The sequence below is a fragment of the Pelodiscus sinensis genome, chromosome 1 (assembly GCF_052426305.1).
Source record: "Pelodiscus sinensis isolate ZL-2025 chromosome 1, ASM5242630v1, whole genome shotgun sequence".
NCBI classification, from domain to species: domain Eukaryota; kingdom Metazoa; phylum Chordata; order Testudines; family Trionychidae; genus Pelodiscus; species Pelodiscus sinensis.
This window is the reverse complement of record NC_143052.1, coordinates 137815083-137959261: the sequence shown is the minus strand read 5'-3', so window position 1 is coordinate 137959261 and position 144179 is coordinate 137815083.

The window sequence follows — 144179 nt, the reverse complement described above, 5'->3', positions numbered from 1 at the left end:
CCTACTCGGGCCGCGATGGCCAAAATCGACTTTTGAAGGTGAAAACAGCGACCCGGGCCGCGGAGCGAGAAAATCACGTGCGGAGCCCGAAAAATCCCTTCTCGGGCCGCGATGGCCGAAATCGACTTTTGAGGCCAAAAATGGAGACACGGGCTTCGGAGGCCAAAATGCACGTTCGGAGGCTGAAACGCCCTCCTCAACCCGCGATGGACAAAATTGACTTCTGTAGTTGAAAACGTCGAAACGAGCTGCGTAGGCCTAAATCCACGTCCGGTGCCCGAAAACACCCTCTTCGGGCCGTGATGGCCGAAATCGACTTTTGAAGGCGAAAACGGCGACCCGGGCTGCGGACCGAGAAAATCACTTCCAGAGCCTGAATACGCCCTACTCGGGCCGCGATGGCCAAAATCGACTTTTGAAGCCGGAATCGGCGACCCGGGCCGCGGCGCCAGAAATTCATGTCCGGAGCCTGAAAACATCCTCCTCGGGCCATGATGGCCGAAATCCACTTCTGAAGGTGAAAACGGTGACACGGGCAGCGGAGTGAGAAAATCACCTGCGGAGCTCGAAAACGCCCTATTCGGGCCGCGATGGCCGAAATCGACTTTTGAAGCCGAAAACGGCGACCCGGGCTGCGGACCGAGAAAATCACTTCCAGAGCCTGAATACGCCCTACTCGTGCCGCGATGGCCAAAATCGACTTTTGAAGCCTGATTCGGAGACCCGGGCTGTGGAGCCAGAAATTCACCTCCGGAGCCCAAAAACGTCCTCCTCATGCTGCGATGGCCGAAATTGACTTTTGAAGACAAAAACGGCGACCCGGGCTGCGGACCGAGAAAATCACTTCCAGAGCCTGAATACGCCCTACTCGGGCCGCGATGGCCAAAATCGAGTTTTGAAGCCGAAAACGGCGACCCGGGTCGCGGCGCCAGAAATTCATGTCCGGAGCCTGAAAACATCCTCCTCGGGCCATGATGGCCGAAATCCACTTCTGAAGGTGAAAACGGTGACCCCGGGCGGCGGAGAGAGAAAATCACCTGCGGAGCCCGAAAACGCCCTATTCGGGCCGCGATGGCCAAAATTGACTTTTGAAGGTCAAAATGGTGACCCGGGCCGCGGAGCGAAAAATCACGTGCGGAGCCCGAAAAAGCCCTTCTCGGGCCGCGATGGCCGAAATTGACTTTTGAAGGTGAAAATGGCGACCCGGGCTGCGGAGCCAGAAATACACATCCAGAGCGTGAAAACGTCCTCCTCGCGCCACGATGACCGAAATCGACTTTTGAGGCCAAAAATGGAGACACGGGCTTCGGAGGCCAAAATGCACGTTCGGAGGCTGAAAACGCCCTCCTCAACCCGCGATGGACAAAATTGACTTCTGTAGTTGAAAACGTCGAAACGAGCTGCGTAGGCCTAAATCCACGTCCGGTGCCCGAAAACACCCTCTTCGGGCCGTGATGGCCGAAATCGACTTTTGAAGGCGAAAACGGCGACCCGGGCTGCGGACCAAGAAAATCACTTCCAGAGCCTGAATACGCCCTACTCTGGCCGCGATGGCCAAAATCGACTTTTGAAGCCGGAATCGGAGACCCGGGCTGTGGAGCCAGAAATTCACCTCCGGAGCCCAAAAACGTCCTCCTCATGCTGCGATGGCCGAAATTGACTTTTGAAGACAAAAACGGCGACCCGGGCTGCGGACCGAGAAAATCACTTCCAGAGCCTGAATACGCCCTACTCGGGCCGCGATGGCCAAAATCGAGTTTTGAAGCCGAAAACGGCGACCCGGGCCACGGCGCCAGAAATTCATGTCCGGAGCCTGAAAACATCCTCCTCGGGCCATGATGGCCGAAATCCACTTCTGAAGGTGAAAACGGTGACCCCGGGCGGCGGAGAGAGAAAATCACCTGCGGAGCCCGAAAACGCCCTATTCGGGCCGCGATGGCCAAAATCGACTTTTGAAGGTCAAAATGGCGACCCGGGCCGCGGAGCGAAAAAATCACGTCCGGAGCCCGAAAAAGCCCTTCTCGGGCCGCGATGGCCGAAATCGACTTTTGAAGGTGAAAATGGCGACCCGGGCTGCGGAGCCAGAAATACACATCCAGAGCGTGAAAACGTCCTCCTCGCGCCACGATGACCGAAATCGACTTTTGAGGCCAAAAATGGAGACACGGGCTTCGGAGGCCAAAATGCACGTTCGGAGGCTGAAAACGCCCTCCTCAACCCGCGATGGACAAAATTGACTTCTGTAGTTGAAAACGTCGAAACGAGCTGCGTAGGCCTAAATCCACGTCCGGTGCCCGAAAACACCCTCTTCGGGCCGTGATGGCCGAAATCGACTTTTGAAGGCGAAAACGGCGACCCGGGCTGCGGACCAAGAAAATCACTTCCAGAGCCTGAATACGCCCTACTCGGGCCGCGATGGCCAAAATCGACTTTTGAAGCCGGAATCGGAGACCCGGGCTGTGGAGCCAGAAATTCACCTCCGGAGCCCAAAAACGTCCTCCTCATGCTGCGATGGCCGAAATTGACTTTTGAAGACAAAAACGGCGACCCGGGCTGCGGACCGAGAAAATCACTTCCAGAGCCTGAATACGCCCTACTCGGGCCGCGATGGCCAAAATCGAGTTTTGAAGCCGAAAACGGCGACCCGGGCCGCGGCGCCAGAAATTCATGTCCGGAGCCTGAAAACATCCTCCTCGGGCCATGATGGCCGAAATCCACTTCTGAAGGTGAAAATGGTGACCCGGGCAGCGGAGTGAGAAAATCACCTGCGGAGCCCGAAAACGCCCTATTCGGGCCGCGATGGCCGAAATCGACTTTTGAAGCCGAAAACGGCGACCCGGGCTGCGGACCGAGAAAATCACTTCCAGAGCCTGAATACGCCCTACTCGGGCCACGATGGCCAAAATCGACTTTTGAAGCCTGATTCGGAGACCCGGGCTGTGGAGCCAGAAATTCACCTCCGGAGCCCAAAAACGTCCTCCTCATGCTGCGATGGCCGAAATTGACTTTTGAACACAAAAACGGCGACCCGGGCTGCGGACCGAGAAAATCACTTCCAGAGCCTGAATACGCCCTACTCGGGCCGCGATGGCCAAAATCGAGTTTTGAAGCCGAAAACGGCGACCCGGGCCGCGGCGCCAGAAATTCATGTCCGGAGCCTGAAAACATCCTCCTCGGGCCATGATGGCCGAAATCCACTTCTGAAGGTGAAAACGGTGACCCCGGGCGGCGGAGAGAGAAAATCACCTGCGGAGCCCGAAAACGCCCTATTCGGGCCGCGATGGCCAAAATTGACTTTTGAAGGTCAAAATGGCGACCCGGGCCGCGGAGCGAAAATCACGTCCGGAGCCCGAAAAAGCCCTTCTCGGGCCGCGATGGCCGAAATCGACTTTTGAAGGTGAAAATGGCGACCCGGGCTGCGGAGCCAGAAATACACATCCAGAGCGTGAAAACGTCCTCCTCGCGCCACGATGACCGAAATCGACTTTTGAGGCCAAAAATGGAGACACGGGCTTCGGAGGCCAAAATGCACGTTCGGAGGCTGAAAACGCCCTCCTCAACCCGCGATGGACAAAATTGACTTCTGTAGTTGAAAACGTCGAAACGAGCTGCGTAGGCCTAAATCCACGTCCGGTGCCCGAAAACACCCTCTTCGGGCCGTGATGGCCGAAATCGACTTTTGAAGGCGAAAACGGCGACCCGGGCTGCGGACCAAGAAAATCACTTCCAGAGCCTGAATACGCCCTACTCGGGCCGCGATGGCCAAAATCGACTTTTGAAGCCGGAATCGGAGACCCGGGCTGTGGAGCCAGAAATTCACCTCCGGAGCCCAAAAACGTCCTCCTCATGCTGCGATGGCCGAAATTGACTTTTGAAGACAAAAACGGCGACCCGGGCTGCGGACCGAGAAAATCACTTCCAGAGCCTGAATACGCCCTACTCGGGCCGCGATGGCCAAAATCGAGTTTTGAAGCCGAAAACGGCGACCCGGGCCGCGGCGCCAGAAATTCATGTCCGGAGCCTGAAAACATCCTCCTCGGGCCATGATGGCCGAAATCCACTTCTGAAGGTGAAAACGGTGACCCGGGCAGCGGAGTGAGAAAATCACCTGCGGAGCCCGAAAACGCCCTATTCGGGCCGCGATGGCCGAAATCGACTTTTGAAGCCGAAAACGGCGACCCGGGCTGCGGACCGAGAAAATCACTTCCAGAGCCTGAATACGCCCTACTCGGGCCACGATGGCCAAAATCGACTTTTGAAGCCTGATTCGGAGACCCGGGCTGTGGAGCCAGAAATTCACCTCCGGAGCCCAAAAACGTCCTCCTCATGCTGCGATGGCCGAAATTGACTTTTGAAGACAAAAACGGCGACCCGGGCTGCGGACCGAGAAAATCACTTCCAGAGCCTGAATACGCCCTACTCGGGCCGCGATGGCCAAAATCGAGTTTTGAAGCCGAAAACGGCGACCCGGGCCGCGGCGCCAGAAATTCATGTCCGGAGCCTGAAAACATCCTCCTCGGGCCATGATGGCCGAAATCCACTTCTGAAGGTGAAAACGGTGACCCCGGGCGGCGGAGAGAGAAAATCACCTGCGGAGCCCGAAAACGCCCTATTCGGGCCACGATGGCCAAAATTGACTTTTGAAGGTCAAAATGGCGACCCGGGCCGCGGAGCGAAAAAATCACGTCCGGAGCCCGAAAAAGCCCTTCTCGGGCCGCGATGGCCGAAATCGACTTTTGAAGGTGAAAATGGCGACCCGGGCTGCGGAGCCAGAAATACACATCCAGAGCGTGAAAACGTCCTCCTCGCGCCACGATGACCGAAATCGACTTTTGAGGCCAAAAATGGAGACACGGGCTTCGGAGGCCAAAATGCACGTTCGGAGGCTGAAAACGCCCTCCTCAACCCGCGATGGACAAAATTGACTTCTGTAGTTGAAAACGTCGAAACGAGCTGCGTAGGCCTAAATCCACGTCCGGTGCCCGAAAACACCCTCTTCGGGCCGTGATGGCCGAAATCGACTTTTGAAGCCGAAAACGGCGACCCGGGCTGCGGACCAAGAAAATCACTTCCAGAGCCTGAATACGCCCTACTCGGGCCGCGATGGCCAAAATCGACTTTTGAAGCCGGAATCGGAGACCCGGGCTGTGGAGCCAGAAATTCACCTCCGGAGCCCAAAAACGTCCTCCTCATGCTGCGATGGCCGAAATTGACTTTTGAAGACAAAAACGGCGACCCGGGCTGCGGACCGAGAAAATCACTTCCAGAGCCTGAATACGCCCTACTCGGGCCGCGATGGCCAAAATCGAGTTTTGAAGCCGAAAACGGCGACCCGGGCCGCGGCGCCAGAAATTCATGTCCGGAGCCTAAAAACATCCTCCTCGGGCCATGATGGCCGAAATCCACTTCTGAAGGTGAAAACGGTGACCCGGGCAGCGGAGTGAGAAAATCACCTGCGGAGCCCGAAAACGCCCTATTCGGGCCGCGATGGCCGAAATCGACTTTTGAAGCCGAAAACGGCGACCCGGGCTGCGGACCGAGAAAATCACTTCCAGAGCCTGAATACGCCCTACTCGGGCCACGATGGCCAAAATCGACTTTTGAAGCCTGATTCGGAGACCCGGGCTGTGGAGCCAGAAATTCACCTCCGGAGCCCAAAAACGTCCTCCTCATGCTGCGATGGCCGAAATTGACTTTTGAAGACAAAAACGGCGACCCGGGCTGCGGACCGAGAAAATCACTTCCAGAGCCTGAATACGCCCTACTCGGGCCGCGATGGCCAAAATCGAGTTTTGAAGCCGAAAACGGCGACCCGGGCCGCGGCGCCAGAAATTCATGTCCGGAGCCTGAAAACATCCTCCTCGGGCCATGATGGCCGAAATCCACTTCTGAAGGTGAAAACGGTGACCCCGGGCGGCGGAGAGAGAAAATCACCTGCGGAGCCCGAAAACGCCCTATTCGGGCCGCGATGGCCAAAATTCACTTTTGAAGGTCAAAATGGCGACCCGGGCCGCGGAGCGAAAAAATCACGTCCGGAGCCCGAAAAAGCCCATCTCGGGCCGCGATGGCCGAAATCGACTTTTGAAGGTGAAAATGGCGACCCGGGCTGCGGAGCCAGAAATACACATCCAGAGCGTGAAAACGTCCTCCTCGCGCCACGATGACCGAAATCGACTTTTGAGGCCAAAAATGGAGACACGGGCTTCGGAGGCCAAAATGCACGTTCGGAGGCTGAAAACGCCCTCCTCAACCCGCGATGGACAAAATTGACTTCTGTAGTTGAAAACGTCGAAACGAGCTGCGTAGGCCTAAATCCACGTCCGGTGCCCGAAAACACCCTCTTCGGGCCGTGATGGCCGAAATCGACTTTTGAAGGCGAAAACGGCGACCCGGGCTGCGGACCAAGAAAATCACTTCCAGAGCCTGAATACGCCCTACTCGGGCCGCGATGGCCAAAATCGACTTTTGAAGCCGGAATCGGAGACCCGGGCTGTGGAGCCAGAAATTCACCTCCGGAGCCCAAAAACGTCCTCCTCATGCTGCGATGGCCGAAATTGACTTTTGAAGACAAAAACGGCGACCCGGGCTGCGGACCGAGAAAATCACTTCCAGAGCCTGAATACGCCCTACTCGGGCCGCGATGGCCAAAATCGAGTTTTGAAGCCGAAAACGGCGACCCGGGCCGCGGCGCCAGAAATTCATGTCCGGAGCCTGAAAACATCCTCCTCGGGCCATGATGGCCGAAATCCACTTCTGAAGGTGAAAACGGTGACCCGGGCAGCGGAGTGAGAAAATCACCTGCGGAGCCCGAAAACGCCCTATTCGGGCCGCGATGGCCGAAATCGACTTTTGAAGCCGAAAACGGCGACCCGGGCTGCGGACCGAGAAAATCACTTCCAGAGCCTGAATACGCCCTACTCGGGCCACGATGGCCAAAATCGACTTTTGAAGCCTGATTCGGAGACCCGGGCTGTGGAGCCAGAAATTCACCTCCGGAGCCCAAAAACGTCCTCCTCATGCTGCGATGGCCGAAATTGACTTTTGAAGACAAAAACGGCGACCCGGGCTGCGGACCGAGAAAATCACTTCCAGAGCCTGAATACGCCCTACTCGGGCCGCGATGGCCAAAATCGAGTTTTGAAGCCGAAAACGGCGACCCGGGCCGCGGCGCCAGAAATTCATGTCCGGAGCCTGAAAACATCCTCCTCGGGCCATGATGGCCGAAATCCACTTCTGAAGGTGAAAACGGTGACCCCGGGCGGCGGAGAGAGAAAATCACCTGCGGAGCCCGAAAACGCCCTATTCGGGCCGCGATGGCCAAAATTGACTTTTGAAGGTCAAAATGGCGACCCGGGCCGCGGAGCGAAAAAATCACGTCCGGAGCCCGAAAAAGCCCTTCTCGGGCCGCGATGGCCGAAATCGACTTTTGAAGGTGAAAATGGCGACCCGGGCTGCGGAGCCAGAAATACACATCCAGAGCGTGAAAACGTCCTCCTCGCGCCACGATGACCGAAATCGACTTTTGAGGCCAAAAATGGAGACACGGGCTTCGGAGGCCAAAATGCACGTTCGGAGGCTGAAAACGCCCTCCTCAACCCGCGATGGACAAAATTGACTTCTGTAGTTGAAAACGTCGAAACGAGCTGCGTAGGCCTAAATCCACGTCCGGTGCCCGAAAACACCCTCTTCGGGCCGTGATGGCCGAAATCGACTTTTGAAGCCGAAAACGGCGACCCGGGCTGCGGACCAAGAAAATCACTTCCAGAGCCTGAATACGCCCTACTCGGGCCGCGATGGCCAAAATCGACTTTTGAAGGCGAAAACGGCGACCCGGGCTGCGGACCAAGAAAATCACTTCCAGAGCCTGAATACGCCCTACTCGGGCCGCGATGGCCAAAATCGACTTTTGAAGCCGGAATCGGAGACCCGGGCTGTGGAGCCAGAAATTCACCTCCGGAGCCCAAAAACGTCCTCCTCATGCTGCGATGGCCGAAATTGACTTTTGAAGACAAAAACGGCGACCCGGGCTGCGGACCGAGAAAATCACTTCCAGAGCCTGAATACGCCCTACTCGGGCCGCGATGGCCAAAATCGAGTTTTGAAGCCGAAAACGGCGACCCGGGCCGCGGCGCCAGAAATTCATGTCCGGAGCCTGAAAACATCCTCCTCGGGCCATGATGGCCGAAATCCACTTCTGAAGGTGAAAACGGTGACCCGGGCAGCGGAGTGAGAAAATCACCTGCGGAGCCCGAAAACGCCCTATTCGGGCCGCGATGGCCGAAATCGACTTTTGAAGCCGAAAACGGCGACCCGGGCTGCGGACCGAGAAAATCACTTCCAGAGCCTGAATACGCCCTACTCGGGCCACGATGGCCAAAATCGACTTTTGAAGCCTGATTCGGAGACCCGGGCTGTGGAGCCAGAAATTCACCTCCGGAGCCCAAAAACGTCCTCCTCATGCTGCGATGGCCGAAATTGACTTTTGAAGACAAAAACGGCGACCCGGGCTGCGGACCGAGAAAATCACTTCCAGAGCCTGAATACGCCCTACTCGGGCCGCGATGGCCAAAATCGAGTTTTGAAGCCGAAAACGGCGACCCGGGCCGCGGCGCCAGAAATTCATGTCCGGAGCCTGAAAACATCCTCCTCGGGCCATGATGGCCGAAATCCACTTCTGAAGGTGAAAACGGTGACCCCGGGCGGCGGAGAGAGAAAATCACCTGCGGAGCCCGAAAACGCCCTATTCGGGCCGCGATGGCCAAAATTGACTTTTGAAGGTCAAAATGGCGACCCGGGCCGCGGAGCGAAAAAATCACGTCCGGAGCCCGAAAAAGCCCTTCTCGGGCCGCGATGGCCGAAATCGACTTTTGAAGGTGAAAATGGCGACCCGGGCTGCGGAGCCAGAAATACACATCCAGAGCGTGAAAACGTCCTCCTCGCGCCACGATGACCGAAATCGACTTTTGAGGCCAAAAATGGAGACACGGGCTTCGGAGGCCAAAATGCACGTTCGGAGGCTGAAAACGCCCTCCTCAACCCGCGATGGACAAAATTGACTTCTGTAGTTGAAAACGTCGAAACGAGCTGCGTAGGCCTAAATCCACGTCCGGTGCCCGAAAACACCCTCTTCGGGCCGTGATGGCCGAAATCGACTTTTGAAGCCGAAAACGGCGACCCGGGCTGCGGACCAAGAAAATCACTTCCAGAGCCTGAATACGCCCTACTCGGGCCGCGATGGCCAAAATCGACTTTTGAAGGCGAAATCGGCGACCCGGGCTGCGGACCAAGAAAATCACCTCCGGAGCCTGAATACGCCCTACTCGGGCCGCGATGGCCAAAATCGACTTTTGAAGCCGGAATCGGAGACCCGGGCTGTGGAGCCAGAAATTCACCTCAGGAGCCCAAAAACGTCCTCCTCATGCTGCGATGGCCGAAATTGACTTTTGAAGACAAAAACGGCGACCCGGGCTGCGGACCGAGAAAATCACTTCCAGAGCCTGAATACGCCCTACTCGGGCCGCGATGGCCAAAATCGAGTTTTGAAGCCGAAAACGGCGACCCGGGCCGCGGCGCCAGAAATTCATGTCCGGAGCCTGAAAACATCCTCCTCGGGCCATGATGGCCGAAATCCACTTCTGAAGGTGAAAACGGTGACCCGGGCAGCGGAGTGAGAAAATCACCTGCGGAGCCCGAAAACGCCCTATTCGGGCCGCGATGGCCGAAATCGACTTTTGAAGCCGAAAACGGCGACCCGGGCTGCGGACCGAGAAAATCACTTCCAGAGCCTGAATACGCCCTACTCGGGCCACGATGGCCAAAATCGACTTTTGAAGCCTGATTCGGAGACCCGGGCTGTGGAGCCAGAAATTCACCTCCGGAGCCCAAAAACGTCCTCCTCATGCTGCGATGGCCGAAATTGACTTTTGAAGACAAAAACGGCGACCCGGGCTGCGGACCGAGAAAATCACTTCCAGAGCCTGAATACGCCCTACTCGGGCCGCGATGGCCAAAATCGAGTTTTGAAGCCGAAAACGGCGACCCGGGCCGCGGCGCCAGAAATTCATGTCCGGAGCCTGAAAACATCCTCCTCGGGCCATGATGGCCGAAATCCACTTCTGAAGGTGAAAACGGTGACCCCGGGCGGCGGAGAGAGAAAATCACCTGCGGAGCCCGAAAACGCCCTATTCGGGCCGCGATGGCCAAAATTGACTTTTGAAGGTCAAAATGGCGACCCAGGCCGCGGAGCGAAAAAATCACGTCCGGAGCCCGAAAAAGCCCTTCTCGGGCCGCGATGGCCGAAATCGACTTTTGAAGGTGAAAATGGCGACCCGGGCTGCGGAGCCAGAAATACACATCCAGAGCGTGAAAACGTCCTCCTCGCGCCACGATGACCGAAATCGACTTTTGAGGCCAAAAATGGAGACACGGGCTTCGGAGGCCAAAATGCACGTTCGGAGGCTGAAAACGCCCTCCTCAACCCGCGATGGACAAAATTGACTTCTGTAGTTGAAAACGTCGAAACGAGCTGCGTAGGCATAAATCCACGTCCGGTGCCCGAAAACACCCTCTTCGGGCCGTGATGGCCGAAATCGACTTTTGAAGCCGAAAACGGCGACCCGGGCTGCGGACCAAGAAAATCACTTCCAGAGCCTGAATACGCCCTACTCGGGCCGCGATGGCCGAAATTGACTTTTGAAGACAAAAACGGCGACCCGGGCTGCGGACCGAGAAAATCACTTCCAGAGCCTGAATACGCCCTACTCGGGCCGCGATGGCCAAAATCGAGTTTTGAAGCCGAAAACGGCGACCCGGGCCGCGGCGCCAGAAATTCATGTCCGGAGCCTGAAAACATCCTCCTCGGGCCATGATGGCCGAAATCCACTTCTGAAGGTGAAAACGGTGACCCGGGCAGCGGAGTGAGAAAATCACCTGCGGAGCCCGAAAACGCCCTATTCGGGCCGCGATGGCCGAAATCGACTTTTGAAGCCGAAAACGGCGACCCGGGCTGCGGACCGAGAAAATCACTTCCAGAGCCTGAATACGCCCTACTCGGGCCGCGATGGCCAAAATCGACTTTTGAAGCCTGATTCGGAGACCCGGGCTGTGGAGCCAGAAATTCACCTCCGGAGCCCAAAAACGTCCTCCTCATGCTGCGATGGCCGAAATTGACTTTTGAAGACAAAAACGGCGACCCGGGCTGCGGACCGAGAAAATCACTTCCAGAGCCTGAATACGCCCTACTCGGGCCGCGATGGCCAAAATCGAGTTTTGAAGCCGAAAACGGCGACCCGGGCCGCGGCGCCAGAAATTCATGTCCGGAGCCTGAAAACATCCTCCTCGGGCCATGATGGCCGAAATCCACTTCTGAAGGTGAAAACGGTGACCCCGGGCGGCGGAGAGAGAAAATCACCTGCGGAGCCCGAAAACGCCCTATTCGGGCCGCGATGGCCAAAATTCACTTTTGAAGGTCAAAATGGCGACCCGGGCCGCGGAGCGAAAAAATCACGTCCGGAGCCCGAAAAAGCCCTTCTCGGGCCGCGATGGCCGAAATCGACTTTTGAAGGTGAAAATGGCGACCCGGGCTGCGGAGCCAGAAATACACATCCAGAGCGTGAAAACGTCCTCCTCGCGCCACGATGACCGAAATCGACTTTTGAGGCCAAAAATGGAGACACGGGCTTCGGAGGCCAAAATGCACGTTCGGAGGCTGAAAACGCCCTCCTCAACCCGCGATGGACAAAATTGACTTCTGTAGTTGAAAACGTCGAAACGAGCTGCGTAGGCCTAAATCCACGTCCGGTGCCCGAAAACACCCTCTTCGGGCCGTGATGGCCGAAATCGACTTTTGAAGGCGAAAACGGCGACCCGGGCTGCGGACCAAGAAAATCACTTCCAGAGCCTGAATACGCCCTACTCGGGCCGCGATGGCCAAAATCGACTTTTGAAGCCGGAATCGGAGACCCGGGCTGTGGAGCCAGAAATTCACCTCCGGAGCCCAAAAACGTCCTCCTCATGCTGCGATGGCCGAAATTGACTTTTGAAGACAAAAACGGCGACCCGGGCTGCGGACCGAGAAAATCACTTCCAGAGCCTGAATACGCCCTACTCGGGCCGCGATGGCCAAAATCGAGTTTTGAAGCCGAAAACGGCGACCCGGGCCGCGGCGCCAGAAATTCATGTCCGGAGCCTGAAAACATCCTCCTCGGGCCATGATGGCCGAAATCCACTTCTGAAGGTGAAAACGGTGACCCGGGCAGCGGAGTGAGAAAATCACCTGCGGAGCCCGAAAACGCCCTATTCGGGCCGCGATGGCCGAAATCGACTTTTGAAGCCGAAAACGGCGACCCGGGCTGCGGACCGAGAAAATCACTTCCAGAGCCTGAATACGCCCTACTCGGGCCGCGATGGCCAAAATCGACTTTTGAAGCCTGATTCGGAGACCCGGGCTGTGGAGCCAGAAATTCACCTCCGGAGCCCAAAAACGTCCTCCTCATGCTGCGATGGCCGAAATTGACTTTTGAAGACAAAAACGGCGACCCGGGCTGCGGACCGAGAAAATCACTTCCAGAGCCTGAATACGCCCTACTCGGGCCGCGATGGCCAAAATCGAGTTTTGAAGCCGAAAACGGCGACCCGGGCCGCGGCGCCAGAAATTCATGTCCGGAGCCTGAAAACATCCTCCTCGGGCCATGATGGCCGAAATCCACTTCTGAAGGTGAAAACGGTGACCCCGGGCGGCGGAGAGAGAAAATCACCTGCGGAGCCCGAAAACGCCCTATTCGGGCCGCGATGGCCAAAATTGACTTTTGAAGGTCAAAATGGCGACCCGGGCCGCGGAGCGAAAAAATCACGTCCGGAGCCCGAAAAAGCCCTTCTCGGGCCGCGATGGCCGAAATCGACTTTTGAAGGTGAAAATGGCGACCCGGGCTGCGGAGCCAGAAATACACATCCAGAGCGTGAAAACGTCCTCCTCGCGCCACGATGACCGAAATCGACTTTTGAGGCCAAAAATGGAGACACGGGCTTCGGAGGCCAAAATGCACGTTCGGAGGCTGAAAACGCCCTCCTCAACCCGCGATGGACAAAATTGACTTCTGTAGTTGAAAACGTCGAAACGAGCTGCGTAGGCCTAAATCCACGTCCGGTGCCCGAAAACACCCTCTTCGGGCCGTGATGGCCGAAATCGACTTTTGAAGGCGAAAACGGCGACCCGGGCTGCGGACCGAGAAAATCACTTCCAGAGCCTGAATACGCCCTACTCGGGCCGCGATGGCCAAAATCGACTTTTGAAGCCGAAAACGGCGACCCGGGCTGCGGACCAAGAAAATCACTTCCAGAGCCTGAATACGCCCTACTCGGGCCGCGATGGCCAAAATCGACTTTTGAAGCCGGAATCGGAGACCCGGGCTGTGGAGCCAGAAATTCACCTCAGGAGCCCAAAAACGTCCTCCTCATGCTGCGATGGCCGAAATTGACTTTTGAAGACAAAAACGGCGACCCGGGCTGCGGACCGAGAAAATCACTTCCAGAGCCTGAATACGCCCTACTCGGGCCGCGATGGCCAAAATCGAGTTTTGAAGCCGAAAACGGCGACCCGGGCCGCGGCGCCAGAAATTCATGTCCGGAGCCTGAAAACATCCTCCTCGGGCCATGATGGCCGAAATCCACTTCTGAAGGTGAAAACGGTGACCCGGGCAGCGGAGTGAGAAAATCACCTGCGGAGCCCGAAAACGCCCTATTCGGGCCGCGATGGCCGAAATCGACTTTTGAAGCCGAAAACGGCGACCCGGGCTGCGGACCGAGAAAATCACTTCCAGAGCCTGAATACGCCCTACTCGGGCCGCGATGGCCAAAATCGACTTTTGAAGCCTGATTCGGAGACCCGGGCTGTGGAGCCAGAAATTCACCTCCGGAGCCCAAAAACGTCCTCCTCATGCTGCGATGGCCGAAATTGACTTTTGAAGACAAAAACGGCGACCCGGGCTGCGGACCGAGAAAATCACTTCCAGAGCCTGAATACGCCCTACTCGGGCCGCGATGGCCAAAATCGAGTTTTGAAGCCGAAAACGGCGACCCGGGCCGCGGCGCCAGAAATTCATGTCCGGAGCCTGAAAACATCCTCCTCGGGCCATGATGGCCGAAATCCACTTCTGAAGGTGAAAACGGTGACCCCGGGCGGCGGAGAGAGAAAATCACCTGCGGAGCCCGAAAACGCCCTATTCGGGCCGCGATGGCCAAAATTGACTTTTGAAGGTCAAAATGGCGACCCGGGCCGCGGAGCGAAAAAATCACGTCCGGAGCCCGAAAAAGCCCTTCTCGGGCCGCGATGGCCGAAATCGACTTTTGAAGGTGAAAATGGCGACCCGGGCTGCGGAGCCAGAAATACACATCCAGAGCGTGAAAACGTCCTCCTCGCGCCACGATGACCGAAATCGACTTTTGAGGCCAAAAATGGAGACACGGGCTTCGGAGGCCAAAATGCACGTTCGGAGGCTGAAAACGCCCTCCTCAACCCGCGATGGACAAAATTGACTTCTGTAGTTGAAAACGTCGAAACGAGCTGCGTAGGCCTAAATCCACGTCCGGTGCCCGAAAACACCCTCTTCGGGCCGTGATGGCCGAAATCGACTTTTGAAGCCGAAAACGGCGACCCGGGCTGCGGACCAAGAAAATCACTTCCAGAGCCTGAATACGCCCTACTCGGGCCGCGATGGCCAAAATCGACTTTTGAAGGCGAAAACGGCGACCCGGGCTGCGGACCAAGAAAATCACTTCCAGAGCCTGAATACGCCCTACTCGGGCCGCGATGGCCAAAATCGACTTTTGAAGCCGGAATCGGAGACCCGGGCTGTGGAGCCAGAAATTCACCTCCGGAGCCCAAAAACGTCCTCCTCATGCTGCGATGGCCGAAATTGACTTTTGAAGACAAAAACGGCGACCCGGGCTGCGGACCGAGAAAATCACTTCCAGAGCCTGAATACGCCCTACTCGGGCCGCGATGGCCAAAATCGAGTTTTGAAGCCGAAAACGGCGACCCGGGCCGCGGCGCCAGAAATTCATGTCCGGAGCCTGAAAACATCCTCCTCGGGCCATGATGGCCGAAATCCACTTCTGAAGGTGAAAACGGTGACCCGGGCAGCGGAGTGAGAAAATCACCTGCGGAGCCCGAAAACGCCCTATTCGGGCCGCGATGGCCGAAATCGACTTTTGAAGCCGAAAACGGCGACCCGGGCTGCGGACCGAGAAAATCACTTCCAGAGCCTGAATACGCCCTACTCGGGCCGCGATGGCCAAAATCGACTTTTGAAGCCTGATTCGGAGACCCGGGCTGTGGAGCCAGAAATTCACCTCCGGAGCCCAAAAACGTCCTCCTCATGCTGCGATGGCCGAAATTGACTTTTGAAGACAAAAACGGCGACCCGGGCTGCGGACCGAGAAAATCACTTCCAGAGCCTGAATACGCCCTACTCGGGCCGCGATGGCCAAAATCGAGTTTTGAAGCCGAAAACGGCGACCCGGGCCGCGGCGCCAGAAATTCATGTCCGGAGCCTGAAAACATCCTCCTCGGGCCATGATGGCCGAAATCCACTTCTGAAGGTGAAAACGGTGACCCCGGGCGGCGGAGAGAGAAAATCACCTGCGGAGCCCGAAAACGCCCTATTCGGGCCGCGATGGCCAAAATTGACTTTTGAAGGTCAAAATGGCGACCCAGGCCGCGGAGCGAAAAAATCACGTCCGGAGCCCGAAAAAGCCCTTCTCGGGCCGCGATGGCCGAAATCGACTTTTGAAGGTGAAAATGGCGACCCGGGCTGCGGAGCCAGAAATACACATCCAGAGCGTGAAAACGTCCTCCTCGCGCCACGATGACCGAAATCGACTTTTGAGGCCAAAAATGGAGACACGGGCTTCGGAGGCCAAAATGCACGTTCGGAGGCTGAAAACGCCCTCCTCAACCCGCGATGGACAAAATTGACTTCTGTAGTTGAAAACGTCGAAACGAGCTGCGTAGGCATAAATCCACGTCCGGTGCCCGAAAACACCCTCTTCGGGCCGTGATGGCCGAAATCGACTTTTGAAGCCGAAAACGGCGACCCGGGCTGCGGACCAAGAAAATCACTTCCAGAGCCTGAATACGCCCTACTCGGGCCGCGATGGCCAAAATCGACTTTTGAAGCCGAAAACGGCGACCCGGGCTGCGGACCAAGAAAATCACTTCCAGAGCCTGAATACGCCCTACTCGGGCCGCGATGGCCAAAATCGACTTTTGAAGCCGGAATCGGAGACCCGGGCTGTGGAGCCAGAAATTCACCTCCGGAGCCCAAAAACGTCCTCCTCATGCTGCGATGGCCGAAATTGACTTTTGAAGACAAAAACGGCGACCCGGGCTGCGGACCGAGAAAATCACTTCCAGAGCCTGAATACGCCCTACTCGGGCCGCGATGGCCAAAATCGAGTTTTGAAGCCGAAAACGGCGACCCGGGCCGCGGCGCCAGAAATTCATGTCCGGAGCCTGAAAACATCCTCCTCGGGCCATGATGGCCGAAATCCACTTCTGAAGGTGAAAACGGTGACCCGGGCAGCGGAGTGAGAAAATCACCTGCGGAGCCCGAAAACGCCCTATTCGGGCCGCGATGGCCGAAATCGACTTTTGAAGGTCAAAATGGCGACCCGGGCCGCGGAGCGAAAAAATCACGTGCGGAGCCCGAAAAAGCCCTTCTCGGGCCGCGATGGCCGAAATCGACTTTTGAAGGTGAAAATGGCGACCCGGGCTGCGGAGCCAGAAATACACATCCAGAGCGTGAAAACATCCTCCTCGCGCCACGATGACCGAAATCGACTTTTGAGGCCAAAAATGGAGACACGGGCTTCGGAGGCCAAAATGCACGTTCGGAGGCTGAAAACGCCCTCCTCAACCCGCGATGGACAAAATTGACTTCTGTAGTTGAAAACGTCGAAACGAGCTGCGTAGGCCTAAATCCACGTCCGGTGCCCGAAAACACCCTCTTCGGGCCGTGATGGCCGAAATCGACTTTTGAAGGCGAAAACGGCGACCCGGGCTGCGGACCGAGAAAATCACTTCCAGAGCCTGAATACGCCCTACTCGGGCCGCGATGGCCAAAATCGACTTTTGAAGCCGGAATCGGAGACCCGGGCTGTGGAGCCAGAAATTCACCTCCGGAGCCCAAAAACGTCCTCCTCATGCTGCGATGGCCGAAATTGACTTTTGAAGACAAAAACGGCGACCCGGGCTGCGGACCGAGAAAATCACTTCCAGAGCCTGAATACGCCCTACTCGGGCCGCGATGGCCAAAATCGAGTTTTGAAGCCGAAAACGGCGACCCGGGCCGCGGCGCCAGAAATTCATGTCCGGAGCCTGAAAACATCCTCCTCGGGCCATGATGGCCGAAATCCACTTCTGAAGGTGAAAACGGTGACCCGGGCAGCGGAGTGAGAAAATCACCTGCGGAGCCCGAAAACGCCCTATTCGGGCCGCGATGGCCGAAATCGACTTTTGAAGCCGAAAACGGCGACCCGGGCTGCGGACCGAGAAAATCACTTCCAGAGCCTGAATACGCCCTACTCGGGCCGCGATGGCCAAAATCGAGTTTTGAAGCCGAAAACGGCGACCCGGGCCGCGGCGCCAGAAATTCATGTCCGGAGCCTGAAAACATCCTCCTCGGGCCATGATGGCCGAAATCCACTTCTGAAGGTGAAAACGGTGACCCCGGGCGGCGGAGAGAGAAATCACCTGCGGAGCCCGAAAACGCCCTATTCGGGCCGCGATGGCCAAAATCGACTTTTGAAGGTCAAAATGGCGACCCGGGCCGCGGAGCGAAAAAATCACGTGCGGAGCCCGAAAAAGCCCTTCTCGGGCCGCGATGGCCGAAATCGACTTTTGAAGGTGAAAATGGCGACCCGGGCTGCGGAGCCAGAAATACACATCCAGAGCGTGAAAACGTCCTCCTCGCGCCACGATGACCGAAATCGACTTTTGAGGCCAAAAATGGAGACACGGGCTTCGGAGGCCAAAATGCACGTTCGGAGGCTGAAAACGCCCTCCTCAACCCGCGATGGACAAAATTGACTTCTGTAGTTGAAAACGTCGAAACGAGCTGCGTAGGCCTAAATCCACGTCCGGTGCCCGAAAACACCCTCTTCGGGCCGTGATGGCCGAAATCGACTTTTGAAGGCGAAAACGGCGACCCGGGCTGCGGACCGAGAAAATCACTTCCAGAGCCTGAATACGCCCTACTCGGGCCGCGATGGCCAAAATCGACTTTTGAAGCCGGAATCGGAGACCCGGGCTGTGGAGCCAGAAATTCACCTCCGGAGCCCAAAAACGTCCTCCTCATGCTGCGATGGCCGAAATTGACTTTTGAAGACAAAAACGGCGACCCGGGCTGCGGACCGAGAAAATCACTTCCAGAGCCTGAATACGCCCTACTCGGGCCGCGATGGCCAAAATCGAGTTTTGAAGCCGAAAACGGCGACCCGGGCCGCGGCGCCAGAAATTCATGTCCGGAGCCTGAAAACATCCTCCTCGGGCCATGATGGCCGAAATCCACTTCTGAAGGTGAAAACGGTGACCCGGGCAGCGGAGTGAGAAAATCACCTGCGGAGCCCGAAAACGCCCTATTCGGGCCGCGATGGCCGAAATCGACTTTTGAAGCCGAAAACGGCGACCCGGGCTGCGGACCGAGAAAATCACTTCCAGAGCCTGAATACGCCCTACTCGGGCCGCGATGGCCAAAATCGACTTTTGAAGCCTGATTCGGAGACCCGGGCTGTGGAGCCAGAAATTCACCTCCGGAGCCCAAAAACGTCCTCCTCATGCTGCGATGGCCGAAATTGACTTTTGAAGACAAAAACGGCGACCCGGGCTGCGGACCGAGAAAATCACTTCCAGAGCCTGAATACGCCCTACTCGGGCCGCGATGGCCAAAATCGAGTTTTGAAGCCGAAAACGGCGACCCGGGCCGCGGCGCCAGAAATTCATGTCCGGAGCCTAAAAACATCCTCCTCGGGCCATGATGGCCGAAATCCACTTCTGAAGGTGAAAACGGTGACCCGGGCAGCGGAGTGAGAAAATCACCTGCGGAGCCCGAAAACGCCCTATTCGGGCCGCGATGGCCGAAATCGACTTTTGAAGCCGAAAACGGCGACCCGGGCTGCGGACCGAGAAAATCACTTCCAGAGCCTGAATACGCCCTACTCGGGCCGCGATGGCCAAAATCGACTTTTGAAGCCTGATTCGGAGACCCGGGCTGTGGAGCCAGAAATTCACCTCCGGAGCCCAAAAACGTCCTCCTCATGCTGCGATGGCCGAAATTGACTTTTGAAGACAAAAACGGCGACCCGGGCTGCGGACCGAGAAAATCACTTCCAGAGCCTGAATACGCCCTACTCGGGCCGCGATGGCCAAAATCGAGTTTTGAAGCCGAAAACGGCGACCCGGGCCGCGGCGCCAGAAATTCATGTCCGGAGCCTGAAAACATCCTCCTCGGGCCATGATGGCCGAAATCCACTTCTGAAGGTGAAAACGGTGACCCCGGGCGGCGGAGAGAGAAAATCACCTGCGGAGCCCGAAAACGCCCTATTCGGGCCGCGATGGCCAAAATTGACTTTTGAAGGTCAAAATGGCGACCCGGGCCGTGGAGCGAAAAAATCACGTCCGGAGCCCGAAAAAGCCCTTCTCGGGCCGCGATGGCCGAAATCGACTTTTGAAGGTGAAAATGGCGACCCGGGCTGCGGAGCCAGAAATACACATCCAGAGCGTGAAAACGTCCTCCTCGCGCCACGATGACCGAAATCGACTTTTGAGGCCAAAAATGGAGACACGGGCTTCGGAGGCCAAAATGCACGTTCGGAGGCTGAAAACGCCCTCCTCAACCCGCGATGGACAAAATTGACTTCTGTAGTTGAAAACGTCGAAACGAGCTGCGTAGGCCTAAATCCACGTCCGGTGCCCGAAAACACCCTCTTCGGGCCGTGATGGCCGAAATCGACTTTTGAAGGCGAAAACGGCGACCCGGGCTGCGGACCGAGAAAATCACTTCCAGAGCCTGAATACGCCCTACTCGGGCCGCGATGGCCAAAATCGACTTTTGAAGCCGGAATCGGAGACCCGGGCTGTGGAGCCAGAAATTCACCTCCGGAGCCCAAAAACGTCCTCCTCATGCTGCGATGGCCGAAATTGACTTTTGAAGACAAAAACGGCGACCCGGGCTGCGGACCGAGAAAATCACTTCCAGAGCCTGAATACGCCCTACTCGGGCCGCGATGGCCAAAATCGAGTTTTGAAGCCGAAAACGGCGACCCGGGCCGCGGCGCCAGAAATTCATGTCCGGAGCCTGAAAACATCCTCCTCGGGCCATGATGGCCGAAATCCACTTCTGAAGGTGAAAACGGTGACCCGGGCAGCGGAGTGAGAAAATCACCTGCGGAGCCCGAAAACGCCCTATTCGGGCCGCGATGGCCGAAATCGACTTTTGAAGCCGAAAACGGCGACCCGGGCTGCGGACCGAGAAAATCACTTCCAGAGCCTGAATACGCCCTACTCGGGCCGCGATGGCCAAAATCGACTTTTGAAGCCTGATTCGGAGACCCGGGCTGTGGAGCCAGAAATTCACCTCCGGAGCCCAAAAACGTCCTCCTCATGCTGCGATGGCCGAAATTGACTTTTGAAGACAAAAACGGCGACCCGGGCTGCGGACCGAGAAAATCACTTCCAGAGCCTGAATACGCCCTACTCGGGCCGCGATGGCCAAAATCGAGTTTTGAAGCCGAAAACGGCGACCCGGGCATGCGGCGCCAGAAATTCATGTCCGGAGCCTGAAAACATCCTCCTCGGGCCATGATGGCCGAAATCCACTTCTGAAGGTGAAAACGGTGACCCCGGGCGGCGGAGAGAGAAAATCACCTGCGGAGCCCGAAAACGCCCTATTCGGGCCGCGATGGCCAAAATTGACTTTTGAAGGTCAAAATGGCGACCCGGGCCGCGGAGCGAAAAAATCACGTCCGGAGCCCGAAAAAGCCCTTCTCGGGCCGCGATGGCCGAAATCGACTTTTGAAGGTGAAAATGGCGACCCGGGCTGCGGAGCCAGAAATACACATCCAGAGCGTGAAAACGTCCTCCTCGCGCCACGATGACCGAAATCGACTTTTGAGGCCAAAAATGGAGACACGGGCTTCGGAGGCCAAAATGCACGTTCGGAGGCTGAAAACGCCCTCCTCAACCCGCGATGGACAAAATTGACTTCTGTAGTTGAAAACGTCGAAACGAGCTGCGTAGGCCTAAATCCACGTCCGGTGCCCGAAAACACCCTCTTCGGGCCGTGATGGCCGAAATCGACTTTTGAAGGCGAAAACGGCGACCCGGGCTGCGGACCAAGAAAATCACTTCCAGAGCCTGAATACGCCCTACTCGGGCCGCGATGGCCAAAATCGACTTTTGAAGCCGGAATCGGAGACCCGGGCTGTGGAGCCAGAAATTCACCTCCGGAGCCCAAAAACGTCCTCCTCATGCTGCGATGGCCGAAATTGACTTTTGAAGACAAAAACGGCGACCCGGGCTGCGGACCGAGAAAATCACTTCCAGAGCCTGAATACGCCCTACTCGGGCCGCGATGGCCAAAATCGAGTTTTGAAGCCGAAAACGGCGACCCGGGCCGCGGCGCCAGAAATTCATGTCCGGAGCCTGAAAACATCCTCCTCGGGCCATGATGGCCGAAATCCACTTCTGAAGGTGAAAACGGTGACCCGGGCAGCGGAGTGAGAAAATCACCTGCGGAGCCCGAAAACGCCCTATTCGGGCCGCGATGGCCGAAATCGACTTTTGAAGGTCAAAATGGCGACCCGGGCCGCGGAGCGAGAAAATCACGTGCGGAGCCCGAAAACGCCCTACTCGGGCCGCGATGGCCAAAATCGACTTTTGAAGCCTGATTCGGAGACCCGGGCTGTGGAGCCAGAAATTCACCTCCGGAGCCCAAAAACGTCCTCCTCATGCTGCGATGGCCGAAATTGACTTTTGAAGACAAAAACGGCGACCCGGGCTGCGGACCGAGAAAATCACTTCCAGAGCCTGAATACGCCCTACTCGGGCCGCGATGGCCAAAATCGAGTTTTGAAGCCGAAAACGGCGACCCGGGCATGCGGCGCCAGAAATTCATGTCCGGAGCCTGAAAACATCCTCCTCGGGCCATGATGGCCGAAATCCACTTCTGAAGGTGAAAACGGTGACCCCGGGCGGCGGAGAGAGAAAATCACCTGCGGAGCCCGAAAACGCCCTATTCGGGCCGCGATGGCCAAAATTGACTTTTGAAGGTCAAAATGGCGACCCGGGCCGCGGAGCGAAAAAATCACGTCCGGAGCCCGAAAAAGCCCTTCTCGGGCCGCGATGGCCGAAATCGACTTTTGAAGGTGAAAATGGCGACCCGGGCTGCGGAGCCAGAAATACACATCCAGAGCGTGAAAACGTCCTCCTCGCGCCACGATGACCGAAATCGACTTTTGAGGCCAAAAATGGAGACACGGGCTTCGGAGGCCAAAATGCACGTTCGGAGGCTGAAAACGCCCTCCTCAACCCGCGATGGACAAAATTGACTTCTGTAGTTGAAAACGTCGAAACGAGCTGCGTAGGCCTAAATCCACGTCCGGTGCCCGAAAACACCCTCTTCGGGCCGTGATGGCCGAAATCGACTTTTGAAGGCGAAAACGGCGACCCGGGCTGCGGACCGAGAAAATCACTTCCAGAGCCTGAATACGCCCTACTCGGGCCGCGATGGCCAAAATCGACTTTTGAAGCCGGAATCGGAGACCCGGGCTGTGGAGCCAGAAATTCACCTCCGGAGCCCAAAAACGTCCTCCTCATGCTGCGATGGCCGAAATTGACTTTTGAAGACAAAAACGGCGACCCGGGCTGCGGACCGAGAAAATCACTTCCAGAGCCTGAATACGCCCTACTCGGGCCGCGATGGCCAAAATCGAGTTTTGAAGCCGAAAACGGCGACCCGGGCCGCGGCGCCAGAAATTCATGTCCGGAGCCTGAAAACATCCTCCTCGGGCCATGATGGCCGAAATCCACTTCTGAAGGTGAAAACGGTGACCCGGGCAGCGGAGTGAGAAAATCACCTGCGGAGCCCGAAAACGCCCTATTCGGGCCGCGATGGCCGAAATCGACTTTTGAAGGTCAAAATGGCGACCCGGGCCGCGGAGCGAAAAAATCACGTGCGGAGCCCGAAAAAGCCCTTCTCGGGCCGCGATGGCCGAAATCGACTTTTGAAGGTGAAAATGGCGACCCGGGCTGCGGAGCCAGAAATACACATCCAGAGCGTGAAAACATCCTCCTCGCGCCACGATGACCGAAATCGACTTTTGAGGCCAAAAATGGAGACACGGGCTTCGGAGGCCAAAATGCACGTTCGGAGGCTGAAAACGCCCTCCTCAACCCGCGATGGACAAAATTGACTTCTGTAGTTGAAAACGTCGAAACGAGCTGCGTAGGCCTAAATCCACGTCCGGTGCCCGAAAACACCCTCTTCGGGCCGTGATGGCCGAAATCGACTTTTGAAGGCGAAAACGGCGACCCGGGCTGCGGACCGAGAAAATCACTTCCAGAGCCTGAATACGCCCTACTCGGGCCGCGATGGCCAAAATCGACTTTTGAAGCCGGAATCGGAGACCCGGGCTGTGGAGCCAGAAATTCACCTCCGGAGCCCAAAAACGTCCTCCTCATGCTGCGATGGCCGAAATTGACTTTTGAAGACAAAAACGGCGACCCGGGCTGCGGACCGAGAAAATCACTTCCAGAGCCTGAATACGCCCTACTCGGGCCGCGATGGCCAAAATCGAGTTTTGAAGCCGAAAACGGCGACCCGGGCCGCGGCGCCAGAAATTCATGTCCGGAGCCTGAAAACATCCTCCTCGGGCCATGATGGCCGAAATCCACTTCTGAAGGTGAAAACGGTGACCCGGGCAGCGGAGTGAGAAAATCACCTGCGGAGCCCGAAAACGCCCTATTCGGGCCGCGATGGCCGAAATCGACTTTTGAAGCCGAAAACGGCGACCCGGGCTGCGGACCGAGAAAATCACTTCCAGAGCCTGAATACGCCCTACTCGGGCCGCGATGGCCAAAATCGACTTTTGAAGCCTGATTCGGAGACCCGGGCTGTGGAGCCAGAAATTCACCTCCGGAGCCCAAAAACGTCCTCCTCATGCTGCGATGGCCGAAATTGACTTTTGAAGACAAAAACGGCGACCCGGGCTGCGGACCGAGAAAATCACTTCCAGAGCCTGAATACGCCCTACTCGGGCCGCGATGGCCAAAATCGAGTTTTGAAGCCGAAAACGGCGACCCGGGCATGCGGCGCCAGAAATTCATGTCCGGAGCCTGAAAACATCCTCCTCGGGCCATGATGGCCGAAATCCACTTCTGAAGGTGAAAACGGTGACCCCGGGCGGCGGAGAGAGAAAATCACCTGCGGAGCCCGAAAACGCCCTATTCGGGCCGCGATGGCCAAAATTGACTTTTGAAGGTCAAAATGGCGACCCGGGCCGCGGAGCGAAAAAATCACGTGCGGAGCCCGAAAAAGCCCTTCTCGGGCCGCGATGGCCGAAATCGACTTTTGAAGGTGAAAATGGCGACCCGGGCTGCGGAGCCAGAAATACACATCCAGAGCGTGAAAACGTCCTCCTCGCGCCACGATGACCGAAATCGACTTTTGAGGCCAAAAATGGAGACACGGGCTTCGGAGGCCAAAATGCACGTTCGGAGGCTGAAAACGCCCTCCTCAACCCGCGATGGACAAAATTGACTTCTGTAGTTGAAAACGTCGAAACGAGCTGCGTAGGCCTAAATCCACGTCCGGTGCCCGAAAACACCCTCTTCGGGCCGTGATGGCCGAAATCGACTTTTGAAGGCGAAAACGGCGACCCGGGCTGCGGACCGAGAAAATCACTTCCAGAGCCTGAATACGCCCTACTCGGGCCGCGATGGCCAAAATCGACTTTTGAAGCCGGAATCGGAGACCCGGGCTGTGGAGCCAGAAATTCACCTCCGGAGCCCAAAAACGTCCTCCTCATGCTGCGATGGCCGAAATTGACTTTTGAAGACAAAAACGGCGACCCGGGCTGCGGACCGAGAAAATCACTTCCAGAGCCTGAATACGCCCTACTCGGGCCGCGATGGCCAAAATCGAGTTTTGAAGCCGAAAACGGCGACCCGGGCCGCGGCGCCAGAAATTCATGTCCGGAGCCTGAAAACATCCTCCTCGGGCCATGATGGCCGAAATCCACTTCTGAAGGTGAAAACGGTGACCCCGGGCAGCGGAGTGAGAAAATCACCTGCGGAGCCCGAAAACGCCCTATTCGGGCCGCGATGGCCGAAATCGACTTTTGAAGGTCAAAATGGCGACCCGGGCCGCGGAGCGAAAAAATCACGTGCGGAGCCCGAAAAAGCCCTTCTCGGGCCGCGATGGCCGAAATCGACTTTTGAAGGTGAAAATGGCGACCCGGGCTGCGGAGCCAGAAATACACATCCAGAGCGTGAAAACATCCTCCTCGCGCCACGATGACCGAAATCGACTTTTGAGGCCAAAAATGGAGACACGGGCTTCGGAGGCCAAAATGCACGTTCGGAGGCTGAAAACGCCCTCCTCAACCCGCGATGGACAAAATTGACTTCTGTAGTTGAAAACGTCGAAACGAGCTGCGTAGGCCTAAATCCACGTCCGGTGCCCGAAAACACCCTCTTCGGGCCGTGATGGCCGAAATCGACTTTTGAAGGCGAAAACGGCGACCCGGGCTGCGGACCGAGAAAATCACTTCCAGAGCCTGAATACGCCCTACTCGGGCCGCGATGGCCAAAATCGACTTTTGAAGCCGGAATCGGAGACCCGGGCTGTGGAGCCAGAAATTCACCTCCGGAGCCCAAAAACGTCCTCCTCATGCTGCGATGGCCGAAATTGACTTTTGAAGACAAAAACGGCGACCCGGGCTGCGGACCGAGAAAATCACTTCCAGAGCCTGAATACGCCCTACTCGGGCCGCGATGGCCAAAATCGAGTTTTGAAGCCGAAAACGGCGACCCGGGCCGCGGCGCCAGAAATTCATGTCCGGAGCCTGAAAACATCCTCCTCGGGCCATGATGGCCGAAATCCACTTCTGAAGGTGAAAACGGTGACCCGGGCAGCGGAGTGAGAAAATCACCTGCGGAGCCCGAAAACGCCCTATTCGGGCCGCGATGGCCGAAATCGACTTTTGAAGCCGAAAACGGCGACCCGGGCTGCGGACCGAGAAAATCACTTCCAGAGCCTGAATACGCCCTACTCGGGCCGCGATGGCCAAAATCGACTTTTGAAGCCTGATTCGGAGACCCGGGCTGTGGAGCCAGAAATTCACCTCCGGAGCCCAAAAACGTCCTCCTCATGCTGCGATGGCCGAAATTGACTTTTGAAGACAAAAACGGCGACCCGGGCTGCGGACCGAGAAAATCACTTCCAGAGCCTGAATACGCCCTACTCGGGCCGCGATGGCCAAAATCGAGTTTTGAAGCCGAAAACGGCGACCCGGGCCGCGGCGCCAGAAATTCATGTCCGGAGCCTGAAAACATCCTCCTCGGGCCATGATGGCCGAAATCCACTTCTGAAGGTGAAAACGGTGACCCCGGGCGGCGGAGAGAGAAAATCACCTGCGGAGCCCGAAAACGCCCTATTCGGGCCGCGATGGCCAAAATAGACTTTTGAAGGTCAAAATGGCGACCCGGGCCGCGGAGCGAAAAAATCACGTGCGGAGCCCGAAAAAGCCCTTCTCGGGCCGCGATGGCCGAAATCGACTTTTGAAGGTGAAAATGGCGACCCGGGCTGCGGAGCCAGAAATACACATCCAGAGCGTGAAAACGTCCTCCTCGCGCCACGATGACCGAAATCGACTTTTGAGGCCAAAAATGGAGACACGGGCTTCGGAGGCCAAAATGCACGTTCGGAGGCTGAAAACGCCCTCCTCAACCCGCGATGGACAAAATTGACTTCTGTAGTTGAAAACGTCGAAACGAGCTGCGTAGGCCTAAATCCACGTCCGGTGCCCGAAAACACCCTCTTCGGGCCGTGATGGCCGAAATCGACTTTTGAAGGCGAAAACGGCGACCCGGGCTGCGGACCGAGAAAATCACTTCCAGAGCCTGAATACGCCCTACTCGGGCCGCGATGGCCAAAATCGACTTTTGAAGCCGGAATCGGAGACCCGGGCTGTGGAGCCAGAAATTCACCTCCGGAGCCCAAAAACGTCCTCCTCATGCTGCGATGGCCGAAATTGACTTTTGAAGACAAAAACGGCGACCCGGGCTGCGGACCGAGAAAATCACTTCCAGAGCCTGAATACGCCCTACTCGGGCCGCGATGGCCAAAATCGAGTTTTGAAGCCGAAAACGGCGACCCGGGCCGCGGCGCCAGAAATTCATGTCCGGAGCCTGAAAACATCCTCCTCGGGCCATGATGGCCGAAATCCACTTCTGAAGGTGAAAACGGTGACCCGGGCAGCGGAGTGAGAAAATCACCTGCGGAGCCCGAAAACGCCCTATTCGGGCCGCGATGGCCAAAATTGACTTTTGAAGGTCAAAATGGCGACCCGGGCCGCGGAGCGAAAAAATCACGTCCGGAGCCCGAAAAAGCCCTTCTCGGGCCGCGATGGCCGAAATCGACTTTTGAAGGTGAAAATGGCGACCCGGGCTGCGGAGCCAGAAATACACATCCAGAGCGTGAAAACGTCCTCCTCGCGCCACGATGACCGAAATCGACTTTTGAGGCCAAAAATGGAGACACGGGCTTCGGAGGCCAAAATGCACGTTCGGAGGCTGAAAACGCCCTCCTCAACCCGCGATGGACAAAATTGACTTCTGTAGTTGAAAACGTCGAAACGAGCTGCGTAGGCCTAAATCCACGTCCGGTGCCCGAAAACACCCTCTTCGGGCCGTGATGGCCGAAATCGACTTTTGAAGGCGAAAACGGCGACCCGGGCTGCGGACCGAGAAAATCACTTCCAGAGCCTGAATACGCCCTACTCGGGCCGCGATGGCCAAAATCGACTTTTGAAGCCGGAATCGGAGACCCGGGCTGTGGAGCCAGAAATTCACCTCCGGAGCCCAAAAACGTCCTCCTCATGCTGCGATGGCCGAAATTGACTTTTGAAGACAAAAACGGCGACCCGGGCTGCGGACCGAGAAAATCACTTCCAGAGCCTGAATACGCCCTACTCGGGCCGCGATGGCCAAAATCGAGTTTTGAAGCCGAAAACGGCGACCCGGGCCGCAGCGCCAGAAATTCATGTCCGGAGCCTGAAAACATCCTCCTCGGGCCATGATGGCCGAAATCCACTTCTGAAGGTGAAAACGGTGACCCGGGCAGCGGAGTGAGAAAATCACCTGCGGAGCCCGAAAACGCCCTATTCGGGCCGCGATGGCCGAAATCGACTTTTGAAGCCGAAAACGGCGACCCGGGCTGCGGACCGAGAAAATCACTTCCAGAGCCTGAATACGCCCTACTCGGGCCGCGATGGCCAAAATCGACTTTTGAAGCCTGATTCGGAGACCCGGGCTGTGGAGCCAGAAATTCACCTCCGGAGCCCAAAAACGTCCTCCTCATGCTGCGATGGCCGAAATTGACTTTTGAAGACAAAAACGGCGACCCGGGCTGCGGACCGAGAAAATCACTTCCAGAGCCTGAATACGCCCTACTCGGGCCGCGATGGCCAAAATCGAGTTTTGAAGCCGAAAACGGCGACCCGGGCATGCGGCGCCAGAAATTCATGTCCGGAGCCTGAAAACATCCTCCTCGGGCCATGATGGCCGAAATCCACTTCTGAAGGTGAAAACGGTGACCCCGGGCGGCGGAGAGAGAAAATCACCTGCGGAGCCCGAAAACGCCCTATTCGGGCCGCGATGGCCAAAATTGACTTTTGAAGGTCAAAATGGCGACCCGGGCCGCGGAGCGAAAAAATCACGTCCGGAGCCCGAAAAAGCCCTTCTCGGGCCGCGATGGCCGAAATCGACTTTTGAAGGTGAAAATGGCGACCCGGGCTGCGGAGCCAGAAATACACATCCAGAGCGTGAAAACATCCTCCTCGCGCCACGATGACCGAAATCGACTTTTGAGGCCAAAAATGGAGACACGGGCTTCGGAGGCCAAAATGCACGTTCGGAGGCTGAAAACGCCCTCCTCAACCCGCGATGGACAAAATTGACTTCTGTAGTTGAAAACGTCGAAACGAGCTGCGTAGGCCTAAATCCACGTCCGGTGCCCGAAAACACCCTCTTCGGGCCGTGATGGCCGAAATCGACTTTTGAAGGCGAAAACGGCGACCCGGGCTGCGGACCGAGAAAATCACTTCCAGAGCCTGAATACGCCCTACTCGGGCCGCGATGGCCAAAATCGACTTTTGAAGCCGGAATCGGAGACCCGGGCTGTGGAGCCAGAAATTCACCTCCGGAGCCCAAAAACGTCCTCCTCATGCTGCGATGGCCGAAATTGACTTTTGAAGACAAAAACGGCGACCCGGGCTGCGGACCGAGAAAATCACTTCCAGAGCCTGAATACGCCCTACTCGGGCCGCGATGGCCAAAATCGAGTTTTGAAGCCGAAAACGGCGACTCGGGCCGCGGCGCCAGAAATTCATGTCCGGAGCCTGAAAACATCCTCCTCGGGCCATGATGGCCGAAATCCACTTCTGAAGGTGAAAACGGTGACCCGGGCAGCGGAGTGAGAAAATCACCTGCGGAGCCCGAAAACGCCCTATTCGGGCCGCGATGGCCGAAATCGACTTTTGAAGCCGAAAACGGCGACCCGGGCTGCGGACCGAGAAAATCACTTCCAGAGCCTGAATACGCCCTACTCGGGCCGCGATGGCCAAAATCGACTTTTGAAGCCTGATTCGGAGACCCGGGCTGTGGAGCCAGAAATTCACCTCCGGAGCCCAAAAACGTCCTCCTCATGCTGCGATGGCCGAAATTGACTTTTGAAGACAAAAACGGCGACCCGGGCTGCGGACCGAGAAAATCACTTCCAGAGCCTGAATACGCCCTACTCGGGCCGCGATGGCCAAAATCGAGTTTTGAAGCCGAAAACGGCGACCCGGGCCGCGGCGCCAGAAATTCATGTCCGGAGCCTGAAAACATCCTCCTCGGGCCATGATGGCCGAAATCCACTTCTGAAGGTGAAAACGGTGACCCCGGGCGGCGGAGAGAGAAAATCACCTGCGGAGCCCGAAAACGCCCTATTCGGGCCGCGATGGCCAAAATCGACTTTTGAAGGTCAAAATGGCGACCCGGGCCGCGGAGCGAAAAAATCACGTGCGGAGCCCGAAAAAGCCCTTCTCGGGCCGCGATGGCCGAAATCGACTTTTGAAGGTGAAAATGGCGACCCGGGCTGCGGAGCCAGAAATACACATCCAGAGCGTGAAAACGTCCTCCTCGCGCCACGATGACCGAAATCGACTTTTGAGGCCAAAAATGGAGACACGGGCTTCGGAGGCCAAAATGCACGTTCGGAGGCTGAAAACGCCCTCCTCAACCCGCGATGGACAAAATTGACTTCTGTAGTTGAAAACGTCGAAACGAGCTGCGTAGGCCTAAATCCACGTCCGGTGCCCGAAAACACCCTCTTCGGGCCGTGATGGCCGAAATCGACTTTTGAAGGCGAAAACGGCGACCCGGGCTGCGGACCGAGAAAATCACTTCCAGAGCCTGAATACGCCCTACTCGGGCCGCGATGGCCAAAATCGACTTTTGAAGCCGGAATCGGAGACCCGGGCTGTGGAGCCAGAAATTCACCTCCGGAGCCCAAAAACGTCCTCCTCATGCTGCGATGGCCGAAATTGACTTTTGAAGACAAAAACGGCGACCCGGGCTGCGGACCGAGAAAATCACTTCCAGAGCCTGAATACGCCCTACTCGGGCCGCGATGGCCAAAATCGAGTTTTGAAGCCGAAAACGGCGACTCGGGCCGCGGCGCCAGAAATTCATGTCCGGAGCCTGAAAACATCCTCCTCGGGCCATGATGGCCGAAATCCACTTCTGAAGGTGAAAACGGTGACCCGGGCAGCGGAGTGAGAAAATCACCTGCGGAGCCCGAAAACGCCCTATTCGGGCCGCGATGGCCGAAATCGACTTTTGAAGCCGAAAACGGCGACCCGGGCTGCGGACCGAGAAAATCACTTCCAGAGCCTGAATACGCCCTACTCGGGCCGCGATGGCCAAAATCGACTTTTGAAGCCTGATTCGGAGACCCGGGCTGTGGAGCCAGAAATTCACCTCCGGAGCCCAAAAACGTCCTCCTCATGCTGCGATGGCCGAAATTGACTTTTGAAGACAAAAACGGCGACCCGGGCTGCGGACCGAGAAAATCACTTCCAGAGCCTGAATACGCCCTACTCGGGCCGCGATGGCCAAAATCGAGTTTTGAAGCCGAAAACGGCGACCCGGGCCGCGGCGCCAGAAATTCATGTCCGGAGCCTGAAAACATCCTCCTCGGGCCATGATGGCCGAAATCCACTTCTGAAGGTGAAAACGGTGACCCCGGGCGGCGGAGAGAGAAAATCACCTGCGGAGCCCGAAAACGCCCTATTCGGGCCGCGATGGCCAAAATAGACTTTTGAAGGTCAAAATGGCGACCCGGGCCGCGGAGCGAAAAAATCACGTGCGGAGCCCGAAAAAGCCCTTCTCGGGCCGCGATGGCCGAAATCGACTTTTGAAGGTGAAAATGGCGACCCGGGCTGCGGAGCCAGAAATACACATCCAGAGCGTGAAAACGTCCTCCTCGCGCCACGATGACCGAAATCGACTTTTGAGGCCAAAAATGGAGACACGGGCTTCGGAGGCCAAAATGCACGTTCGGAGGCTGAAAACGCCCTCCTCAACCCGCGATGGACAAAATTGACTTCTGTAGTTGAAAACGTCGAAACGAGCTGCGTAGGCCTAAATCCACGTCCGGTGCCCGAAAACACCCTCTTCGGGCCGTGATGGCCGAAATCGACTTTTGAAGGCGAAAACGGCGACCCGGGCTGCGGACCGAGAAAATCACTTCCAGAGCCTGAATACGCCCTACTCGGGCCGCGATGGCCAAAATCGACTTTTGAAGCCGGAATCGGAGACCCGGGCTGTGGAGCCAGAAATTCACCTCCGGAGCCCAAAAACGTCCTCCTCATGCTGCGATGGCCGAAATTGACTTTTGAAGACAAAAACGGCGACCCGGGCTGCGGACCGAGAAAATCACTTCCAGAGCCTGAATACGCCCTACTCGGGCCGCGATGGCCAAAATCGAGTTTTGAAGCCGAAAACGGCGACCCGGGCCGCGGCGCCAGAAATTCATGTCCGGAGCCTGAAAACATCCTCCTCGGGCCATGATGGCCGAAATCCACTTCTGAAGGTGAAAACGGTGACCCGGGCAGCGGAGTGAGAAAATCACCTGCGGAGCCCGAAAACGCCCTATTCGGGCCGCGATGGCCGAAATCGACTTTTGAAGCCGAAAACGGCGACCCGGGCTGCGGACCGAGAAAATCACTTCCAGAGCCTGAATACGCCCTACTCGGGCCGCGATGGCCAAAATCGACTTTTGAAGCCTGATTCGGAGACCCGGGCTGTGGAGCCAGAAATTCACCTCCGGAGCCCAAAAACGTCCTCCTCATGCTGCGATGGCCGAAATTGACTTTTGAAGACAAAAACGGCGACCCGGGCTGCGGACCGAGAAAATCACTTCCAGAGCCTGAATACGCCCTACTCGGGCCGCGATGGCCAAAATCGAGTTTTGAAGCCGAAAACGGCGACCCGGGCCGCGGCGCCAGAAATTCATGTCCGGAGCCTGAAAACATCCTCCTCGGGCCATGATGGCCGAAATCCACTTCTGAAGGTGAAAACGGTGACCCCGGGCGGCGGAGAGAGAAAATCACCTGCGGAGCCCGAAAACGCCCTATTCGGGCCGCGATGGCCAAAATTGACTTTTGAAGGTCAAAATGGCGACCCGGGCCGCGGAGCGAAAAAATCACGTGCGGAGCCCGAAAAAGCCCTTCTCGGGCCGCGATGGCCGAAATCGACTTTTGAAGGTGAAAATGGCGACCCGGGCTGCGGAGCCAGAAATACACATCCAGAGCGTGAAAACGTCCTCCTCGCGCCACGATGACCGAAATCGACTTTTGAGGCCAAAAATGGAGACACGGGCTTCGGAGGCCAAAATGCACGTTCGGAGGCTGAAAACGCCCTCCTCAACCCGCGATGGACAAAATTGACTTCTGTAGTTGAAAACGTCGAAACGAGCTGCGTAGGCCTAAATCCACGTCCGGTGCCCGAAAACACCCTCTTCGGGCCGTGATGGCCGAAATCGACTTTTGAAGGCGAAAACGGCGACCCGGGCTGCGGACCGAGAAAATCACTTCCAGAGCCTGAATACGCCCTACTCGGGCCGCGATGGCCAAAATCGACTTTTGAAGCCGGAATCGGAGACCCGGGCTGTGGAGCCAGAAATTCACCTCCGGAGCCCAAAAACGTCCTCCTCATGCTGCGATGGCCGAAATTGACTTTTGAAGACAAAAACGGCGACCCGGGCTGCGGACCGAGAAAATCACTTCCAGAGCCTGAATACGCCCTACTCGGGCCGCGATGGCCAAAATCGAGTTTTGAAGCCGAAAACGGCGACCCGGGCCGCGGCGCCAGAAATTCATGTCCGGAGCCTGAAAACATCCTCCTCGGGCCATGATGGCCGAAATCCACTTCTGAAGGTGAAAACGGTGACCCGGGCAGCGGAGTGAGAAAATCACCTGCGGAGCCCGAAAACGCCCTATTCGGGCCGCGATGGCCGAAATCGACTTTTGAAGCCGAAAACGGCGACCCGGGCTGCGGACCGAGAAAATCACTTCCAGAGCCTGAATACGCCCTACTCGGGCCGCGATGGCCAAAATCGACTTTTGAAGCCTGATTCGGAGACCCGGGCTGTGGAGCCAGAAATTCACCTCCGGAGCCCAAAAACGTCCTCCTCATGCTGCGATGGCCGAAATTGACTTTTGAAGACAAAAACGGCGACCCGGGCTGCGGACCGAGAAAATCACTTCCAGAGCCTGAATACGCCCTACTCGGGCCGCGATGGCCAAAATCGAGTTTTGAAGCCGAAAACGGCGACCCGGGCATGCGGCGCCAGAAATTCATGTCCGGAGCCTGAAAACATCCTCCTCGGGCCATGATGGCCGAAATCCACTTCTGAAGGTGAAAACGGTGACCCCGGGAGGCGGAGAGAGAAAATCACCTGCGGAGCCCGAAAACGCCCTATTCGGGCCGCGATGGCCAAAATTGACTTTTGAAGGTCAAAATGGCGACCCGGGCCGCGGAGCGAAAAAATCACGTCCGGAGCCCGAAAAAGCCCTTCTCGGGCCGCGATGGCCGAAATCGACTTTTGAAGGTGAAAATGGCGACCCGGGCTGCGGAGCCAGAAATACACATCCAGAGCGTGAAAACATCCTCCTCGCGCCACGATGACCGAAATCGACTTTTGAGGCCAAAAATGGAGACACGGGCTTCGGAGGCCAAAATGCACGTTCGGAGGCTGAAAACGCCCTCCTCAACCCGCGATGGACAAAATTGACTTCTGTAGTTGAAAACGTCGAAACGAGCTGCGTAGGCCTAAATCCACGTCCGGTGCCCGAAAACACCCTCTTCGGGCCGTGATGGCCGAAATCGACTTTTGAAGGCGAAAACGGCGACCCGGGCTGCGGACCGAGAAAATCACTTCCAGAGCCTGAATACGCCCTACTCGGGCCGCGATGGCCAAAATCGACTTTTGAAGCCGGAATCGGAGACCCGGGCTGTGGAGCCAGAAATTCACCTCCGGAGCCCAAAAACGTCCTCCTCATGCTGCGATGGCCGAAATTGACTTTTGAAGACAAAAACGGCGACCCGGGCTGCGGACCGAGAAAATCACTTCCAGAGCCTGAATACGCCCTACTCGGGCCGCGATGGCCAAAATCGAGTTTTGAAGCCGAAAACGGCGACTCGGGCCGCGGCGCCAGAAATTCATGTCCGGAGCCTGAAAACATCCTCCTCGGGCCATGATGGCCGAAATCCACTTCTGAAGGTGAAAACGGTGACCCGGGCAGCGGAGTGAGAAAATCACCTGCGGAGCCCGAAAAAGCCCTTCTCGGGCCGCGATGGCCGAAATCGACTTTTGAAGGTGAAAATGGCGACCCGGGCTGCGGAGCCAGAAATACACATCCAGAGCGTGAAAACGTCCTCCTCGCGCCACGATGACCGAAATCGACTTTTGAGGCCAAAAATGGAGACACGGGCTTCGGAGGCCAAAATGCACGTTCGGAGGCTGAAAACGCCCTCCTCAACCCGCGATGGACAAAATTGACTTCTGTAGTTGAAAACGTCGAAACGAGCTGCGTAGGCCTAAATCCACGTCCGGTGCCCGAAAACACCCTCTTCGGGCCGTGATGGCCGAAATCGACTTTTGAAGGCGAAAACGGCGACCCGGGCTGCGGACCGAGAAAATCACTTCCAGAGCCTGAATACGCCCTACTCGGGCCGCGATGGCCAAAATCGACTTTTGAAGCCGGAATCGGAGACCCGGGCTGTGGAGCCAGAAATTCACCTCCGGAGCCCAAAAACGTCCTCCTCATGCTGCGATGGCCGAAATTGACTTTTGAAGACAAAAACGGCGACCCGGGCTGCGGACCGAGAAAATCACTTCCAGAGCCTGAATACGCCCTACTCGGGCCGCGATGGCCAAAATCGAGTTTTGAAGCCGAAAACGGCGACCCGGGCCGCGGCGCCAGAAATTCATGTCCGGAGCCTGAAAACATCCTCCTCGGGCCATGATGGCCGAAATCCACTTCTGAAGGTGAAAACGGTGACCCGGGCAGCGGAGTGAGAAAATCACCTGCGGAGCCCGAAAACGCCCTATTCGGGCCGCGATGGCCGAAATCGACTTTTGAAGCCGAAAACGGCGACCCGGGCTGCGGACCGAGAAAATCACTTCCAGAGCCTGAATACGCCCTACTCGGGCCGCGATGGCCAAAATCGACTTTTGAAGCCTGATTCGGAGACCCGGGCTGTGGAGCCAGAAATTCACCTCCGGAGCCCAAAAACGTCCTCCTCATGCTGCGATGGCCGAAATTGACTTTTGAAGACAAAAACGGCGACCCGGGCTGCGGACCGAGAAAATCACTTCCAGAGCCTGAATACGCCCTACTCGGGCCGCGATGGCCAAAATCGAGTTTTGAAGCCGAAAACGGCGACCCGGGCCGCGGCGCCAGAAATTCATGTCCGGAGCCTGAAAACATCCTCCTCGGGCCATGATGGCCGAAATCCACTTCTGAAGGTGAAAACGGTGACCCCGGGCGGCGGAGAGAGAAAATCACCTGCGGAGCCCGAAAACGCCCTATTCGGGCCGCGATGGCCAAAATTCACTTTTGAAGGTCAAAATGGCGACCCGGGCCGCGGAGCGAAAAAATCACGTGCGGAGCCCGAAAAAGCCCTTCTCGGGCCGCGATGGCCGAAATCGACTTTTGAAGGTGAAAATGGCGACCCGGGCTGCGGAGCCAGAAATACACATCCAGAGCATGAAAACGTCCTCCTCGCGCCACGATGACCGAAATCGACTTTTGAGGCCAAAAATGGAGACACGGGCTTCGGAGGCCAAAATGCACGTTCGGAGGCTGAAAACGCCCTCCTCAACCCGCGATGGACAAAATTGACTTCTGTAGTTGAAAACGTCGAAACGAGCTGCGTAGGCCTAAATCCACGTCCGGTGCCCGAAAACACCCTCTTCGGGCCGTGATGGCCGAAATCGACTTTTGAAGGCGAAAACGGCGACCCGGGCTGCGGACCGAGAAAATCACTTCCAGAGCCTGAATACGCCCTACTCGGGCCGCGATGGCCAAAATCGACTTTTGAAGCCGGAATCGGAGACCCGGGCTGTGGAGCCAGAAATTCACCTCCGGAGCCCAAAAACGTCCTCCTCATGCTGCGATGGCCGAAATTGACTTTTGAAGACAAAAACGGCGACCCGGGCTGCGGACCGAGAAAATCACTTCCAGAGCCTGAATACGCCCTACTCGGGCCGCGATGGCCAAAATCGAGTTTTGAAGCCGAAAACGGCGACCCGGGCCGCGGCGCCAGAAATTCATGTCCGGAGCCTGAAAACATCCTCCTCGGGCCATGATGGCCGAAATCCACTTCTGAAGGTGAAAACGGTGACCCCGGGCGGCGGAGAGAGAAAATCACCTGCGGAGCCCGAAAACGCCCTATTCGGGCCGCGATGGCCGAAATTCACTTTTGAAGGTCAAAATGGCGACCCGGGCCGCGGAGCGAAAAAATCACGTGCGGAGCCCGAAAAAGCCCTTCTCGGGCCGCGATGGCCGAAATCGACTTTTGAAGGTGAAAATGGCGACCCGGGCTGCGGAGCCAGAAATACACATCCAGAGCATGAAAACGTCCTCCTCGCGCCACGATGACCGAAATCGACTTTTGAGGCCAAAAATGGAGACACGGGCTTCGGAGGCCAAAATGCACGTTCGGAGGCTGAAAACGCCCTCCTCAACCCGCGATGGACAAAATTGACTTCTGTAGTTGAAAACGTCGAAACGAGCTGCGTAGGCCTAAATCCACGTCCGGTGCCCGAAAACACCCTCTTCGGGCCGTGATGGCCGAAATCGACTTTTGAAGGCGAAAACGGCGACCCGGGCTGCGGACCGAGAAAATCACTTCCAGAGCCTGAATACGCCCTACTCGGGCCGCGATGGCCAAAATCGACTTTTGAAGCCGGAATCGGAGACCCGGGCTGTGGAGCCAGAAATTCACCTCCGGAGCCCAAAAACGTCCTCCTCATGCTGCGATGGCCGAAATTGACTTTTGAAGACAAAAACGGCGACCCGGGCTGCGGACCGAGAAAATCACTTCCAGAGCCTGAATACGCCCTACTCGGGCCGCGATGGCCAAAATCGAGTTTTGAAGCCGAAAACGGCGACCCGGGCCGCGGCGCCAGAAATTCATGTCCGGAGCCTGAAAACATCCTCCTCGGGCCATGATGGCCGAAATCCACTTCTGAAGGTGAAAACGGTGACCCGGGCAGCGGAGTGAGAAAATCACCTGCGGAGCCCGAAAACGCCCTATTCGGGCCGCGATGGCCGAAATCGACTTTTGAAGCCGAAAACGGCGACCCGGGCTGCGGACCGAGAAAATCACTTCCAGAGCCTGAATACGCCCTACTCGGGCCGCGATGGCCAAAATCGACTTTTGAAGCCTGATTCGGAGACCCGGGCTGTGGAGCCAGAAATTCACCTCCGGAGCCCAAAAACGTCCTCCTCATGCTGCGATGGCCGAAATTGACTTTTGAAGACAAAAACGGCGACCCGGGCTGCGGACCGAGAAAATCACTTCCAGAGCCTGAATACGCCCTACTCGGGCCGCGATGGCCAAAATCGAGTTTTGAAGCCGAAAACGGCGACCCGGGCCGCGGCGCCAGAAATTCATGTCCGGAGCCTGAAAACATCCTCCTCGGGCCATGATGGCCGAAATCCACTTCTGAAGGTGAAAACGGTGACCCGGGCAGCGGAGTGAGAAAATCACCTGCGGAGCCCGAAAACGCCCTATTCGGGCCGCGATGGCCGAAATCGACTTTTGAAGCCGAAAACGGCGACCCGGGCTGCGGACCGAGAAAATCACTTCCAGAGCCTGAATACGCCCTACTCGGGCCGCGATGGCCAAAATCGACTTTTGAAGCCTGATTCGGAGACCCGGGCTGTGGAGCCAGAAATTCACCTCCGGAGCCCAAAAACGTCCTCCTCATGCTGCGATGGCCGAAATTGACTTTTGAAGACAAAAACGGCGACCCGGGCTGCGGACCGAGAAAATCACTTCCAGAGCCTGAATACGCCCTACTCGGGCCGCGATGGCCGAAATCGACTTTTGAAGCCGAAAACGGCGACCCGGGCTGCGGACCGAGAAAATCACTTCCAGAGCCTGAATACGCCCTACTCGGGCCGCGATGGCCAAAATCGACTTTTGAAGCCGGAATCGGAGACCCGGGCTGCGGAGCCAGAAATTCACCTCCGGAGCCCAAAAACGTCCTCCTCATGCTGCGATGGCCGAAATTGACTTTTGAAGACAAAAACGGCGACCCGGGCTGCGGACCGAGAAAATCACTTCCAGAGCCTGAATACGCCCTACTCGGGCCGCGATGGCCAAAATCGAGTTTTGAAGCCGAAAACGGCGACCCGGGCCGCGGCGCCAGAAATTCATGTCCGGAGCCTGAAAACATCCTCCTCGGGCCATGATGGCCGAAATCCACTTCTGAAGGTGAAAACGGTGACCCGGGCGGCGGAGAGAGAAAATCACCTGCGGAGCCCGAAAACGCCCTATTCGGGCCGCGATGGCCGAAATCGACTTTTGAAGGTCAAAATGGCGACCTGGGCCGCGGAGCGAAAAAATCACGTGCGGAGCCTGAAAAAGCCCTTCTCGGGCCGCGATGGCCGAAATCGACTTTTGAAGGTGAAAATGGCGACCCGGGCTGCGGAGCCAGAAATACACATCCAGAGCGTGAAAACGTCCTCCTCGCGCCACGATGACCGAAATCGACTTTTGAGGCCAAAAATGGAGACACGGGCTTCGGAGGCCAAAATGCACGTTCGGAGGCTGAAAACGCCCTCCTCAACCCGCGATGGACAAAATTGACTTCTGTAGTTGAAAACGTCGAAACGAGCTGCGTAGGCCTAAATCCACGTCCGGTGCCCGAAAACACCCTCTTCGGGCCGTGATGGCCGAAATCGACTTTTGAAGGCGAAAACGGCGACCCGGGCTGCGGACCGAGAAAATCACTTCCAGAGCCTGAATACGCCCTACTCGGGCCGCGATGGCCAAAATCGACTTTTGAAGCCGGAATCGGAGACCCGGGCTGTGGAGCCAGAAATTCACCTCCGGAGCCCAAAAACGTCCTCCTCATGCTGCGATGGCCGAAATTGACTTTTGAAGACAAAAACGGCGACCCGGGCTGCGGACCGAGAAAATCACTTCCAGAGCCTGAATACGCCCTACTCGGGCCGCGATGGCCAAAATCGAGTTTTGAAGCCGAAAACGGCGACCCGGGCCGCGGCGCCAGAAATTCATGTCCGGAGCCTGAAAACATCCTCCTCGGGCCATGATGGCCGAAATCCACTTCTGAAGGTGAAAACGGTGACCCGGGCAGCGGAGTGAGAAAATCACCTGCGGAGCCCGAAAACGCCCTATTCGGGCCGCGATGGCCGAAATCGACTTTTGAAGCCGAAAACGGCGACCCGGGCTGCGGACCGAGAAAATCACTTCCAGAGCCTGAATACGCCCTACTCGGGCCGCGATGGCCAAAATCGACTTTTGAAGCCTGATTCGGAGACCCGGGCTGTGGAGCCAGAAATTCACCTCCGGAGCCCAAAAACGTCCTCCTCATGCTGCGATGGCCGAAATTGACTTTTGAAGACAAAAACGGCGACCCGGGCTGCGGACCGAGAAAATCACTTCCAGAGCCTGAATACGCCCTACTCGGGCCGCGATGGCCGAAATCGACTTTTGAAGCCGAAAACGGCGACCCGGGCTGCGGACCGAGAAAATCACTTCCAGAGCCTGAATACGCCCTACTCGGGCCGCGATGGCCAAAATCGACTTTTGAAGCCGGAATCGGAGACCCGGGCTGTGGAGCCAGAAATTCACCTCCGGAGCCCAAAAACGTCCTCCTCATGCTGCGATGGCCGAAATTGACTTTTGAAGACAAAAACGGCGACCCGGGCTGCGGACCGAGAAAATCACTTCCAGAGCCTGAATACGCCCTACTCGGGCCGCGATGGCCAAAATCGAGTTTTGAAGCCGAAAACGGCGACCCGGGCCGCGGCGCCAGAAATTCATGTCCGGAGCCTGAAAACATCCTCCTCGGGCCATGATGGCCGAAATCCACTTCTGAAGGTGAAAACGGTGACCCGGGCGGCGGAGAGAGAAAATCACCTGCGGAGCCCGAAAACGCCCTATTCGGGCCGCGATGGCCGAAATCGACTTTTGAAGGTCAAAATGGCGACCCGGGCCGCGGAGCGAAAAAATCACGTGCGGAGCCCGAAAAAGCCCTTCTCGGGCCGCGATGGCCGAAATCGACTTTTGAAGGTGAAAATGGCGACCCGGGCTGCGGAGCCAGAAATACACATCCAGAGCGTGAAAACGTCCTCCTCGCGCCACGATGACCGAAATCGACTTTTGAGGCCAAAAATGGAGACACGGGCTTCGGAGGCCAAAATGCACGTTCGGAGGCTGAAAACGCCCTCCTCAACCCGCGATGGACAAAATTGACTTCTGTAGTTGAAAACGTCGAAACGAGCTGCGTAGGCCTAAATCCACGTCCGGTGCCCGAAAACACCCTCTTCGGGCCGTGATGGCCGAAATCGACTTTTGAAGGCGAAAACGGCGACCCGGGCTGCGGACCGAGAAAATCACTTCCAGAGCCTGAATACGCCCTACTCGGGCCGCGATGGCCAAAATCGACTTTTGAAGCCGGAATCGGAGACCCGGGCTGTGGAGCCAGAAATTCACCTCCGGAGCCCAAAAACGTCCTCCTCATGCTGCGATGGCCGAAATTGACTTTTGAAGACAAAAACGGCGACCCGGGCTGCAGACCGAGAAAATCACTTCCAGAGCCTGAATACGCCCTACTCGGGCCGCGATGGCCAAAATCGAGTTTTGAAGCCGAAAACGGCGACCCGGGCCGCGGCGCCAGAAATTCATGTCCGGAGCCTGAAAACATCCTCCTCGGGCCATGATGGCCGAAATCCACTTCTGAAGGTGAAAACGGTGACCCGGGCAGCGGAGTGAGAAAATCACCTGCGGAGCCCGAAAACGCCCTATTCGGGCCGCGATGGCCGAAATCGACTTTTGAAGCCGAAAACGGCGACCCGGGCTGCGGACCGAGAAAATCACTTCCAGAGCCTGAATACGCCCTACTCGGGCCGCGATGGCCAAAATCGACTTTTGAAGCCGGAATCGGAGACCCGGGCTGTGGAGCCAGAAATTCACCTCCGGAGCCCAAAAACGTCCTCCTCATGCTGCGATGGCCGAAATTGACTTTTGAAGACAAAAACGGCGACCCGGGCTGCGGACCGAGAAAATCACTTCCAGAGCCTGAATACGCCCTACTCGGGCCGCGATGGCCGAAATCGACTTTTGAAGCCGAAAACGGCGACCCGGGCTGCGGACCGAGAAAATCACTTCCAGAGCCTGAATACGCCCTACTCGGGCCGCGATGGCCAAAATCGACTTTTGAAGCCGGAATCGGAGACCCGGGCTGTGGAGCCAGAAATTCACCTCCGGAGCCCAAAAACGTCCTCCTCATGCTGCGATGGCCGAAATTGACTTTTGAAGACAAAAACGGCGACCCGGGCTGCGGACCGAGAAAATCACTTCCAGAGCCTGAATACGCCCTACTCGGGCCGCGATGGCCAAAATCGAGTTTTGAAGCCGAAAACGGCGACCCGGGCCGCGGCGCCAGAAATTCATGTCCGGAGCCTGAAAACATCCTCCTCGGGCCATGATGGCCGAAATCCACTTCTGAAGGTGAAAACGGTGACCCCGGGCGGCGGAGAGAGAAAATCACCTGCGGAGCCCGAAAACGCCCTATTCGGGCCGCGATGGCCAAAATCGACTTTTGAAGGTCAAAATGGCGACCCGGGCCGCGGAGCGAAAAAATCACGTGCGGAGCCCGAAAAAGCCCTTCTCGGGCCGCGATGGCCGAAATCGACTTTTGAAGGTGAAAATGGCGACCCGGGCTGCGGAGCCAGAAATACACATCCAGAGCGTGAAAACGTCCTCCTCGCGCCACGATGACCGAAATCGACTTTTGAGGCCAAAAATGGAGACACGGGCTTCGGAGGCCAAAATGCACGTTCGGAGGCTGAAAACGCCCTCCTCAACCCGCGATGGACAAAATTGACTTCTGTAGTTGAAAACGTCGAAACGAGCTGCGTAGGCCTAAATCCACGTCCGGTGCCCGAAAACACCCTCTTCGGGCCGTGATGGCCGAAATCGACTTTTGAAGGCGAAAACGGCGACCCGGGCTGCGGACCGAGAAAATCACTTCCAGAGCCTGAATACGCCCTACTCGGGCCGCGATGGCCAAAATCGACTTTTGAAGCCGGAATCGGAGACCCGGGCTGTGGAGCCAGAAATTCACCTCCGGAGCCCAAAAACGTCCTCCTCATGCTGCGATGGCCGAAATTGACTTTTGAAGACAAAAACGGCGACCCGGGCTGCGGACCGAGAAAATCACTTCCAGAGCCTGAATACGCCCTACTCGGGCCGCGATGGCCAAAATCGAGTTTTGAAGCCGAAAACGGCGACCCGGGCCGCGGCGCCAGAAATTCATGTCCGGAGCCTGAAAACATCCTCCTCGGGCCATGATGGCCGAAATCCACTTCTGAAGGTGAAAACGGTGACCCGGGCAGCGGAGTGAGAAAATCACCTGCGGAGCCCGAAAACGCCCTATTCGGGCCGCGATGGCCGAAATCGACTTTTGAAGCCGAAAACGGCGACCCGGGCTGCGGACCGAGAAAATCACTTCCAGAGCCTGAATACGCCCTACTCGGGCCGCGATGGCCAAAATCGACTTTTGAAGCCTGATTCGGAGACCCGGGCTGTGGAGCCAGAAATTCACCTCCGGAGCCCAAAAACGTCCTCCTCATGCTGCGATGGCCGAAATTGACTTTTGAAGACAAAAACGGCGACCCGGGCTGCGGACCGAGAAAATCACTTCCAGAGCCTGAATACGCCCTACTCGGGCCGCGATGGCCAAAATCGAGTTTTGAAGCCGAAAACGGCGACCCGGGCCGCGGCGCCAGAAATTCATGTCCGGAGCCTGAAAACATCCTCCTCGGGCCATGATGGCCGAAATCCACTTCTGAAGGTGAAAACGGTGACCCGGGCAGCGGAGTGAGAAAATCACCTGCGGAGCCCGAAAACGCCCTATTCGGGCCGCGATGGCCGAAATCGACTTTTGAAGCCGAAAACGGCGACCCGGGCTGCGGACCGAGAAAATCACTTCCAGAGCCTGAATACGCCCTACTCGGGCCGCGATGGCCAAAATCGACTTTTGAAGCCTGATTCGGAGACCCGGGCTGTGGAGCCAGAAATTCACCTCCGGAGCCCAAAAACGTCCTCCTCATGCTGCGATGGCCGAAATTGACTTTTGAAGACAAAAACGGCGACCCGGGCTGCGGACCGAGAAAATCACTTCCAGAGCCTGAATACGCCCTACTCGGGCCGCGATGGCCGAAATCGACTTTTGAAGCCGAAAACGGCGACCCGGGCTGCGGACCGAGAAAATCACTTCCAGAGCCTGAATACGCCCTACTCGGGCCGCGATGGCCAAAATCGACTTTTGAAGCCGGAATCGGAGACCCGGGCTGTGGAGCCAGAAATTCACCTCCGGAGCCCAAAAACGTCCTCCTCATGCTGCGATGGCCGAAATTGACTTTTGAAGACAAAAACGGCGACCCGGGCTGCGGACCGAGAAAATCACTTCCAGAGCCTGAATACGCCCTACTCGGGCCGCGATGGCCAAAATCGAGTTTTGAAGCCGAAAACGGCGACCCGGGCCGCGGCGCCAGAAATTCATGTCCGGAGCCTGAAAACATCCTCCTCGGGCCATGATGGCCGAAATCCACTTCTGAAGGTGAAAACGGTGACCCCGGGCGGCGGAGAGAGAAAATCACCTGCGGAGCCCGAAAACGCCCTATTCGGGCCGCGATGGCCGAAATCGACTTTTGAAGGTCAAAATGGCGACCCGGGCCGCGGAGCGAAAAAATCACGTGCGGAGCCCGAAAAAGCCCTTCTCGGGCCGCGATGGCCGAAATCGACTTTTGAAGGTGAAAATGGCGACCCGGGCTGCGGAGCCAGAAATACACATCCAGAGCGTGAAAACGTCCTCCTCGCGCCACGATGACCGAAATCGACTTTTGAGGCCAAAAATGGAGACACGGGCTTCGGAGGCCAAAATGCACGTTCGGAGGCTGAAAACGCCCTCCTCAACCCGCGATGGACAAAATTGACTTCTGTAGTTGAAAACGTCGAAACGAGCTGCGTAGGCCTAAATCCACGTCCGGTGCCCGAAAACACCCTCTTCGGGCCGTGATGGCCGAAATCGACTTTTGAAGGCGAAAACGGCGACCCGGGCTGCGGACCGAGAAAATCACTTCCAGAGCCTGAATACGCCCTACTCGGGCCGCGATGGCCAAAATCGACTTTTGAAGCCGGAATCGGAGACCCGGGCTGTGGAGCCAGAAATTCACCTCCGGAGCCCAAAAACGTCCTCCTCATGCTGCGATGGCCGAAATTGACTTTTGAAGACAAAAACGGCGACCCGGGCTGCGGACCGAGAAAATCACTTCCAGAGCCTGAATACGCCCTACTCGGGCCGCGATGGCCAAAATCGAGTTTTGAAGCCGAAAACGGCGACCCGGGCCGCGGCGCCAGAAATTCATGTCCGGAGCCTGAAAACATCCTCCTCGGGCCATGATGGCCGAAATCCACTTCTGAAGGTGAAAACGGTGACCCGGGCAGCGGAGTGAGAAAATCACCTGCGGAGCCCGAAAACGCCCTATTCGGGCCGCGATGGCCGAAATCGACTTTTGAAGCCGAAAACGGCGACCCGGGCTGCGGACCGAGAAAATCACTTCCAGAGCCTGAATACGCCCTACTCGGGCCGCGATGGCCAAAATCGACTTTTGAAGCCTGATTCGGAGACCCGGGCTGTGGAGCCAGAAATTCACCTCCGGAGCCCAAAAACGTCCTCCTCATGCTGCGATGGCCGAAATTGACTTTTGAAGACAAAAACGGCGACCCGGGCTGCGGACCGAGAAAATCACTTCCAGAGCCTGAATACGCCCTACTCGGGCCGCGATGGCCGAAATCGACTTTTGAAGCCGAAAACGGCGACCCGGGCTGCGGACCGAGAAAATCACTTCCAGAGCCTGAATACGCCCTACTCGGGCCGCGATGGCCAAAATCGAGTTTTGAAGCCGAAAACGGCGACCCGGGCCGCGGCGCCAGAAATTCATGTCCGGAGCCTGAAAACATCCTCCTCGGGCCATGATGGCCGAAATCCACTTCTGAAGGTGAAAACGGTGACCCGGGCAGCGGAGTGAGAAAATCACCTGCGGAGCCCGAAAACGCCCTATTCGGGCCGCGATGGCCGAAATCGACTTTTGAAGGTCAAAATGGCGACCCGGGCCGCGGAGCGAAAAAATCACGTGCGGAGCCCGAAAAAGCCCTTCTCGGGCCGCGATGGCCGAAATCGACTTTTGAAGGTGAAAATGGCGACCCGGGCTGCGGAGCCAGAAATACACATCCAGAGCGTGAAAACTTCCTCCTCGCGCCACGATGACCGAAATCGACTTTTGAGGCCAAAAATGGAGACACGGGCTTCGGAGGCCAAAATGCACGTTCGGAGGCTGAAAACGCCCTCCTCAACCCGCGATGGACAAAATTGACTTCTGTAGTTGAAAACGTCGAAACGAGCTGCGTAGGCCTAAATCCACGTCCGGTGCCCGAAAACACCCTCTTCGGGCCGTGATGGCCGAAATCGACTTTTGAAGGCGAAAACGGCGACCCGGGCTGCGGACCGAGAAAATCACTTCCAGAGCCTGAATACGCCCTACTCGGGCCGCGATGGCCAAAATCGACTTTTGAAGCCGGAATCGGAGACCCGGGCTGTGGAGCCAGAAATTCACCTCCGGAGCCCAAAAACGTCCTCCTCATGCTGCGATGGCCGAAATTGACTTTTGAAGACAAAAACGGCGACCCGGGCTGCGGACCGAGAAAATCACTTCCAGAGCCTGAATACGCCCTACTCGGGCCGCGATGGCCAAAATCGAGTTTTGAAGCCGAAAACGGCGACCCGGGCCGCGGCGCCAGAAATTCATGTCCGGAGCCTGAAAACATCCTCCTCGGGCCATGATGGCCGAAATCCACTTCTGAAGGTGAAAACGGTGACCCGGGCAGCGGAGTGAGAAAATCACCTGCGGAGCCCGAAAACGCCCTATTCGGGCCGCGATGGCCGAAATCGACTTTTGAAGCCGAAAACGGCGACCCGGGCTGCGGACCGAGAAAATCACTTCCAGAGCCTGAATACGCCCTACTCGGGCCGCGATGGCCAAAATCGACTTTTGAAGCCTGATTCGGAGACCCGGGCTGTGGAGCCAGAAATTCACCTCCGGAGCCCAAAAACGTCCTCCTCATGCTGCGATGGCCGAAATTGACTTTTGAAGACAAAAACGGCGACCCGGGCTGCGGACCGAGAAAATCACTTCCAGAGCCTGAATACGCCCTACTCGGGCCGCGATGGCCAAAATCGAGTTTTGAAGCCGAAAACGGCGACCCGGGCCGCGGCGCCAGAAATTCATGTCCGGAGCCTGAAAACATCCTCCTCGGGCCATGATGGCCGAAATCCACTTCTGAAGGTGAAAACGGTGACCCCGGGCGGCGGAGAGAGAAAATCACCTGCGGAGCCCGAAAACGCCCTATTCGGGCCGCGATGGCCGAAATCGACTTTTGAAGGTCAAAATGGCGACCCGGGCCGCGGAGCGAAAAAATCACGTGCGGAGCCCGAAAAAGCCCTTCTCGGGCCGCGATGGCCGAAATCGACTTTTGAAGGTGAAAATGGCGACCCGGGCTGCGGAGCCAGAAATACACATCCAGAGCGTGAAAACGTCCTCCTCGCGCCACGATGACCGAAATCGACTTTTGAGGCCAAAAATGGAGACACGGGCTTCGGAGGCCAAAATGCACGTTCGGAGGCTGAAAACGCCCTCCTCAACCCGCGATGGACAAAATTGACTTCTGTAGTTGAAAACGTCGAAACGAGCTGCGTAGGCCTAAATCCACGTCCGGTGCCCGAAAACACCCTCTTCGGGCCGTGATGGCCGAAATCGACTTTTGAAGGCGAAAACGGCGACCCGGGCTGCGGACCGAGAAAATCACTTCCAGAGCCTGAATACGCCCTACTCGGGCCGCGATGGCCAAAATCGACTTTTGAAGCCGGAATCGGAGACCCGGGCTGTGGAGCCAGAAATTCACCTCCGGAGCCCAAAAACGTCCTCCTCATGCTGCGATGGCCGAAATTGACTTTTGAAGACAAAAACGGCGACCCGGGCTGCGGACCGAGAAAATCACTTCCAGAGCCTGAATACGCCCTACTCGGGCCGCGATGGCCAAAATCGAGTTTTGAAGCCGAAAACGGCGACCCGGGCCGCGGCGCCAGAAATTCATGTCCGGAGCCTGAAAACATCCTCCTCGGGCCATGATGGCCGAAATCCACTTCTGAAGGTGAAAACGGTGACCCGGGCAGCGGAGTGAGAAAATCACCTGCGGAGCCCGAAAACGCCCTATTCGGGCCGCGATGGCCGAAATCGACTTTTGAAGCCGAAAACGGCGACCCGGGCTGCGGACCGAGAAAATCACTTCCAGAGCCTGAATACGCCCTACTCGGGCCGCGATGGCCAAAATCGACTTTTGAAGCCTGATTCGGAGACCCGGGCTGTGGAGCCAGAAATTCACCTCCGGAGCCCAAAAACGTCCTCCTCATGCTGCGATGGCCGAAATTGACTTTTGAAGACAAAAACGGCGACCCGGGCTGCGGACCGAGAAAATCACTTCCAGAGCCTGAATACGCCCTACTCGGGCCGCGATGGCCAAAATCGAGTTTTGAAGCCGAAAACGGCGACCCGGGCCGCGGCGCCAGAAATTCATGTCCGGAGCCTGAAAACATCCTCCTCGGGCCATGATGGCCGAAATCCACTTCTGAAGGTGAAAACGGTGACCCGGGCAGCGGAGTGAGAAAATCACCTGCGGAGCCCGAAAACGCCCTATTCGGGCCGCGATGGCCGAAATCGACTTTTGAAGCCGAAAACGGCGACCCGGGCTGCGGACCGAGAAAATCACTTCCAGAGCCTGAATACGCCCTACTCGGGCCGCGATGGCCAAAATCGACTTTTGAAGCCTGATTCGGAGACCCGGGCTGTGGAGCCAGAAATTCACCTCCGGAGCCCAAAAACGTCCTCCTCATGCTGCGATGGCCGAAATTGACTTTTGAAGACAAAAACGGCGACCCGGGCTGCGGACCGAGAAAATCACTTCCAGAGCCTGAATACGCCCTACTCGGGCCGCGATGGCCGAAATCGACTTTTGAAGCCGAAAACGGCGACCCGGGCTGCGGACCGAGAAAATCACTTCCAGAGCCTGAATACGCCCTACTCGGGCCGCGATGGCCAAAATCGACTTTTGAAGCCGGAATCGGAGACCCGGGCTGTGGAGCCAGAAATTCACCTCCGGAGCCCAAAAACGTCCTCCTCATGCTGCGATGGCCGAAATTGACTTTTGAAGACAAAAACGGCGACCCGGGCTGCGGACCGAGAAAATCACTTCCAGAGCCTGAATACGCCCTACTCGGGCCGCGATGGCCAAAATCGAGTTTTGAAGCCGAAAACGGCGACCCGGGCCGCGGCGCCAGAAATTCATGTCCGGAGCCTGAAAACATCCTCCTCGGGCCATGATGGCCGAAATCCACTTCTGAAGGTGAAAACGGTGACCCCGGGCGGCGGAGAGAGAAAATCACCTGCGGAGCCCGAAAACGCCCTATTCGGGCCGCGATGGCCAAAATCGACTTTTGAAGGTCAAAATGGCGACCCGGGCCGCGGAGCGAAAAAATCACGTGCGGAGCCCGAAAAAGCCCTTCTCGGGCCGCGATGGCCGAAATCGACTTTTGAAGGTGAAAATGGCGACCCGGGCTGCGGAGCCAGAAATACACATCCAGAGCGTGAAAACGTCCTCCTCGCGCCACGATGACCGAAATCGACTTTTGAGGCCAAAAATGGAGACACGGGCTTCGGAGGCCAAAATGCACGTTCGGAGGCTGAAAACGCCCTCCTCAACCCGCGATGGACAAAATTGACTTCTGTAGTTGAAAACGTCGAAACGAGCTGCGTAGGCCTAAATCCACGTCCGGTGCCCGAAAACACCCTCTTCGGGCCGTGATGGCCGAAATCGACTTTTGAAGGCGAAAACGGCGACCCGGGCTGCGGACCGAGAAAATCACTTCCAGAGCCTGAATACGCCCTACTCGGGCCGCGATGGCCAAAATCGACTTTTGAAGCCGGAATCGGAGACCCGGGCTGTGGAGCCAGAAATTCACCTCCGGAGCCCAAAAACGTCCTCCTCATGCTGCGATGGCCGAAATTGACTTTTGAAGACAAAAACGGCGACCCGGGCTGCAGACCGAGAAAATCACTTCCAGAGCCTGAATACGCCCTACTCGGGCCGCGATGGCCAAAATCGAGTTTTGAAGCCGAAAACGGCGACCCGGGCCGCGGCGCCAGAAATTCATGTCCGGAGCCTGAAAACATCCTCCTCGGGCCATGATGGCCGAAATCCACTTCTGAAGGTGAAAACGGTGACCCGGGCAGCGGAGTGAGAAAATCACCTGCGGAGCCCGAAAACGCCCTATTCGGGCCGCGATGGCCGAAATCGACTTTTGAAGCCGAAAACGGCGACCCGGGCTGCGGACCGAGAAAATCACTTCCAGAGCCTGAATACGCCCTACTCGGGCCGCGATGGCCAAAATCGACTTTTGAAGCCGGAATCGGAGACCCGGGCTGTGGAGCCAGAAATTCACCTCCGGAGCCCAAAAACGTCCTCCTCATGCTGCGATGGCCGAAATTGACTTTTGAAGACAAAAACGGCGACCCGGGCTGCGGACCGAGAAAATCACTTCCAGAGCCTGAATACGCCCTACTCGGGCCGCGATGGCCGAAATCGACTTTTGAAGCCGAAAACGGCGACCCGGGCTGCGGACCGAGAAAATCACTTCCAGAGCCTGAATACGCCCTACTCGGGCCGCGATGGCCAAAATCGAGTTTTGAAGCCGAAAACGGCGACCCGGGCCGCGGCGCCAGAAATTCATGTCCGGAGCCTGAAAACATCCTCCTCGGGCCATGATGGCCGAAATCCACTTCTGAAGGTGAAAACGGTGACCCGGGCAGCGGAGTGAGAAAATCACCTGCGGAGCCCGAAAACGCCCTATTCGGGCCGCGATGGCCGAAATCGACTTTTGAAGCCGAAAACGGCGACCCGGGCTGCGGACCGAGAAAATCACTTCCAGAGCCTGAATACGCCCTACTCGGGCCGCGATGGCCAAAATCGACTTTTGAAGCCGAAATCGGAGACCCGGGCTGTGGAGCCAGAAATTCACCTCCGGAGCCCAAAAACGTCCTCCTCATGCTGCGATGGCCGAAATTGACTTTTGAAGACAAAAACGGCGACCCGGGCTGCGGACCGAGAAAATCACTTCCAGAGCCTGAATACGCCCTACTCGGGCCGCGATGGCCAAAATCGAGTTTTGAAGCCGAAAACGGCGACCCGGGCCGCGGCGCCAGAAATTCATGTCCGGAGCCTGAAAACATCCTCCTCGGGCCATGATGGCCGAAATCCACTTCTGAAGGTGAAAACGGTGACCCGGGCGGCGGAGTGAGAAAATCACCTGCGGAGCCCGAAAACGCCCTATTCGGGCCGCGATGGCCAAAATCGACTTTTGAAGGTCAAAATGGCGACCCGGGCCGCGGAGCGAAAAAATCACGTGCGGAGCCCGAAAAAGCCCTTCTCGGGCCGCGATGGCCGAAATCGACTTTTGAAGGTGAAAATGGCGACCCGGGCTGCGGAGCCAGAAATACACATCCAGAGCGTGAAAACGTCCTCCTCGCGCCACGATGACCGAAATCGACTTTTGAGGCCAAAAATGGAGACACGGGCTTCGGAGGCCAAAATGCACGTTCGGAGGCTGAAAACGCCCTCCTCAACCCGCGATGGACAAAATTGACTTCTGTAGTTGAAAACGTCGAAACGAGCTGCGTAGGCCTAAATCCACGTCCGGTGCCCGAAAACACCCTCTTCGGGCCGTGATGGCCGAAATCGACTTTTGAAGGCGAAAACGGCGACCCGGGCTGCGGACCGAGAAAATCACTTCCAGAGCCTGAATACGCCCTACTCGGGCCGCGATGGCCAAAATCGACTTTTGAAGCCGGAATCGGAGACCCGGGCTGTGGAGCCAGAAATTCACCTCCGGAGCCCAAAAACGTCCTCCTCATGCTGCGATGGCCGAAATTGACTTTTGAAGACAAAAACGGCGACCCGGGCTGCGGACCGAGAAAATCACTTCCAGAGCCTGAATACGCCCTACTCGGGCCGCGATGGCCAAAATCGAGTTTTGAAGCCGAAAACGGCGACCCGGGCCGCGGCGCCAGAAATTCATGTCCGGAGCCTGAAAACATCCTCCTCGGGCCATGATGGCCGAAATCCACTTCTGAAGGTGAAAACGGTGACCCGGGCAGCGGAGTGAGAAAATCACCTGCGGAGCCCGAAAACGCCCTATTCGGGCCGCGATGGCCGAAATCGACTTTTGAAGCCGAAAACGGCGACCCGGGCTGCGGACCGAGAAAATCACTTCCAGAGCCTGAATACGCCCTACTCGGGCCGCGATGGCCAAAATCGACTTTTGAAGCCTGATTCGGAGACCCGGGCTGTGGAGCCAGAAATTCACCTCCGGAGCCCAAAAACGTCCTCCTCATGCTGCGATGGCCGAAATTGACTTTTGAAGACAAAAACGGCGACCCGGGCTGCGGACCGAGAAAATCACTTCCAGAGCCTGAATACGCCCTACTCGGGCCGCGATGGCCAAAATCGAGTTTTGAAGCCGAAAACGGCGACCCGGGCCGCGGCGCCAGAAATTCATGTCCGGAGCCTGAAAACATCCTCCTCGGGCCATGATGGCCGAAATCCACTTCTGAAGGTGAAAACGGTGACCCGGGCAGCGGAGTGAGAAAATCACCTGCGGAGCCCGAAAACGCCCTATTCGGGCCGCGATGGCCGAAATCGACTTTTGAAGCCGAAAACGGCGACCCGGGCTGCGGACCGAGAAAATCACTTCCAGAGCCTGAATACGCCCTACTCGGGCCGCGATGGCCAAAATCGACTTTTGAAGCCTGATTCGGAGACCCGGGCTGTGGAGCCAGAAATTCACCTCCGGAGCCCAAAAACGTCCTCCTCATGCTGCGATGGCCGAAATTGACTTTTGAAGACAAAAACGGCGACCCGGGCTGCGGACCGAGAAAATCACTTCCAGAGCCTGAATACGCCCTACTCGGGCCGCGATGGCCGAAATCGACTTTTGAAGCCGAAAACGGCGACCCGGGCTGCGGACCGAGAAAATCACTTCCAGAGCCTGAATACGCCCTACTCGGGCCGCGATGGCCAAAATCGACTTTTGAAGCCGGAATCGGAGACCCGGGCTGTGGAGCCAGAAATTCACCTCCGGAGCCCAAAAACGTCCTCCTCATGCTGCGATGGCCGAAATTGACTTTTGAAGACAAAAACGGCGACCCGGGCTGCGGACCGAGAAAATCACTTCCAGAGCCTGAATACGCCCTACTCGGGCCGCGATGGCCAAAATCGAGTTTTGAAGCCGAAAACGGCGACCCGGGCCGCGGCGCCAGAAATTCATGTCCGGAGCCTGAAAACATCCTCCTCGGGCCATGATGGCCGAAATCCACTTCTGAAGGTGAAAACGGTGACCCCGGGCGGCGGAGAGAGAAAATCACCTGCGGAGCCCGAAAACGCCCTATTCGGGCCGCGATGGCCAAAATCGACTTTTGAAGGTCAAAATGGCGACCCGGGCCGCGGAGCGAAAAAATCACGTGCGGAGCCCGAAAAAGCCCTTCTCGGGCCGCGATGGCCGAAATCGACTTTTGAAGGTGAAAATGGCGACCCGGGCTGCGGAGCCAGAAATACACATCCAGAGCGTGAAAACGTCCTCCTCGCGCCACGATGACCGAAATCGACTTTTGAGGCCAAAAATGGAGACACGGGCTTCGGAGGCCAAAATGCACGTTCGGAGGCTGAAAACGCCCTCCTCAACCCGCGATGGACAAAATTGACTTCTGTAGTTGAAAACGTCGAAACGAGCTGCGTAGGCCTAAATCCACGTCCGGTGCCCGAAAACACCCTCTTCGGGCCGTGATGGCCGAAATCGACTTTTGAAGGCGAAAACGGCGACCCGGGCTGCGGACCGAGAAAATCACTTCCAGAGCCTGAATACGCCCTACTCGGGCCGCGATGGCCAAAATCGACTTTTGAAGCCGGAATCGGAGACCCGGGCTGTGGAGCCAGAAATTCACCTCCGGAGCCCAAAAACGTCCTCCTCATGCTGCGATGGCCGAAATTGACTTTTGAAGACAAAAACGGCGACCCGGGCTGCAGACCGAGAAAATCACTTCCAGAGCCTGAATACGCCCTACTCGGGCCGCGATGGCCAAAATCGACTTTTGAAGCCGAAAACGGCGACCCGGGCCGCGGCGCGAGAAATTCATGTCCGGAGCCTGAAAACATCCTCCTCGGGCCATGATGGCCGAAATCCACTTCTGAAGGTGAAAACGGTGACCCGGGCAGCGGAGTGAGAAAATCACCTGCGGAGCCCGAAAACGCCCTATTCGGGCCGCGATGGCCGAAATCGACTTTTGAAGCCGAAAACGGCGACCCGGGCTGCGGACCGAGAAAATCACTTCCAGAGCCTGAATACGCCCTACTCGGGCCGCGATGGCCAAAATCGACTTTTGAAGCCTGATTCGGAGACCCGGGCTGTGGAGCCAGAAATTCACCTCCGGAGCCCAAAAACGTCCTCCTCATGCTGCGATGGCCGAAATTGACTTTTGAAGACAAAAACGGCGACCCGGGCTGCGGACCGAGAAAATCACTTCCAGAGCCTGAATACGCCCTACTCGGGCCGCGATGGCCAAAATCGACTTTTGAAGCCGAAAACGGCGACCCGGGCTGCGGACCGAGAAAATCACTTCCAGAGCCTGAATACGCCCTACTCGGGCCGCGATGGCCAAAATCGAGTTTTGAAGCCGAAAACGGCGACCCGGGCCGCGGCGCCAGAAATTCATGTCCGGAGCCTGAAAACATCCTCCTCGGGCCATGATGGCCGAAATCCACTTCTGAAGGTGAAAACGGTGACCCGGGCAGCGGAGTGAGAAAATCACCTGCGGAGCCCGAAAACGCCCTATTCGGGCCGCGATGGCCGAAATCGACTTTTGAAGGTCAAAATGGCGACCCGGGCCGCGGAGCGAAAAAATCACGTGCGGAGCCCGAAAAAGCCCTTCTCGGGCCGCGATGGCCGAAATCGACTTTTGAAGGTGAAAATGGCGACCCGGGCTGCGGAGCCAGAAATACACATCCAGAGCGTGAAAACATCCTCCTCGCGCCACGATGACCGAAATCGACTTTTGAGGCCAAAAATGGAGACACGGGCTTCGGAGGCCAAAATGCACGTTCGGAGGCTGAAAACGCCCTCCTCAACCCGCGATGGACAAAATTGACTTCTGTAGTTGAAAACGTCGAAACGAGCTGCGTAGGCCTAAATCCACGTCCGGTGCCCGAAAACACCCTCTTCGGGCCGTGATGGCCGAAATCGACTTTTGAAGGCGAAAACGGCGACCCGGGCTGCGGACCGAGAAAATCACTTCCAGAGCCTGAATACGCCCTACTCGGGCCGCGATGGCCAAAATCGACTTTTGAAGCCGGAATCGGAGACCCGGGCTGTGGAGCCAGAAATTCACCTCCGGAGCCCAAAAACGTCCTCCTCATGCTGCGATGGCCGAAATTGACTTTTGAAGACAAAAACGGCGACCCGGGCTGCGGACCGAGAAAATCACTTCCAGAGCCTGAATACGCCCTACTCGGGCCGCGATGGCCAAAATCGAGTTTTGAAGCCGAAAACGGCGACCCGGGCCGCGGCGCCAGAAATTCATGTCCGGAGCCTGAAAACATCCTCCTCGGGCCATGATGGCCGAAATCCACTTCTGAAGGTGAAAACGGTGACCCGGGCAGCGGAGTGAGAAAATCACCTGCGGAGCCCGAAAACGCCCTATTCGGGCCGCGATGGCCGAAATCGACTTTTGAAGCCGAAAACGGCGACCCGGGCTGCGGACCGAGAAAATCACTTCCAGAGCCTGAATACGCCCTACTCGGGCCGCGATGGCCAAAATCGACTTTTGAAGCCTGATTCGGAGACCCGGGCTGTGGAGCCAGAAATTCACCTCCGGAGCCCAAAAACGTCCTCCTCATGCTGCGATGGCCGAAATTGACTTTTGAAGACAAAAACGGCGACCCGGGCTGCGGACCGAGAAAATCACTTCCAGAGCCTGAATACGCCCTACTCGGGCCGCGATGGCCAAAATCGAGTTTTGAAGCCGAAAACGGCGACCCGGGCCGCGGCGCCAGAAATTCATGTCCGGAGCCTGAAAACATCCTCCTCGGGCCATGATGGCCGAAATCCACTTCTGAAGGTGAAAACGGTGACCCCGGGCGGCGGAGAGAGAAAATCACCTGCGGAGCCCGAAAACGCCCTATTCGGGCCGCGATGGCCGAAATCGACTTTTGAAGGTCAAAATGGCGACCCGGGCCGCGGAGCGAAAAAATCACGTGCGGAGCCCGAAAAAGCCCTTCTCGGGCCGCGATGGCCGAAATCGACTTTTGAAGGTGAAAATGGCGACCCGGGCTGCGGAGCCAGAAATACACATCCAGAGCGTGAAAACGTCCTCCTCGCGCCACGATGACCGAAATCGACTTTTGAGGCCAAAAATGGAGACACGGGCTTCGGAGGCCAAAATGCACGTTCGGAGGCTGAAAACGCCCTCCTCAACCCGCGATGGACAAAATTGACTTCTGTAGTTGAAAACGTCGAAACGAGCTGCGTAGGCCTAAATCCACGTCCGGTGCCCGAAAACACCCTCTTCGGGCCGTGATGGCCGAAATCGACTTTTGAAGGCGAAAACGGCGACCCGGGCTGCGGACCGAGAAAATCACTTCCAGAGCCTGAATACGCCCTACTCGGGCCGCGATGGCCAAAATCGACTTTTGAAGCCGGAATCGGAGACCCGGGCTGTGGAGCCAGAAATTCACCTCCGGAGCCCAAAAACGTCCTCCTCATGCTGCGATGGCCGAAATTGACTTTTGAAGACAAAAACGGCGACCCGGGCTGCGGACCGAGAAAATCACTTCCAGAGCCTGAATACGCCCTACTCGGGCCGCGATGGCCAAAATCGAGTTTTGAAGCCGAAAACGGCGACCCGGGCCGCGGCGCCAGAAATTCATGTCCGGAGCCTGAAAACATCCTCCTCGGGCCATGATGGCCGAAATCCACTTCTGAAGGTGAAAAGGGTGACCCGGGCAGCGGAGTGAGAAAATCACCTGCGGAGCCCGAAAACGCCCTATTCGGGCCGCGATGGCCGAAATCGACTTTTGAAGCCGAAAACGGCGACCCGGGCTGCGGACCGAGAAAATCACTTCCAGAGCCTGAATACGCCCTACTCGGGCCACGATGGCCAAAATCGACTTTTGAAGCCGGAATCGGAGACCCGGGCTGTGGAGCCAGAAATTCACCTCCGGAGCCCAAAAACGTCCTCCTCATGCTGCGATGGCCGAAATTGACTTTTGAAGACAAAAACGGCGACCCGGGCTGCGGACCGAGAAAATCACTTCCAGAGCCTGAATACGCCCTACTCGGGCCGCGATGGCCAAAATCGAGTTTTGAAGCCGAAAACGGCGACCCGGGCCGCGGCGCCAGAAATTCATGTCCGGAGCCTGAAAACATCCTCCTCGGGCCATGATGGCCGAAATCCACTTCTGAAGGTGAAAACGGTGACCCCGGGCGGCGGAGAGAGAAAATCACCTGCGGAGCCCGAAAACGCCCTATTCGGGCCGCGATGGCCGAAATCGACTTTTGAAGGTCAAAATGGCGACCCGGGCCGCGGAGCGAAAAAATCACGTGCGGAGCCTGAAAAAGCCCTTCTCGGGCCGCGATGGCCGAAATCGACTTTTGAAGGTGAAAATGGCGACCCGGGCTGCGGAGCCAGAAATACACATCCAGAGCGTGAAAACGTCCTCCTCGCGCCACGATGACCGAAATCGACTTTTGAGGCCAAAAATGGAGACACGGGCTTCGGAGGCCAAAATGCACGTTCGGAGGCTGAAAACGCCCTCCTCAACCCGCGATGGACAAAATTGACTTCTGTAGTTGAAAACGTCGAAACGAGCTGCGTAGGCCTAAATCCACGTCCGGTGCCCGAAAACACCCTCTTCGGGCCGTGATGGCCGAAATCGACTTTTGAAGGCGAAAACGGCGACCCGGGCTGCGGACCGAGAAAATCACTTCCAGAGCCTGAATACGCCCTACTCGGGCCGCGATGGCCAAAATCGACTTTTGAAGCCGGAATCGGAGACCCGGGCTGTGGAGCCAGAAATTCACCTCCGGAGCCCAAAAACGTCCTCCTCATGCTGCGATGGCCGAAATTGACTTTTGAAGACAAAAACGGCGACCCGGGCTGCGGACCGAGAAAATCACTTCCAGAGCCTGAATACGCCCTACTCGGGCCGCGATGGCCAAAATCGAGTTTTGAAGCCGAAAACGGCGACCCGGGCCGCGGCGCCAGAAATTCATGTCCGGAGCCTGAAAACATCCTCCTCGGGCCATGATGGCCGAAATCCACTTCTGAAGGTGAAAACGGTGACCCGGGCAGCGGAGTGAGAAAATCACCTGCGGAGCCCGAAAACGCCCTATTCGGGCCGCGATGGCCGAAATCGACTTTTGAAGCCGAAAACGGCGACCCGGGCTGCGGACCGAGAAAATCACTTCCAGAGCCTGAATACGCCCTACTCGGGCCGCGATGGCCAAAATCGACTTTTGAAGCCTGATTCGGAGACCCGGGCTGTGGAGCCAGAAATTCACCTCCGGAGCCCAAAAACGTCCTCCTCATGCTGCGATGGCCGAAATTGACTTTTGAAGACAAAAACGGCGACCCGGGCTGCGGACCGAGAAAATCACTTCCAGAGCCTGAATACGCCCTACTCGGGCCGCGATGGCCAAAATCGAGTTTTGAAGCCGAAAACGGCGACCCGGGCCGCGGCGCCAGAAATTCATGTCCGGAGCCTGAAAACATCCTCCTCGGGCCATGATGGCCGAAATCCACTTCTGAAGGTGAAAACGGTGACCCGGGCAGTGGAGTGAGAAAATCACCTGCGGAGCCCGAAAACGCCCTATTCGGGCCGCGATGGCCGAAATCGACTTTTGAAGCCGAAAACGGCGACCCGGGCTGCGGACCGAGAAAATCACTTCCAGAGCCTGAATACGCCCTACTCGGGCCGCGATGGCCAAAATCGACTTTTGAAGCCTGATTCGGAGACCCGGGCTGTGGAGCCAGAAATTCACCTCCGGAGCCCAAAAACGTCCTCCTCATGCTGCGATGGCCGAAATTGACTTTTGAAGACAAAAACGGCGACCCGGGCTGCGGACCGAGAAAATCACTTCCAGAGCCTGAATACGACCTACTCGGGCCGCGATGGCCGAAATCGACTTTTGAAGCCGAAAACGGCGACCCGGGCTGCGGACCGAGAAAATCACTTCCAGAGCCTGAATACGCCCTACTCGGGCCGCGATGGCCAAAATCGACTTTTGAAGCCGGAATCGGAGACCCGGGCTGTGGAGCCAGAAATTCACCTCCGGAGCCCAAAAACGTCCTCCTCATGCTGCGATGGCCGAAATTGACTTTTGAAGACAAAAACGGCGACCCGGGCTGCGGACCGAGAAAATCACTTCCAGAGCCTGAATACGCCCTACTCGGGCCGCGATGGCCAAAATCGAGTTTTGAAGCCGAAAACGGCGACCCGGGCCGCGGCGCCAGAAATTCATGTCCGGAGCCTGAAAACATCCTCCTCGGGCCATGATGGCCGAAATCCACTTCTGAAGGTGAAAACGGTGACCCCGGGCGGCGGAGAGAGAAAATCACCTGCGGAGCCCGAAAACGCCCTATTCGGGCCGCGATGGCCAAAATAGACTTTTGAAGGTCAAAATGGCGACCCGGGCCGCGGAGCGAAAAAATCACGTGCGGAGCCTGAAAAAGCCCTTCTCGGGCCGCGATGGCCGAAATCGACTTTTGAAGGTGAAAATGGCGACCCGGGCTGCGGAGCCAGAAATACACATCCAGAGCGTGAAAACGTCCTCCTCGCGCCACGATGACCGAAATCGACTTTTGAGGCCAAAAATGGAGACACGGGCTTCGGAGGCCAAAATGCACGTTCGGAGGCTGAAAACGCCCTCCTCAACCCGCGATGGACAAAATTGACTTCTGTAGTTGAAAACGTCGAAACGAGCTGCGTAGGCCTAAATCCACGTCCGGTGCCCGAAAACACCCTCTTCGGGCCGTGATGGCCGAAATCGACTTTTGAAGGCGAAAACGGCGACCCGGGCTGCGGACCGAGAAAATCACTTCCAGAGCCTGAATACGCCCTACTCGGGCCGCGATGGCCAAAATCGACTTTTGAAGCCGGAATCGGAGACCCGGGCTGTGGAGCCAGAAATTCACCTCCGGAGCCCAAAAACGTCCTCCTCATGCTGCGATGGCCGAAATTGACTTTTGAAGACAAAAACGGCGACCCGGGCTGCAGACCGAGTAAATCACTTCCAGAGCCTGAATACGCCCTACTCGGGCCGCGATGGCCAAAATCGAGTTTTGAAGCCGAAAACGGCGACCCGGGCCGCGGCGCCAGAAATTCATGTCCGGAGCCTGAAAACATCCTCCTCGGGCCATGATGGCCGAAATCCACTTCTGAAGGTGAAAACGGTGACCCGGGCAGCGGAGTGAGAAAATCACCTGCGGAGCCCGAAAACACCCTATTCGGGCCGCGATGGCCGAAATCGACTTTTGAAGCCGAAAATGGCGAACCGGGCTGCGGACCGAGAAAATCACTTCCAGAGCCTGAATACGCCCTACTCGGGCCGCGATGGCCAAAATCGACTTTTGAAGCCTGATTCGGAGACCCGGGCTGTGGAGCCAGAAATTCACCTCCGGAGCCCAAAAACGTCCTCCTTTTGCTGCGATGGCCGAAATTGACTTTTGAAGACAAAAACGGCGACCCGGGCTGCGGACCGAGAAAATCACTTCCAGAGCCTGAATACGACCTACTCGGGCCGCGATGGCCGAAATCGACTTTTGAAGCCGAAAACGGCGACCCGGGCTGCGGACCGAGAAAATCACTTCCAGAGCCTGAATACGCCCTACTCGGGCCGCGATGGCCAAAATCGACTTTTGAAGCCGGAATCGGAGACCCGGGCTGTGGAGCCAGAAATTCACCTCCGGAGCCCAAAAACGTCCTCCTCATGCTGCGATGGCCGAAATTGACTTTTGAAGACAAAAACGGCGACCCGGGCTGCGGACCGAGAAAATCACTTCCAGAGCCTGAATACGCCCTACTCGGGCCGCGATGGCCAAAATCGAGTTTTGAAGCCGAAAACGGTGACCCGGGCCGCAGCGCCAGAAATTCATGTCCGGAGCCTGAAAACATCCTCCTCGGGCCATGATGGCCGAAATCCACTTCTGAAGGTGAAAACGGTGACCCCAGGCGGCGGAGAGAGAAAATCACCTGCGGAGCCCGAAAACGCCCTATTCGGGCCGCGATGGCCAAAATAGACTTTTGAAGGTCAAAATGGCGACCCGGGCCGCGGAGCGAAAAAATCACGTGCGGAGCCCGAAAAAGCCCTTCTCGGGCCGCGATGGCCGAAATCGACTTTTGAAGGTGAAAATGGCGACCCGGGCTGCGGAGCCAGAAATACACATCCAGAGCGTGAAAACGTCCTCCTCGCGCCACGATGACCGAAATCGACTTTTGAGGCCAAAAATGGAGACACGGGCTTCGGAGGCCAAAATGCACGTTCGGAGGCTGAAAACGCCCTCCTCAACCCGCGATGGACAAAATTGACTTCTGTAGTTGAAAACGTCGAAACGAGCTGCGTAGGCCTAAATCCACGTCCGGTGCCTGAAAACACCCTCTTCGGGCCGTGATGGCCGAAATCGACTTTTGAAGGCGAAAACGGCGACCCGGGCTGCGGACCGAGAAAATCACTTCCAGAGCCTGAATACGCCCTACTCGGGCCGCGATGGCCAAAATCGACTTTTGAAGCCGGAATCGGAGACCCAGGCTGTGGAGCCAGAAATTCACCTCCGGAGCCCAAAAACGTCCTCCTCATGCTGCGATGGCCGAAATTGACTTTTGAAGACAAAAACGGCGACCCGGGCTGCGGACCGAGAAAATCACTTCCAGAGCCTGAATACGCCCTACTCGGGCCGCGATGGCCAAAATCGAGTTTTGAAGCCGAAAACGGCGACCCGGGCCGCGGCGCCAGAAATTCATGTCCGGAGCCTGAAAACATCCTCCTCGGGCCATGATGGCCGAAATCCACTTCTGAAGGTGAAAACGGTGACCCGGGCAGCGGAGTGAGAAAATCACCTGCGGAGCCCGAAAACGCCCTATTCGGGCCGCGATGGCCGAAATCGACTTTTGAAGCCGAAAACGGCGACCCGGGCTGCGGACCGAGAAAATCACTTCCAGAGCCTGAATACGCCCTACTCGGGCCGCGATGGCCAAAATCGACTTTTGAAGCCTGATTCGGAGACCCGGGCTGTGGAGCCAGAAATTCACCTCCGGAGGCCAAAAACGTCCTCCTCATGCTGCGATGGCCGAAATTGACTTTTGAAGACAAAAACGGCGACCCGGGCTGCGGACCGAGAAAATCACTTCCAGAGCCTGAATACGCCCTACTCGGGCCGCGATGGCCAAAATCGAGTTTTGAAGCCGAAAACGGCGACCCGGGCCGCGGCGCCAGAAATTCATGTCCGGAGCCTGAAAACATCCTCCTCGGGCCATGATGGCCGAAATCCACTTCTGAAGGTGAAAACGGTGACCCGGGCAGCGGAGTGAGAAAATCACCTGCGGAGCCCGAAAACGCCCTATTCGGGCCGCGATGGCCGAAATCGACTTTTGAAGCCGAAAACGGCGACCCGGGCTGCGGACCGAGAAAATCACTTCCAGAGCCTGAATACGCCCTACTCGGGCCGCGATGGCCAAAATCGACTTTTGAAGCCTGATTCGGAGACCCGGGCTGTGGAGCCAGAAATTCACCTCCGGAGCCCAAAAACGTCCTCCTCATGCTGCGATGGCCGAAATTGACTTTTGAAGACAAAAACGGCGACCCGGGCTGCGGACCGAGAAAATCACTTCCAGAGCCTGAATACGACCTACTCGGGCCGCGATGGCCGAAATCGACTTTTGAAGCCGAAAACGGCGACCCGGGCTGCGGACCGAGAAAATCACTTCCAGAGCCTGAATACGCCCTACTCGGGCCGCGATGGCCAAAATCGACTTTTGAAGCCGGAATCGGAGACCCGGGCTGTGGAGCCAGAAATTCACCTCCGGAGCCCAAAAACGTCCTCCTCATGCTGCGATGGCCGAAATTGACTTTTGAAGACAAAAACGGCGACCCGGGCTGCGGACCGAGAAAATCACTTCCAGAGCCTGAATACGCCCTACTCGGGCCGCGATGGCCAAAATCGAGTTTTGAAGCCGAAAACGGCGACCCGGGCCGCGGCGCCAGAAATTCATGTCCGGAGCCTGAAAACATCCTCCTCGGGCCATGATGGCCGAAATCCACTTCTGAAGGTGAAAACGGTGACCCCGGGCGGCGGAGAGAGAAAATCACCTGCGGAGCCCGAAAACGCCCTATTCGGGCCGCGATGGCCAAAATAGACTTTTGAAGGTCAAAATGGCGACCCGGGCCGCGGAGCGAAAAAATCACGTGCGGAGCCCGAAAAAGCCCTTCTCGGGCCGCGATGGCCGAAATCGACTTTTGAAGGTGAAAATGGCGACCCGGGCTGCGGAGCCAGAAATACACATCCAGAGCGTGAAAACGTCCTCCTCGCGCCACGATGACCGAAATCGACTTTTGAGGCCAAAAATGGAGACACGGGCTTCGGAGGCCAAAATGCACGTTCGGAGGCTGAAAACGCCCTCCTCAACCCGCGATGGACAAAATTGACTTCTGTAGTTGTAAACGTCGAAACGAGCTGCGTAGGCCTAAATCCACGTCCGGTGCCCGAAAACACCCTCTTCGGGCCGTGATGGCCGAAATCGACTTTTGAAGGCGAAAACGGCGACCCGGGCTGCGGACCGAGAAAATCACTTCCAGAGCCTGAATACGCCCTACTCGGGCCGCGATGGCCAAAATCGACTTTTGAAGCCGGAATCGGAGACCCGGGCTGTGGAGCCAGAAATTCACCTCCGGAGCCCAAAAACGTCCTCCTCATGCTGCGATGGCCGAAATTGACTTTTGAAGACAAAAACGGCGACCCGGGCTGCAGACCGAGAAAATCACTTCCAGAGCCTGAATACGCCCTACTCGGGCCGCGATGGCCAAAATCGAGTTTTGAAGCCGAAAACGGCGACCCGGGCCGCGGCGCCAGAAATTCATGTCCGGAGCCTGAAAACATCCTCCTCGGGCCATGATGGCCGAAATCCACTTCTGAAGGTGAAAACGGTGACCCGGGCAGCGGAGTGAGAAAATCACCTGCGGAGCCCGAAAACGCCCTATTCGGGCCGCGATGGCCGAAATCGACTTTTGAAGCCGAAAATGGCGAACCGGGCTGCGGACCGAGAAAATCACTTCCAGAGCCTGAATACGCCCTACTCGGGCCGCGATGGCCAAAATCGACTTTTGAAGCCTGATTCGGAGACCCGGGCTGTGGAGCCAGAAATTCACCTCCGGAGCCCAAAAACGTCCTCCTTTTGCTGCGATGGCCGAAATTGACTTTTGAAGACAAAAACGGCGACCCGGGCTGCGGACCGAGAAAATCACTTCCAGAGCCTGAATACGACCTACTCGGGCCGCGATGGCCGAAATCGACTTTTGAAGCCGAAAACGGCGACCCGGGCTGCGGACCGAGAAAATCACTTCCAGAGCCTGAATACGCCCTACTCGGGCCGCGATGGCCAAAATCGACTTTTGAAGCCGGAATCGGAGACCCGGGCTGTGGAGCCAGAAATTCACCTCCGGAGCCCAAAAACGTCCTCCTCATGCTGCGATGGCCGAAATTGACTTTTGAAGACAAAAACGGCGACCTGGGCTGCGGACCGAGAAAATCACTTCCAGAGCCTGAATACGCCCTACTCGGGCCGCGATGGCCAAAATCGAGTTTTGAAGCCGAAAACGGCGACCCGGGCCGCGGCGCCAGAAATTCATGTCCGGAGCCTGAAAACATCCTCCTCGGGCCATGATGGCCGAAATCCACTTCTGAAGGTGAAAACGGTGACCCCGGGCGGCGGAGAGAGAAAATCACCTGCGGAGCCCGAAAACGCCCTATTCGGGCCGCGATGGCCAAAATAGACTTTTGAAGGTCAAAATGGCGACCCGGGCCGCGGAGCGAAAAAATCACGTGCGGAGCCCGAAAAAGCCCTTCTCGGGCCGCGATGGCCGAAATCGACTTTTGAAGGTGAAAATGGCGACCCGGGCTGCGGAGCCAGAAATACACATCCAGAGCGTGAAAACGTCCTCCTCGCGCCACGATGACCGAAATCGACTTTTGAGGCCAAAAATGGAGACACGGGCTTCGGAGGCCAAAATGCACGTTCGGAGGCTGAAAACGCCCTCCTCAACCCGCGATGGACAAAATTGACTTCTGTAGTTGAAAACGTCGAAACGAGCTGCGTAGGCCTAAATCCACGTCCGGTGCCCGAAAACACCCTCTTCGGGCCGTGATGGCCGAAATCGACTTTTGAAGGCGAAAACGGCGACCCGGGCTGCGGACCGAGAAAATCACTTCCAGAGCCTGAATACGCCCTACTCGGGCCGCGATGGCCAAAACCGACTTTTGAAGCCGGAATCGGAGACCCGGGCTGTGGAGCCAGAAATTCACCTCCGGAGCCCAAAAACGTCCTCCTCATGATGCGATGGCCGAAATTGACTTCTGAAGACAAAAACGGCGACCCGGGCTGCGGACCGAAAAAATCACTTCCAGAGCCTGAATACGCCCTACTCGGGCCGCGATGGCCAAAATCGAGTTTTGAAGCCGAAAATGGCGACCCGGGCCGCGGCACCTGAAATTCATGTCCGGAGCCTGAAAACATCCTCCTCGGGCCATGATGGCCGAAATCCACTTCTGAAGGTGAAAACGGTGACCCGGGCAGCGGAGTGAGAAAATCACCTGCGGAGCCCGAAAACGCCCATTTCGGGCCACGATGGCCGAAATCGACTTTTGAAGCTGAAAACGGCGACCCGGGCTGCGGACCGAGAAAATCACTTCCAGAGCCTGAATACGCCCTAGTCGGGCCGCGACGGCCAAAATCGAGTTTTGAAGCCGAAAACGGCGACCCGGGCCAAGGACTGAGAAAATCACGTACGGAGCCCGAAAACGTCCTCCTCGTGCCACGATGACCGAAATCGACTTTTGAGGCCAAAAATGGAGACACGGGCTTCGGAGGCCAAAATGCACGTTCGGAGGCTGAAAACGCCCTCCTCAAGCCGCGATGGACAAAATTGACTTCTGTAGCTGAAAACGTCGAAACGGGCTTCGTAGGCCTAAATCCACGTCCGGTGCCCGAAAACACCCTCTTCAGGCCGTGATGGCCAAAATAGACTTTTGAAGCCGAAAACGGCGACCTGGGCTGCGGAGCCAGTAATCCATGTCCGGAACCCGATAACGCTATCCTCGTGCCGCGATGGCTGAAATCGACTTTTGAAGCCAAAAACTGCGACCCGGGCTGCGGACCGAGAAAATCACTTCCAGAGCCTGAATACGCCCTACTCGGGCCGCGATGGCCAAAATCGAGTTTTGAAGCCGAAAACGGCGACCCGGGCCGCGGCGCCAGAAATTCATGTCCGGAGCCTGAAAATATCCTCCTCGGGCCATGATGGCCGAAATCCACTTCTGAAGGTGAAAACGGTGACCCCGGGCGGCGGAGAGAGAAAATCACCTGCGGAGCCAGAAAACGCCCTATTCGGGCCGCGATGGCCGAAATTGACTTTTGAAGGTCAAAATGGCGACCAGGGCCACGGAGCGAAAAAATCACGTCCGGAGCCTGAAAAAGCCCTTCTCGGGCCGCGATGGCCGAAATCGACTTTTGAAGGTGAAAGTGGCGACCCGGGCTGCGGAGCCAGAAATCCTCATCCAGAGCGCTAAAACGTCCTCCTCGCGCCACGATGACCGAAATCGACTTTTGAGGCCAAAAATGGAGACACGGGCTTCGGAGGCCAAAATGCACGTTCGGAGGCTGAAAACACCCTCCTCAACCCGCGATGGACAAAATTGACTTCTGTAGTTGAAAACGTCGAAACGGGCTGCGTAGGCCTAAATCCACGTCCGGTGCCCGAAAACACCCTCTTCGGGCCGTGATGGCCGAAATCGACTTTTGAAGCCGAAAACAGCGACCCGGGCTGCGGAGCCAGTAATCCATGTCCGGAGGCCGAAAACGCTATCCTCGTGCCGCGATGGCCGAAATCGACTTTTGAAGCCAAAAATGGAGACACGGGCTGCGGACCGAGAAAATCACTTCCAGAGCCTGAATACGCCCTACTCGGGCCGCGATGGCCAAAATCGAGTTTTGAAGCTGAAAACGGCGACCCAGGCCGCGGCACCAGAAATTCATGTCCGGAGCCTGAAAACATCATCCTCGGGCCATGATGGCCGAAATCCACTTCTGAAGGTGAAAACGGTGACCCGGGCAGCGGAGTGAGAAAATCACCTGCGGAGCCCGAAAACGCCCTATTCGGGCCGCGATGGCCTAAATCGACTTTTGAAGCCGAAAACGGCGACCCGGGCTGCGGACCGAGAAAATCACTTCCAGAGCCTGAATACGCCCTACTCGGGCCGCGATGGACAAATTCGACTTTTGAAGCCGGAATCGGAGACCCGGGCTGTGGAGCCAGAAATTCACCTCCGGAGCCCAAAAAATGTCCTCCTCATGCTGCGATGACCGAAATTGACTTTTGAAGACAAAAACGGCGACCCGGGCTGCGGACCGAGAAAATCACTTCCAGAGCCGGAATACGCCCTACTCGGGCCGCGATGGCCAAAATCGAGTTTTGAAGCCGAAAACGGCGACCCGGGCCGCGGCACCAGAAATTCATGTCCGGAGCCTGAAAACATCATCCTCGGGCCATGATGGCCGAAATCCACTTCTGAAGGTGAAAACGGTGACCCCGGGCGGCGGAGAGAGAAAATCACCTGCGGAGCCCGAAAACGCCCTATTCGGGCCACGATGGCCGAAATGGACTTTTGAAGCCGAAAACGGCGACCCGGGCTGCGGACCAAGAAAATCACTTCCAGAGCCTGAATATGCCCTACTCAGGCCGCGATGGCCAAAATCGACTTTTGAAGCCAGAATCGGAGACCCGCGCTGTGGAGCCAGAAATTCACCTCCGGAGCCCAAAAACGTCCTCCTCATGCTGCGATGGCCGAAATTGACTTTTGAAGACAAAAACGGCGACCCGGGCTGCGGACCGAGAAAATCACTTCCAGAGCCTTAATACGCCCTACTCGGGCCGCGATGGCCAAAATCGAGTTTTGAAGCCGAAAACGGCGACCCGGGCCGCGGCGCCAGAAATTCATGTCCGGAGCCTGAAAACATCATCCTCGGGCCATGATGGCCGAAATCCGCTTCTGAAGGTGAAAACGGTGACCCGGGCAGCGGAGTCAGAAAATCACGTACGGAGCCCGAAAACGTCCTCCTCGTGCCACGATGACCGAAATCGACTTTTGAGGCCAAAAATGGAGACACGGGCTTCGGAGGCCAAAATGCACGTTCGGAGGCTGAAAACGCCCTCCTCAAGCCGCGATGGACAAAATTGACTTCTGTAGCTGAAAACGTCGAAACGGGCTTCGTAGGCCTAAATCCACGTCCGGTGCCTGAAAACACCCTCTTCAGGCCGTGATGGCCAAAATAGACTTTTGAAGCCGAAAACGGCGACCTGGGCTGCGGAGCCAGTAATCCATGTCCGGAACCCGATAACGCTATCCTCGTGCCGCGATGGCTGAAATCGACTTTTGAAGCCAAAAACTGCGACCCGGGCTGCGGACCGAGAAAATCACTTCCAGAGCCTGAATACGCCCTACTCGGGCCGCGATGGCCAAAATCGAGTTTTGAAGCCGAAAACGGCGACCCGGGCCGCGGCGCCAGAAATTCATGTCCGGAGCCTGAAAATATCCTCCTCGGGCCATGATGGCCGAAATCCACTTCTGAAGGTGAAAACGGTGACCCCGGGCGGCGGAGAGAGAAAATCACCTGCGGAGCCAGAAAACGCCCTATTCGGGCCGCGATGGCCGAAATTGACTTTTGAAGGTCAAAATGGCGACCAGGGCCACGGAGCGAAAAAATCACGTCCGGAGCCTGAAAAAGCCCTTCTCGGGCCGCGATGGCCGAAATCGACTTTTGAAGGTGAAAGTGGCGACCCGGGCTGCGGAGCCAGAAATCCTCATCCAGAGCGCTAAAACGTCCTCCTCGCGCAACGATGACCGAAATCGACTTTTGAGGCCAAAAATGGAGACACGGGCTTCGGAGGCCAAAATGCACGTTCGGAGGCTGAAAACACCCTCCTCAACCCGCGATGGACAAAATTGACTTCTGTAGTTGAAAACGTCGAAACGGGCTGCGTAGGCCTAAATCCACGTCCGGTGCCCGAAAACACCCTCTTCGGGCCGTGATGGCCGAAATCGACTTTTGAAGCCGAAAACAGCGACCCGGGCTGCGGAGCCAGTAATCCATGTCCGGAGGCCGAAAACGCTATCCTCGTGCCGCGATGGCCGAAATCGACTTTTGAAGCCAAAAATGGCGACACGGGCTGCGGACCGAGAAAATCACTTCCAGAGCCTGAATACGCCCTACTCGGGCCGCGATGGCCAAAATCGAGTTTTGAAGCTGAAAACGGCGACCCAGGCCGCGGCACCAGAAATTCATGTCCGGAGCCTGAAAACATCATCCTCGGGCCATGATGGCCGAAATCCACTTCTGAAGGTGAAAACGGTGACCCGGGCAGCGGAGTGAGAAAATCACCTGCGGAGCCCGAAAACGCCCTATTCGGGCCGCGATGGCCTAAATCGACTTTTGAAGCCGAAAACGGCGACCCGGGCTGCGGACCGAGAAAATCACTTCCAGAGCCTGAATACGCCCTACTCGGGCCGCGATGGACAAATTCGACTTTTGAAGCCGGAATCGGAGACCCGGGCTGTGGAGCCAGAAATTCACCTCCGGAGCCCAAAAAATGTCCTCCTCATGCTGCGATGACCGAAATTGACTTTTGAAGACAAAAACGGCGACCCGGGCTGCGGACCGAGAAAATCACTTCCAGAGCCGGAATACGCCCTACTCGGGCCGCGATGGCCAAAATCGAGTTTTGAAGCCGAAAACGGCGACCCGGGCCGCGGCACCAGAAATTCATGTCCGGAGCCTGAAAACATCATCCTCGGGCCATGATGGCCGAAATCCACTTCTGAAGGTGAAAACGGTGACCCCGGGCGGCGGAGAGAGAAAATCACCTGCGGAGCCCGAAAACGCCCTATTCGGGCCACGATGGCCGAAATGGACTTTTGAAGCCGAAAACGGCGACCCGGGCTGCGGACCAAGAAAATCACTTCCAGAGCCTGAATATGCCCTACTCGGGCCGCGATGGCCAAAATCGACTTTTGAAGCCAGAATCGGAGACCCGCGCTGTGGAGCCAGAAATTCACCTCCGGAGCCCAAAAACGTCCTCCTCATGCTGCGATGGCCGAAATTGACTTTTGAAGACAAAAACGGCGACCCGGGCTGCGGACCGAGAAAATCACTTCCAGAGCCTTAATACGCCCTACTCGGGCCGCGATGGCCAAAATCGAGTTTTGAAGCCGAAAACGGCGACCCGGGCCGCGGCGCCAGAAATTCATGTCCGGAGCCTGAAAACATCATCCTCGGGCCATGATGGCCGAAATCCGCTTCTGAAGGTGAAAACGGTGACCCGGGCAGCGGAGTCAGAAAATCACGTACGGAGCCCGAAAACGTCCTCCTCGTGCCACGATGACCGAAATCGACTTTTGAGGCCAAAAATGGAGACACGGGCTTCGGAGGCCAAAATGCACGTTCGGAGGCTGAAAACGCCCTCCTCAAGCCGCGATGGACAAAATTGACTTCTGTAGCTGAAAACGTCGAAACGGGCTTCGTAGGCCTAAATCCACGTCCGGTGCCTGAAAACACCCTCTTCAGGCCGTGATGGCCAAAATAGACTTTTGAAGCCGAAAACGGCGACCTGGGCTGCGGAGCCAGTAATCCATGTCCGGAACCCGATAACGCTATCCTCGTGCCGCGATGGCTGAAATCGACTTTTGAAGCCAAAAACTGCGACCCGGGCTGCGGACCGAGAAAATCACTTCCAGAGCCTGAATACGCCCTACTCGGGCCGCGATGGCCAAAATCGAGTTTTGAAGCCGAAAACGGCGACCCGGGCCGCGGCGCCAGAAATTCATGTCCGGAGCCTGAAAATATCCTCCTCGGGCCATGATGGCCGAAATCCACTTCTGAAGGTGAAAACGGTGACCCCGGGCGGCGGAGAGAGAAAATCACCTGCGGAGCCAGAAAACGCCCTATTCGGGCCGCGATGGCCGAAATTGACTTTTGAAGGTCAAAATGGCGACCAGGGCCACGGAGCGAAAAAATCACGTCCGGAGCCTGAAAAAGCCCTTCTCGGGCCGCGATGGCCGAAATCGACTTTTGAAGGTGAAAGTGGCGACCCGGGCTGCGGAGCCAGAAATCCTCATCCAGAGCGCTAAAACGTCCTCCTCGCGCAACGATGACCGAAATCGACTTTTGAGGCCAAAAATGGAGACACGGGCTTCGGAGGCCAAAATGCACGTTCGGAGGCTGAAAACACCCTCCTCAACCCGCGATGGACAAAATTGACTTCTGTAGTTGAAAACGTCGAAACGGGCTGCGTAGGCCTAAATCCACGTCCGGTGCCCGAAAACACCCTCTTCGGGCCGTGATGGCCGAAATCGACTTTTGAAGCCGAAAACAGCGACCCGGGTTGCGGAGCCAGTAATCCATGTCCGGAGGCCGAAAACGCTATCCTCGTGCCGCGATGGCCGAAATCGACTTTTGAAGCCAAAAATGGCGACACGGGCTGCGGACCGAGAAAATCACTTCCAGAGCCTGAATACGCCCTACTCGGGCCGCGATGGCCAAAATCGAGTTTTGAAGCTGAAAACGGCGACCCAGGCCGCGGCACCAGAAATTCATGTCCGGAGCCTGAAAACATCATCCTCGGGCCATGATGGCCGAAATCCACTTCTGAAGGTGAAAACGGTGACCCGGGCAGCGGAGTGAGAAAATCACCTGCGGAGCCCGAAAACGCCCTATTCGGGCCGCGATGGCCTAAATCGACTTTTGAAGCCGAAAACGGCGACCCGGGCTGCGGACCGAGAAAATCACTTCCAGAGCCTGAATACGCCCTACTCGGGCCGCGATGGACAAATTCGACTTTTGAAGCCGGAATCGGAGACCCGGGCTGTGGAGCCAGAAATTCACCTCCGGAGCCCAAAAAATGTCCTCCTCATGCTGCGATGACCGAAATTGACTTTTGAAGACAAAAACGGCGACCCGGGCTGCGGACCGAGAAAATCACTTCCAGAGCCGGAATACGCCCTACTCGGGCCGCGATGGCCAAAATCGAGTTTTGAAGCCGAAAACGGCGACCCGGGCCGCGGCGCCAGAAATTCATGTCCGGAGCCTGAAAACATCATCCTCGGGCCATGATGGCCGAAATCCACTTCTGAAGGTGACAACGGTGACCCCGGGCGGCGGAGAGAGAAAATCACCTGCGGAGCCAGAAAACGCCCTATTTGGGCCGCGATGGCCGAAATTGACTTTTGAAGGTCAAAATGGCGACCAGGGCCACGGAGCGAAAAAATCACGTCCGGAGCCTGAAAAAGCCCTTCTCGGGCCGCGATGGCCGAAATCTACTTTTGAAGGTGAAAGTGGCGACCCGGGCTGCGGAGCCAGAAATCCTCATCCAGAGCGCTAAAACGTCCTCCTCGCGCAACGATGACCGAAATCGACTTTTGAAGCCGAAAACGGCGACCCGGGCTGCGGACCGAGAAAATCACTTCCAGAGCCTGAATACGCCCTACTCGGGCCGTGATGGACGAAATCGACTTTTGAAGCCGAAAACGGCGACCCGGGCTGCGGAGCCAGAAATCCACATCCAGAGCGTGAAAACGTCCTCCTCGTGCCACGATGACCGAAATCGACTTTTGAGGCCAAAAATGGAGACACGGGCTTCGGAGGCCAAATGCATGTTCCGAGCCTGAAAACGCCCTTCTCAACCCGCGATGGACAAAATTGACTTCTGTAGCTGAAAACGTCGAAACGGGCTTCGTAGGCCTAAATCCACGTCCGGTGCCCGAAAACACCCTCTTCGGGCCGTGATGGCCAAAATAGACTTTTGAAGCCGAAAACGGCGACCCGGGCTGCGGAGCCAGTAATCCATGTCCGGAGCCCGATAATGCTATCCTCGTGCCGCAATGGCCGAAATCGACTTTTGAAGCCAAAAACGGCGACCCGGGCTGCGGACCGAGAAAATCACTTCCAGAGCCTGAATACGCCCTACTCGGGCCGCGATGGCCAAAATCGACTTTTGAAGCCGGAATCGGAGACCCAGGCTGTGGAGCCAGAAATTCACCTCCGGAGCCCAAAAACATCCTCCTCATGCTGCGATGGCCGAAATTGACTTTTGAAGACAAAAACGGCGACCCGGGCTGCGGACCGAGAAAATCACTTCCAGAGCCTGAATACGCCCTACTCGGGCCGCGATGGCCAAAATCGACTTTTGAAGCCGGAATCGGAGACCCGGGCTGTGGAGCCAGAAATTCACCTCCGGAGCCCAAAAACGTCCTCCTCATGCTGCGATGGCCGAAATTGACTTTTGAAGACCAAAACGGCGACCCGGGCTTCGGACCGAGAAAATCACTTCCAGAGCCTGAATACGCCCTACTCGGGCCGCGATGGCCAAAATCGAGTTTTGAAGCCAAAAACGGCGACCCGGGCCGCAGCGCCAGAAATTCATGTCAGGAGCCTGAAAACATCCTCCTCGGGCCATGATGGTTAAAACCTCCACTTCTGAAGGTTAAAACGGTGACCCGGGCAGCGGAGTGAGAAAATCACCTGCGGAGCCCGAAAACGCCCTATTCGGGCCGCGATGGCCGAAATCGACTTTTGAAGCCGAAAACGGCGACCCGGGCTGCGGACCAAGAAAATCCCTTCCAGAGCCTGAATATGCCCTACTCGGGCCGCGATGGCCAAAATCGACTTTTGAAGCCCGAATCGAAGACCCGGGCTGTGGAGCCAGAAATTCACCTCCGGAGCCCAAAAACGTCCTCCTCATGCTGCGATGGCCGAAATTGACTTTTGAAGACAAAAACGGCGACCCGGGCTGCGGACCGAGAAAATCACTTCCAGAGCCTTAATACGCACTACTCGGGCCGCGATGGTCAAAATCGAGTTTTGAAGCCGAAAACGGCGACCCGGGCCGCGGCGCCAGAAATTCATGTCAGGAGCCTGAAAACATCCTCCTCGGGCCATGATGGCCGAAATCCACTTCTGAAGGTTAAAACGGTGACCCGGGCAGCGGAGTGAGAAAATCACCTGCGGAGCCCGAAAACGCCCTACTCGGGCCGCGATGCCCAAAATCGACTTTTGAAGCCGGAATCGGAGACCCGGGCTGTGGAGCCAGTAATTCACCTCCGGAGCCCAAAAACGTCCTCCTCATGCTGCGATGGCCGAAATTGACTTTTGAAGACAAAAACGGCGACCCGGGCTGCGGACCGAAAAAATCACGTGCGGAGCCCGAAAAAGCCCTTCCTGGGCCGCGATGGCCAAAATCGAGTTTAGAAGCCGAAAACGGCGACCCAGGCCGCGGCGCCAGAAATTCATGTCCGGAGCCTGAAAACATCATCCTCGGGCCATGATGGCCGAAATCCACTTCTGAAGGTGAAAACGGTGACCCGGGCACCGGAGTGAGAAAATCACCTGCGGAGCCCGAAAACGCCCTATTCGGGCCGCGATGGCCGAAATCGAATTTTGAAGCCGAAAACGGCGACCCGGGCCAAGGACTGAGAAAATCACGTCCGGAGCCCGAAAAAGCCCTTCTCGGACCGCGATGGCTGAAATCGACTTTTGAAGGTGAAAATGGCGACCCGGGCTGCGGAGCCAGAAATCCACATCCAGAGCGCGAAAACGTCCTCCTCACGCCACGATGACCGAAATCGACATTTGAGGCCAAAAATGGAGACACGGGCTTCGGAGGCCGAAATGCACGTTCGGAGGCTGAAAACGCCCTCCTCAACCCACGATGGACAAAATTGACTTCTGTAGTTGAAAACGTCGAAACGGGCTGCGTAGGCCTAAATCCACGTCCGGTGCCCGAAAACACCCTCTTCGGGCCGTGATGGCCGAAATCGACTTTTGAAGCCGAAAACGGCGACCAGGGCTGCCGACCGTGAAAATCACTTCCAGAGCCTGAATACGCCCTACTCGGGCCGCGATGGCCAAAATCGACTTTTGAAGACGGAATAGGAGACCCGGGCTGTGGAGCCAGAAATTCACCTCCGGAGCCCAAAAACGTCCTCCTCATGCTGCGATGGCCGAAATTGACTTTTGAAGACAAAAACGGCGACCCGGGCTGCGGACCGAGAAAATCACTTCCAGAGCCTGAATACGCCGAAAACGGCGACCCAGGCCGCGGCGCCAGAAATTCATGTCCGGAGCCTGAAAACATCCTCCTCGGGCCATGATGGCCGAAATCCACTTCTGAAGGTGACAACGGTGACCCCGGGCGGCGGAGAGAGAAAATCACCTGCAGAGCCCGAAAACGCCCTATTCGGGCCGCGATAGCCGAAATCGACTTTTGAAGGTGAAAATGGCGACCCGGGCAGCGGAGCGAAAAAATCACGTCCGGAGCCCGAAAAATCCCTTCTCGGGCCGCGATGGCCGAAATCGGCTTTTGAAGGTGAAAACAGCGACCCGGGCTGCGGAGCCAGAAATCCACATCCAGAGCGCTAAAACGTCCTCCTCGCGCCACGATGACCGAAATCGACTTTTGAGGCCAAAAATGGAGACACGGGCTTCGGAGGCCAATATGCCTGTTCGGAGACTGAAAACGCCCTCCTCAACCCGCGATGGACAAAATTGACTTCTGTAGTTGAAAACGTCGAAACGGGCTGCGTAGGCCTAAATGCACATCCCGTGCCCGAAAACACCCTCTTCGGGCCGTGATGGCCGAAATCGACTTTTGAAGCCGAAAACGGCGACCCTGGCTGCGGAGCCAGTAATCCATGTCCAGAGGCCGAAAACGCTATCCTCGTGCCGCGATGGCCGAAATCGACTTTTCAAGCCAAAAACGGCGAGCCGGGCTGCGGACCGAGAAAATCACTTCCAGAGCCTGAATACGCCCTACTCGGGCCGCGATGGCCAAAATCGACTTTTGAAGCCGAAAACGGCGACCAGGGCCAAGGACTGAGAAAATCACGTGCGGAGCCCGAAAAAGCCCTTCCTGGGCCGCGATGGCCGAAATCGACTTTTGAAGGTGAAAATGGCGACCCGGGCTGCGGCGCCAGAAATTCATGTCCGGAGCCTAAAAACATCCTCCTCGGGCCATGATGGCCGAAATCCACTTCTGAAGGTTAAAACGGTGACCCGGGCAGCGGAGTGAGAAAATCACCTGCGGAGCCCGAAAACGCCCTATTCGGGCCGCGATGGCCGAAATCGACTTTTGAAGCCAAAACGGCAACCCGGGCTGCGGACCAAGAAAATCACTTCCAGAGCCTGAATACGCCCTACTCGGGCCGCGATGGCCAAAATCGACTTTTGAAGCCCTAATCGGAGACCCGGGCTGTGGAGCCAGAAATTCACCTCCGGAGCCTGAAAACATCCTCCTCGGGCCATGATGGCCGAAATCCACTTCTGAAGGTGACAACGGTGACCCCGGGCGGCGGAGAGAGAAAATCACCTGCAGAGCCCGAAAACGCCCTATTCGGGCCGCGATAGCCGAAATGGACTTTTGAAGGTGAAAATGGCGACCCGGGCAGCGGAGCGAAAAAATCACGTCCGGAGCCCGAAAAATCCCTTCTCGGGCCGCGATGGCCGAAATCGGCTTTTGAAGGTGAAAACAGCGACCCGGGCTGCGGAGCCAGAAATCCACATCCAGAGCGCTAAAACGTCCTCCTCGCGCCACGATGACCGAAATCGACTTTTGAGGCCAAAAATGGAGACACGGGCTTCGGAGGCCAATATGCCTGTTCGGAGACTGAAAACGCCCTCCTCAACCCGCGATGGACAAAATTGACTTCTGTAGTTGAAAACGTCGAAACGGGCTGCGTAGGCCTAAATGCACATCCCGTGCCCGAAAACACCCTCTTCGGGCCGTGATGGCCGAAATCGACTTTTGAAGCCGAAAACGGCGACCCTGGCTGCGGAGCCAGTAATCCATGTCCAGAGGCCGAAAACGCTATCCTCGTGCCGCGATGGCCGAAATCGACTTTTCAAGCCAAAAACGGCGAGCCGGGCTGCGGACCGAGAAAATCACTTCCAGAGCCTGAATACGCCCTACTCGGGCCGCGATGGCCAAAATCGACTTTTGAAGCCGAAAACGGCGACCAGGGCCAAGGACTGAGAAAATCACGTGCGGAGCCCGAAAAAGCCCTTCCTGGGCCGCGATGGCCGAAATCGACTTTTGAAGGTGAAAATGGCGACCCGGGCTGCGGCGCCAGAAATTCATGTCCGGAGCCTAAAAACATCCTCCTCGGGCCATGATGGCCGAAATCCACTTCTGAAGGTTAAAACGGTGACCCGGGCAGCGGAGTGAGAAAATCACCTGCGGAGCCCGAAAACGCCCTATTCGGGCCGCGATGGCCGAAATCGACTTTTGAAGCCGAAAACGGCAACCCGGGCTGCGGACCAAGAAAATCACTTCCAGAGCCTGAATACGCCCTACTCGGGCCGCGATGGCCAAAATCGACTTTTGAAGCCCTAATCGGAGACCCGGGCTGTGGAGCCAGAAATTCACCTCCGGAGCCCAAAAACGTCCTCCTCATGCTGCGATGGCCGAAATTGACTTTTGAAGACAAAAACGGCGACCCGGGCTGCGGACCGAGAAAATCACTTCCAGAGCCTTAATACGCCCTACTCGGGCCGCGATGGCCAAAATCGACTTTGGAAGCCGAAAACGGCGACCGAGGCCAAGGACTGAGAAAATCACGTGCGGAGCCCGAAAAAGCCCTTCCTGGGCCGCGATGGCCGAAATCGACTTTTGAAGGTGAAAACGGTGACCCCGGGAGGCGGAGAGAGAAAATCACCTGCGGAGCCCGAAAACGCCCTATTCGGGCCGCGATGGCCGAAATCGACTTTTGATGGTCAAAATGGCGACCCGGGCAGCGGAGCGAAAAAATCACGTCCGGAGCCCAAAAAATCCCTTCTCGGGCCGCGATGGCCGAAATCGACTTTTGAAGGTGAAAATGGCGACCCGGGCTGCGGAGCCAGAAATCCACATCCAGAGCGCGAAAACGTCCTCCTCGCGCCACAATGACCGAAATCAACTTTTGAGGCCAAAAATGGAGACACGGGCTTCGGAGGCCAAAATGCCTGTTCGGAGGCTGAAAACGCCCTCCTCAACCCGCGATGGACAAAATTGACTTCTGTAGTTGAAAACGTCGAAACGGGCTGCGTAGGCCTAAATCCACATCTTGTGCCCGAAAACACCCTCTTCGGGCCGTGATGGCCAAAATAGACTTTTGAAGCCAAAAACGGCGACCCGGGCCGCGGCGCCAGAAATTCATGTCAGGAGCCTGAAAACATCCTCCTCGGGCCATGATGGTTAAAACCTCCACTTCTGAAGGTTAAAACGGTGACCCGGGCAGCGGAGTGAGAAAATCACCTGCGGAGCCCGAAAACGCCCTATTCGGGCCGCGATGGCCGAAATCAACTTTTGAAGCCGAAAACGGCGACCCGGGCTGAAGACCAAGAAAATCACTTCCAGAGCCTGAATATGCCCTACTCGGGCCGCGATGGCCAAAATCGACTTTTGAAGCCCGAATCGGAGACCCGGGCTGTGGAGCCAGAAATTCACCTCCGGAGCCCAAAAACGTCCTCCTCATGCTGCGATGGCCGAAATTGACTTTTGAAGACAAAAACGGCGACCCGGGCTGCGGACCGAGAAAATCACTTCCAGAGCCTTAATACGCACTACTCGGGCCGCGATGGCCAAAATCGAGTTTTGAAGCCGAAAACGGCGACCCGGGCCGCGGCGCCAGAAATTCATGTCAGGAGCCTGAAAACATCCTCCTCGGGCCATGATGGCCGAAATCCACTTCTGAAGGTGAAAACGGTGACCCCGGGCGGCGGAGTGAGAAAATCACCTGCGGAGCCCGAAAAAGCCCTATTCGGGCCGCGATGGCCGAAATCGACTTTTGAAGCCGAAAACGGCGACCCGGGCAGCGGAGCGAAAAAATCACGTCCGGAGCCCGAAAAATCCCTTCTCGGGCCGCGATGGCCGAAATCGGCTTTTGAAGGTGAAAACGGCGACCCGGGCTTCGGAGGCCAATATGCCTGTTCGGAGGCTGAAAACGCCCTCCTCAACCCGCGATGGACAAAATTGACTTCTGTAGTTGAAAACGTCGAAACGGGCTGCGTAGGCCTAAATGCACATCCCGTGCCCGAAAACACCCTCTTCGGGCCGTGATGGCCGAAATCGACTTTTGAAGCCGAAAACGGCGACCCTGGCTGCGGAGCCAGTAATCCATGTCCAGAGGCCGAAAACGCTATCCTCGTGCCGCGATGGCCGAAATCGACTTTTCAAGCCAAAAACGGCGAGCCGGGCTGCGGACCGAGAAAATCACTTCCAGAGCCTGAATACGCCCTACTCGGGCCGCGATGGCCAAAATCGACTTTTGAAGCCGAAAACGGCGACCAGGGCCAAGGACTGAGAAAATCACGTGCGGAGCCCGAAAAAGCCCTTCCTGGGCCGCGATGGCCGAAATCGACTTTTGAAGGTGAAAATGGCGACCCGGGCTGCGGCGCCAGAAATTCATGTCCGGAGCCTAAAAACATCCTCCTCGGGCCATGATGGCCGAAATCCACTTCTGAAGGTTAAAACGGTGACCCGGGCAGCGGAGTGAGAAAATCACCTGCGGAGCCCGAAAACGCCCTATTCGGGCCGCGATGGCCGAAATCGACTTTTGAAGCCGAAAACGGCAACCCGGGCTGCGGACCAAGAAAATCACTTCCAGAGCCTGAATACGCCCTACTCGGGCCGCGATGGCCAAAATCGACTTTTGAAGCCCTAATCGGAGACCCGGGCTGTGGAGCCAGAAATTCACCTCCGGAGCCTGAAAACATCCTCCTCGGGCCATGATGGCCGAAATCCACTTCTGAAGGTGACAACGGTGACCCCGGGCGGCGGAGAGAGAAAATCACCTGCAGAGCCCGAAAACGCCCTATTCGGGCCGCGATAGCCGAAATGGACTTTTGAAGGTGAAAATGGCGACCCGGGCAGCGGAGCGAAAAAATCACGTCCGGAGCCCGAAAAATCCCTTCTCGGGCCGCGATGGCCGAAATCGGCTTTTGAAGGTGAAAACAGCGACCCGGGCTGCGGAGCCAGAAATCCACATCCAGAGCGCTAAAACGTCCTCCTCGCGCCACGATGACCGAAATCGACTTTTGAGGCCAAAAATGGAGACACGGGCTTCGGAGGCCAATATGCCTGTTCGGAGACTGAAAACGCCCTCCTCAACCCGCGATGGACAAAATTGACTTCTGTAGTTGAAAACGTCGAAACGGGCTGCGTAGGCCTAAATGCACATCCCGTGCCCGAAAACACCCTCTTCGGGCCGTGATGGCCGAAATCGACTTTTGAAGCCGAAAACGGCGACCCTGGCTGCGGAGCCAGTAATCCATGTCCAGAGGCCGAAAACGCTATCCTCGTGCCGCGATGGCCGAAATCGACTTTTCAAGCCAAAAACGGCGAGCCGGGCTGCGGACCGAGAAAATCACTTCCAGAGCCTGAATACGCCCTACTCGGGCCGCGATGGCCAAAATCGACTTTTGAAGCCGAAAACGGCGACCAGGGCCAAGGACTGAGAAAATCACGTGCGGAGCCCGAAAAAGCCCTTCCTGGGCCGCGATGGCCGAAATCGACTTTTGAAGGTGAAAATGGCGACCCGGGCTGCAGCGCCAGAAATTCATGTCCGGAGCCTAAAAACATCCTCCTCGGGCCATGATGGCCGAAATCCACTTCTGAAGGTTAAAACGGTGACCCGGGCAGCGGAGTGAGAAAATCACCTGCGGAGCCCGAAAACGCCCTATTCGGGCCGCGATGGCCGAAATCGACTTTTGAAGCCGAAAACGGCAACCCGGGCTGCGGACCAAGAAAATCACTTCCAGAGCCTGAATACGCCCTACTCGGGCCGCGATGGCCAAAATCGACTTTTGAAGCCCTAATCGGAGACCCGGGCTGTGGAGCCAGAAATTCACCTCCGGAGCCCAAAAACGTCCTCCTCATGCTGCGATGGCCGAAATTGACTTTTGAAGACAAAAACGGCGACCCGGGCTGCGGACCGAGAAAATCACTTCCAGAGCCTTAATACGCCCTACTCGGGCCGCGATGGCCAAAATCGACTTTGGAAGCCGAAAACGGCGACCGAGGCCAAGGACTGAGAAAATCACGTGCGGAGCCCGAAAAAGCCCTTCCTGGGCCGCGATGGCCGAAATCGACTTTTGAAGGTGAAAACGGTGACCCCGGGAGGCGGAGAGAGAAAATCACCTGCGGAGCCCGAAAACGCCCTATTCGGGCCGCGATGGCCGAAATCGACTTTTGATGGTCAAAATGGCGACCCGGGCAGCGGAGCGAAAAAATCACGTCCGGAGCCCAAAAAATCCCTTCTCGGGCCGCGATGGCCGAAATCGACTTTTGAAGGTGAAAATGGCGACCCGGGCTGCGGAGCCAGAAATCCACATCCAGAGCGCGAAAACGTCCTCCTCGCGCCACAATGACCGAAATCAACTTTTGAGGCCAAAAATGGAGACACGGGCTTCGGAGGCCAAAATGCCTGTTCGGAGGCTGAAAACGCCCTCCTCAACCCGCGATGGACAAAATTGACTTCTGTAGTTGAAAACGTCGAAACGGGCTGCGTAGGCCTAAATCCACATCTTGTGCCCGAAAACACCCTCTTCGGGCCGTGATGGCCAAAATAGACTTTTGAAGCCAAAAACGGCGACCCGGGCCGCGGCGCCAGAAATTCATGTCAGGAGCCTGAAAACATCCTCCTCGGGCCATGATGGTTAAAACCTCCACTTCTGAAGGTTAAAACGGTGACCCGGGCAGCGGAGTGAGAAAATCACCTGCGGAGCCCGAAAACGCCCTATTCGGGCCGCGATGGCCGAAATCAACTTTTGAAGCCGAAAACGGCGACCCGGGCTGCAGACCAAGAAAATCACTTCCAGAGCCTGAATATGCCCTACTCGGGCCGCGATGGCCAAAATCGACTTTTGAAGCCCGAATCGGAGACCCGGGCTGTGGAGCCAGAAATTCACCTCCGGAGCCCAAAAACGTCCTCCTCATGCTGCGATGGCCGAAATTGACTTTTGAAGACAAAAACGGCGACCCGGGCTGCGGACCGAGAAAATCACTTCCAGAGCCTTAATACGCACTACTCGGGCCGCGATGGCCAAAATCGAGTTTTGAAGCCGAAAACGGCGACCCGGGCCGCGGCGCCAGAAATTCATGTCAGGAGCCTGAAAACATCCTCCTCGGGCCATGATGGCCGAAATCCACTTCTGAAGGTGAAAACGGTGACCCCGGGCGGCGGAGTGAGAAAATCACCTGCGGAGCCCGAAAAAGCCCTATTCGGGCCGCGATGGCCGAAATCGACTTTTGAAGCCGAAAACGGCGACCCGGGCAGCGGAGCGAAAAAATCACGTCCGGAGCCCGAAAAATCCCTTCTCGGGCCGCGATGGCCGAAATCGGCTTTTGAAGGTGAAAACGGCGACCCGGGCTTCGGAGGCCAATATGCCTGTTCGGAGGCTGAAAACGCCCTCCTCAACCCGCGATGGACAAAATTGACTTCTGTAGTTGAAAACGTCGAAACGGGCTGCGTAGGCCTAAATGCACATCCCGTGCCCGAAAACACCCTCTTCGGGCCGTGATGGCCGAAATCGACTTTTGAAGCCGAAAACGGCGACCCTGGCTGCGGAGCCAGTAATCCATGTCCAGAGGCCGAAAACGCTATCCTCGTGCCGCGATGGCCGAAATCGACTTTTCAAGCCAAAAACGGCGAGCCGGGCTGCGGACCGAGAAAATCACTTCCAGAGCCTGAATACGCCCTACTCGGGCCGCGATGGCCAAAATCGACTTTTGAAGCCGAAAACGGCGACCAGGGCCAAGGACTGAGAAAATCACGTGCGGAGCCCGAAAAAGCCCTTCCTGGGCCGCGATGGCCGAAATCGACTTTTGAAGGTGAAAATGGCGACCCGGGCTGCGGCGCCAGAAATTCATGTCCGGAGCCTAAAAACATCCTCCTCGGGCCATGATGGCCGAAATCCACTTCTGAAGGTTAAAACGGTGACCCGGGCAGCGGAGTGAGAAAATCACCTGCGGAGCCCGAAAACGCCCTATTCGGGCCGCGATGGCCGAAATCGACTTTTGAAGCCGAAAACGGCAACCCGGGCTGCGGACCAAGAAAATCACTTCCAGAGCCTGAATACGCCCTACTCGGGCCGCGATGGCCAAAATCGACTTTTGAAGCCCTAATCGGAGACCCGGGCTGTGGAGCCAGAAATTCACCTCCGGAGCCCAAAAACGTCCTCCTCATGCTGCGATGGCCGAAATTGACTTTTGAAGACAAAAACGGCGACCCGGGCTGCGGACCGAGAAAATCACTTCCAGAGCCTTAATACGCCCTACTCGGGCCGCGATGGCCAAAATCGACTTTGGAAGCCGAAAACGGCGACCGAGGCCAAGGACTGAGAAAATCACGTGCGGAGCCCGAAAAAGCCCTTCCTGGGCCGCGATGGCCGAAATCGACTTTTGAAGGTGAAAACGGTGACCCCGGGAGGCGGAGAGAGAAAATCACCTGCGGAGCCCGAAAACGCCCTATTCGGGCCGCGATGGCCGAAATCGACTTTTGATGGTCAAAATGGCGACCCGGGCAGCGGAGCGAAAAAATCACGTCCGGAGCCCAAAAAATCCCTTCTCGGGCCGCGATGGCCGAAATCGACTTTTGAAGGTGAAAATGGCGACCCGGCTGCGGAGCCAGAAATCCACATCCAGAGCGCGAAAACGTCCTCCTCGCGCCACAATGACCGAAATCAACTTTTGAGGCCAAAAATGGAGACACGGGCTTCGGAGGCCAAAATGCCTGTTCGGAGGCTGAAAACGCCCTCCTCAACCCGCGATGGACAAAATTGACTTCTGTAGTTGAAAACGTCGAAACGGGCTGCGTAGGCCTAAATCCACATCTTGTGCCCGAAAACACCCTCTTCGGGCCGTGATGGCCAAAATAGACTTTTGAAGCCAAAAACGGCGACCCGGGCCGCGGCGCCAGAAATTCATGTCAGGAGCCTGAAAACATCCTCCTCGGGCCATGATGGTTAAAACCTCCACTTCTGAAGGTTAAAACGGTGACCCGGGCAGCGGAGTGAGAAAATCACCTGCGGAGCCCGAAAACGCCCTATTCGGGCCGCGATGGCCGAAATCAACTTTTGAAGCCGAAAACGGCGACCCGGGCTGCGGAGGGAGAAAATCACTTCCAGAGCCTGAATACGCCCTACTCGGGCCGCGATGGCCAAAATCGACTTTTGAAGCCTGATTCGGAGACCCGGGCTGTGGAGCCAGAAATTCACCTCCGGAGCCCAAAAACGTCCTCCTCATGCTGCGATGGCCGAAATTGACTTTTGAAGACAAAAACGGCGACCCGGGCTGCGGACCGAGAAAATCACTTCCAGAGCCTTAATACGCACTACTCGGGCCGCGATGGCCAAAATCGAGTTTTGAAGCCGAAAACGGCGACCCGGGCCGCGGCGCCAGAAATTCATGTCAGGAGCCTGAAAACATCCTCCTCGGGCCATGATGGCCGAAATCCACTTCTGAAGGTGAAAACGGTGACCCCGGGCGGCGGAGTGAGAAAATCACCTGCGGAGCCCGAAAAAGCCCTATTCGGGCCGCGATGGCCGAAATCGACTTTTGAAGCCGAAAACGGCGACCCGGGCAGCGGAGCGAAAAAATCACGTCCGGAGCCCGAAAAATCCCTTCTCGGGCCGCGATGGCCGAAATCGGCTTTTGAAGGTGAAAATGGCGACCCGGGCTGCGGAGCCAGAAATCCACATCCAGAGCGCGAAAACGTCCTCCTCGCGCCACGATGACCGAAATTGACTTTTGAGGCCAAAAATGGAGACACGGGCTTCGGAGGCCAATATGCCTGTTCGGAGGCTGAAAACGCCCTCCTCAACCCGCGATGGACAAAATTGACTTCTGTAGTTGAAAACGTCGAAACGGGCTGCGTAGGCCTAAATCCACATCCCGTGCCCGAAAACGCCCTCTTCGGGCCGTGATGGCCGAAATCGACTTTTGAAGCCGAAAACGGTGACCCTGGCTGCGGAGCCAGTAATCCATGTCCAGAGGCCGAAAACGCTATCCTCGTGCCGCGATGGCCGAAATCGACTTTTCAAGCCAAAAACGGCGAGCCGGGCTGCGGACCGAGAAAATCACTTCCAGAGCCTGAATACGCCCTACTCGGGCCGCGATGGCCAAAATCGACTTTTGAAGCCGAAAACGGCGACCAGGGCCAAGGACTGAGAAAATCACGTGCGGAGCCCGAAAAAGCCCTTCCTGGGCCGCGATGGCCGAAATCGACTTTTGAAGGTGAAAATGGCGACCCGGGCTGCGGCGCCAGAAATTCATGTCCGGAGCCTGAAAACATCCTCCTCGGGCCATGATGGCCGAAATCCACTTCTGAAGGTGACAACGGTGACCCCGGGCGGCGGAGAGAGAAAATCACCTGCGGAGCCCGAAAACGCCCTATTCGGGCCGCGATGGCCGAAATTGACTTTTGAAGGTCAAAATGGCGACCAGGGCCGCGGAGCGAAAAAATCACGTCCGGAGCCCGAAAAAGCCCTTCTCGGGCCGCGATGGCCGAAATCGACTTTTGAAGGTGAAAGTGGCGACCCGGGCTGCAGAGCCAGAAATCCTCATCCAGAGCGCTAAAACGTCCTCCTCGCGCAACGATGACCGAAATCGACTTTTGAGGCCAAAAATGGAGACACGGGCTTCGGAGGCCAAAATGCACGTTCGGAGGCTGAAAACACCCTCCTCAACCCGCGATGGACAAAATTGACTTCTGTAGTTGAAAACGTCGAAACGGGCTGCGTAGGCCTAAATCCACGTCCGGTGCCCGAAAACACCCTCTTCTGACCGTGATGGCCGAAATCGAATTTGAAGCCGAAAACAGCGACCCGGGCTGCGGAGCCAGTAATCCATGTCCGAGGCCGAAAACGCTATCCTCGGGCCGCGATGGCCAAAATCGACTTTTGAAGCCAAAAACGGCGACCCGGGCTGCGGACCGAGAAAATCACTTCCAGAGCCTGAATACGCCCTACTAAGGCCGCGATGGCCAAAATCGACTTTTGAAGCCGGAATCGGAGAACCGGGCTGTGGAGCCAGAAATTCACCTCCGGAGCCCAAAAATGTCCTCCTCATGCTGCGATGGCCGAAATTGACTTTTGAAGACAAAAACGGCGACCCGGGCTGCGGACCGAGAAAATCACTTCCAGAGCCGGAATACGCCCTACTCGGGCCGCGATGGCCAAAATCGAGTTTTGAAGCCGAAAACGGCGACCCGGGCCAAGGACTGAGAAAATCACGTCCGGAGCCCGAAAAAGCCCTTCCTGGGCCGCGATGGCTGAAATCGACTTTTGAAGGTGAAAACGGCGACCCGGGCCGCGGAGCGAAAAAATCACGTGCGTAGCCCGAAAAATCCCTTCTCGGGCCACGATGGCCGAAATCGACTTTTGAAGGTGTAAGTGGCGACCCGGGCTGCGGAGCCAGAAATCCACATCCAGAGCGCGAAAACGTCCTCCTCGCGCCACAATGACCGAAATCAACTTTTGAGGCCAAAAATGGAGACACGGGCCGCGGCGCCAGAAATTCATGTCAGGAGCCTGAAAACATCCTCCTCGGGCCATGATGGCCGAAATCCACTTCTGAAGGTTAAAACGGTGACCCGGGCAGCGGAGTGAGAAAATCACCTGCGGAGCCCGAAAACGCCCTATTCGGGCCGCGATGGCCGAAATCGACTTTTGAAGCCGAAAACGGCGACCCGGGCTGCGGACCAAGAAAATCACTTCCAGAGCCTGAATACGCCCTACTCGGGCCGCGATGGCCAAAATCGACTTTTGAAGCCCTAATTGGAGACCCGGGCTGTGGAGCCAGAAATTCACCTCCGGAGCCCAAAAACGTCCTCCTCATGCTGCGATGGCCGAAATTGACTTTTGAAGACAAAAACGGCGACCCGGGCTGCGGACCGAGAAAATCACTTCCAGAGCCTTAATACGCCCTACTCGGGCCGCGATGGCCAAAATCGACTTTTGAAGCCGAAAACGGCGACCGGGGCCAAGGACTGAGAAAATCACGTGCGGAGCCCGAAAAAGCACTTCCTGGGCCGCGATGGCCGAAATCGACTTTTGAAGGTGAAAACGGTGACCCCGGGAGGCGGAGAGAGAAAATCACCTGCGGAGACCGAAAACGCCCTATTCGGGCCGCGATGGCCGAAATCGACTTTTGATGGTCAAAATGGCGACCCGGGCAGCGGAGCGAAAAAATCACGTCCGGAGCCCGAAAAATCACTTCTCGGGCCGCGATGGCCGAAATCGACTTTTGAAGGTGAAAATGGCGACCCGGGCTGCGGTGACAGAAATCCACATCCAGAGCGCGAAAACGTCCTCCTCGCGCCACAATGACCGAAATCAACTTTTGAGGCCAAAAATGGAGACACGGGCTTCGGAGGCCAAAATGCCTGTTCGGAGGCTGAAAACGCCCTCCTCAACCCGCGATGGACAAAATTGACTTCTGTAGTTGAAAACGTCGAAACGGGCTGCGTAGGCCTAAATCCACATCTTGTGCCCGAAAACACCCTCTTCGGGCCGTGATGGCCGAAATCGACTTTTGAAGCCAAAAACGGCGACTCGGGCTGCGGACCGAGAAAATCACTTCCAGACCCTGAATACGCCCTACTCGGGCCGCGATGGCCAAAATCGACTTTTGAAGCCGAAAACGGCGACCCAGGCTGAGGACCGAGAAAATCACTTCCAGAGACTGAATACGCCGAAAACGGCGACCCAGGCCGCGGCGCCAGAAATTCATGTCCGGAGCCCGAAAACATCATCCTCGGGCCATGATGGCCGAAATCCACTTCTGAAGGTGAAAACGGTGACCCGGGCAGCGGAGTGAGAAAATCACCTGCGGAGCCCGAAAACGCCCTATTCGGGCCGCGATGGCCGAAATTGACTTTTGAAGGTCAAAATGGCGACCAGGGCCGCGGAGCGAAAAAATCACGTGCGGAGCCCGAAAAAGCCCTTCTCGGGCCGCGATGGCCGAAATCGACTTTTGAAGGTGAAAGTGGCGACCCGGGCTGCAGAGCCAGAAATCCTCATCCAGAGCGCTAAAACGTCCTCCTCGCGCAACGATGACCGAAATCGACTTTTGAGGCCAAAAATGGAGACACGGGCTTCGGAGGCCAAAATGCACGTTCGGAGGCTGAAAACACCCTCCTCAACCCGCGATGGACAAAATTGACTTCTGTAGTTGAAAACGTCGAAACGGGCTGCGTAGGCCTAAATCCACGTCCGGTGCCCGAAAACACCCTCTTCTGGCCGTGATGGCCGAAATCGAATTTGAAGCCGAAAACAGCGACCCGGGCTGCGGAGCCAGTAATCCATGTCCGAGGCCGAAAACGCTATCCTCGGGCCGCGATGGCCAAAATCGACTTTTGAAGCCAAAAACGGCGACCCGGGCTGCGGACCGAGAAAATCACTTCCAGAGCCTGAATACGCCCTACTAAGGCCGCGATGGCCAAAATCGACTTTTGAAGCCGGAATCGGAGAACCGGGCTGTGGAGCCAGAAATTCACCTCCGGAGCCCAAAAATGTCCTCCTCATGCTGCGATGGCCGAAATTGACTTTTGAAGACAAAAACGGCGACCCGGGCTGCGGACCGAGAAAATCACTTCCAGAGCCGGAATACGCCCTACTCGGGCCGCGATGTCCAAAATCGAGTTTTGAAGCCGAAAACGGCGACCCGGGCCAAGGACTGAGAAAATCACGTCCGGAGCCCGAAAAAGCCCTTCCTGGGCCGCGATGGCTGAAATCGACTTTTGAAGGTGAAAACGGCGACCCGGGCCGCGGAGCGAAAAAATCACGTGCGTAGCCCGAAAAATCCCTTCTCGGGCCACGATGGCCGAAATCGACTTTTGAAGGTGTAAGTGGCGACCCGGGCTGCGGAGCCAGAAATCCACATCCAGAGCGCGAAAACGTCCTCCTCGCGCCACAATGACCGAAATCAACTTTTGAGGCCAAAAATGGAGACACGGGCCGCGGCGCCAGAAATTCATGTCAGGAGCCTGAAAACATCCTCCTCGGGCCATGATGGCCGAAATCCACTTCTGAAGGTTAAAACGGTGACCCGGGCAGCGGAGTGAGAAAATCACCTGCGGAGCCCGAAAACGCCCTATTCGGGCCGCGATGGCCGAAATCGACTTTTGAAGCCGAAAACGGCGACCCGGGCTGCGGACCAAGAAAATCACTTCCAGAGCCTGAATACGCCCTACTCGGGCCGCGATGGCCAAAATCGACTTTTGAAGCCCTAATCGGAGACCCGGGCTGTGGAGCCAGAAATTCACCTCCGGAGCCCAAAAACGTCCTCCTCATGCTGCGATGGCCGAAATTGACTTTTGAAGACAAAAACGGCGACCGGGGCCAAGGACTGAGAAAATCACGTGCGGAGCCCGAAAAAGCACTTCCTGGGCCGCGATGGCCGAAATCGACTTTTGAAGGTGAAAACGGTGACCCCGGGAGGCGGAGAGAGAAAATCACCTGCGGATACCGAAAACGCCCTATTCGGGCCGCGATGGCCGAAATCGACTTTTGAAGGTGAAAACGGCGACCCGGGCCGCGGAGTGAGAAAATCATGTACGGAGCCTGAAAACATCATTCTCGGGCCATGATGGCCGAAATCCACTTCTGAAGGTGAAAACGGTGACCCGGGCAGCGGAGTGAGAAAATCACCTGCGGAGCCCGAAATCGCCCTATTCGGGCCGCGATGGCCGAAATCGACTTTTGAACCCGAAAACGGTGACCCGGGCCAAGGACTGAGAAAATCACGTGCGGAGCCCGCAAAAGCCCTTCCTGGGCCGCGATGGCCAAAATCGACTTTTAAAGATGAAAACGGCGACCCGGGCCGCGGCGCCAGAAATTCATGTCCGGAGCCTGAAAACATCATCCTCGGGCCATGATGGCCGAAATCCACTTCTGAAGGTGAAAACGGTGACCCGGGCAGCGGAGTGAGAAAATCACCTGCGGAGCCCGAAAACGCCCTATTCGGGCCGCGATGGCCGAAATCGACTTTTGAAGCTGAAAACGGCGACCCGGGCCAAGGACTGAGAAAATCACGTGCGGAGCCCGCAAAAGCCCTTCCTGGGGCGCGATGGCCGAAATCGACTTTTGAAGGTGAAAACGGCGACCCGGGCCGCGGAGCAAGAAAATCACGTGCAGAGCCCGAAAAATCCCTTCTCGGGCCACGATGGCCGAAATCGACTTTTGAAGCCGAAAACGGCGACCCGGGCTGCGGAGCCAGAAATCCACATCCAGAGCGCGAAAACGTCCTCCTTGTCCCACGATGACCGAAATCGACTTTTGAGGCCAAAAATGGAGAAAAGGGCTTCGGAGGCCAAAATGCACGTTCGGAGCCTGAAAACGCCCTTCTCAAGCCGCGGTGGACAAAATTGACTTCTGTAGCTGAAAACGTTGAAACGGGCTTCGTAGGCCTAAATCCACGTCCGGTGCCCGAAAACACCCTCTTCGGGCCGTGATGGCCGAAATCGACTTTTGAAGCCGAAAACGGCGACCCGGGCTGCGGAGCCAGTAATCCATGTCCGGAGCCCGAAAAATCCCTTCTCGGGCCGCGATGGCCGAAATCGACTTTTGAAGGTGAAAATGGCGACCTGGGCTGCGGAGCCAGAAATCCACATCCAGAGCGCGAAAACGTCCTCCTCATGCCACGATGACCGAAATCGACTTTTGAGGCCAAAAATGGAGACACGGGCTTCGGAGGCCAAAATGCCTGTTCGGAAGCTGAAAACGCCCTCCTCAACCCGCGATGGACAAAATTGACTTCTGTAGTTTAAAATGTCGAAACGGGCTGCGTAGGCCTAAATCCTTATCCGGTGCCCGAAAACACCCTCTTCGGGCCGTGATGGCCGAAATCGACTTTTGAAGCCGAAAACGGCGACCCGTGCTGCGGAGCCAGTAATCCATGTCCGGAGGCCGAAAACGCTATCCTCGTGCCGCGATGGCCGAAATCGACTTTTGAAGCCGAAAACAGCGACCCGGGCTGCGGACCGAGAAAATCACTTCCAGACCCTGAATACGCCCTACTCGGGCCGCGATGGCCAAAATCGACTTTTGAAGCCGGAATCGAAGACCCGGGCTGTGGAGCCAGATATTCACCTCCGGAGCCCAAAAACGTCCTCCTCATGCTGCGATGGCCGAAATTGACTTTTGAAGACAAAAACGGCGACCCGGGCTGCGGACCGAGAAAATCACTTCCAGAGCCTGAATACGCCCTACTAGGGCCGCGATGGCCAAAATCGAGTTTTGAAGCCGAAAACGGCGACCCGGGCTGCGGACCGAGAAAATCACTTCCAGAGCCTGAATACGCCGAAAACGGCGACCCAGGCCGCGGCGCCAGAAATTCATGTCCGGAGCCTGAAAACATCCTCCTCGGGCCATGATGGCCGAAATCCACTTCTGAAGGTGAAAACGGTGACCCCGGGCGGCGGAGAGAGAAAATCACCTGCGGAGACCGAAAACGCCCTATTCGGGCCGCGATGGCCGAAATCGACTTTTGATGGGCAAAATGGCGACCCGGGCAGCGGAGCGAAAAAATCACGTCCGGAGACCGAAAAAGCCCTTCTCGGACCTAGATGGCTGAAATCGACTTTTGATGGGCAAAATGGCGACCCGGGCTGCGGACCGAGAAAATCACTTCCAGAGCCTGAATACGCCCTACTCGGGCCGCGATGGCCAAAATCGACTTTTGAAGCCGGAATCGGGGACCCGGGCTGTGGAGCCAGTAATTCACCTCCGGAGCCCAAAAACGTCCTCCTCATGCTGCGATGGCCGAAATTGACTTTTGAAGACAAAAACGGCGACCCGGGCTGCGGACCGAAAAAATCACGTGAGGAGCCCGAAAAAGCCCTTCCTGGGCCGCGATGGCCAAAATCGAGTTTAGAAGCCGAAAACGGCGACCCAGGCCGCGGCGCCAGAAATTCATGTCCGGAGCCTGAAAACATCATCCTCGGGCCATGATGGCCGAAATCCACTTCTGAAGGTGAAAACGGTGACCCGGGCACCGGAGTGAGAAAATCACCTGCGGAGCCCGAAAACGCCCTATTCGGGCCGCGATGGCCGAAATCGACTTTTGAAGCCGAAAACGGCGACCCGGGCCAAGGACTGAGAAAATCACGTCCGGAGCCCGAAAAAGCCCTTCTCGGACCGCGATGGCTGAAATCGACTTTTGAAGGTGAAAATGGCGACCCGGGCTGCGGAGCCAGAAATCCACATCCAGAGCGCGAAAACGTCCTCCTCACGCCACGATGACCGAAATCGACATTTGAGGCCAAAAATGGAGACACGGGCTTCGGAGGCCGAAATGCACGTTCGGAGGCTGAAAACGCCCTCCTCAACCCACGATGGACAAAATTGACTTCTGTAGTTGAAAACGTCGAAACGGGCTGCGTAGGCCTAAATCCACGTCCGGTGCCCGAAAACACCCTCTTCGGGCCGTGATGGCCGAAATCGACTTTTGAAGCCGAAAACGGCGACCCGGGCTGCCGACCGTGAAAATCACTTCCAGAGCCTGAATACGCCCTACTCGGGCCGCGATGGCCAAAATCGACTTTTGAAGCCGGAATAGGAGACCCGGGCTGTGGAGCCAGAAATTCACCTCCGGAGCCCAAAAACGTCCTCCTCATGCTGCGATGGCCGAAATTGACTTTTGAAGACAAAAACGGCGACCCGGGCTGCGGACCGAGAAAATCACTTCCAGAGCCTGAATACGCCGAAAACGGCGACCCAGGCCGCGGCGCCAGAAATTCATGTCCGGAGCCTGAAAACATCCTCCTCGGGCCATGATGGCCGAAATCCACTTCTGAAGGTGAAAACGGTGACCCCGGGCGGCGGAGAGAGAAAATCACCCGCGGAGACCGAAAACGCCCTATTCGGGCCGCGATGGCCGAAATCGACTTTTGATGGGCAAAATGGCGACCCGGGCAGCGGAGCGAAAAAATCACGTCCGGAGACCGAAAATGCCCTTCTCGGACCGCGATGGCTGAAATCGACTTTTGAAGGTGAAAATGGCGACCCGGCTGCGGAGCCAGAAATCCACATCCAGAGCGCGAAAACGTCCTCCTCACGCCACGATGACCGAAATCGACATTTGAGGCCAAAAATGGAGACACGGGCTTCGGAGGCCGAAATGCACGTTCGGAGGCTGAAAACGCCCTCCTCAACCCACGATGGACAAAATTGACTTCTGTAGTTGAAAACGTCGAAACGGGCTGCGTAGGCCTAAATCCACGTCCGGTGCCCGAAAACACCCTCTTCGGGCCGTGATGGCCGAAATCGACTTTTGAAGCCGAAAACGGCGACCCGGGCTGCCGACCGAGAAAATCACTTCCAGAGCCTGAATACGTCCTACTCGGGCCGCGATGGCCAAAATCGACTTTTGAAGCCGGAATCGGAGACCCGGGCTGTGGAGCCAGAAATTCACCTCCGGAGCCCAAAAACGTCCTCCTCATGCTGCAATGGCCGAAATTGACTTTTGAAGACAAAAACGGCGACCCGGGCTGCGGACCGAAAAAATCACTTCCAGAGCCTGAATACGCCCTACTCGGGCCGCGATGGCCAAAATCGAGTTTTGAAGCCGAAAACGGCGATCCGGGCCACGGCGCCAGAAATTCATGTCCGGAGCCTGAAAACATCATCCTCGGGCCATGATGGCCGAAATCCACTTCTGAAGGTGAAAACGGTGACCCCGAGCGGCGGAGAGAGAAAATCACCTGCGCAGCCCGAAAACGCCCTATTCGGGCCGCGATGGCCGAAATCGACTTTTGAAGCCGAAAACGGCGACCCGGGTTGCGGACCGAGAAAATCACTTCCAGAGCCTGAATACGCCCTACTCGGGCCGCGATGGCCAAAATCGACTTATAAGCACGAATCGGAGACCCGGGCTGTGGAGCCAGAAATTCACCTCCGGAGCCCAAAAACGTCCTCCTCATGCTGCGATGGCCGAAATTGACTTTTGAAGACAAAAACGGCGACCCGGGCTGCGGATCGAGAAAATCACGTGCGGAGCCCGAAAAAGCCCTTCCTGGGCCGCGATGGCCGAAATCGACTTTTTAAGGTGAAGACGGCGACCCGGGCCGCGGAGCGAGATAATCACGTGCGGAGCCCGAAAAATCCGTTCTCGGGCCGCGGTGGCCGAAATCGACTTTTGAAGCCGAAAACGGCGACCCGGGCTGCGGAGCCAGAAATCCACATCCAGAGCGCGAAAACGTCCTCCTCGTGCCACGATGACCGAAATCGACTTTTGAGGCCAAAAAATGGAGACACGGGCTTCGGAGGCCAAAATGCACGTTCGGAGCCTGAAAACGCCCTCCTCAAGCCTAGATGGACAAAATTGACTTCTGAAGCTGAAAACGTCGAAACGGGCTTCGTAGGCCTAAATCCACGTCCGGTGCCCGAAAACACCCTCTTCGGGCCGTGATGGCCGAAATCGACTTTTGAAGCCGAAAACGGCGACCCGGGCTAAGGACTGAGAAAATCACGTGTGGAGCCCGAAAAAGCCCTTCCTGAGCCGCGATGGCCAAAATCGACTTTTGAAGCCGGAATCGGAGACCCGGGCTGTGGAGCCAGTAATTCACCTCCGGAGCCCAAAAACGTCCTCCTCATGCTGCGATGGCCGAAATTGACTTTTGAAGACAAAAACGGCGACCCGGGCTGCGGACCGAGAAAATCACTTCCAGAGCCTGAATACGCCCTTCCTGGGCCGCGATGGCCAAAATCAAGTTTAGAAGCCGAAAACGGCGACCCAGGCCGCGGCGCCAGAAATTCCTGTCCGGAGCCTGAAAACATCATCCTCGGGCCATGATGGCCGAAATCCACTTCTGAAGGTGAAAACGGTGACCCGGGCACCGGAGTGAGAAAATCACCTGCGGAGCCCGAAAACGCCCTATTCGGGCCGCGATGGCCGAAATCGACTTTTGAAGCCGAAAACGGCGACCCGGGCCAAGGACTGAGAAAATCACGTCCGGAGCCCGAAAAAGCCCTTCTCGGACCGCGATGGCTGAAATCGACTTTTGAAGGTGAAAATGGCGACCCGGGCTGCGGAGCCAGAAATCCACATCCAGAGCGCGAAAACGTCCTCCTCACGCCACGATGACCGAAATCGACATTTGAGGCCAAAAATGGAGACACGGGCTTCGGAGGCCGAAATGCACGTTCGGAGGCTGAAAACGCCCTCCTCAACCCACGATGGACAAAATTGACTTCTGTAGTTGAAAACGTCGAAACGGGCTGCGTAGGCCTAAATCCACGTCCGGTGCCCGAAAACACCCTCTTCGGGCCGCGATGGCCAAAATCGACTTTTGAAGCCGGAATCGGAGACCCGGGCTGTGGAGCCAGAAATTCACCTCCGGAGCCCAAAAACGTCCTCCTCATGCTGCGATGGCCGAAATTGACTTTTGAAGACAAAAAACGGCGACCCTGGCTGCTGACCAAGAAAATCACTTCCAGACCCTGAATACGCCCTACTCGGGCCGCGATGGCCAAAATCGAGTTTTGAAGCCGAAAACGGCGACCCGGGCCGCGGCGCCAGAAATTCATGTCCGGAGCATGAAAACATCCTCCTCGGGCCATGATGGCCGAAATCCACTTCTGAAGGTGAAAATGGTGACCCCGGTCGGCGGAGTGAGAAAATCACCTGCGGAGCCCGAAAACGCCCTATTTGGGCTGCGATGGCCGAAATCGACTTTTGAAGGTTAAAATGTTGACCCGGGCCGCGGAGCGAAAAAATCACGTCCGGAGCCTGAAAAAGCCCTTCTTGGGCCGCGATGGCCGAAATCGACTTTTGAAGGTGAAAATGGCGACCCGGGCTGCGGAGCCAGAAATCCACATCCAGAGCGCGAAAACGTCCTCCTCGCGCCACGATGACCGAAATCGACTTTTGAGGCCAAAAATGGAGACACGGGCTTCGGAGGCCAAAATGCACGTTCGGAGGCTGAAAACGCCCTCCTCAACCCGCGATGAACAAAATTGACTTCTGTAGTTGAAAACGTCGAAACGGGCTGCGTAGGCCTAAATCCACATCCGGTGCCCGAAAAAACCCTCTTCGGGCCGTGATGGCCGAAATCGACTTTTGAAGCCGAAAACGGCGACCCGGGCTGCGGAGCCAGTAATCCATGTCCGGAGCCCTAAAACGCTATCCTCGTGCCGCGATGGCCGAAATCGACTTTTGAAGGTGAAAATGGCAACCCGGGCTGCGGAGCCAGAAATCCACATCCAGAGCGCAAAAACGTCCTCCTCGCGCCACGATGATCGAAATCGACTTTTGAGGCCAAAAATGGACACAAGGGCTTCGGAGGCCAAAATGCACGTTCGGAGGCTGAAAACGCCCTCCTCAACCCGCGATGGACAAAATTGACTTCTGTAATTGAAAACGTCGAAACGAGCTGCGTAGGCCTAAATCCACGTCCGGTGCCCGAAAACACCCTTTTCGGGCCGTGATGGCCGAAATCGACTTTTGAAGACAAAAATGGCGACCCGGGCCGCGGCGCCAGAAATTCATGTTCGGAGCCTGAAAACATCCTCCTCGGGCCATGATGGCCGAAATCCACTTCTGAAGGTGAAAACGGTGACCCCGGGCGGCGGAGAGAGAAAATCACCTGCGGAGCCCGAAAACGCCCTATTCGGGCCGCGATGGCCGAAATCGACTTTTGAAGCCAAAAACGGCGACCCGGGCTGCGGACCAAGAAAAATACTTCCAGAGCCTGAATACGCCCTACTCGGGCCGCGATGGCCAAAATCGACTTTTGAAGCCGGAATCGGAGACCCGGGCTGTGGAGCCAGAAATTCACCTCCGGAGCCCAAAAATGTCCTCCTCATGCTGCGATGGCCGAAATTGACTTTTGAAGACAAAAACGGCGACCCGGGCTGCGGACCGAGAAAATCACTTCCAGAGCCTGAATACGCCCTACTCAGGCCGCGATGGCCAAAATCGAGTTTTGAAGCAGAAAACGGCGACCCGGGCGGCGGCGCCAGAAATTCATGTCCGGAGCCTGAAAACATCATCCTCGGGCCATGATGGCCGAAATCCACTTCTGAAGGTGAAAACGGTGACCCCGGGCGGCGGAGAGAGAAAATCACCTGCGGAGCCCGAAAACGCCCTATTCGGGCCGCGATGGCCGAAATGGACTTTTGAAGCCGAAAACGGCGACCCGGGCTGCGGACCAAGAAAATCACTTCCAGAGCCTGAATATGCCCTACTCGGGCCGCGATGGCCAAAATCGACTTTTGAAGCCGGAATCGGAGACACAGGTTGTGGAGCCAGAAATTCACCTCCGGAGCCCAAAAACGTCCTCCTCATGATGCGATGGCCGAAATTGACTTCTGAAGACAAAAACGGCGACCCGGGCTGCGGACCGAGAAAATCACTTCCAGAGCCTGAAAAAGCCCTTCTCGGGCCGCGATGGCCGAAATCGACTTTTGAAGGTGAAAGTGGCGACCCGGGCTGCCGAGCCAGAAATCCTCATCCAGAGCGCTAAAACGTCCTCCTCGCGCAACGATGACCGAAATCGACTTTTGAGGCCAAAAATGGAGACACGGGCTTCGGAGGCCAAAATGCACGTTCGGAGGCTGAAAACACCCTCCTCAACCCGCGATGGACAAAATTGACTTCTGTAGTTGAAAACGTCGAAACGGGCTGCGTAGGCCTAAATCCACGTCCGGTGCCCGAAAACACCCTCTTCGGGCCGTGATGGCCGAAATCGACTTTTGAAGCCGAAAACAGCGACCCGGGCTGCGGAGCCAGTAATCCATGTCCGGAGGCCGAAAACGCTATCCTCGTGCCGCGATGGCGGAAATCGACTTTTGAAGCCAAAAATGGCGACACGGGCTGCGGACCGAGAAAATCACTTCCAGAGCCTGAATACGCCCTACTCGGGCCGCGATGGCCAAAATCGAGTTTTGAAGCTGAAAACGGCGACCCAGGCCGCGGCACCAGAAATTCATGTCCGGAGCCTGAAAACATCATCCTCGGGCCATGATGGCCGAAATCCTCTTCTGAAGGTGAAAACGGTGACCCGGGCAGCGGAGTGAGAAAATCACCTGCGGAGCCCGAAAACGCCCTATTCGGGCCGCGATGGCCTAAATCGACTTTTGAAGCCGAAAACGGCGACCCGGGCTGCGGACCGAGAAAATCACTTCCAGAGCCTGAATACGCCCTACTCGGGCCGCGATGGACAAAATCGACTTTTGAAGCCGGAATCGGAGACACGGGCTGTGGAGCCAGAAATTCACCTCCGGAGCCCAAAAAAGGTCCTCCTCATGCTGCGATGACCGAAATTGACTTTTGAAGACAAAAACGGCGACCCGGGCTGCGGACCGAGAAAATCACTTCCAGAGCCGGAATACGCCCTACTCGGGCCGCGATGGCCAAAATCGAGTTTTGAAGCCGAAAACGGCGACCCGGGCCGCGGCGCCAGAAATTCATGTCCGGAGCCTGAAAACATCCTCCTCGGGCCATGATGGCCGAAATCCACTTCTGAAGGTGAAAACGGTGACCCCGGGCGGCGGAGAGAGAAAATCACCTGCGGAGCCAGAAAACGCCCTATTCGGGCCGCGATGGCCGAAATTGACTTTTGAAGGTCAAAATGGCGACCAGGGCCACGGAGCGAAAAAATCACGTCCGGAGCCTGAAAAAGCCCTTCTCGGGCCGCGATGGCCGAAATCGACTTTTGAAGGTGAAAGTGGCGACCCGGGCTGCGGAGCCAGAAATCCTCATCCAGAGCGCGAAAACGTCCTCCTCGCGCAACGATGACCGAAATCGACTTTTGAGGCCAAAAATGGAGACACGGGCTTCGGAGGCCAAAATGCACGTTCGGAGGCTGAAAACACCCTCCTCAACCCGCGATGGACAAAATTGACTTCTGTAGTTGAAAACGTCGAAACGGGCTGCGTAGGCATAAATCCACGTCCGGTGCCCGAAAACACCCTCTTCGGGCCGTGATGGCCGAAATCGACTTTTGAAGCCGAAAACAGCGACCCGGGCTGCGGAGCCAGTAATCCATGTCCGGAGGCCGAAAACGCTATCCTCGTGCCGCGATGGCGGAAATCGACTTTTGAAGCCAAAAATGGCGACACGGGCTGCGGACCGAGAAAATCACTTCCAGAGCCTGAATACGCCCTACTCGGGCCGCGATGGCCAAAATCAACTTTTGAAGCTGAAAACGGCGACCCAGGCCGCGGCACCAGAAATTCATGTACGGAGCCTGAAAACATCATCCTCGGGCCACGATGGCCGAGATCCACTTCTGAAGGTGAAAACGGTGACCCGGGCAGCGGAGTGAGAAAATCACCTGCGGAGCCCGAAAACGGCCTATTCGGGCCGCGATGGCCTAAATCGACTTTTGAAGCCGGAATCGGAGACCCGGGCTGTGGAGCCAGAAATTCACCTCCGGAACCCAAAAAATGTCCTCCTCATGCTGCGATGGCCGAAATTGACTTTTGAAGACAAAAACGGCGACCCAGGCCGCGGCACCAGAAATTCATGTCCGGAGCCTGAAAACATCATCCTCGGGCCACGATGGCCGAGATCCACTTCTGAAGGTGAAAACGGTGACCCGGGCTGCGGACCGAGAAAATCACTTCCAGAGCCTGAAAACGCCCTACTCGGGCCGCGATGCCCAAAATCGACTTTTGAAGCCGGAATCGGAGACCCGGGCTGTGGAGCCAGAAATTCACCTCCGGAACCCAAAAAATGTCCTCCTCATGCTGCGATGGCCGAAATTGACTTTTGAAGACAAAAACGGCGACCCGGGCTGCGGACCGAGAAAATCACTTCCAGAGCCGGAATACGCCCTACCCGGGCCGCGATGGCCAAAATCGAGTTTTGAAGCCGAAAACGGCGACCCGGGCCGCGGCGCCAGAAATTCATGTCCGGAGCCTAAAAACATCCTCCTCGGGCCATGATGGCCGAAATCCACTTCTGAAGGTGACAACGGTGACCCCGGGCGGCGGAGAGAGAAAATCACCTGCGGAGCCCGAAAACGCCCTATTCGGGCCGCGATGGCCGAAATTGACTTTTGAAGGTCAAAATGGCGACCAGGGCCGCGGAGCGAAAAAATCACGTCCGGAGCCCGAAAAAGCCCTTCTCGGGCCGCGATGGCCGAAATCGACTTTTGAAGGTGAAAGTGGCGACCCGGGCTGCGGAGCCAGAAATCCTCATCCAGAGCGCTAAAACGTCCTCCTCGCGCAACGATGACCGAAATCGACTTTTGAGGCCAAAAATGGAGACACGGGCTTCGGAGGCCAAAATGCACGTTCGGAGGCTGAAAACACCCTCCTCAACCCGCGATGGACAAAATAGACTTCTGTAGTTGAAAACGTCGAAACGGGCTGCGTAGGCCTAAATCCACGTCCGGTGCCCGAAAACACCCTCTTCTGGCCATGATGGCCGAAATCGACTTTTGAAGCCGAAAACAGCGACCCGGGCTGCGGAGCCAGTAATCCATGTCCGGAGGCCGAAAACGCTATCCTCGGGCCGCGATGTCCAAAATCGACTTTTGAAGCCAAAAACGGCGACCCGGGCTGCGGACCGAGGAAATCACTCTCAGAGCCTTAATACGCCCTACTCGGGCCGCGATGGCCGAAATCGACTTTTGAAGCCGAAAACGGCGACCCGGGCCAAGGACTGAGAAAATCACGTCCGGAGCCCGAAAAAGCCCTTCCTGGGCCGCGATGGCCGAAATCGACTTTTGAAGGTCAAAACGGCGACCCGGGCCGCGGAGCGAAAAAATCACGTGCGTAGCCCGAAAAATCCCTTCTCGGGCCGCGATGGCCGAAATCGACTTTTGAAGGTGTAAGTGGCGACCCGGGCTGCGGAGCCAGAAATCCACATCCAGAGCGCGAATACGTCCACCTCGCGCCACGATGACCGAAATCAACTTTTGAGGCCGAAAACGGAGACACGGGCCGCGGCGCCAGAAATTCATGTCCGGAGCCTGAAAACATCCTCCTCGGGCAATGATGGCCGAAATCCACTTCTGAAGGTGAAAACGGTGACCCGGGCAGCGGAGTGAGAAAATCACCTGCGGAGCCCGAAAACGCCCTATTTGGGCCGCGATGGCCGAAATCGACTTTTGAAGCCGAAAATGTTGACCCGGGCAGCGGAGTGAGAAAATCACTTCCAGAGCCTGAATACGCCCTACTCGGGCCGCGATGGCCAAAATCGACTTTTGAAGCCGGAATCGGAGACCCGGGCTGTGGAGCCAGAAATTCACCTCCGGACCCCAAAAACGTCCTCCTCATGCTGCGATGGCCGAAATTGACTTTTGAAGACAAAAACGGCGACCCGGGCTGCGGACCGAGAAAATCACTTCCAGAGCCTGAATACGCCCTACTCGGGCCGCGATGGCCAAAATCGAGTTTTGAAGCCGAAAACGGCGACCCGGGCCAAGGACTGAGAAAATCACGTGCGGAGCCTGAAAACATCCTCCTCGGGCCATGATGGCCGAAATCCACTTCTGAAGGTGAAAACGGTGACCCCGGGAGGCGGAGAGAGAAAATCACCTGCGGAGCCCGAAAACGCCCTATTCGGGCCGCGATGGCCGAAATCGACTTTTGATGGTCAAAATGGCGACCCGGGCAGCGGAGCGAAAAAATCACGTCCGGAGCCCGAAAAATCCCTTCTCGGGCCGCGATGGCCGAAATCGACTTTTGAAGGTGAAAATGGCGACCCGGGCTGCGGAGACAGAAATCCACATCCAGAGCGCGAAAACGTCCTCCTCGCTCCAAAATGACCGAAATCAACTTTTGAGGCCAAAAATGGAGACACGGGCTTCGGAGGCCAAAATGCCTGTTCGGAGGCTGAAAACGCCCTCCTCAACCCGCGATGGACAAAATTGACTTCTGTAGTTGAAAACGTCGAAACGGGCTGCGTAGGCCTAAATCCACATCTTGTGCCCGAAAACACCCTCTTCGGGCCGTGATGGCCGAAATCGACTTTTGAAGCCAAAAACGGCGACTCGGGCTGCGGACCGAGAAAATCACTTCCAGACCCTGAATACGCCCTACTCGGGCCGCGATGGCCAAAATCGACTTTGAAGCCGAAAACGGCGACCCAGGCTGAGGACCGAGAAAATCACTTCCAGAGACTGAATACGCCGAAAACGGCGACCCAGGCCGCGGCGCCAGAAATTCATGTCCGGAGCCCGAAAACATCATCCTCGGGCCATGATGGCCGAAATCCACTTCTGAAGGTGAAAACGGTGACCCGGGCAGCGGAGTGAGAAAATCACCTGCGGAGCCCGAAAACGCCCTATTCGGGCCGCGATGGCCGAAATCGACTTTTGAAGCCGAAAACGGCGACCCGGGCCAAAGACTGAGAAAATCACGTGCGGAGCCCGCAAAAGCCCTTCCTGGGCCGCGATGGCCGAAATCGACTTTTGAAGGTGAAAACGGCGACCCGGGCCGCGGAGTGAGAAAATCATGTACGGAGCCTGAAAACATCCTTCTCGGGCCATGATGGCCGAAATCCACTTCTGAAGGTGAAAACGGTGACCCGGGCAGCGGAGTGAGAAAATCACCTGCGGAGCCCGAAATCGCCCTATTCGGGCCGCGATGGCCGAAATCGACTTTTGAAGCCGAAAACGGCGACCCGGGCCAAGGACTGAGAAAATCACGTCCGGAGCCCGCAAAAGCCCTATTCGGGCCGCGATGGCCAAAATCGACTTTTGAAGCCGGAATCGGAGCCCCGGGCTGTGGAGCCAGATATTCACCTCCGGAGCCCAAAAACGTCCTCCTCATGCTGCGATGGCCGAAATCGACTTTTGAAGACAAAAACGGCGACCCGGGCTGCGGACCGAGAAAATCACTTCCAGAGCCTGAATACGCCCTCCTCATGCCGCGATGGCCAAAATCGAGTTTTGAAGCCGAAAACGGCGACCCGGGCCGCGGCTCCAGAAATTCATGTCCGGAGCCTGAAAACATCCTCCTCGGGCCATGATGGCCGAAATCCACTTCTGAAGGTGAAAACGGCGACCCCGGGCGGCGGAGAGAGAAAATCACCTGCGGAGACCGAAAACGCCCTATTCGGGCCGCGATGGCTGAAATCGACTTTTGAAGGTGAAAATGGCGACCCGGGCTGCGGAGTCAGAAATCCACATCCAGAGCGCGAAAACGTCCTCCTCGCGCCACAATGACCGAAATCAACTTTTGAGGCCAAAAATGGAGACACGGGCTTCGGAGGCCAAAATGCCTGTTCGGAGGCTGAAAACGCCCTCCTCAACCCGCGATGGACAAAATTGACTTCTGTAGTTGAAAACGTCGAAACGGGCTTCGTAGGCCTAAATCCACATCCGGTGCCCAAAAACACCCTCTTCGGGCCGTGATGGCCAAAATCGACTTTTGAAGCCAAAAACGGTGACCCAGGCTGCGGACCGAGAAAATCACTTCCAGAGCTGAATACGCCCTACTCGGGCCGCGATGGCCAAAATCGACTTTTGAAGCCGAAAACGGCGACCCAGGCTGAGGACCGAGAAAATCACTTCCAGAGACTGAATACGCCGAAAACGGCGACCCAGGCTGCGGCGCCAGAAATTCATGTCCGGAGACCGAAAACATCATCCTCGGGCCATGATGGCCGAAATCCACTTCTGAAGGTGAAAACGGTGACCCGGGCAGCGGAGTGAGAAATCGACTTTTAAAGGTGAAAACGGCGACCCGGGCCGCAGCGCCAGAAATTCATGTCCGGAGCCTGAAAACATCATCCTCGGGCCATGATGGCCGAAATCCACTTCTGAAGGTGAAAACGGTGACCCGGGCAGCGGAGTGAGAAAATCACCTGCGGAACCCGAAAACGCCCTATTCGGGCCGCGATGGCCGAAATCGACTTTTGAAGCTGAAAACGGCGACCCGGGCCAAGGACTGAGAAAATCACGTGCGGAGCCCGCAAAAGCCCTTCCTGGGGCGCGATGGCCGAAATCGACTTTTGAAGGTGAAAACGGCGACCCGGGCCGCGGAGCAAGAAAATCACGTGCTGAGCCCGAAAAATCCCTTCTCGGGCCGCGATGGCCGAAATCGACTTTTGAAGCCGAAAACGGCGACCCGGCTGCGGAGCCAGAAATCCACATCCAGAGCGCGAAAACGTCCTCCTTGTCCCACGATGACCGAAATCGACTTTTGAGGCCAAAAATGGAGACACGGGCTTAGGAGGCCAAAATGCACGTTCGGAGCCTGAAAACGCCCTTCTCAAGCCGCGGTGGACAAAATTGACTTCTGTAGCTGAAAACGTTGAAACGGGCTTCGTAGGCCTAAATCCACGTCCGGTGCCCGAAAACACCCTCTTCGGGCCGTGATGGCCGAAATCGATTTTTGAAGCGGAAAACGGCGACCCGGGCTGCGGAGCCAGAAATCCACATCCAGAGCGCGAAAACGTCCTCCTCGTGCCGCGATGACCGAAATCGACTTTTGAGGCCAAAAATGGAGACACGGGCTGCGGAGGCCAAAATGCCTGTTCGGAAGCTGAAAACGCCCTCCTCAACCCGCGATGGACAAAATTGACTTCTGTAGTTTAAAATGTCGAAACGGGCTGCGTAGGCCTAAATCCTTATCCGGTGCCCGAAAACACCCTCTTCGGGCCGTGATGGCCGAAATCGACTTTTGAAGCCAAAAACGGCGACCCGGGCTGCGGAGCCAGTAATCCATGTCCGGAGGCCGAAAACGCTATCCTCGTGCCGCGATGGCCGAAATCGACTTTTGAAGCCGAAAACAGCGACCCGGGCTGCGGACCGAGAAAATCACATCCAGACCCTGAATACGCCCTACTCGGGCCGCGATGGCCAAAATCGACTTTTGAAGCCGGAATCGGAGACCCGGGCTGTGGAGCCAGATATTCACCTCCGGAGCCCAAAAACGTCCTCCTCATGCTGCGATGGCCGAAATTGACTTTTGAAGACAAAAACGGCGACCCGGGCTGTGGACCAAGAAAATCACTTCCAGAGCCTGAATACGCCCTACTCGGGCCGCGATGGCCAAAATCGAGTTTTGAAGCCGAAAACGGCGACCCGGGCTGCGGACCGAGAAAATCACTTCCAGAGCCTGAATACGCCGAAAACGGCGACCCAGGCCGCGGCGCCAGAAATTCATGTCCGGAGCCTGAAAACATCATCCTTGGGCCATGATGGCCGAAATCCACTTCTGAAGGTGAAAACGGTGACCCGGGCAGCGGAGTGAGAAAATCACCTGCGGAGCCCAAAAACGCCCTATTCGGGCCGCGATGGCCAAAATTGACTTTTGAAGGTCAAAATGGCGACCCGGGCCGCGGAGCGAAAAAATCACGTCCGGAGCCCGAAAAAGCCCTTCTCGGGCCGCGATGGCCGAAATCGACTTTTGAAGGTGAAAATGGCGACCCGGGCTGCGGAGCCAGAAATCCACATCCAGAGCTCGAAAACGTCCTCCTCGCGCCATGATGACCGAAATCGACTTTTGAGGCCAAAAATGGAGACACAGGCTTCGGAGGCCAAAATGCACGTTCGGAGCCTGAAAACGCCCTCCTCAAGCCGCGATGGACAAAATTGACTTCTTTAGTTTAAAACGTCGAAACGGGCTTCGTAGGCCTAAATCCACGTCCGGTGCCCGAAAACACCCTCTTCGGGCCGTGATGGCCGAAATCGACTTTTGAAGCCGAAAACGGCGACCCGGGCTGCGGTGCCAGTAATCCATGTCCGGAGGCCGAAAACGCCATCCTCGTGCCGCGATGGCCGAAATCGACTTTTGAAGCCAAAACGGCGACCCGGGCTGCGGACCGAGAAAATCACTTCCAGAGCCTGAATACGCCCTACTCGGGCCGCGATTGCCAAAATCGACTTTTGAAGCCGGAATCGGAGACCCGGGCTGTGGAGCCAGAAATTCACCTCCGGACCCCAAAAATGTCCTCCTCATGCTGCGATGGCCGAAATTGACTTTTGAAGACAAAAACGGCGACCCCGGGCTGCGGACCGAGAAAATCACTTCCAGAGCCTGAATACGCCCTACTCGGGCCGCGATGGCCAAAATCGAGTTTTGAAGCCTAAAACGGCGACCCGGGCCGCGGCGCCAGAAATTCATGTCCGGAGCCTGAAAACATCCTCCTCGGGCCATGATGGCCGAAATCCACTTCTGAAGGTGAAAACGGTGACCCGGGCAGCGGAGTGAGAAAATCACCTGCGGAGCCCGAAAACGCCCTATTCGGGCCGTGATGGCCGAAATCGACTTTTGAAGCCGAAAACGGCGACCCGGGCTGCGGACCGAGAAAATCACTTCCAGAGCCTGAATACGCCCTACTCGGGCCGCGATGGCCAAAATCGACTTTTGAAGCCGGAATCGGAGACCCGGGCTGCGGAGCCAGAAATCCACATCCAGAGCGCGAAAAGGTCCTCCTCGTGCCACGATGACCGAAATCGACTTTTGAGGCCAAAAATGGAGACACGGGCTTCGGAGGCCAAAATGTCTGTTCGGAAGCTGAAAACGCCCTCCTCAACCCGCGATGGACAAAATTGACTTCTGTAGTTGAAAACGTCGATACGGGCTGCGTAGGCCTAAATCCACGTCCGGTGCCCGAAAACGCCCTCTTCGGGCCGTGATGGCCGAAATCGATTTTTGAAGCCGAAAACGGTGACCCGGGCCAAGGACTGAGAAAATCACGTGCGGAACCCGAAAAAGCCCTTCCTGGGCCGCGATGGCCGAAATCGACTTTTGAAGGTGAAAACGGCGACCCGGGCCGCGGAGCGAGAAAATCACGTGCGGAGCCCAAAAATCCCTTCTCGGGCCGCGATGGCCGAAATCGACTTTTGAAGCCGAAAACGGCGACCCGGGCTGCGGAGTCAGAAATCCACATCCAGAGCGCGAAAAAGTCCTCCTCGTGCCACGATGACCGAAATCGACTTTTGAGGCCAAAAATGGAGACACGGGCTTCTGAGGCCAAAATGCACGTTCGGAGCCTGAAAACGCCCTTCTCAACCCGCGATGGACAAAATTGACTTCTGAAGCTGAAAACGTCGAAACGGGCTTCGTAGGCCTAAATCCACATCCGGTGCCCGAAAACACCCTCTTCGGGCCGTGATGGCCAAAATAGACTTTTGAAGCCGAAAACGGCGACCCGGGCTGCGGACCGAGAAAATCACTTCCAGAGCCTGAATACGCCCTACTCGGGCCGCGATGGCCGAAATCGACTTTTGAAGCCGAAAACGGCGACCCGGGCTGCGGAGTCAGAAATCCACATCCAGAGCGCGAAAACGTCCTCCTCGCGCCATGATGACCGAAATCGACTTTTGAGGCCAAAAATGGAGACACGGGCTTCGGAGGCCAAAATGCACGTTCGGAGGCTGAAAACGCCCTCCTCAACCCGCGATGGACAAAATTGACTTCTGTAGTTTAAAACGTCGAAACGGGCTGCGTAGGCCTAAATCCACGTCCGGTGCCCGAAAACACCCTCTTCGGGCCGTGATGGCCGAAATCGACTTTTGAAGCCGAAAACGGCGACCCAGGCTGCGGAGCCATGTCCGGAGGCCGAAAACGCCATCCTCGTGCCGCGATGGCCGAAATCGACTTTTGAAGCTGAAAACGGCGGCCCGGGCTGCGGACCGAGAAGATCACTTCCAGAGCCTGAATACGCCCTACTCGGGCCGCGATGGCCAAAATCGACTTTTGAAGCCGGAATCGGAGACCCGGGCTGTGGAGCCAGAAATCCACATCCAGAGCGCGAAAACGTCCTCTTCGTGCCACGATGACCGAAATCGACTTTTGAAGCCAAAAATGGAGACACGGGCTTCGGAGGCCAAAATGCACGTTCGGAGCCTGAAAACGCCCTCCTCAAGCCGCGATGGCCAAAATTGACTTCTGTAGCTGAAAACGTCGAAACGGGCTTCGGAGGCCTAAATCCACATCCGGAGCCCGAAAACGCCCTCTTCGGGCCGTGACGGCCAAAATAGACTTATGAAGCCGAAAACGGCGACCCGTGCTGCGGACCGAGAAAATCACTTCCAGAGCTGAATACGCCCTACTCGGGCCGCGATGGCCAAAATCGACTTTTGAAGCCGAAATCGGAGACCCGGGCTGTGGAGCCAGAAATCCACATCCGGAGCCCGAAAACGTCCTCCTCGTGCCACGATGGCCGAAATCGACTTTTGAAGCCAAAAACGGCGACCCGGGCTGCGGACCGAGAAAATCTCTTCCAGAGCCTGAATACGCCCTACTCGGGCCGCGATGGCCAAAATCGAGTTTTGAAGCCGAAAACGGCGACCCGGGCCGCGGCGCCAGAAATTCATGTCCGGTGCCTGAAAACATCCTCCTCGGGCCATGATGGCCGAAATCCATTCTGAAGGTGAAAACGGTGACCCGGCAGCGGAGTGAGAAAATCACCTGCGGAGCCCGAAAACGCCCTATTCGGGCCGTGATGGCCGAAATCGACTTTTGAAGCCGAAAACGGTGACCCGGGCCAAGGACTGAGAAAATCACGTGCGGAACCCGAAAAAGCCCTTCCTGGGCCGCGATGGCCGAAATCGACTTTTGAAGGTGAAAACGGCGACCCGGGCCGCGGAGCGAGAAAATCACGTGCGGAGCCCGAAAAATCCCTTCTCGGACCGCGATGGCCGAAATCGACTTTTGAAGGCGAAAACGGCGACCCGGGCTGCGGAGTCAGAAATCCACATCCAGAGCGCGAAAACGTCCTCCTCGTGCCACGATGACCGAAATCGACTTTTGAGGCCAAAAATGGAGACACGGGCTTCGGAGGCCAAAATGCACGATCGGAGCCTGAAAACGCCCTCCTCAAGCCGCGATGGACAAAATTGACTTCTGTAGTTGAAAACGTCGAAACGGGCTTCGTAGGTCTAAATCCACGTCCGGTGCCCGAAAACACCCTCTTCGGGCCGTGATGGCCGAAATAGACTTTTGAAGCCGAAAACGGTGACCCCGGCTGCGGACCGAGAAAATCACTTCCAGAGCCTGAATACGCCCTACTCCGGCCGCGATGGCCAAAATCGACTTTTGAAGCCGGAATCGGAGACCCGGGCTGTGCAGCCAGAAATTCAACTCCGGAGCCCAAAAACGTCCTCCTCATGCTGCGATGGCCGAAATTGACTTTGAAGACAAAAACGGCGATCCGGGCTGCGGACCGAGAAAATCACTTCCAGAGCCTGAATACGCCCTACTCGGGCCGCGATGGCCAAATCGAGTTTTGAAGCCGAAAACGGCGAATCGGGCCGCGGCGCCAGAAATTCATGTCCGGAGCCTGAAAACATCCTCCTCGGGCCATGATGGCCGAAATCCATTCTGAAGGTGAAAACGGTGACCCGGGCAGCGGAGTGAGAAAATCACCTGCGGAGCCGAAAACGCCCTATTCGGACCGCGATGGCCGAAATCGACTTTTGAAGCCGAAAACGGGCCAAGGACTGAGAAAATCACGTGCGGAACCCGAAAAAGCCCTTCCTGGACCGCGATGGCCGAAATCGACTTTTGAAGGTGAAAACGGCGACCCGGGCCGCGGAGCGAGAAAATCACGTGCGGAGCCCGAAAAATCCCTTCTCGGGCCGCAATGGCCGAAATCGACTTTTGAAGGCGAAAACGGCGACGCGGGCTGTGGAGCCAGAAATCCACATCCAGAGCGCGAAAACGTCCTCCTCGTGCCACGATGACCGAAATCGACTTTTGAGGCCAAAAATGGAGACACGGGCTTCGGAGGCCAAAATGCACGATCGGAGCCTGAAAACGCCCTCCTCAAGCCGCGATGGACAAAATTGACTTCTGTAGCTGAAAACGTAGAAACGGGCTTCGTAGGCCTAAATCCACGTCCTGTGCCCGAAAACACCCTCTTCGGGCCGTGATGGCCGAAATAGACTTTTGAAGCCGAAAACGGTGACCCGGGCTGCGGACTGAGAAAATCACTTCCAGAGCCTGAATAAGCCCTACTCAGGCCGCGATGGCCGAAATCGACTTTTGAAGCCGGAATCGGAGACCCGGGCTGTGGAGCCAGAAATTCACCTGCGGAGCCCAAAAACGTCCTCCTCATGCCGCGATGGCCGAAATCGACTTTTGAAGCCAAAAACGGCGACGCGGGCTGCGGACCGAGAAAATCACTTCCAGAGCCTGAATACGCCCTACTCGGGCCGCGATGGCCAAAATCGAGTTTTGAAGCCGAAAACGGCGACACGGGCTTCGGAGGCCAAAATGCATGTTCGGAGCCTGAAAACATCCTCCTCGGGCAATGATGGCCGAAATCCACTTCTGAAGCTGAAAACGGTGACCCGGGCAGCGGAGTGAGAAAATCACCTGCGGAGCCCGAAAACGCCCTATTCGGGCCGTGATGGCCGAAATAGACTTTTGAAGCCGAAAACAGCGACCCGGGCTGCGGACCGAGAAAATCACTTCCAGAGCCTGAATACGCCCTACTCGGGCCGCGATGGCCAAAATCGACTTTTGAAGCCGGAATCGGAGACCCGGGCTGTGGAGCCAGAAATTCAACTCCGGAGCCCAAAAACGTCCTCCTCATGCTGCGATGGCCGAAATTGACTTTTGAAGACAAAAACGGCGACCCGGGCTGCGGACCGAGAAAATCACTTCCAGAGCCTGAATACGCCCTACTCGGGCCGCGATGGCCAAAATCGACTTTTGAAGCCGAAAACGGCGACCCGGGCAGCGGCGCCAGAAATTCATGTCCGGAGCCTGAAAACATCCTCCTCGGGCCATGATGGCCGAAATCCATTCTGAAGGTGAAAACGGTGACCCGGGCAGCGGAGTGAGAAAATCACCTTCGGAGCCCGAAAACGCCCTATTCGGGCCGCAATGGCCGAAATCGACTTTTGAAGCCGAAAACGGCGACCCGGGCTGCGGAGCCAGAAATCCACATCCAGAGCGCGAAAACGTCCTCCTCGTGCCACGATGACCGAAATCGACTTTTGAGGCCAAAAATGGAGACACGGGCTTAGGAGGCCAAAATGCACGATCGGAGCCTGAAAACGCCCTCCTCAAGCCGCGATGGACAAAATTGACTTCTGTAGCTGAAAACGTCGAAACGGGCTTCGTAGGCCTAAATCCACGTCCGGTGCCCGAAAACGCCCTCTTCGGGCCGTGATGGCCGAAATCGATTTTTGAAGCCGAAAACGGTGACCCGGGCCAAGGACTGAGAAAATCACGTGCGGAACCCGAAAAAGCCCTTCCTGGGCCGCGATGGCCGAAATCGACTTTTGAAGGTGAAAACGGCGACCCGGGCCGCGGAGCAAGAAAATCACGTGCGGAGCCCAAAAAATCCCTTCTCGGGCCGCGATGGCCGAAATCGACTTTTGAAGCCGAAAACGGCGACCCGGGCTGCGGAGTCAGAAATCCACATCCAGAGCGCGAAAACGTCCTCCTCGTGCCACGATGACCGAAATCGACTTTTGAGGCCAAAAATGGAGACACGGGCTTCGGAGGCCAAAATGCACGTTCGGAGCCTGAAAACGCCCTCCTCAAGCCGCGATGGACAAAATTGACTTCTGTAGCTGAAAACGTCGAAACGGGCTTCGTAGGCCTAAATCCACGTCCGGTGCCCGAAAACACCCTCTTCGGGCCGTGATGGCCGAAATCGACTTTTGAAGCCGAAAACGGCGACCCAGGCTGCGGAGCCAGTAATCCATGTCCGGAGGCCGAAAACGCCATCCTCGTGCCGCGATGGCCGAAATCGACTTTTGAAGCCAAAAACGGCGACCCGGGCTGCGGACCGAGAAAATCACTTCCAGAGCCTGAATACGCCCTACTCAGGCCGCGATGGCCAAAATCGACTTTTGAAGCCGGAATCGGAGACCCGGGCTGTGGAGTCAGAAATCAACATCCAGAGCGCGAAAACGTCCTCCTCGTGCCACGATGGCCGAAATCGACTTTTGAAGCCAAAAACGGCGACCCGGGCTGCGGAGGCCAAAATGCACGTTCGGAGCCTGAATACGCCCTACTCAAGCCGCGATGGACAAAATTGACTTCTGTAGCTGAAAATGTCGAAACGGGCTTCGTAGGCCTAAATCCACATCCGGTGCCCGAAAACACCCTCTTCGGGCCGTGACGGCCAAAATCGACTTTTGAAGCCGAAAACAGCGACCCGGGCTGCGGACCGAGAAAATCACTTCCAGAGCCTGAATACGCCCTACTCGGGCCGCGATGGCCAAAATCGACTTTTGAAGCCGAAATCGGTGACCCGGGCTGTGGAGCCAGAAATTCACCTGCGGACCCCAAAAACGTCCTCCTCATGCCGCGATGGCCGAAATCGACTTTTGAAGCCAAAAACAGCGACCCGGGCTGCGGACCGAGAAAATCACTTCCAGAGCCTGAATACGCCCTACTCGGGCCGCGATGGCCAAAATCGAGTTTTGAAGCCGAAAACGGGGACCCGGGCCGTGGAGCCAGAAATTCATGTCCGGAGCCTGAAAACATCCTCCTCGGGCAATGATGGCCGAAATCCACTTCTGAAGGTGAAAACGTGACCCGGGCAGCGGAGTGAGAAAATCACCTGCGGAGCCTGAAAACGCCCTATTTGGGCCGCCATGGCCGAAATCGACTTTTGAAGCCAAAAACAGCGACCCGGGCTGCGGACTGAGAAAATCACTTCCAGAGCCTGAATACGCCCTACTCGGGCCGCGATGGCCAAAATCGACTTTTGAAGCCGGAATCGGCGACCCGGGCCGCGGCGCCAGAAATTCATGTCCGGAGCCTGAAAACATCCTCCTCGGGCCATGATGGCCGAAATCCATTCTGAAGGTGAAAACGGTGACCCGGGCAGCGGAGTGAGAAAAACACCTGCGGAGCCCGAAAACGCCCTATTTGGGCCGCGATGGCCGAAATCGACTTTTGAAGCCGAAAACGGCGACCCGGGCCAAGGACTGAGAAAATCACGTGCGGAGCCCGAAAAATCCCTTCTCGGACCGCGATGGCCGAAATCGACTTTTGAAGCCGAAAACGGCGACCCGGGCTGCGGAACCAGAAATCCACATCCAGAGCGCGAAAACGTCCTCCTCGTGCCACGATGACCGAAATCGACTTTTGAGGCCAAAAATGGAGACACGGGCTTAGGAGGCCAAAATGCACGATCGGAGCCTGAAAACGCCCTCCTCAAGCCGCGATGGACAAAATTGACTTCTGTAGCTGAAAACGTCGAAACGGGCTTCGTAGGCCTAAATCCACGTCCGGTGCCCGAAAACGCCCTCTTCGGGCCGTGATGGCCGAAATCGATTTTTGAAGCCGAAAACGGTGACCCGGGCCAAGGACTGAGAAAATCACGTGCGGAACCCGAAAAAGCCCTTCCTGGGCCGCGATGGCCGAAATCGACTTTTGAAGGTGAAAACGGCGACCCGGGCCGCGGAGCGAGAAAATCACGTGCGGAGCCCAAAAAATCCCTTCTCGGACCGCGATGGCCGAAATCGACTTTTGAAGCCGAAAACGGCGACCCGGGCTGCGGAGTCAGAAATCCACATCCAGAGCGCGAAAACGTCCTCCTCGTGCCACGATGACCGAAATCGACTTTTGAGGCCAAAAATGGAGACACGGGCTTCGGAGGCCAAAATGCACGTTCGGAGCCTGAAAACGCCCTCCTCAAGCCACGATGGACAAAATTGACTTCTGAAGCTGAAAACGTCGAAACGGGCTTCGTAGGCCTAAATCCACATCCGGTGCCCGAAAACACCCTCTTCGGGCCATGATGGCCAAAATAGACTTTTGAAGCCGAAAACGGCGACCCGGGCTGCGGACCGAGAAAATCACTTCCAGAGCCTGAATACGCCCTACTCCGGCCGCGATGGCGAAAATCGACTTTTGATGCCGGAATCGGAGACCCGGGCTGTGCAGCCAGAAATTCACCTCCGGAGCCCAAAAACGTCCTCCTCATGCTGCGATGGCCGAAATTGACTTTTGAAGACAAAAACGGCGACCCGGGCTGCGGACCGAGAAAATCACTTCCAGAGCCTGAATACGCCCTACTCGGGCCGCGATGGCCAAAATCGAGTTTTGAAGCCGAAAACGGCGACCCGGGCCGCGGCGCCAGAAATTCATGTCCGGAGCCTGAAAACATCCTCCTCGGGCCATGATGGCCGAAATCCATTCTGAAGGTGAAAACGGTGACCCGGGCAGCGGAGTGAGAAAATCACCTGCGGAGCCCGAAAACGCCCTATTCGGGCCGCGATGGCCGAAATCGACTTTTGAAGCCGAAAACGGCGACCCGGGCCAAGGACTGAGAAAATCACGTGCGGAGCCCGAAAAATCCCTTCTCGGGCCGCGATGGCCGAAATCGACTTTTGAAGCCGAAAACGGCGACCCGGGCTGCGGAGCCAGAAATCCACATCCAGAGCGCGAAAACGTCCTCCTCGTGCCACGATGACCGAAATCGACTTTTGAGGCCAAAAATGGAGACACGGGCTTCGGAGGCCAAAATGCACGATCGGAGCCTGAAAACGCCCTCCTCAAGCCGCGATGGACAAAATTGACTTCTGTAGCTGAAAACGTCGAAACGGGCTTCGTAGGCCTAAATCCACGTCCGGTGCCCGAAAACGCCCTCTTCGGGCCGTGATGGCCGAAATCGATTTTTGAAGCCGAAAACGGTGACCCGGGCCAAGGACTGAGAAAATCACGTGCGGAACCCGAAAAAGCCCTTCCTGGGCCGCGATGGCCGAAATCGACTTTTGAAGGTGAAAACGGCGACCCGGGCCGCGGAGCGAGAAAATCACGTGCGGAGCCCAAAAAATCCCTTCTCAGGCCGCGATGGCCGAAATCGACTTTTGAAGCCGAAAACGGCGACCCGGGCTGCGGAGCCAGAAATCCACATCCAGAGCACGAAAACGTCCTCCTCGTGCCACGATGACCGAAATCGACTTTTGAGGCCAAAAATGGAGACACGGGCTTCGGAGGCCAAAATGCACGTTCGGAGCCTGAAAACGCCCTCCTCAAGCCGCGATGGACAAAATTGACTTCTGTAGCTGAAAACGTCGAAACGGGCTTCGTAGGCCTAAATCCACATCCGGTGCCCGAAAACACCCTCTTCGGGCCATGATGGCCAAAATAGACTTTTGAAGCCGAAAACAGCGACCCGGGCTGCGGACCGAGAAAATCACTTCCAGAGCCTGAATACGCCCAACTCAGGCCAAAATCGACTTTTGAAGCCGGAATCGGAGACCCGGGCTGTGCAGCCAGAAATTCACCTCCGGACCCCAAAAACGTCCTCCTCATGCTGCGATGGCCGAAATTGACTTTTGAAGACAAAAACGGCGACCCGGGCTGCGGACCGAGAAAATCTCTTCCAGAGCCTGAATACGCCCTACTCGGGCCGCGATGGCCAAAATTGACTTTTGAAGCCGAAAACGTCGAAACGGGCTTCGTAGGCCTAAATCCACGTCCGGAGCCTGAAAACATCCTCCTCGGGCCGTGATGGCCGAAATCGACTTTTGAAGCCGAAAACGGTGACCCGAGCCAAGGACTGAGAAAATCACGTGCGGAACCCGAAAAAGCCCTTCCTGGGCCGCGATGGCCGAAATCGACTTTTGAAGCCGAAAACAGCGACCCGGGCTGCGGACCGAGAAAATCACTTCCAGAGCCTGAATACGCCCTACTCGGGCCGCGATGGGCAAAATCGACTTTTGAAGCCGGAATCGGGGACCCGGGCTGTGGAGCCAGAAATTCACCTCCGGAGCCGAAAAACGTCCTCCTCATGCTGCGATGGCCGAAATTGACTTTTGAAGACAAAAACGGCGACCCGGGCTGCGGACCGAGAAAATCACTTCCAGAGCCTGAATACGCCCTACTCGGGCCGCGATGGCCAAAATCGAGTTTTGAAGCCGAAAACGGCGACCCGGGCCGCGGCGCCAGAAATTCATGTCCGGAGCCTGAAAACATCCTCCTCGGGCCATGATGGCCGAAATCCATTCTGAAGGTGAAAACGGTGACCCGGGCAGCGGAGTGAGAAAAACACCTGCGGAGCCCGAAAACGCCCTATTTGGGCCGCGATGGCCGAAATCGACTTTTGAAGCCGAAAACGGCGACCCGGGCCAAGGACTGAGAAAATCACGTGCGGAGCCCGAAAAATCCCTTCTCGGGCCGCGATGGCCAAAATCGACTTTTGAAGCCGAAAACGGCGACCCGGGCTGCGGAACCAGAAATCCACATCCAGAGCGCGAAAACGTCCTCCTCGTGCCACGATGACCGAAATCGACTTTTGAGGCCAAAAATGGAGACACGGGCTTCGGAGGCCAAAATGCACGATCGGAGCCTGAAAACGCCCTCCTCAAGCCGCGATGGACAAAATTGACTTCTGTAGCTGAAAACGTCGAAACGGGCTTCGTAGGCCTAAATCCACGTCCGGTGCCCGAAAACGCCCTCTTCGGGCCGTGATGGCCGAAATCGATTTTTGAAGCCGAAAACGGTGACCCGGGCCAAGGACTGAGAAAATCACGTGCGGAACCCGAAAAAGCCCTTCCTGGGCCGCGATGGCCGAAATCGACTTTTGAAGGTGAAAACGGCGACCCGGGCCGCGGAGCGAGAAAATCACGTGCGGAGCCCAAAAAATCCCTTCTCGGGCCGCGATGGCCGAAATCGACTTTTGAAGCCGAAAACGGCGACCCGGGCTGCGGAGTCAGAAATCCACATCCAGAGCGCGAAAACGTCCTCCTCGTGCCACGATGACCGAAATCGACTTTTGAGGCCAAAAATGGAGACACGGGCTTCGGAGGCCAAAATGCACGTTCGGAGGCTGAAAACGCCCTCCTCAAGCCGCGATGGACAAAATTGACTTCTGTAGCTGAAAACGTCGAAACGGGCTTCGTAGGCCTAAATCCACATCCGGTGCCCGAAAACACCCTCTTCGGGCCATGATGGCCAAAATAGACTTTTGAAGCCGAAAACGGCGACCCGGGCTGCGGACCGAGAAAATCACTTCCAGAGCCTGAATACGCCCTACTCAGGCCGCAATGGCCAAAATCGACTTTTGAAGCCGGAATCGGAGACCCGGGCTGTGCAGCCAGAAATTCACCTCCGGAGCCCAAAAACGTCCTCCTCATGCTGCGATGGCCGAAATTGACTTTTGAAGACAAAAACAGCGACCCGGGCTGCGGACCGAGAAAATCACTTCCAGAGCCTGAATACGCCCTACTCGGGCCGCGATGGCCAAAATCGAGTTTTGAAGCCGAAAACGGCGACCCGGGCCGCGGCGCCAGAAATTCATGTCCGGAGCCTGAAAACATCCTCCTCGGGCAATGATGGCCGAAATCCACTTCTGAAGGTGAAAACGGTGACCCGGGCAGCGGAGTGAGAAAATCACCTGCGGAGCCCGAAAACGCCCTATTTGGGCCGCGATGGCCGAAATCGACTTTTGAAGCCGAAAACAGCGACCCGGGCTGCGGACCGAGAAAATCACTTCCAGAGCCTGAATACGCCCTACTCGGGCCGCGATGGCCAAAATCGACTTTTGAAGCCGGAATCGGGGACCCGGGCTGTGGAGCCAGAAATTCACCTCCGGAGCCCAAAAACGTCCTCCTCATGCTGCGATGGCCGAAATTGACTTTTGAAGACAAAAACGGCGACCCGGGCTGCGGACCGAGAAAATCACTTCCAGAGCCTGAATACGCCCTACTCGGGCCGCGATGGCCAAAATCGAGTTTTGAAGCCGAAAACGGCGACCCGGGCCGCGGCACCAGAAATTCATGTCCGGAGCCTGAAAACATCCTCCTCGGGCCATGATGGCCGAAATCCATTCTGAAGGTGAAAACGGTGACCCGGGCAGCGGAGTGAGAAAAACACCTGCGGAGCCCGACAACGCCCTATTTGGGCCGCGATGGCCGAAATCGACTTTTGAAGCCGAAAACGGCGACCCGGGCCAAGGACTGAGAAAATCACGTGCGGAGCCCGAAAAATCCCTTCTCGGGCCGCGATGGCCGAAATCGACTTTTGAAGCCGAAAACGGCGACCCGGGCTGCGGAACCAGAAATCCACATCCAGAGCGCGAAAACGTCCTCCTCGTGCCACGATGACCGAAATCGACTTTTGAGGCCAAAAATGGAGACACGGGCTTAGGAGGCCAAAATGCACGATCGGAGCCTGAAAACGCCCTCCTCAAGCCGCGATGGACAAAATTGACTTCTGTAGCTGAAAACGTCGAAACGGGCTTCGTAGGCCTAAATCCACGTCCGGTGCCCGAAAACGCCCTCTTCGGGCCGTGATGGCCGAAATCGATTTTTGAAGCCGAAAACGGTGACCCGGGCCAAGGACTGAGAAAATCACGTGCGGAACCCGAAAAAGCCCTTCCTGGGCCGCGATGGCCGAAATCGACTTTTGAAGGTGAAAACGGCGACCCGGGCCGCGGAGCGAGAAAATCACGTGCGGAGCCCAAAAAATCCCTTCTCGGGCCGCGATGGCCGAAATCGACTTTTGAAGCCGAAAACGGCGACCCGGGCTGCGGAGTCAGAAATCCACATCCAGAGCGCGAAAACATCCTCTTCGTGCCACGATGACCGAAATCGACTTTTGAGGCCAAAAATGGAGACACGGGCTTAGGAGGCCAAAATGCACGATCGGAGCCTGAAAACGCCCTCCTCAAGCCGCGATGGACAAAATTGACTTCTGTAGTTTAAAACGTCGAAACGGGCTGCGTAGGCCTAAATCCACGTCCGGTGCCCGAAAACACCCTCTTCGGGCCGTGATGGCCGAAATCGACTTTTGAAGCCGAAAATGACGACCCAGGCTGCGGAGCCAGTAATCCATGTCCGGAGGCCGAAAACGCCATCCTCGTGCCGCGATGGCCGAAATCGACTTTTGAAGCCAAAAACGGCGACCCGGGCTGCGGACCGAGAAAATCACTTCCAGAGCCTGAATACGCCCTACTCGGGCCGTGATGGCCAAAATCGACTTTTGAAGCCGGAATCGGAGACCCGGGCTGTGGAGTCAGAAATCCACATCCAGAGCGCGAAAACGTCCTCCTCGTGCCACGATGACCGAAATCGACTTTTGAAGCCAAAAATGGAGACACGGGCTTCGGAGGCCAAAATGCACGTTCGGAGCCTGAAAACGCCCTCCTCAAGTCGCGATGGACAAAATTGACTTCTGTAGCTGAAAACGTCGAAATGGGCTACGTAGGCCTAAATCCACATCCGGTGCCCGAAAACACCCTCTTCGGGCCGTGACGGCCAAAATAGACTTTTGAAGCCGAAAACGGCGACCCGGGCTGCAGACCGAGAAAATCACTTCCAGAGCCTGAATACGCCCTACTCGGGCCGCGATGGCCAAAATCGAGTTTTGATGCCGAAAACGGCGACCCAGGCCGCGGCGCCAGAAATTCATGTCCGGAGCCTGAAAACATCCTTCTCGGGCCATGATGGCCGAAATCCACTTCTGAAGGTGAAAACGGTGACCCGGGCAGCGGAGTGAGAAAATCAGCTGCGGAGCCCGAAAACGCCCTATTCGGGCCGCGATGGACGAAATCGACTTTTGAAGCCGAAAACGGCGACCCGGGCTGCGGACCGAGAAAATCACTTCCAGAGCCTGAATACGCCCTACTCGGGCCGCGATGGCCAAAATCGACTTTTGAAGGTGAAAACCGCGTCCCGGGCCGCGGAGCGAGTAAATCACGTGCGGAGCCCGAAAAATCTCTTCTCGGGCCGCGATGGCCGAAATCGACTTTTGAAGCCGAAAAACGGCGACCCGGGCTGCGGAGCCAGAAATCCACATCCAGAGCGCGAAAATGTCCTCCTCGTGCCACGATGACCGAAATCGACTTTTGAGGCCAAAAATGGAGACACAGGCTTCGGAGGCCAAAATGCACGTTCGGAGCCTGAAAACGCCCTCCTCAAGCCGCGATGGACAAAATTGACTTCTGTAGCTGAAAACGTCGAAACGGGTTGAGTAGTCCTAAATCCACATCCGGTGCCCGAAAACACCCTCTTCGGGCCGTGATGGCCGAAATCGACTTTTGAAGCCGAAAACGGCGACCCGGGCTGCGGAGCCAGTAATCCATGTCCGGAGGCCGAAAACGCTATCCTCGTGCCGCGATGGCCGAAATCGACTTTTGAAGCCGAAAACGGCGACCCGGGCTGCGGACCGAGAAAATCACTTCCAGCGCCTGAATACGCCGAAAACGGCGACCCAGGCCGTGGCGCCAGAAATTCATGTCCGGAGCCTGAAAACATCATCCTCGGGCCATGATGGCCGAAATCCACTTCTGAGGGTGAAAACGGTGACCCAGGCAGCGGAGTGAGAAAATCACCTGCGGAGCCCGACAACGCCCTATTCGGGCCGCGATGGCCAAAATCGACTTTTGAAGCCGGAATCGAAGACCCGGGCTGTGGAGCCAGAAATTCACCTCCGGAGCCGAAAAACGTCCTCCTCATGCCGCGATGGCCGAAATCGACTTTTGAAGCCGAAAACGGCGACCCGGGCCAAGGACTGAGAAAATCACGTGTGGAGCCCGAAAAAGTCCTTCTCGGGCCGTGATGGCCGAAATTGACTTTTGAAGCCGAAAACGGCGACCCGGGCTGCGGAGCCAAAAATCCACATCCAGAGCGCGAAAACGTCCTCCTCGTGCCACGATGACCGAAATCGACTTTTGAGGCCAAAAATGGAGACACGGGCTTCGGAGGCCAAAATGCACGTTCGGAGCCTGAAAACGCCCTCCTCAAGCCGCGATGGACAAAATTGACTTCTGTAGCTGAAAACGTCGAAACGGGCTTCGTAGGCCTAAATCCACGTCCGGTGCCCGAAAACACCCTCTTCGGGCCGTGATGGCCAAAATAGACTTTTAAAGCCGAAAACGGCGACCCGGGCTGTGGAGCCAGTAATCCATCTCCGGAGCCCGATAACGCTATCCTCGTGCCGCGATGGCCAAAATCGACTTTTGAAGCCAAAAACGGCGACCCGTGCTGCGGACCGAGAAAATCACTTCCAGACCCTGAATACGCCCTACTCGGGCCGCGATGGCCAAAATCGAGTTTGAAGCCGAAAACGGCGACCCGGGCCGCGGCGCCAGAAATTCATGTCCGGAGCCTGAAAACATCCTCCTCGGGCCATGATGGCCGAAATCGACTTCTGAAGGTGAAAACGGTGACCCCGGGCGGCGGAGAGAGAAAATCACCTGCGGAGCCCGAAAACGCCCTATTCGGGCCGCGATGGCCAAAATTGACTATTGAAGGTCAAAATGGCGACCAGGGCTGCGGAGCGAAAAAATCACGTGCGGAGCACGAAAAAGCCCTTCTCGGGCCGCGATGGCGGAAATCGACTTTTGAAGGTGAAAACGGCGACCCGGGCTGCGGAGCCAGAAATCCACATCCAGAGCTCGAAAACCTCCTACTTGCGCCATGATGACCGAAATCGACTTTTGAGGCCAAAAATGGAGACACGGGCTTCGGAGGCCAAAATGCACGTCCGGAGGCTGAAAACGCCCTCCTCAAGCCGCGTTGGACAAAATTGACTTTTGTAGTTTAAAACGTCGAAACGGGCTGCGTAGGCCTAAATCCACGTCCGGTGCCCGAAAACACCCTCTTCGGGCCGTGATGGCCGAAATCGACTTTTGAAGCCGAAAACGACGACCCGGGCTGCGGAGCCAGTAATCCATGTCCGGAGCCCGAAAACGCCATCCTCGTGCCGCGATGGCCGAAATTGACTTTTGAAGCCAAAACGGCGACCCGGGCTGCGGACCGAGAAATCACTTCCAGAGCCTGAATACGCCCTACTCGGGCCGCGATGGCCAAAATCGACTTTTGAAGCCGGAATCGGAGACCCGGGCTTTGGAGCCAGATATTCACCTCCGGAGCCCAAAAACGTCCTCCTCATTCTGCGATGGCCGAAATTGACTTTTGAAGACAAAAACGGCGACCCGGGCTGCGGACCGAGAAAATCACTTCCGGAGCCTGAATACGCCCTACTCGGGCCGCGATGGCCAAAATCGAGTTTTGAAGCCGAAAACGGCGACCCGGGCCGCGGCGCCAGAAATTCATGTCCGGAGCCTGAAAACATCCTCCTTGGGCCATGATGGCCGAAATCCGCTTCTGAAGGTGAAAACGGTGACTCGGGCAGCGGAGAGAGAAAATCACCTGCGGAGCCCGAAAACACCCTATTCGGGCCGCGATGGCCGAAATCGACTTTTGAAGCCGAAAACGGCGACCCGGGCCAAGGACTGAGAAAATCACGTGCGGAGCTCGAAAAATCCCTTCTCGGGCCGCGATGGCCGAAATCGACTTTTGAAGCCGAAAACGGCGTCCCGGGCTGCGGAGCCAGAAATCCACATCCAGAGCGCGAAAACGTCCTCCTCGTGCCATGATGACCAAAATCGACTTTTGAGGCCAAAAATGGAGACACGGGCTTCGGAGGCCAAAATGCACGTTCGGAGCCTGAAAACGCCCTCCTCAAGCCGCCATGGACAAAATTGACTTCTGTAGCTGAAAACGTCAAAATGGTCTTCGTAGGGCTAAATCCATGTCCGGTGCCCGAAAACACCCTCTTCGGGCCGTGATGGCCGAAATCGACTTTTGAAGCCGAAAACGGCGACCCGGGCCAAGGACTGAGAAAATCACGTGCGGAGCCCGCAAAAGCCCTTCCTGGGCCGCGATGGCCGAAATCGACTTTTGAAGCCGAAAACGGCGACCCGGGCTGCGGACCGAGAAAATCACTTCCAGAGCCTGAATACGCCCTACTCGGGCCGCGATGGCCAAAATCGACTTTTGAAGGTGAAAACGGCGACCCGGGCCGCGGAGCGAGAAAATCACGTGCGGAGCCCGAAAAATCCCTTCTCGGGCCGCGATGGACGAAATCGACTTTTGAAGGTGAAAACGGCGACCCGGGCTGCGGACCGAGAAAATCACTTCCAGAGCCTGAATACGCCCTACTCGGGCTGCGATGGCCAAAATCGACTTTGAAGCCGGAATCGGAGACCCGGGCTGTGGAGCCAGAAATTCACCTCCGGAGCCCAAAAACGTCCTCCTCATGCTGCGATGGCCAAAATTGACTTTTGAAGACAAAAACGGCGACCCGGGCTGCGGACCGAGAAAATCACTTCCAGAGCCTGAATACGCCCTGCTCGGGCCGCGATGGCCAAACTCGATTTTGAAGCCGAAAACGGCGACCCGGGCCGCGGCGCCAGAAATTCATGTCCGGAGCCTGAAAACATCCTTCTCGGGCCATGATGGCCGAAATCCACTTCTGAAGGTGAAAACGGTGACCCGGGCAGCGGAGTGAGAAAATCACCTGCGGAGCCCGAAAACGCCCTATTCGGGCCGCGATGGCCGAAATCGACTTTTGAAGCCGAAAACGGCGACCCGGGCTGCGGACCGAGAAAATCACTTCCAGAGCCTGAATACGCCCTACTCGGGCCGCGATGGCCAAATCGACTTTTGAAGGTGAAAACGGCGACCCGGGCCGCGGAGCGAGAAAATCACGTCCGGAGCCCGAAAAATCCCTTCTCGGGCCGCGATGACCGAAATTGACTTTTGAGGCCAAAAATGGAGACACGGGCTTCGGAGGCCAAAATGCACGTTCGGAGGCTGAAAACGCCCTCCTCAAGCCGCGATGGACAAAATTGACTTCTGTAGCTGAAAACGTTGAAACGGGCTTCGTAGGCCTAAATCCACATCCGGTGCCCGAAAACACCCACTTCGGGCCGTGATGGCCAAAATCGACTTTTGAATCCGAAAATGGCGACCCGGGCTGCGGAGCCAGTAATCCATGCCCGGAGCCCGATAACGCTATCCTCGTGCCGCGATGGCCGAAATCGACTTTTGAAGCCAAAAACGGCGACCCGGGCTGCGGACCGAGAAAATCACTTCCAGACCTGAAAACATCCTCCTCGGGCCATGATGGCCAAAATCCACTTTTGAAGGTGAAAACGGTGACCTGGGCAGCGGACTGAGAAAATCACCTGCGGAGCCCGAAAACTCCCTATTCGGGCTGCGATGGCCGAAATCGACTTTTGAAGACGAAAACGGCGACCCGGGCTGCGGACCGAGAAAATCACTTCCAGAGCCTGAATACGCCCTACTCGGGCCGCGATGGCCAAAATAGATTTTGAAGCCGAAAACGGCGACCCGGGCTGCGGAGCCAGAAATCCACATCCAGAGCGCGAAAACGTCCTCCTCGCGCCACGATGACCGAAATCCACTTTGGGGCCAAAAATGGAGACACGGGCTTCGGAGGCCAAAATGCACGTTCGGAGCCTGAAAACGCCCTCCTCAAGCCGCGATGGACAAAATTGACTTCTGTAGCTGAAAACGTTGAAACGGGCTTCGTAGGCCTAAATCCACATCCGGTGCCCGAAAACACCCTCTTCGGGCCGTGATGGCCAAAATAGACTTTTGAAGCCGAAAACGGCGACCCGGGCTGCGGAGCCAGTAATCCATGTCCGGAGCTCGATAACGCTATCCTCGTGCCGCGATGGCCGAAATCGACTTTTGAAGCCAAAAACGGCGACCCGGGCTGCGGACCGAGAAATCACTTCCAGAGCCTGAATACGCCCTACTCGGGCTGCGATGGCCAAAATCGACTTTTGAAGCCGGAATCGGAGACCCGGGCTGTGGAGCCAGAAATTCACCTCCGGAGCCCAAAAACGTCCTCCTCATGCTGCGATGGCCGAAATTGACTTTTGAAGACAAAAACGGCGACCCAGGCTGCGGACCGAGTAAATCAATTCCAGAGCCTGAATACGCCCTACTCGGGCCGCGATGGCCAAAATCGAGTTTTGAAGCCGAAAACGGCGACCCGGGCCGCGGCGCCAGAAAATCACGTCCGGAGCCTGAAAACATCCTCCTCGGGCCATGATGGCCGAAATCCACTTCTGAAGGTGAAAACGGTGACCCCGGGCGGCGGAGAGAGAAAATCACCTGCGGAGCCCGAAAACGCCCTATTCGGGCCGCGATTGCCAAAATTGACTTTTGAAGGTCAAAAAGGCGACCCGGGCCGTGGAGCGAAAAAAATCACGTCCGGAGCCCGAAAAATCCCTTCTCAGGCCGCGATGGCCGAAATCGACTTTTGAAGGTGAAAACGGCGACCCGGGCTGCGGACCGAGAAAATCACTTCCAGAGCCTGAATACGCCCTACTCGGGCTGCGATGGCCAAAATCGACCTTTGAAGCCAGAATCGGAGACCCGGGCTGTGGAGCCAGAAATTCACCTCCGGAGCCCAAAAACGTCCTCCTCATGCTGCGATGGCCGAAATTGACTTTTGAAGACAAAAACGGCGACCCGGGCTGCGGACCGAGAAAATCACTTCCAGAGCCTGAATACGCCCTACTCGGGCCGCGATGGCCAAAATCGAGTTTTGAAACCGAAAACGGCGACCCGGGCCGCGGCGCCAGAAATTCATGTCCGGAGCCTGAAAACATCCTCCTCGGGCCATGATGGCCGAAATCCGCTTCTGAAGGTGAAAACGGTGACTCGGGCAGCGGAGAGAGAAAATCACCTGCAGAGCCCGAAAACACCCTATTCGGGCCGCGATGGCCGAAATCAACTTTTGAAGCCGAAAACGGCGACCCGGGCCAAGGACTGAGAAAATCACGTGCGGAGCCCGAAAAATCCCTACTCGGGCCGCGATGGCCAAAATCGACTTTTGAAGGTGAAAACGGCGACCCGGGCTGCGGACCGAGAAAATCACTTCCGGAGCCTGAATACGCCCTACTCGGGCTGCGATGGCCAAAATCGACCTTTGAAGCCAGAATCGGAGACCCGGGCTGTGGAGCCAGAAATTCACCTCCGGAGCCCAAAACGTCCTCCTCATGCTGCGATGGCCGAAATTGACTTTGAAGACAAAAACGGCGACCCGGGCTGCGGACCGAGAAAATCACTTCCAGAGCCTGAATACGCCCTACTCGGGCCGCGATGGCCAAAATCGAGTTTTGAAGCCGAAAACGGCGACCCGGGCCGCGGCGCCAGAAATTCATGTCCGGAGCCTGAAACATCCTCCTCGGGCCATGATGGCCGAAATCCACTTCTGAAGGTGAAAACGGTGACTCGGGCAGCGGAGAGAGAAAATCACCTGCGGAGCCCGAAAACACCCTATTCGGGCCGCGATGGCCGAAATCGACTTTTGAAGCCGAAAACGGCGACCCGGGCCAAGGACTGAGAAAATCACGTGCGGAGCCCGCAAAAGCGCTTCCTGGGCCGCGATGGCCGAAATCGACTTTTGAAGCCGAAAACGGCGTCCCGGGCTGCGGAGCCAGAAATCCACATCCAGAGCGCGAAAACGTCCTCCTCGTGCCACGATGACCAAAATCGACTTTTGAGGCCAAAAATGGAGACACGGGCTTCGGAGGCCAAAATGCACGTTCGGAGCCTGAAAACGCCCTCCTCAAGCCGCCATGGACAAAATTGACTTCTGTAGCTGAAAACGTCAAAACGGTCTTCGTAGGCCTAAATCCATGTCCGGTGCCCGAAAACACCCTCTTCGGGCCGTGATGGCAGAAATCGACTTTTGAAGCCGAAAACGGCGACCCGGGCCAAGGACTGAGAAAATCACGTGCGGAGCCCGCAAAAGCCCTTCCTGGGCCGCGATGGCCGAAATCGACTTTTGAAGCCAAAAACGGCGACCCGGGCTGCGGACCGAGAAAATCACTTCCAGAGCCTGAATACGCCCTACTCGGGCCGCGATGGCCAAAATCGACTTTTGAAGGTGAAAACGGCGACCCGGGCCGCGGAGCGAGAAATCACGTGCGGAGCCCGAAAAATCCCTTCTCGGGCCGCGATGGCCGAAATCGACTTTTGAAGGTGAAAACGGCGACCCGGGCTGCGGACCGAGTAAATCACTTCCAGAGCCTGAATACGCCCTACTCGGGCTGCGATGGCCAAAATCGACTTTTGAAGCCGGAATCGGAGACCCGGGCTGTGGAGCCAGAAATTCACCTCCGGAGCCCAAAAACGTCCTCCTCATGCTGCGATGGCCGAAATTGACTTTTGAAGACAAAAACGGCGACCCGGGCGGCGGACCGAGAAAATCACTTCCAGAGCCCGAATACGCCCTACTCGGGCCGCGATGGCCAAACTCGACTTTTGAAGCCGAAAACGGCGACCCGGGCCGCGGCGCCAGAAATTCATGTCCGGAGCCTGAAAACATCCTTCTCGGGCCATGATGGCCGAAATCGACTTCTGAAGGTGAAAACGGCGACCCGGGCAGCGGAGTGAGAAAATCACCTGCGGAGCCTGAATACGCCCTATTCGGGCCGCGATGGCCGAAATCGACTTTTGAAGCCGAAAACGGAGACCCGGGCTGCGGACCGAGAAATTCACCTCCAGAGCCTGAATACGCCCTACTCGGGCCGCGATGGCCAAAATAGATTTTGAAGCCGAAAACGGCGACCCGGGCTGCGGAGCCAGAAATCCACATCCAGAGCGCGAAAACGTCCTCCTCGCGCCGCGATGACCGAAATCGAGTTTTGAGGCCAAAAATGGAGACACGGGCTTCGGAGGCCAAAATGCACGTCCGGAGCCTGAAAACGCCCTCCTCAAGCCGCGATGGCCAAAATTGACTTCTGTAGCTGAAAACGGTGAAACGGGCTTCGGAGGCCTAAATCCACATGCGGTGCCCGAAAACACCCTCTTTTGGCCGTGATGGCCAAAATAGACTTTTGAAGCCGAAAACGGCGACCCGGGCTGCGGAGCCAGTAATCCATGTCCGGAGCTCGATAACCCTATCCTCGTGCCGCGATGGCCGAAATCGACTTTTGAAGCCGAAAACGGCGTCCCGGGCTGCGGACCGAGAATATCACTTCCAGAGCCTGAATACGCCCTACTCGAGCCACGATGGACAAAATCGACTTTTGAAGCCCGAATCGGAGACCCGGGCTGTGGAGCAAAAAATTCACCTCCGGAGCCCAAAAACGTCCTCCTCATGCTGCGATGGCCGAAATTGACTTTTGAAGACAAAAACGTCGACCCGGGCTGCGGACCGAGAAAATCATTTCCAGAGCCTGAATACACCCTACTCGGGCCGCGATGCCCAAAATCGAGTTTTGAAGCCGAAAACGGCGACCCGGGCCGCGGCGCCAGAAATTCATGTCCGGAGCCTGAGAACATCCTCCTCGGGCCATGATGGCCGAAATCCACGTCTGAAGGTGAAAACGGTGACCCCGAGCGGCGGAGAGAGAAAATCACCAGCGGAGCCCAAAAACGCCCTATTCGGGCCACGATGGCCGAAATTGACTTTTGAAGGTCAAAATGGCGACCCGGGCCGCGGAGCGAGAAATCACGTCCGGAGTCCGAAAAAGCCCTTCTCGGGCCGCGATGGCCGAAATCGACTTTTGAAGGTGAAAACGGCGACCCGGGCTGCGGACCGAGAAAATCACTTCCAGAGCCTGAATACGCCCTACTCGGGCTGCGATGGCCAAAATCGACTTTTGAAGCCGGAATCGGAGACCCGGGCTGTGGAGCCAGAAATTCACCTCCGGAGCCCAAAACGTCCTCCTCATGCTGCGATGGCCAAAATTGACTTTTGAAGACAAAAACGGCGACCCGGGCCGCGGCGCCAGAAATTCATGTCCGGAGCCTGAAAACATCCTTCTCGGGCCATGATGGCCGAAATCCACTTCTGAAGGTGAAAACGGTGACCCGGGCAGCGGAGTGAGAAAATCACCTGCGGAGCCCGAAAACGCCCTATTCTGGCCGCGATGGCCGAAATCGACTTTTGAAGCCGAAAACGGCGACCCGGGCTGCGGACCGAGAAAATCACTTCCAGAGCCTGAATACGCCCTACCCGGGCCGCGATGGCCAAAATCGACTTTTGAAGGTGAAAACGGCGACCCGGGCCGCGGAGCGAGAAAATCACGTGCGGAGCCCGAAAAATCCCTTCTCGGGCCGCGATGGCCGAAAGTGACTTTTGAAGCCGAAAACGGCGACCCGGGCTGCGGAGCCAGAAATCCACATCCAGAGCGCGAAAACGTCCTCCTCGTGCCACGATGACCGAAATCGACTTTTGAGGCCAAAAATGGAGACACGGGCTTCGGAGGCCAAAATGCACGTTCGGAGCCTGAAAACGCCCTCCTCAAGCCGCGATGGACAAAATTGACTTCTGTAGGTGAAAACGTTGAAACGGGCTTCGTAGGCCTAAATCCACATCCGGTGCCCGAAAACACCCACTTCGGGCCGTGATGGCCAAAATAGACTTTTGAATCCGAAAACGGCGACCCGGGCTGCGGAGCCAGTAATCCATGCCCGGAGCCCGATAACGCTATCCTCGTGCCGCGATGGCCGAAATCGACTTTTGAAGCCAAAAACGGAGACCCGGGCTGCGGACCGAGAAAATCACTTCCAGACCTGAAAACATCCTCCTCGGGCCATGATGGCCGAAATCCACTTCTGAAGGTGAAAACGGTGACCTGGGCAGCGGAGTGAGAAAATCACCTGCGGAGCCCGAAAACGCCCTATTCGGGCTGCGATGGCCGAAATCGACTTTTGAAGGCGAAAACGGCGACCTGGGCTGCGGACCGAGAAAATCACTTCCAGAGCCTGAATACGCCCTACTCGGGCAGCGATGGCCAAAATAGATTTTGAAGCCGAAAACGGCGACCCGGGCTGCGGAGCCAGAAATCCACATCCAGAGCGCGAAAACGTCCTCCTCGCGCCACGATGACCGAAATCGACTTTTGAGGCCAAAAATGGAGACACGGGCTTCGGAGGCCAAAATGCACGTTCGGAGCCTGAAAACGCCCTCCTCAAGCCGCGATGGACAAAATTGACTTCTGTAGCTGAAAACGTTGAAACGGGCATCGTAGGCCTAAATCCACATCCGGTGCCCGAAAACAGCCTCTTCGGGCCGTGATGGCCCAAATAGACTTTTGAAGCCGAAAACGGCGACCCGGGCTGCGGAGCCAGTAATCCATGTACGGAGCCCGATAACGCTATCCTCATGCCGCGATGGCCGAAATCGACTTTTGAAGCCAAAAACGGCACCCGGGCTGCGGACCGAGAAAATCACTTCCAGACCCTGAATACGCCCTACTCGGGCCGCGATGGACAAAATCGACTTTTGAAGCCCGAATCGGAGACCCGGGCTGTGGAGCCAGAAATTCACCTCCGGAGCCCAAAACGTCCTCCTCATGCTGCGATGGCCGAAATTGACTTTTGAAGACAAAAACGGCGACCCGGGCTGCGGACCGAGAAAATCACTTCCAGAGCCTGAATACGCCCTACTCGGGCCGCGATGCCCAAAATCGAGTTTTGAAGCCGAAAACGGCGACCCGGGCCGCGGCGCCAGAAATTCATGTCCGGAGCCTGAAAACATCCTCCTCGGGCCATGATGGCCGAAATCCGCTTCTGAAGGTGAAAACGGTGACTCGGGCAGCGGAGAGAGAAAATCACTTGCAGAGCCCGAAAACACCCTATTCGGGCCGCGATGGCCGAAATCAACTTTTGAAGCCGAAAACGGCGACCCGGGCCAAGGACTGAGAAAATCACGTGCGGAGCCCGAAAAATCCCTTCTCGGGCAGCGATGGCCGAAATCGACTTTTGAAGGTGAAAACGGCGACCCAGGCTGCGGACCGAGAAAATCACTTTCAGAGCCTGAATACGCCCTACTCGGGCTGCGATGGCCAAAATCGACCTTTGAAGCCAGAATCGGAGACCCGGGCTGTGGAGCCAGAAATTCACCTCCGGAGCCCAAAAACGTCCTCCTCATGCTGCGATAGCCGAAATTGACTTTTGAAGACAAAAACGGCGACCCGGGCCGCGGCGCCAGTAATCCATGTCCGGAGCCCGATAACGCTATCCTCGTGCCGCGATGGCCGAAATCGACTTTTGAAGCCAAAAACGGCGACCCGGGCTGCGGACCGAGAAAATCACTTCCAGAGCCTGAATACGCCCTACTCCGGGCGCGATGGCCAAAATCGAGTTTTGAAGCCGAAAACGACGACCCGGGCCACGGCGCCAGAAATTCATGTCCGGAGCCTGAAAACATCCTCCTCGGGCCATGATGGCCGAAATCGACTTCTGAAGGTGAAAACGGTGACCCCGGGCGGCGGAGAGAGAAAATCACCTGCGGAGCCCGAAAACGCCCTATTCGGGCCGCGATGGCCAAAATTGACTATTGAAGGTCAAAATGGCGACCAGGGCTGCGGAGCGAAAAAATCACGTGCGGAGCACGAAAAAGCCCTTCTCGGGCCGCGATGGCGGAAATCGACTTTTGAAGGTGAAAATGGCGGCCCGGGCTGCGGAGCCAGAAATCCACATCCAGAGCTCGAAAACCTCCTACTTGCGCCATGATGACCGAAATCGACTTTTGAGGCCAAAAATGGAGACACGGGCTTCGGAGGCCAAAATGCACGTTCGGAGGCTGAAAACGCCCTCCTCAACCCGCGTTGGACAAAATTGACTTCTGTAGTTTAAAGCGTCGAAACGGGCTGCGTAGGCCTAAATCCACGTCCGGTGCCCGAAAACACCCTCTTCGGGCCGTGATGGCCGAAATCGACTTTTGAAGCCGAAAACGACGACCCGGGCTGCGGAGCCAGTAATCCATGTCCGGAGGCCGAAAACGCCATCCTCGTGCCGCGATGGCCGAAATTGACTTTTGAAGCCAAAAACGGCGACCCGGGCTGCGGACCGAGAAAATCACTTCCAGAGCCTGAATACGCCCTACTCGGGCCGCGATGGCCAAAATCGACTTTTGAAGCCGGAATCGGAGACCCGGGCTTTGGAGCCAGATATTCACCTCCGGAGCCCAAAAACGTCCTCCTCATTCTGCGATGGCCGAAATTGACTTTTGAAGACAAAAACGGCGACCCGGGCTGCGGACCGAGAAAATCACTTCCAGAGCCTGAATACGCCCTACTCGGGCCGCGATGGCCAAAATCGAGTTTTGAAGCCGAAAACGGCGACCCGGGCCGCGGCGCCAGAAATTCATGTCCGGAGCCTGAAAACATCCTCCTTGGGCCATGATGGCCGAAATCCGCTTCTGAAGGTGAAAACGGTGACTCGGGCAGCGGAGAGAGAAAATCACCTGCGGAGCCCGAAAACACCCTATTCGGGCCGCGATGGCCGAAATCGACTTTTGAAGCCGAAAACGGCGACCCGGGCCAAGGACTGAGAAAATCACGTGCGGAGCTCGAAAAATCCCTTCTCGGGCCGCGATGGCCGAAATCGACTTTTGAAGCCGAAAACGGCGTCCCGGGCTGCGGAGCCAGAAATCCACATCCAGAGCGCGAAAACGTCCTCCTCGTGCCACGATGACCAAAATCGACTTTTGAGGCCAAAAATGGAGACACGGGCTTCGGAGGCCAAAATGCACGTTCGGAGCCTGAAAACGCCCTCCTCAAGCCGCCATGGACAAAATTGACTTCTGTAGCTGAAAACGTCAAAATGGTCTTCGTAGGCCTAAATCCATGTCCGGTGCCCGAAAACACCCTCTTCGGGCCGTGATGGCAGAAATCGACTTTTGAAGCCGAAAACGGCGACCCGGGCCAAGGACTGAGAAAATCACGTGCGGAGCCCGCAAAAGCCCTTCCTGGGCCGCGATGGCCGAAATCGACTTTTGAAGCCGAAAACGGCGACCCGGGCTGCGGACCGAGAAAATCACTTCCAGAGCCTGAATACGCCCTACTCGGGCCGCGATGGCCAAAATCGACTTTTGAAGGTGAAAACGGCGACCCGGGCCGCGGAGCGAGAAAATCACGTGCGGAGCCCGAAAAATCCCTTCTCGGGCCGCGATGGCCGAAATCGACTTTTGAAGGTGAAAACGGCGACCCGGGCTGCGGACCGAGAAAATCACTTCCAGAGCCTGAATACGCCCTACTCGGGCTGCGATGGCCAAAATCGACTTTTGAAGCCGGAATCGGAGACCCGGGCTGTGGAGCCAGAAATTCACCTCCGGAGCCCAAAAACGTCCTCCTCATGCTGCGATGGCCAAAATTGACTTTTGAAGACAAAAACGGCGACCCGGGCTGCGGACCGAGAAAAATCACTTCCAGACCCTGAATACGCCCTACTCGGGCCGCGATGGCCAAAATCGATTTTGAAGCCGAAAACGGCGACCCGGGCCGCGGCGCCAGAAATTCATGTCCGGAGCCTGAAAACATCCTTCTCGGGCCATGATGGCCGAAATCCACTTCTGAAGGTGAAAACGGTGACCCGGGCAGCGGAGTGAGAAAATCACCTGCGGAGCCCGAAAACGCCCTATTCGGGCCGCGATGGCCGAAATCGACTTTTGAAGCCGAAAACGGCGACCCGGGCTGCGGACCGAGAAAATCACTTCCAGAGCCTGAATACGCCCTACTCGGGCCGCGATGGCCAAAATCGACTTTTGAAGGTGAAAACGGCGACCCGGGCCGCGGAGCGAGAAAATCACGTGCGGAGCCCGAAAAATCCCTTCTCGGGCCGCGATGGCCGAAATTGACTTTTGAGGCCAAAAATGGAGACACAGGCTTCGGAGGCCAAAATGCACGTTCGGAGGCTGAAAACGCCCTCCTCAAGCCGCGATGGACAAAATTGACTTCTGTAGCTGAAAACGTTGAAACGGGCTTCGTAGGCCTAAATCCACATCCGGTGCCCGAAAACACCCTCTTCGGGCCGTGATGGCCAAAATAGACTTTTGAAGCCGAAAACGGCGACCCGGGCTGCGGAGCCAGTAATCCATGTCCGGAGCCCGATAACGCTATCCTCGTGCCGCGATGGCCGAAATCGACTTTGAAGCCAAAAACGGCGACCCGGGCTGCGGACCGAGAAAATCACTTCCAGAGCCTGAATACGCCCTACTCGGGCTGCGATGGCCAAAATCGACTTTTGAAGCCGGAATCGGAGACCCGGGCTGTGGAGCCAGAAATTCACCTCCGGAGCCCAAAAACGTCCTCCTCATGCTGCGATGGCCGAAATTGACTTTTGAAGACAAAAACGGCGACCCAGGCTGCGGACCGAGTAAATCAATTCCAGAGCCTGAATACGCCCTACTCGGGCCGCGATGGCCAAAATCGAGTTTTGAAGCCGAAAACGGCGACCCGGGCCGCGGCGCCAGAAATTCAGGTCCGGAGCCTGAAAACATCCTCCTCGGGCCATGATGGCCGAAATCCACTTCTGAAGGTGAAAACGGTGACCCCGGGCGGCGGAGAGAGAAAATCACCTGCGGAGCCCGAAAACGCCCTATTTGGGCCGCGATTGCCAAAATTGACTTTTGAAGGTCAAAAGGCGACCCGGGCCGTGGAGCGAAAAAAATCACGTCCGGAGCCCGAAAAATCCCTTCTCAGGCCGCGATGGCCGAAATCGACTTTTGAAGGTGAAAACGGCGACCCGGGCTGCGGACCGAGAAAATCACTTCCAGAGCCTGAATACGCCCTACTCGGGCTGCGATGGCCAAAATCGACCTTTGAAGCCTGAATCGGAGACCCGGGCTGTGGAGCCAGAAATTCACCTCCGGAGCCCAAAAACGTCCTCCTCATGCTGCGATGGCCGAAATTGACTTTTGAAGGCAAAAACGGCGACCCGGGCTGCGGACCGAGAAAATCACTTCCAGAGCCTGAATACGCCCTACTCGGGCCGCGATGGCCAAAATCGAGTTTTGAAACCGAAAACGGCGACCCGGGCCGCGGCGCCAGAAATTCATGTCCGGAGCCTGAAAACATCCTCCTCGGGCCATGATGGCCGAAATCCGCTTCTGAAGGTGAAAACGGTGACTCGGGCAGCGGAGAGAGAAAATCACCTGCAGAGCCCGAAAACACCCTATTCGGGCCGCGATGGCCGAAATCAACTTTTGAAGCCGAAAACGGCGACCCGGGCCAAGGACTGAGAAAATCACGTGCGGAGCCCGAAAAATCCCTTCTCGGGCCTCGATGGCCGAAATCGACTTTTGAAGGTGAAAACGGCGACCCGGGCTGCGGACCGAGAAAATCACTTCCAGAGCCTGAATACGCCCTACTCGGGCTGCGATGGCCAAAATCGACCTTTGAAGCCAGAATCGGAGACCCGGGCTGTGGAGCCAGAAATTCACCTCCGGAGCCCAAAACGTCCTCCTCATGCTGCGATGGCCGAAATTGACTTTTGAAGACAAAAACGGCGACCCGGGCTGCGGACCGAGAAAATCACTTCCAGAGCCTGAATACGCCCTACTCGGGCCGCGATGGCCAAAATCGAGTTTTGAAGCCGAAAACGGCGACCCGGGCCGCGGCGCCAGAAATTCATGTCCGGAGCCTGAAAACATCCTCCTCGGGCCATGATGGCCGAAATCCGCTTCTGAAGGTGAAAACGGTGACTCAGGCAGCGGAGAGAGAAAATCACCTGCGGAGCCCGAAAACACCCTATTCGGGCCGCGATGGCCGAAATCGACTTTTGAAGCCGAAAACGGCGACCCGGGCCAAGGACTGAGAAAATCACGTGCGGAGCCCGCAAAAGCCCTTCCTGGGCCGCGATGGCCGAAATCGACTTTTGAAGCCGAAAACGGCGTCCCGGGCTGCGGAGCCAGAAATCCACATCCAGAGCGCGAAAACGTCCTCCTCGTGCCACGATGACCAAAATCGACTTTTGAGGCCAAAAATGGAGACACGGGCTTCGGAGGCCAAAATGCACGTTCGGAGCCTGAAAACGCCCTCCTCAAGCCGCCATGGACAAAATTGACTTCTGTAGCTGAAAACGTCAAAACGGTCTTCGTAGGCCTAAATCCATGTCCGGTGCCCGAAAACACCCTCTTCGGGCCGTGATGGCAGAAATCGACTTTTGAAGCCGAAAACGGCGACCCGGGCCAAGGACTGAGAAAATCACGTGCGGAGCCCGCAAAAGCCCTTCCTGGGCCGCGATGGCCGAAATCGACTTTTGAAGCCAAAACGGCGACCCGGGCTGCGGACCGAGAAAATCACTTCCAGAGCCTGAATACGCCCTACTCGGGCCGCGATGGCCAAAATCGACTTTTGAAGGTGAAAACGGCGACCCGGGCCGCGGAGCGAGAAAATCACGTGCGGAGCCAGAAAAATCCCTTCTCGGGCCGCGATGGCCGAAATCAACTTTTGAAGGTGAAAACGGCGACCCGGGCTGCGGACCGAGAAAATCACTTCCAGAGCCTGAATACGCCCTACTCGGGCTGCGATGGCCAAAATCGACTTTTGAAGCCGGAATCGGAGACCCCGGGCTGTGGAGCCAGAAATTCACCTCCGGAGCCCAAAAACGTCCTCCTCATGCTGCGATGGCCAAAATTGACTTTTGAAGACAAAAACGGCGACCCGGGCTGCGGACCGAGAAAATCACTTCCAGAGCCTGAATACGCCCTACTCGGGCCGCGATGGCCAAACTCGATTTTGAAGCCGAAAACGGCGACCCGGGCCGCGGCGCCAGAAATTCATGTCCGGAGCCTGAAAACATCCTTCTCGGGCCATGATGGCCGAAATCCACTTCTGAAGGTGAAAACGGTGACCCGGGCAGCGGAGTGAGAAAATCACCTGTGGAGCCCGAAAACGCCCTATTCGGGCCGCGATGGCCGAAATCGACTTTTGAAGCCGAAAACGGCGACCCGGGCTGCGGACCGAGAAAATCACTTCCAGAGCCTGAATACGCCCTACTCGGGCCGCGATGGCCAAAATAGATTTTGAAGCCGAAAACGGCGACCCGGGCTGCGGAGCCAGAAATCCACATCCAGAGCGCGAAAACGTCCTCCTCGCGCCACGATGACCGAAATCGACTTTTGAGGCCAAAAATGGAGACACGGGCTTCGGAGGCCAAAATGCACGTTCGGAGCCTGAAAACGCCCTCCTCAAGCCGCGATGGACAAAATTGACTTCTGTAGCTGAAAACGTTGAAACGGGCTTCGTAGGCCTAAATCCACATCCGGTGCCCGAAAACACCCTCTTTGGGCCGTGATGGCCAAAATAGACTTTGAAGCCGAAAACGGCGACCCGGGCTGCGGAGCCAGTAATCCATGTCCGGAGCCCGATAACGCTATCCTCGTGCCGCGATGGCCGAAATCGACTTTTGAAGCCAAAAACGGCGACCCGGGCTGCGGACCGAGAAAATCACTTCCAGACCCTGAATACGCCCTACTCGAGCCACGATGGACAAAATCGACTTTTGAAGCCCGAATCGGAGACCCGGGCTGTGGAGCAAAAAATTCACCTCCGGAGCCCAAAAACGTCCTCCTCATGCTGCGATGGCCGAAATTGACTTTTGAAGACAAAAACGGCGACCCGGGCTGCGGACCGAGAAAATCATTTCCAGAGCCTGAATACGCCCTACTCGGGCCGCGATGCCCAAAATCGAGTTTTGAAGCCGAAAACGGCGACCCGGGCCGCGGCGCCAGAAATTCATGTCCGGAGCCTGAGAACATCCTCCTCGGGCCATGATGGCCGAAATCCACGTCTGAAGGTGAAAACGGTGACCCCGAGCGGCGGAGAGAGAAAATCACCAGCGGAGCCCAAAAACGCCCTATTCGGGCCACGATGGCCGAAATTGACTTTTGAAGGTCAAAATGGCGACCCGGGCCGCGGAGCGAAAAATCACGTCCGGAGTCCGAAAAAGCCCTTCTCGGGCCGCGATGGCCGAAATCGACTTTTGAAGGTGAAAACGGCGACCCGGGCTGCGGACCGAGAAAATCACTTCCAGAGCCTGAATACGCCCTACTCGGGCTGCGATGGCCAAAATCGACTTTTGAAGCCGGAATCGGAGACCCGGGCTGTGGAGCCAGAAATTCACCTCCGGAGCCCAAAAACGTCCTCCTCATGCTGCGATGGCCAAAATTGACTTTTGAAGACAAAAACGGCGACCCGGGCCGCGGCGCCAGAAATTCATGTCCGGAGCCTGAAAACATCCTTCTCGGGCCATGATGGCCGAAATCCACTTCTGAAGGTGAAAACGGTGACCCGGGCAGCGGAGTGAGAAAATCACCTGCGGAGCCCGAAAACGCCCTATTCTGGCCGCGATGGCCGAAATCGACTTTTGAAGCCGAAAACGGCGACCCGGGCTGCGGACCGGGAAAATCACTTCCAGAGCCTGAATACGCCCTACCCGGGCCGCGATGGCCAAAATCGACTTTTGAAGGTGAAAACGGCGACCCGGGCCGCGGAGCGAGAAAATCACGTGCGGAGCCCGAAAAATCCCTTCTCGGGCCGCGATGGCCGAAATTGACTTTGAAGCCGAAAACGGCGACCCGGGCTGCGGAGCCAGAAATCCACATCCAGAGCGCGAAAACGTCCTCCTCGTGCCACGATGACCGAAATCGACTTTTGAGGCCAAAAATGGAGACACGGGCTTCGGAGGCCAAAATGCACGTTCGGAGGCTGAAAACGCCCTCCTCAAGCCGCGATGGACAAAATTGACTTCTGTAGGTGAAAACGTTGAAACGGGCTTCGTAGGCCTAAATCCGCATCCGGTGCCCGAAAACACCCACTTCGGGCCGTGATGGCCAAAATAGACTTTTGAATCCGAAAACGGCGACCCGGGCTGCGGAGCCAGTAATCCATGCCCGGAGCCCGATAACGCTATCCTCGTGCCGCGATGGCCGAAATCGACTTTTGAAGCCAAAAACGGAGACCCGGGCTGCGGACCGAGAAAAATCACTTCCAGACCCTGAAAACATCCTCCTCGGGCCATGATGGCCGAAATCCACTTCTGAAGGTGAAAACGGTGACCTGGGCAGCGGAGTGAGAAAATCACCTGCGGAGCCCGAAAACGCCCTATTCGGGCTGCGATGGCCGAAATCGACTTTTGAAGCCGAAAACGGCGACCTGGGCTGCGGACCGAGAAAATCACTTCCAGAGCCTGAATACGCCCTACTCGGGCAGCGATGGCCAAAATAGATTTTGAAGCCGAAAACGGCGACCCGGGCTGCGGAGCCAGAAATCCACATCCAGAGCGCGAAAACGTCCTCCTCGCGCCACGATGACCGAAATCGACTTTTGAGGCCAAAAATGGAGACACGGGCTTCGGAGGCCAAAATGCACGTTCGGAGCCTGAAAACGCCCTCCTCAAGCCGCGATGGACAAAATTGACTTCTGTAGCTGAAAACGTTGAAACGGGCATCGTAGGCCTAAATCCACATCCGGTGCCCGAAAACAGCCTCTTCGGGCCGTGATGGCCAAAATAGACTTTTGAAGCCGAAAACGGCGACCCGGGCTGCGGAGCCAGTAATCCATGTCCGGAGCCCGATAACGCTATCCTCGTGCCGCGATGGCCGAAATCGACTTTTGAAGCCAAAAACGGCAACCCGGGCTGCGGACCGAGAAAATCACTTCCAGACCCTGAATACGCCCTACTCGGGCCGCGATGGACAAAATCGACTTTTGAAGCCCGAATCGGAGACCCGGGCTGTGGAGCCAGAAATTCACCTCCGGAGCCCAAAAACGTCCTCCTCATGCTGCGATGGCCGAAATTGACTTTTGAAGACAAAAACGGCGACCCGGGCTGCGGACCGAGAAAATCACTTCCAGAGCCTGAATACGCCCTACTCGGGCCGCGATGCCCAAAATCGAGTTTTGAAGCCGAAAACGGCGACCCGGGCCGCGGCGCCAGAAATTCATGTCCGGAGCCTGAAAACATCCTCCTCGGGCCATGATGGCCGAAATCCGCTTCTGAAGGTGAAAACGGTGACTCGGGCAGCGGAGAGAGAAAATCACTTGCAGAGCCCGAAAACACCCTATTCGGGCCGCGATGGCCGAAATCAACTTTTGAAGCCGAAACGGCGACCCGGGCCAAGGACTGAGAAAATCACGTGCGGAGCCCGAAAAATCCCTTCTCGGGCCGCGATGGCCGAAATCGACTTTTGAAGGTGAAAACGGCGACCCGGGCTGCGGACCGAGAAAATCACTTCCAGAGCCTGAATACGCCCTACTCGGGCTGCGATGGCCAAAATCGACCTTTGAAGCCAGAATCGGAGACCCGGGCTGTGGAGCCAGAAATTCACCTCCGGAGCCCAAAAACGTCCTCCTCATGCTGCGATGGCCGAAATTGACTTTTGAAGACAAAAACGGCGACCCGGGCCGCGGCGCCAGTAATCCATGTCCGGAGCCCGATAACGCTATCCTCGTGCCGCGATGGCCGAAATCGACTTTGAAGCCAAAAACGGCGACCCGGGCTGCGGACCGAGAAAATCACTTCCAGAGCCTGAATACGCCCTACTCGGGCCGCGATGGCCAAAATCGAGTTTTGAAGCCGAAAACGGCGACCCGGGCCGCGGCGCCAGAAATTCATGTCCGGAGCCTGAAAACATCCTCCTCGGGCCATGATGGCCGAAATCGACTTCTGAAGGTGAAAACGGTGACCCCGGGCGGCGGAGAGAGAAAATCACCTGCGGAGCCCGAAAACGCCCTATTCGGGCCGCGATGGCCAAAATTGACTATTGAAGGTCAAAATGGCGACCAGGGCTGCGGAGCGAAAAAATCACGTGCGGAGCACGAAAAAGCCCTTCTCGGGCCGCGATGGCGGAAATCGACTTTTGAAGGTGAAAATGGCGACCCGGGCTGCGGAGCCAGAAATCCACATCCAGAGCTCGAAAACCTCCTACTTGCGCCATGATGACCGAAATCGACTTTTGAGGCCAAAAATGGAGACACGGGCTTCGGAGGCCAAAATGCACGTTCGGAGGCTGAAAACGCCCTCCTCAACCCGCGTTGGACAAAATTGACTTCTGTAGTTTAAAACGTCGAAACGGGCTGCGTAGGCCTAAATCCACGTCCGGTGCCCGAAAACACCCTCTTCGGGCCGTGATGGCCGAAATCGACTTTTGAAGCCGAAAACGACGACCCGGGCTGCGGAGCCAGTAATCCATGTCCGGAGGCCGAAAACGCCATCCTCGTGCCGCGATGGCCGAAATTGACTTTTGAAGCCAAAAACGGCGACCCGGGCTGCGGACCGAGAAAATCACTTCCAGAGCCTGAATACGCCCTACTCGGGCCGCGATGGCCAAAATCGACTTTTGAAGCCGGAATCGGAGACCCGGGCTTTGGAGCCAGATATTCACCTCCGGAGCCCAAAAACGTCCTCCTCATTCTGCGATGGCCGAAATTGACTTTTGAAGACAAAAACGGCGACCCGGGCTGCGGACCGAGAAAATCACTTCCAGAGCCTGAATACGCCCTACTCGGGCCGCGATGGCCAAAATCGAGTTTTGAAGCCGAAAACGGCGACCCGGGCCGCGGCGCCAGAAATTCATGTCCGGAGCCTGAAAACATCCTCCTTGGGCCATGATGGCCGAAATCCGCTTCTGAAGGTGAAAACGGTGACTCGGGCAGCGGAGAGAGAAAATCACCTGCGGAGCCCGAAAACACCCTATTCGGGCCGCGATGGCCGAAATCGACTTTTGAAGCCGAAAACGGCGACCCGGGCCAAGGACTGAGAAAATCACGTGCGGAGCTCGAAAAATCCCTTCTCGGGCCGCGATGGCCGAAATCGACTTTTGAAGCCGAAAACGGCGTCCCGGGCTGCGGAGCCAGAAATCCACATCCAGAGCGCGAAAACGTCCTCCTCGTGCCACGATGACCAAAATCGACTTTTGAGGCCAAAAATGGAGACACGGGCTTCGGAGGCCAAAATGCACGTTCGGAGCCTGAAAACGCCCTCCTCAAGCCGCCATGGACAAAATTGACTTCTGTAGCTGAAAACGTCAAAATGGTCTTCGTAGGCCTAAATCCATGTCCGGTGCCCGAAAACACCCTCTTCGGGCCGTGATGGCAGAAATCGACTTTTGAAGCCGAAAACGGCGACCCGGGCCAAGGACTGAGAAAATCACGTGCGGAGCCCGCAAAAGCCCTTCCTGGGCCGCGATGGCCGAAATCGACTTTTGAAGCCGAAAACGGCGACCCGGGCTGCGGACCGAGAAAATCACTTCCAGAGCCTGAATACGCCCTACTCGGGCCGCGATGGCCAAAATCGACTTTTGAAGGTGAAAACGGCGACCCGGGCCGCGGAGCGGGAAAATCACGTGCGGAGCCCGAAAAATCCCTTCTCGGGCCGCGATGGCCGAAATCGACTTTTGAAGGTGAAAACGGCGACCCGGGCTGCGGACCGAGAAAATCACTTCCAGAGCCTGAATACGCCCTACTCGGGCTGCGATGGCCAAAATCGACTTTTGAAGCCGGAATCGGAGACCCGGGCTGTGGAGCCAGAAATTCACCTCCGGAGCCCAAAAACGTCCTCCTCATGCTGCGATGGCCAAAATTGACTTTTGAAGACAAAAACGGCGACCCGGGCTGCGGACCGAGAAAATCACTTCCAGAGCCTGAATACGCCCTACTCGGGCCGCGATGGCCAAACTCGATTTTGAAGCCGAAAACGGCGACCCGGGCAGCGGCGCCAGAAATTCATGTCCGGAGCCTGAAAACATCCTTCTCGGGCCATGATGGCCGAAATCCACTTCTGAAGGTGAAAACGGTGACCCGGGCAGCGGAGTGAGAAAATCACCTGCGGAGCCCGAAAACGCCCTATTCGGGCCGCGATGGCCGAAATCGACTTTTGAAGCCGAAAACGGCGACCCGGGCTGCGGACCGAGAAAATCACTTCCAGAGCCTGAATACGCCCTACTCGGGCCGCGATGGCCAAAATCGACTTTTGAAGGTGAAAACGGCGACCCGGGCCGCGGAGCGAGAAAATCACGTGCGGAGCCCGAAAAATCCCTTCTCGGGCCGCGATGGCCGAAATTGACTTTTGAGGCCAAAAATGGAGACACGGGCTTCGGAGGCCAAAATGCACGTTCGGAGGCTGAAAACGCCCTCCTCAAGCCGCGATGGACAAAATTGACTTCTGTAGCTGAAAACGTTGAAACGGGCTTCGTAGGCCTAAATCCACATCCGGTGCCCGAAAACACCCTCTTCGGGCCGTGATGGCCAAAATAGACTTTTGAAGCCGAAAACGGCGACCCGGGCTGCGGAGCCAGTAATCCGTGTCCGGAGCCCGATAACGCTATCCTCGTGCCGCGATGGCCGAAATCGACTTTTGAAGCCAAAAACGGCGACCCAGGCTGCGGACCGAGAAAATCACTTCCAGAGCCTGAATACGCCCTACTCGGGCTGCGATGGCCAAAATCGACTTTTGAAGCCGGAATCGGAGACCCGGGCTGTGGAGCCAGAAATTCACCTCCGGAGCCCAAAAACGTCCTCCTCATGCTGCGATGGCCGAAATTGACTTTTGAAGACAAAAACGGCGACCCAGGCTGCGGACCGAGTAAATCAATTCCAGAGCCTGAATACGCCCTACTCGGGCCGCGATGGCCAAAATCGAGTTTTGAAGCCGAAAACGGCGACCCGGGCCGCGGCGCCAGAAATTCAGGTCCGGAGCCTGAAAACATCCTCCTCGGGCCATGATGGCCGAAATCCACTTCTGAAGGTGAAAACGGTGACCCCGGGCGGCGGAGAGAGAAAATCACCTGCGGAGCCCGAAAACGCCCTATTCGGGCCGCGATTGCCAAAATTGACTTTTGAAGGTCAAAAAGGCGACCCGGGCCGTGGAGCGAAAAAAATCACGTCCGGAGCCCGAAAAATCCCTTCTCAGGCCGCGATGGCCGAAATCGACTTTTGAAGGTGAAAACGGCGACCCGGGCTGCGGACCGAGAAAATCACTTCCAGAGCCTGAATACGCCCTACTCGGGCTGCGATGGCCAAAATCGACCTTTGAAGCCAGAATCGGAGACCCGGGCTGTGGAGCCAGAAATTCACCTCCGGAGCCCAAAAGCGTCCTCCTCATGCTGCGATGGCCGAAATTGACTTTTGAAGACAAAAACGGCG